Source organism: Cottoperca gobio, chromosome 5 (genome assembly GCF_900634415.1).
Source record: "Cottoperca gobio chromosome 5, fCotGob3.1, whole genome shotgun sequence".
Classification (NCBI taxonomy): Eukaryota; Metazoa; Chordata; class Actinopteri; order Perciformes; family Bovichtidae; genus Cottoperca; species Cottoperca gobio.
Window position 1 is genome coordinate 23,578,195 of NC_041359.1, and position 121,918 is coordinate 23,700,112.

General features: G+C 40.6%; 4 protein-coding genes across 11 annotated transcripts; 2 read left to right on the plus strand and 2 right to left on the minus strand.

The window, feature by feature from the left end:
• The first annotated feature begins 769 nt into the window (after positions 1-769).
• Positions 770-40,152, plus strand: anks1ab (ankyrin repeat and sterile alpha motif domain containing 1Ab). 7 transcript variants are annotated; one of them, XM_029432552.1, is made up of 15 exons: positions 770-1,004; positions 14,059-14,131; positions 20,097-20,212; positions 24,327-24,425; positions 25,209-25,355; positions 27,281-27,388; positions 28,500-28,670; positions 29,939-30,076; positions 30,208-30,279; positions 30,484-30,567; positions 30,664-30,801; positions 31,898-32,074; positions 33,880-33,995; positions 34,815-35,366; positions 36,252-40,152. In XM_029432552.1, exons 1-14 carry the CDS (start codon positions 966-968, stop codon positions 35,059-35,061), a joined length of 1,725 nt encoding a protein of 574 aa, XP_029288412.1. In that variant the 5' UTR covers positions 770-965; the 3' UTR covers positions 35,062-35,366; positions 36,252-40,152. The 7 variants fall into 7 exon arrangements, with proteins under 7 accessions (XP_029288412.1, XP_029288413.1, XP_029288414.1 ...); XM_029432553.1 differs by having other exon boundaries at positions 33,897-33,995; XM_029432554.1 differs by lacking the exon at positions 34,815-35,366 and having other exon boundaries at positions 38,177-40,152.
• A 22-nt stretch (positions 40,153-40,174) lies between these two features.
• On the minus strand, positions 40,175-47,474 carry LOC115008765 (T-complex protein 11 X-linked protein 1-like). The gene is made up of 10 exons (XM_029432560.1): positions 47,332-47,474; positions 45,863-45,953; positions 45,609-45,738; positions 45,388-45,508; positions 44,600-44,820; positions 44,089-44,225; positions 43,305-43,489; positions 42,319-42,500; positions 41,727-41,900; positions 40,175-41,112 (listed from the first exon to the last, which is right to left on the minus strand). The coding sequence occupies exons 2-10, from the start codon at positions 45,939-45,941 to the stop codon at positions 41,064-41,066; spliced, it is 1,278 nt and encodes a 425-aa protein (XP_029288420.1). The 5' UTR covers positions 45,942-45,953; positions 47,332-47,474; the 3' UTR covers positions 40,175-41,063.
• Positions 47,475-48,452: 978 nt separating this feature from the next.
• On the minus strand, positions 48,453-76,407 carry phc2b (polyhomeotic homolog 2b (Drosophila)). Of its 2 annotated transcripts, none has more exons than XM_029431733.1 (15): positions 76,266-76,407; positions 67,002-67,314; positions 65,276-65,437; positions 65,081-65,155; positions 64,653-64,814; positions 63,609-63,743; positions 63,080-63,371; positions 57,781-58,085; positions 56,977-57,388; positions 53,672-53,886; positions 52,517-52,646; positions 51,923-52,028; positions 51,713-51,827; positions 50,578-50,902; positions 48,453-50,078 (listed from the first exon to the last, which is right to left on the minus strand). In XM_029431733.1, the coding sequence occupies exons 2-15, from the start codon at positions 67,254-67,256 to the stop codon at positions 49,924-49,926; spliced, it is 2,844 nt and encodes a 947-aa protein (XP_029287593.1). In that variant the 5' UTR covers positions 67,257-67,314; positions 76,266-76,407; the 3' UTR covers positions 48,453-49,923. The 2 variants fall into 2 exon arrangements, with proteins under 2 accessions (XP_029287593.1, XP_029287592.1); XM_029431732.1 differs by having other exon boundaries at positions 53,672-53,889.
• Positions 76,408-95,467: 19,060 nt separating this feature from the next.
• slc2a1b (solute carrier family 2 member 1b) lies at positions 95,468-115,701 on the plus strand. Its single transcript, XM_029432793.1, is given in 11 exon segments — positions 95,468-95,857; positions 104,283-104,378; positions 108,516-108,676; positions 109,253-109,493; positions 109,641-109,803; positions 111,314-111,501; positions 111,722-111,826; positions 112,100-112,117; positions 112,119-112,202; positions 112,299-112,502; positions 112,748-115,701. Coding segments are annotated over 11 exon segments (1,476 nt in total). The 5' UTR covers positions 95,468-95,842; the 3' UTR covers positions 112,949-115,701.
• The last annotated feature ends 6,217 nt before the right edge of the window (positions 115,702-121,918 follow it).

A 121,918-nucleotide genomic window follows, 5' to 3' on the forward strand; every position in this document is an offset into this window, starting at 1 on the left:
CCTGATTACCCCAGCTGTCAGTCTGAATAAGGCCGGGCTTTGGGATCCTCCCGTCCTACGATCTTCAGTACGGGGCAGAGCCGGTCCTCCTGGAGAGTCTAGGAAACAGCCTCAGAACAAGACAGACACAAAAACACAGAGCAGGGAAAGCACTTTGGGATGCTACTAGAGTCAGCAGGTAAGAGGATGCTAAAATTAAGACTTTTTCTGCTAAAAATGAGAGTTTAAGTTTTCAGACATCAGACTTTATACTGCTGGTTTCTTACTTCAGATTCTTCTTGGAATGTTCTCTTTGAAGAAGTGTATGACAACATTATGGCCTGATAAGAAAAACAGACTAATAGGGGAAAGTGTATCCCAAACAAAAGTTACAGTTGAGAGGCTAAAGGAGGCTCTTTGAGGCAGCCAGCCACTAAGGGGAGGGCAACAGGATACAACTAGTGGGTGGACCTCGATGATTGTTTCTGTGAACAAGTCTCTCACTTACATGCTTCCTTTCCCTCCAGACAGGAGCACTGTGTTTGAGTTGGAGGCAGATTCCTCAAATTCACAATATTGAATTAATCTGTGCCCTTCAGTACTATCATTCTGGCTTTCTGTAACCAGAAGTTTAAAATCTCCACCAGGATCCTGGATTACTCTCTGGACTGACTAAACGAGTCAGATTTCTGCAGGAAACTGAGGATCCTGAGCTGCATTTGGCAGCTCCAAAAACAATGGCAGAGTGCATACAGGATGCCAAGGAGATCCAGAATCCAAAAGCTGGCATTAAGGACTCGAGAGAAGTTTCAACTGAGCCTACATCGGTGGCAGCGGTCAAAGTCAGACCTGCTGACCTGGGGCTGATCCGAAGCTTGTCCAAGTCGGACTCTGACTTGTTGGCGTCACCTCTCGGAGGAGAGGAGGATGGAGGTTTGGCTGTCCGCAGTGGGTCCGTGTCTAACTGCAGCTCTGGGCAGCCGTCCATGGAGCGCATGCCTTCTTTTGCCTCTGAGTGGGATGAGGTAATACTCCAGCTCTGGGGAATGGAAACAAGTGGGAGGGTGTAGATGACGGAAGGAATGGCACTGTCACTGTTAAGTCATGGATAGGCTTTCAAGTAAAGTGTGTTAATGTCCTTAAAAGAGTGTGTTAGCAAGTGTGAATGTGGGGGAAAAAAAGAGAGGCCGAAAAAAGATGCAACTGAGGATTAGTGAGGAAAAAAAGAAGAAATGGGAAAGCAGCATTTTTCAGGAGAGGAAGGAAGGAAGGAAGGAAGGAAGGAAGGAAGGAAGGAAGGAAGGAAGGAAGGAAGGAAGGAAGGAAGGAGTGCAGTGGGAGCACTATGACAGCGATCAGAGGAGTCTATCAGAAGCAGTGATCGACTGTAGTAACTTTACCCAGGCTGTTGGCATAGAGTGCCTGTGGGTGAGAGCTTGAATGCATGAATGGCTTGATCACTTGCACCGACCTCCCTGTAGCAGCCCTGGCATCTAAGACTAATTGGGCTTGTGCTGTCATTCCTCATCCACTCAGTACATGTCTCAGGGGCCGACCCACGCTTCCACTGTCTCCTCCTGCACTCCTCTGGCTCCTTTACTCCGTCTTACGCCATCTACTTTCAGTCCTCTGTGAGCAGCCCCCCCCCCCCCCCCCAACCATCCCCAAAAGCTTTAACTTGTGATTTTTGAGCACTTTTGAGCTTCAATGCAGTACATCCTGAAGCCCTGCAAAGACCCTGAAATTAATAATAATTTATTACCAAAACCTCCAAAGGCACTTAAATAGTCAAAAACCTGTGGGGACAATAACTGATGACTATAATAGAGTATATTATTATCATAGTGCACAGCTTGGAGGCAAAATTATGTGATTTATTTTTACCCACAGCAGACAAGAACATCTCTGACACTTTCTGCTGAGTGTTTAGTCACAACGATTAAAAAAATAAGATCTTATTAGGTTAAGTTTAGGCATTGTACAATAACTGATATCTTGGCTAGCAACTTGTTTAAGTAGCAGTGAAAAAGCCTGTTTAAGAACAGTTCTTTCACTTTTTGTATTTTTTTTTTCTTGTGGATTTGACAATTCCTGACAAAGACAATACAGAAAGACACAATTCCTGAGCAGAACTGTCATGAAGTCCAAGGTAATATTCTGAAAACATATATTCAAGACGTTATTTATCTTGGCGGCCTTCTTCCAAGCTTTAAAACGTGCCAGGACTGCAGCTAACATTATGTACACAGAGGACATGTCCAATAATGTAACATTTCTGTGAATGTACGGGGGTGTTTAAGGACATGACCTTCTGTGATTACACAAATATTACACACGTTGGGAGGATTGTGATATTACATTAGAATATCTTGTAGTATGATACAATTTAGTTCAGTTCCCCAAAAAGATGCAGAATTCTTCCTCACATGCTGTTCTGAGCTGTCTTTTAAAGGTGCTGGTCGTGCTTGTTTTTCACACTGTGTGTTTGCTTTGAAACAATCAAGCATCCTCCCTTCAGTTTGATGCATTTAGATTTATTAGAATTTTAACTATGCTGTATACAAGTCAAGGAGGTTATGTTTCGGTTTGCTTTTTGTTGCTTTTTGTTGATTTGTCCGTTGGTTTGTTTGTTTGTGTCATAGTCAGGAGGATAACTGAAAAAATACTCCCCCAAATTTCATGAAACTTGGTGGAAGGCTGTAGCACTGGCCAAGGAAGAGCCCATTACATTTTGGGCGGATACATGCGTTATTTTCACTTATAGAAACGTAGGCTAAATACACACTTATTGAACTAATAATTATACTCTCCCTCACATGTGAGTTGTCTGCCTAAACTGTCTGCAATAATAAGTGTGGCTGTTTCGTTTCTTTTAGTCTCGGTCGTGACCTAGTGTTGTCCACATTTGAACTTGAATCGACCTTGAAACTGCTGATAGTTGGATTTGGTCTTGTCTTGGAGTCGATTTATAGTCACAGACATACGTATGTACCTTTTTCATCCCTACAACAAAGATAGTTGGGTGTCACCTCAGAGTACTTTGACATCTTGAGCTTTTACTTGGTTCTGTGTGCCACTCTTTGTCATCCCTCCCTGTCCCGTGCCTGCTCTCTGCTCCACCCTGTGCTCTCTAAAAAAATGTTTATTCAGGCGGTGTTGGGTGGGGTGTCCTGTTCTCAAGGGCATCCTGTTTTGCAGCTGCTCCAGAGTGTCTGTTTCTCTTCCAGATTTCAAGGGATTTGTTTGGGTTGGACATATGTGTGTGTGTGTGTGTGTGTGTGTGTGTGTGTGTGTGTGTGTGTGTGTGTGTGTGTGTGTGTGGAGAGGTCAAAAATTTACTCTGGCTTGTGAGTATATCTAAAGAAGCGATCAACCACCATCAAACATTGAAGCGACACATGAGGCTCAGAGGGAGGCTGGGCTTTAGATCAGATGTATAAACACACACACACACACACACACACACACACACACACACACACACACACACACACACACACACACACATATGTCAGTACATGTGCACTACTGAATACGAATGCTGGTATTCAGATGTTGTTACTATAAAACGGAAGTTATGAGTTTAAGTATAAACCCCATTGACATTTTCAGTGGTATATATACATTTTGAATTTTATTATGTCTGTCAGCTTGTGTAACAGCGGACCATTTTTAATAAAGTCTTAAAGGCCACCACATAAAAAAAATACAATTATAGTGCAGTAACAGACGTAAAGTGCATTCAAATACGTGGAACACAGCCCCGCATTTCACACTCTATTTATGTCCTGAGTTTAAGAGATTCACTGAGAGAGGGATGCAATCATTTGAATAGCTACAGGCACCTTGTCCTGTACTTAATTAGAACCATACAATGTCTATCTAATGGGTGCAGTTCTTATTCTGTATACAGGATATGGGACAATCTTTTTTTTTAGCTTGTTTAATAGTCTTCTCAAAGAGCATTTTGAGGGAGGGATGCTCCCTAACCCCCATCACTTTCATTGCTGTGTGGACCAGTCTGTTTATTTGGGATTTTAACTTATCTGAAATATAACCAAACCAAGCTGTGAGCATTTCCTGGTTGTCATGTGACATCAATAAATAAATAAATACAATTATTAAAAACATACCATGAGCTAGCCAGTTCCTTTAAAACAGTTTTATTTATTTCAATTATTATTATTATTTTTAACTTTTCTTGAACTATCAGAATAGAGTCATGAATGGGAATTAAATAGAAAAAGTTCCCACGTTAAAGAAATCTAATTATGCCGTTAAGATTGACGCCATGGGCGTAGATGAACGTTGGTGATGATAATGATGGCGTTTGATAACGCGGTAGTTTACGTTTACGTCACTGTTAACGTCACACATATAACGCTCCGACGTTACGTCAACTGCCGTGACACAAGTTTAACCGCGTTAGGATTGACATTTTCAACTGTAAGTGAAATTTTCACTTTTTGTTTCTCTTGTTAGTTGTGCTAAGTGGACGTTTTGTCTCATATAGCTATTATTTCATGGACATTGTTGTAACTTTAGTTAGCTAGCTAACGGTAGCTGTAGTTAACGCTAGTTGCCTTAGCTAACGTTAGCCACACTACAACTGAAACCTGCATAACGTGAGAGCTAGTTTACGCTAACGTTTCATTTGACAAACTTGATTTTGAAGTGGAGAATGTAACGCTAATCAATTAGTTAGCTAAATGAATGTCCACCAGAACGTTTTATTTATTTGTATGTACTTTTTATTTTACCAGGATATCCCATTGAGATAAAAAAAAGACCTGCTCAAGGTAACGTTAGCATCTCTACAAAATCACAACTCTTGACACAATGTTAGAAGCTACAACATTCACAATAACACACAGCGACATAAGACAGTGGCCTCTCAAGAAACAAACCACATGCCTCCATCACCACATTCTTTAGGATGCCCTTGAATTCATCAATGGATATATATACATTTAATGTTAGATCTTTTTGCAGATAATTTCATGCCCAACGTGCATAATAGGAAAGTGAAGACATACCCAGATCTGTCAAAACCCAGGGTACAATAACAAACAACCACTTTTTTTTATATTCAAAAGAAACACTTAATACTTTTCACAGTTTTAGAAAACCCCCATAAATAGTCATAATGCAGGACAGGGCTCATTAGCAATAGTTATGAGCTCTTTAATAATAATAATGATCCCTGCTCACACTGTGCCATTTCAAACGAAACACAATAGTTGCACTGAGTGAACCAACACTGTTGGTGGGGAAATTGCTATCTTGTTCTTCTACAATCCCTTTATCTCTGAATGGTACTTGCCACCTTAGCTGTAGGACATACTTTATTTATATTTTTTACTAGTTTGAGTTTGAAAGGGTACTTCACCACAATCTGTTAGCTATTTCATGTTACCATAGCACATATCTGACACATTAAGCCATCTTCAATTTTGTTTTCAATTTTAAAAGGCTTTTGTCAATATCCGTCATTTAGCAAATTTAATTGTGTCTCCTGTTAAACTTCATTGCAGCTGCCATGAAACAATTGAACATCCAACAGAAACAGGAAACATGCACGACTAAACAGCACAATTGATCCATAAGGTACATCCAAATATTAATACTGTACCACACATAACATAAATAAACCTTAAACTGTAATACTCTTGCATTTCACTATCCTTTACACACTGTACTAATAATAGAAATGGCACATATTATTAAGGTGATTGACATCTTCATCACATCTGTTTAATATTCAAAAGGCAAAGGTTAACCCAACCACATGTTACAGATGCTTGAGTGGCTTCATTCATGTGTGTACTCTAAATTTCCCAGCAGTATTCCTCAGGTCATTACACATGCAAACTTTTAAAGTGCATATTGTGTGTGTGTGTGTGTGTGTGTGTGTGTGTGTGTGTGTGTGTGTGTGTGTTAATATCTATTTTATACAGTCTGTGGTTTATATGCTGCTACTCCTACTAATGGCTGTGGTTTTACTTAACACAACACATTGGGACCGCTAATGAAATTCCCATATTTTTATTATGTTAACTTTGGTTTATTATAATCTTATATATTTGATATGTTTCCACACCTTTTGTTATATAATAATTTTGAAATTGGTAGTGTTGAATAAATAAAGTATGTCTTCTTTTTCTAAAAGAGCTTTACCATAGAATAAACTTCTATGAATTTGAATTGGCCACAGTGAAAGTGAAATAGAATGAGTTTACAAAAAACATCTTCATGTTGGTAAATCCAGTGAAATATAGAGGAAATGTTTTCAAAGTACATGTAAACTGGTTTATAATTCATATCAGAGAGCCACGGCAGAGTGAACCCATCCCAAGATCTGGTTAGACAGATGTGGTACATGAATATGAGAGCAGTAGGGATGGTGTTGGTGGGGGCTGGGTGGGGGGGGAGGCACAATCCTGTTTCACCTGCCACATTGCCTGGAAAATCTCTCACCAGGTGTAACTATAGAGCGTATAAAATAGTAACACATGAGACACCACATTGTATCTTACCCGCTGTTGTTAAAAGCTGTTGTTCCACACATGCCTGTTCAAATGCTGTTGTGTGCTTTTGAAGAAAATGGAAGTTTGCCAGTTTGAAAATAGCAATTTGAGGATTTAATTGTGAAGGAACAGTCATGGTGGCCTTTCAGTTTCATGACTTAATTTTTTGTATTATGTTATTTAGTAAAGGAACAATGTTTTTAATTTTTAATATAAATTCAGAAACTGAAATCTGTCTTTCCTATTGTCAGACTAACTAATCAGAATCACTTCACAGCGAGACACAAGGAGAACAAAGAGAGGAAAATAAAAGTGAAGAATAGGACAGAACTATTATGTACACGTATATAAATATGTATATATAAAAACCACAAATGAACAACAAAAAAAAAGTGTTCTATAATTTCTAAATTACATAAATAATGCAAAGAAATAATTATTGAATACATTCTAGACTTGTGTTGATGTTTATCATGTCTAGATACAGTATCTATATGCCGTATATACAGCGATTTATTGACAGTGCAGATGATATGTACATGTAAAACAGGGGTCACTAACAGGCGGATCGCGGTCAGAGTCCGGACCCAGACGCCGACCTATACGGACCCGGACTTATAATCAATAAATTATTAAGAGATTTTCCATTTTGACGGGGCGCTTCTATTTTAACCGGCGCAGCTTCATTCCGCTGTGTTTCGCGAAGGGCGGGGCTTTGCACCCGACACACACACACACAAACAGAGCGGAGGAAAGGAGAGGAGAGAACAAAAAAATCACGTTATGCGTAATCAGTTTGACACTTTGTATGATTATTAAACTATAAAGTTGTATTAAAAAATATATTCTGTACCCACAAGCAAAGTAATACATCTATGAGACAAAGCTAAGCAGTCATGTCACAATGCCTTTCCACATTTATAATGCACCATGAAGGCCATCATGACTTTACTATGATCATTCTTAGTAGTTTTTTTTGTGTAGTGTGGTTTCAAAGCTGTCAAATGAATAAAAAACAATCCAAATCATGAGGACTGCTGGATAGAATTACGTGATCTGGGTCTTGTATCATGTGGAGTTACTGGCCCATCTGTCTTTATTGACAATAATACTGAGGCGGTAATTCTGTTTCCAGGCCAGCGCCAGTGAGGCAGGCAGCCTTTTTGGTTAGTTTATTATATCCAGCCATCATTCCCATTATCTGTTCTGCTTTGGGCTCAATGCCTCCATTTATGTACAGGAGACATGCTCTCAGTGGACAATGTTGTACTCCCTATTGCTAAAGCACATTGTTAAAGATTATTTCACATTATTACAGTTGTATTAGCTAGCATGTAGTTGAATAGATGAGAAAGATTCAATTGCATCACAAGCTGAATTAAAAACACATTAACACTGTTACCACTATACACAAATGTATCTGCTTAATTTCTCATTCATCTGTTGATTAACAATATCTCCCCACAATGCAATGCACAAATGAAATCTCGAAGCAGATCAAAGTTTGACACATTGTGGATGGTGAGGCAGCTTCAGGAACGTCTTGTAGAATAAAAAAGGAAGTAAACGGGTTGCTTTCTCCTTTTTTAAGTTTAATTGGCAGTAGTGTTCACAGTGTGATTGACAGCTCATGTCTCATACAGCTGGTACAAAATGATAAAGTATAGACATTTCTTGTATTCTGACTGCGTCGAGTAAAATACAAAGATAAGCGTACTGTGTAGAATTACTGTTTAATGTAGAATTGGGACACAGCTGGTTTCCACAAAGGCTTCTATTATATTTGCTGATTTATTGATCTGTTTTATGTTTGTGTTCTTCAAAGCCCATAACTGACTGATTAATCATTAAAGAGGTGGCATTAATGCTAATGGACTGTAAGTTTAGTGACACCTTTTGACACTTGGAATTGATTGTCTTAATAACTTGTGATGCAATTATTGTACAGTTTGATCATGTCTGCACCATTTCCGCCATTTTTTCCCATTCTCTGTGCCCCATGCCAAATCAAAAAAACAACAGTGGACTATAACCCATTGCCCAAAATGATTGGCTGACAGGCAACATGTTGCTCCTGTTGGTCAGGCCAACACCCTGGGTGGTAGCTTGCTGCCATTGGTGTCTCTGACACTGCATGCATCTTTTTGAGCTGAACTATTGATGGACGCCCTGTTTCTATTTATTCATGTCCCTCTCTTGGAAAGCGCTGCAATGGAAGAGGAACGGCTAATTTGTGAAGTTAAAATGAGGAGTTACTTGCTGTTGGCCATATTGTATGCTAGCCCCGTAAATATCACAATTGTGTGTTTTTTCTCTTTAAAAAGTATAAATGTTGGAAGATAGCAACTGCTACTCACCCACGATTATGTGGTTACGTCTCTAGTCTGATCTGGAGCGCAGAGCTGATCAGTACGTGGTGTGTTTACATGACGTAACAGAAGTGCGTATTTACCGCTCGCTTGCTGTGTCACTCACTGCCATCATTGTGGTTGTTGTTGAATTATTCCTTATTCAGCTTCTAACGCTACATCAAGTGTGTTACCTTGTGTGACCCCGTAATGACGTGCGTTCAGTGTAGGTTTTTGTTTTTACAATTCTGTGTGTGTGTGTGTGTGTGTGTGTGTGTGTGTGGATCATTGGGAACTTTTCCAATTCATTTTATTTACATTAGAATATTCAATTTCCTGGTTTACTTAAGTATTTCAGGACTCCAACTTTGCTCTCATGGAACAGTGCCACATATATTCGTTATATTTTTTAGGGGCAGTGAAGCACATAATGAGTGTAGGTATAATAAGGCCTGTAGAGGAACTCAGACGTTCACTGACTCAGGATAAAATTGTCTGACCCCTGGCCATTATGGAGCTCTCTTTAAGTAACAAGCACGGTCTCTAACATATTGAAGCCACGTTCATTCAAGTCAGCAATCTGTTGTACGTTCATTGCCTGAATAAAAGATGCAGCCTATGTTGTTCGTCTAATCTTTTTGAGGTTATTTTGGATCCAATCAAAAACACAAACCCAAGATCAGGAGCAATTTAAGTTGGGCCTGACTTCATCGAGTTGTACGAGAAAGCGTGAACCCAAGGTCTGCTTTTGGTTCAGGCTTTTTTTGTTTGTTTTCCTGCTCCAGTACATTTCTGCAGTTTTTTGTGTAAGTCTTGCTAAAGGTTAATGTACCCCGAGAGTTAAATGATGTGACCGCCAAGGACTTGTTTTTTTCTTAATCTCTGAAATAAAATCAATACCAATTCTCAGAGGAGTTGTTCTGAGGAGGCTCCTGGACAAAATAGGGAACATGTTTCTTTTGCAGTTTTGAGTTTGAGAAGAACAAGTCATAATATCCAGAGGTAATGCAGAATAAGGACATGAATTGATCACAACAATTCGGCCACCCATTTGAGTTATATTGGAAATAAGAAAAAATGATTTCACCTTACTATCAGATATTTTTCACTTTTAAAAATTGAAGAAAAACGTTTAAAAAAGGTGACATACAATGGATATTTTTTGCAGTGTAGGCAGGAATTGAAGCACAGATCAACCTGTATTAACATGTAAACCACTTCATGATGTAGAGCTTACCCATCACTCAGAGTTGAGTACCAGTGATTCAATGACGATCCACCCAGAGCCCCATGTGCTTCATAACTGCACTCTCAATTATATATCTGTGTGAATAGATCTTCTGAGCTGATTATTTCCATTCTGCTCACAGACATTCACTGGAAAGCGCTCTTTGTGTCAAATTAATTCCCATTGAAAGCTGGCTCGCAGGTCAAGGTTACTGCACCTTTCCCGTTTTTAATGCATATCCAATAAGGACAACTCAATATTTAACTCGACTCCATGCATACTCACTCACTCACTCACTCACTCACTCACTCACTTATTTGTTGTTGTACTTTGTGGTGCTGTCGAACTGTATTGCAGTATACAGAGATGTTTCTGTCACTTAGCCTTCCCTCATGGATATAAATGTTGTGGACAAAATAATGGAAATGCCTGTCAGCTTGTTCCTCAGAATCAGGTTATAAATGAATTCAAACCATTAGAAATATTAAAAAGGAATGGTTGGACATTTTGGGAAATATTTGCTTTCTTGATACCAAACAGGGCTCTATAGACTATAAACAGGGGTTTGTCCAAAGGTTAAAATAAAGTCCAGCTTATTAGTATAGTAGTCGGCAGATTCTGTTACCTTCGCACTGAGCCAAGCTAGCTGTTTCCAGTCTTTACGGACAGACATGAGAGTGGTATCAATCTTCTCAGCAAGAAAGAATGTTCCAAAATGTTTAACCATTCATTTTAATATTTTTTATGGTTTCAAAGTTTATGGCTGAGTAAGGCTAACGTGTATTTAGTATTTAAAGATGCTAATGGGACAGCACAGTAGTGCTGTGGTTAGCGCAGCTGGCTTCAAACCTGCCAGCTGGCTGGTTTGTGTGGCATTGAATGTGGTGTTAATGTGAGCGTGAATATTTTTTCTGTCCCTGTGATTGACTGCCAAACCCTGTCCAGGGTGTTCCTCGCCTCTCTTCCAAGGTCAGCTGGGATTGGCTTCAGTCCCCCTGCAACCCTCAAGGATAAGCGGGTATAGCTAATGGACTAAATGACCTGAGTTCACATGGAAACTCTTATTTCATGAAAACAAAAAATCAATTCAACATATGTCTACCCTATCCCAGTGCCAAACATCTAGCTATTCATACAGTGGATGAGGCTGCATGTGCATGATGTTATGAAATACTTCAGCACTTCAACTATGATGACGCTGGTTTCTCTAGAGGCAGCATTTGATGACTGGTTTTAATAAAGGTGCACTTAAGCGCAGCTGTAATGTAGTCCTGGAGTGTGTATGTGTGTGTGTTTGTGTGTGTGATATAGAATGTAACTGGGTTAATTTAAAGAGTGATGTGAGGTCTTAATTGCTGGAGGCATATGCCATGCGTCCCACGTGCCTGACTTCCAAATGAATCAAGGCTTTTCCACAGTGTTGATGCCACTAGCGAAGTGCATAGGGCTTTTTCAAACACTAAATATTACATCAAATAAGCCTGGCTGTGTCTCTGGTGTCACTAGTGAAAGCAGAATCAGCTTTTCAGGCTTCCAAAAAAAAACTTCCTCGCTAATTGTGACTAGACTACACTTATTCTAAATTTAGTTCCCAGCCTGATCTGCAATAGTTCACACAAAGAATTTTAGGTGACCCCGGCCTTGTTTTAATTTGTCAAAACATGTACTTGCGGATATCCTTTTTTCTACAATAGTCAAATAGTATGGAATTCTATTAATATGTATAGTCTTTATAATAGGGTGAATGGTACATTTGTTCTGTGTATGACGTCCTGTTGTCCTTGACGTATGAAGTGTCAGCAAGTAGTGTGGCGCTCTGTAGACAAATTGCTTAAACCAGCGACAAGTGATTATTATTCAAATATGCTGTACATATGATAAAACCCAGACTCCTTCTTTTAGTTGCAATGTCATGACTCATGAATATACTACAGTGTATATTTATATGGAAGAAATGTGACGTTGGGTACTTCAAAATGAACTGTCTGTTCCAATCGAGCTTAATGAAATCAGTGAAACACGATCCTTGTATTTGAATGTTTAATAAGATGGAACAGAGACGGGACATTAGGATAACAACTCATCTCACACCTGCTGCAAGTGGTCCCACCTTATTCAGTTTTCATGCTGTTGTATTTAAAGGAATAGTTTTGGACATTTTGGGGACTTATCCACCTTGTTGTTGAGAGTTGGAAGAGACGATTGCTAGCAGTCACATATCTGTTCAGCCAGCATGAGCCAGCTGGCAAGCTTAGCTTAGCAAGCCTGGCTCTGTCTGATGGTAATGACATTTGCTTACTACCTACTTTGTTTAAATAAGAAAAAAACAAAGAATTAAAATGACTTTTTTTGGTTTGTGTGAGGAACTATTTCTTGGCTACACACAGTGACTTCCTGTCGTTACCTTGAGTTTGACGGGGACCAGCCTAACACCCCATAAAAGCACAAATAGTTAGTTTTTTATCTGGATTAAACAAATGAGATGTGTTTGTTAAATGTTTATTAGTAGGTTCTCCAGGTGCAAGTAGGTAGATTGGCTCTGAATAAAGAAATGAACAACGTTTATTTCTCTGCCTACTTTGTAACATACTGTATCTAGCGCCAAAAGCACTTTGTTGGAACTTGATTTACTGTTATCAAGCAAATAAACAAAAGCAAACAACCTGGAAATGTATTTTGGTTCTCCTGGAAAGCCAGAGACTTCTTAAATAAACATTTTTGGCTCTAAGCCCCTAAACAACTCTTCTCTGAGTTGCTCTGTAATCTCCTGCATGCAGCATTGTGCTCACTTAACCTTGCAGTAAGCTGTTGCCTTCTTCTGTGAAGCTTAAATAATACAGGTCTGAGAGGGCAATGAAACACTCACTAAGAAACGGTCAGCAACAGATCTGAATCTTTGGAGGGTTAGTTTGTGCAGTACTCTGGATTTGGCTTCAGGACTGCCTAACAGGCCTCAATAATTTTGAGTTTCATAAGCTACTATACTCAGGGCTCGAAATACCACGGCAGTGCATGTCAAATTTGAGCTGTGTACGTAATTCTCAGATCTACATGCACCGTTGCATGTAAGTGTTCAAGGCTGCCAACTCTCATGCGTTGACGCTCTCGTGCCACACCTTCATTTTCTCACGCAATGAAAAACTAATTTATAACTGATAACGTCGCAGCACAAAAAACACAGACAGACGAGACGGAGCAGTACCGTAAAACACTATTCGTACTCGTTTCTTAATGCACGTCTATTCATGCTGTACTGTTAATTGGAGCGACCACAAAGCACTGCAATAATATCTCACATTCTATACAACAGTTTCCATGATAGGTTTGCTGAGAAGCACTGGATTTCAAAATGTCCTTGACTAGAACAAGAAACAATTTGAAGTAGTTTCTCTGTAATGTACATTAATGAACACTGAAACTACTTCACAGTAACTGTCGTGCATTACTGTATAGCAATGTACGGGAAAAGTCAGCTCATAATGGCCTTCGTGGAAGTGCAGAGAAAGAAGGGCAAACACTCCCAAATGCTGCAGTAAAACATGTTTTGGTGCAAGTAAAAAGAAATTGGTGCATGCGGCATGTCATTTTATGTACACAGAAAAAAAGTTTTTCGAGCCGTGCAGATTGTAATTCAGCTCATCACCTCGCTTTGTTTTTGCTGAGTAGTGGGTTAGTCATTGAATTGCTGTCCACGTTGGACTGTTGCTTGTAATCCATCATTGCAAAGCAGCCTGCCGCCTCCCCAATACTCCCAGCACCAGCAGCTCTCTGTCCTGACTCCTCGCCCAGTGCTACTCCTCTGGTGTTCCTGTTTTCTAATTGGTTTGACTGTGGTGGGATGGAGGAGGGTTAGACCGGAGTTAAGTACGTGCATGTTTTGAATAATTTCATAGGATCCCCACTGTTCTGTATTGATTTATTATTCATTAGTAGTTGTTGGCATTTTCTTGTGTTTCATGCTTGTTCTCCTTAACAGATTGAGAAGATAATGAACTTGATTGGAGCAGGCATTGAAACATCCAAAGAGAAACGGCCCACACCAAGCTCAGGTAATGCCTCACCACCTATTATGTTTTCATGATGATAGAATTTTTAATTTATGCAAAATGAACGAGGGTTTTTTTCTTCCAGAGTTATGACTGTGGTGTGTAATTTATTGGTTGGTTAATGCAAAATGACAACTGGGTCTGGGGGATTAGGTGAGTCCTATTCATTAACTATTTACAGCTCTTAATTGGTGCTGCATTCATGATAGCCCCTTAGAGTTCATTGGAGGGGAATTATGTTATGTTAGCACCAACCAAACTTTTAACACCCTGTTAGTGATTACATTTGTGAGCAGCTTCTCTACGAGCTGCTGTTCAGTATTCAAACACACCTTCAGAGAGGATGGAGGGGAGTTTCTTTTTGTACTTATAAGTCACAGAGATTGAAGAGGACGTTTGTTTGGAACGTTGTATTTATTTGTTACACACAAGGTTTTCACTTTGTGCAAAATGTAATTGTAAATTCCCTCACTGTCATATTTCTTGTTCTCTGGAGTTACTGTAGATCTCAATAGGGCTTGAATTGATAGTACGCTTCATCAAGTGTCCTTCAGGCAGTGCAGAGGGAGAAGCCAGCTGGCATCAGCTCAGTTTGTTTAGATAACACTCCTGGGTTGATACAGTGTAAACATACCTACATTAGTTAGAGACTCTGCCATAAGGTGGTTTCATCATATTGTGTAACAGCTCCTCCGGGTATGCACGGGACCGCCTTTTATGAAGGCTCATCAGATTTATTAAGATAACATCTTCATTAGTTATGCGCAATATGTTTCATGGCTTCACAATCTGCTGACCACCTTCCAAGCTGAAAGACAGAAACGGTAAAATATGTGGTTGCGATAAAAGTATATGAATTAACTGACGCAGAAAAGTGTAAAAAGAAATGACAATGTAATTAAGACAATTAAGACTTTTACTGCCGAGCCACCATTTAACCATACGTGTGTCAGTGTGTTCACTTCTTCCTGTCGGCCCATTACAAAGTCTTGAAGTGTCAATCCATTATGTTAATTAAAAGGTAAATGATTTAAATAGACCTATGCAAGCAATTAAACTAAATGCTGAGTGTACATTAAATCAAATCTCTTTTTGATTTCATATGCAAAATTTTTGTTTTAGTCATGAAAGGGAAAGATGAAGGTTGTGAAGAAGCTTGATTTATTTTAGCCTTTAGATAAATAAAAGCTACATCTTAATCAAATAAAAAGACACTTTAATTACTTAGCCCCTTCCAGAAACAAAACTCTTTTTCTCATGCCTTACATGAGAAAAACATTTAGAAACAGTTAGAAAGCAAATTAACAAACACTTTTTCATAATAAAATACAACATAAATCACCAATCATCATTACCATAACCACTTTTACCATCTTCATCTTAATATTCTCTAATGTTCAGTTCCTCCCAGGCTGCTTTGAACCATAACACAATATAATAATGACATTTTAAGTCAAACAGAGATGCATAATAGCAAAGCAATCCTAAAGCAAAGCTGGTTTCCGTCCATGTGTTAATTTATGATTTTAATTGTAACTTGACTTCCAGCACACCCAAGCATTCTTAGATTAATTGCCATCCTAACAATTAAGACCTGAGGTTATTCTCCATTACATAAGAGGAAATATGTTGTTTGTTTTTTCTTCTACACGTATAGGTGTGTGCTATTTATAGGCCTTGTGGGGAGAACAGCATGCAGAAAGTGTCCCACATTCAGCTGAGTCATACAGTTGCTGCTCCGATTTTAATGTGAGATTGTGCAAGTAGTTCTGGGGGTTGAGAAGATGCTTTTGTTGCTCTTTTTGTACGTGTCGCTTAGTAAAGAGGTCATATTTATTTTTCCACAATGTAGCCTAATGAAATGGAACAAACAGGTACCCTTCAGAGTCATCACCAGGGGAGGAGAGAGAGAGAGAGAGAGGGAGGGAGGGGGGAAGGAGATGATGAGGGAGATTACACAAAGATGGAAACCTGAATTATCACTCTTCATTCCACTTTTTATCTTTTTATTTGGACAGAAGTGGGAAACCTTATCCTCTATTTCCTTGTATGTCGTCCCTCTCCTATCAGGAGCAAAGTGCAGCCAGTTCATCTTCACAAGCAGATATCTGATCATCAGATTTTTTGTGGCTACAAAATACAGCGCCATTCTGCATGCTCAAAGATGAGGTTGTTTGTGTTGTGTATCCATCACCGGTGCCTTGATTGTGTGCTAAGAGAGCGCTGAGTAAATGAGCTTAAAAAGAGAGAGGGAGTGGAGAGAGAGCTCAGCTAACGGCACACGGGAGGTATCGGCTCGGTCTGTGTACAGGCACACTCTGACGTTCAAAGCAAAAGAGTCCGCCTTCAGTTTCCCTGAATTAATTCAGCTTTGCAGCTCATTTTCTCCACTGCTTGGGTGTGTTGACAAGTAGCTAGTGCTTTTCTCCTGCTCTGATAAAGAGGCACGGCTTTATCTAGGTACAACCTCTACCTTTTCTTCCTCTGTAAATAGTTCTTTTTGGGTGCGTCTCCTTGGAGCCATGTCAAGACCCAGCAGTGCTCAAACAGTACAGAAACCCACTTGAATAGATTTGACAGCTTGGCCTGTTTAACAGGGGATAAGACAGTGACCCAGTTCCCCCCCCACGGAGGAGCATTGGATACTCTGTCAGTCAGTAATTAGGTCCTACTACCGTGGGAGGTGTTGCTGTCCCAAATGAATGGATGTAATTGGATGGGGTGGCGGGTATTTTTAACAGTCTTTGTCTGGATATTGTGGTGTAAGAGCAGACTTTGCTTTGAGGCTCAGGAGCGAAGAGTAAAGAAGGAGGAGGAGCTGTGGGATCTCGTAGTGAATCATAATTAGTCCACTTCAATCCTTCTTACGTCCTATTAGCATCTTATCTCGCCCATATGTTTCATCGCCTCCTCCTTTATTAGTCTTTCTCTGTTTCTTATCTGTCTCTTGCTCATTCTCTCCCTTTCTCACTCGCTCCCTCCTCCATCATCTTCCTCCTCAGTCAGGGCAAATCTGACAGCAGCTTCTCATCCTGATAACGAGTGATGAGCATTGGTCCTTGTGGATGACTGACGGCTCACGGAGACCTGGCCTTTTACCTGATCGTTAACGCCTGAACAACAGGGGTACAGGCTGTCAATTACAAAGGAGGTTCAATCAATAGCCCTTCACTTTGCTTCCCTCTGTTGGCACCGCTTCTCCATGCCCTGACTGCCTTACTGACTGGCTGACTACCCATCTGGGGATGTGTGAGGTGATTGCAAGCAGCTTGAAAGCCTGCATAACTACGCTCTGCTTGCAGCTGTATCCACATAACACCAGTAGGTGGGTGCTAAAGTCTACCACTCCCTGTGTAGACTATGGCACTGTATGTGAGTCTTCTTTCTACCCAGAATATATCTTAATTATATATTATCTCACTTGTTAATCCAGGCTTTTTCCTGTTCGTGTCATCTGTTGTTTTAAAAAAAAATGCTTGATATGAGAGCATCTGGAAGTACATAATGGGATTTGCCACTTTTCTTTTATGCTGTATGACTGAGTGAGCTGAGAAGAGACAGGACTTGAAGAGTGTCTTGTCTCTTCTTTTCTCCTCTCCTGTAAGAGTACATTAGAGACTTCTGCTGACATGAGTCACTGCTGCCCCCCCTTGTCCTATCGTCAAAGTAAGATGTAAATGGATTAAAGTCGTCTGCTAATAAGCAGGGGCTTGATGAAGCTCTTTGTTTCAATATCCCATGTTAGGTTTAAGTAATTTGCCGTTGCTCCTGCAGAAGAGGATCGGTTCTTCGTCATCCCTTTACATTCTTGGCAGAGAGAGATTTTTGGGCTCTCAGTGTTCGCTCCTTGCCTCTGATGGTGGTATCCTTTCTGCACTGGCAAGATCAGAGTGCCTCTGCAATTCTAATCAGTGCAGTGAGGGGAGAGAGTGGAGAGAGTGGTGGGGTAAGGTTAGAGAGAGACAGACAGAGAAGAGCGAGTGTGTGTGTGTGTGTGTGTGTGTGTGTGTGTGTGCATTTGTATGAGAAAAAAAAGGGAAGCAAGATAGAATGTGAAAGAGGTAGAGAGACAAACGATGAAGAGAGAGAAAGAGTGTGTGTGTTTGCTTTTGTCTGTGTTTGAGGACGAGAGGCAGGGAGCGAGACAGAGTGAGGGAGAGTGCAAGGCAGAGAGAGAGGGAGAGAGAGAGAGAGGGAGGGGAATTGATATAGTGGGAGAGTGAGGGAGAGAGAGGTGGTTACGTGGAGCAGCACCCCACTTCATCAGGCAGCATACGGCAGCCCTGCAGTGCGATCACACAGTGTGGGAATGGGGCAATGAGATCGAGAGAAAAAGAAAGAAAGCAGAGAGAGACGAGAGCGAGGAGGGGGGGGGAGTTAAAAAGAAGAGCTTGAGGGATTTGCTCGGATGAGAAAGGGGGATGATCTGAGTCTCTTGCCTGTCGTGGATGTGGGAAGGACGTGGCAGCAGTGGCTGAAGTTGAGGCAGATCTGTGGTCTCCTGTGTAGAAGTAGTCGGTGTCAGGACGTTATGCCCTGTGAGCAGTGAGGGGTAGCGTGTGTGAGCCAGGAGCAGCTGCTGTGACTGCATCTGCGCTGCCTGCATGTCTCAGACAGGCAGGGGATGCAGCAAACCTCTGCCCTGAGCACAGAGGCTGCTAGCTGTACCCAGCGAGGAGAAGAACCAGGTGGGCTGGGGTGGGAGAGGGGGGCGTCAGCCTCAGGAAGGAGCTAGCTTAACCTGCACTGTGGTCCTGTAGTGATCCCTGCTTCAGAGTGAAGAGGCTCACCTGCCGTCTGTTGGATCTGAACCTGGATTTACTGCTTTGAGAGATGAGAAGCACGTTCTCTGGCGGAGCGGCACGGCCAGCAGCCTGCTAAAGAGTGTGAATGCTGGGCAGCACTGGCACCACCAAGGACACTGAGCCTTTTTTCACTGGCAGACAGCTTACCAGGAGCTTTATCAAGGAATCTATATTTGGATTTGATAATGAATTGAGGAGTTTGGAATCGGCACACTCTGGAAATCCTAAGACAACGCTTCTTTTTTTGATGTAGGATTTACAATATGTCTACCTGACAATACTCCTTGTGGCTCTGGAGAAAAGAGGAACAATTATTTAAACAAATGTGTTTTCCTTGATCAAAAATAACACCAGTACCTCAACAGTACTTTAGAATGCTGCTACCTTCATTGTATGAGCCGTGTCCTAGCTCTCAAAGAGATTGACCAATGAAGCCATGGGACTCAGCCAGAGCTTTACAAGTATGTGGTGAAAACCGTGACAAATTTATTTTGGGGGAACTGAATATTTCTGTGTTACACCCTGATGGAGTAGTTTCTGATTTTAGAAAGAAATGACGGGGATAGTTTTAGGAGAGTAAATGATGTGTTATGTATGAAAATGTTTGATTTAGTGATAGATGTTTCCATTTTCTTGAAAATGATTTAGTCTCTTGACTTGTAGTGTTCAGAATTGTTATGTTGTTGGAATAGCTAGGCACTTGTTCTTAAACTCGCTCATCTGCTCACTAAAGGAATGTTTAGTGAACCCTGTTTGTTGGAAGATGCTGTAGTGGCTCAGTCCAACATAACTAACACTACCAAGCTTCAGATGGGCTTCCTTCCCTGCACTACCTCCACCCTCGCCTGACATTTTCAGTCAGTCACACTAACACCAGTGGGTGTATATTAGCCTAGTCAGTCCCCTGCAGGGCTTGAGCTAGGCCTGCAGCATTTCCTACCCTCCTCCTCCTTGTTTGAGTTAGCTGGGCCCCCACCCGTACCTTGGGAGCCCCTCACCCCCGGCCTGGACCCTGTCTCCCCCCCACCCCGCCTGGTGCTGCTGCACTCGGCTCTGCCTCTGCTGGCCGAGGATGATGTGGCAATGCCATGTGTCGTCCTCTGAGTGCCGCTGCTACCGGCTGAACGGCTTCTCCCTGCTGAAGCGCTTCCCTCTCTCGGCAGATGGGGCCTGTGGTAAAGCCCTGGACCAGCCGGTCGGAGAGTGGCTGGAGCAAGTGGGGCTGCCGCAGTACGAGAGCAAGTTCCTGCTCAATGGCTTCGACGACCTACGATTCATGGTGAGTCACCTGCAGCATGTCATCTCAGGGGTCGGTTCCACTTTACATCACTCTGACTCTGCCTGTGTCAACCTAGCTGCATTTGTCTTTTGATGTCACCACTCTGTTCTCTCACCCTCTGCTTGTCTGTCTTGTCTCCACTCACCCGCTCTCTCTCCTTTTCTCTTTCCCACTCACCCCCTGCATCGTTTCTCTTCCTTCCCCCTTTCCGCTCTCCCTCCTCTTCACCTCCTGTGCAATGCATGACCCTGCTAAGATTCATGGCCCCACACTGAATCCCTTTAAAGAATATGTGCTGTCACCAATGGAAAGACAAATTACAACCAAAACCCATTAACTTTCTCCCAGCATTCCCAACCATGCTATCTCATTTACTGTAAAAGTCTAAAGCCACCTCCTATATCAAATCTTCTAAATTAACGGTCACTGGACTTGAGCTCTTTGTAGATGCAGTCAGATAACCTGCACAAACTATCCTTGCTGCCAAATCTCACTAAATCCTCTACCCATTATGCTCTGCTTGTGGTGCTTATAAGAGGGTCTTGCAATAACTGCACAATGTGTGATTACACTGCAGCAGCATGCTAATGTTGTATTTATATACTGTATATCCCTGGTTGCATGCAGAAATGCAATTTGGTTACAAATTTATGATTTAAGTAAATTATAAAAAAGCCACAAGATTCGTCCACTGTGATGGTTTAAAAAACATCTCTGGAAAGCATCGACACATTTTGTATTTTTTAAACGCTATCAGATTATATATTGATAAATGAATTCAACTGCAGCTCAAAGGACGTATACATTGTGACTGAAAGCATTATCATGTTTCCCGTAGAGAACATTGCAATGAAACTTGATATTCCATTTGGTGATGATTGTAGAAAACGTTCCAATGTTTCATGTTACTCTAAAAAACATGGCTGTACACTGTAAATAACTAGTCCCAAAGGGTAAATGCGGACATTTCTCCCACCACAGAGGTGCATTAGCACTATGGGCTATATGTTACATCGGTTTGTTACAGCTGAGCTCACTTATGTGAGACCAGTAAGCTCAGAGGGAAAGTGGTTGTATTCGTAAAGCGTTCCAGTTGAGGACTGCTGCTCTCTGATCTGTTTTTCTTACTGGTAAGGCATGAGATCACAACATAACGGGAGTCCTTATGAACATGTGATCAGTCCTACTAGGAGGTGCTGTGGAGACGCAAGCTTTTAAGGGAGCAAATGAGGGTCATAGGGCTGGACCCAAATATTGGATTAATCAAGTATTCATGCGTTGGGCAAACTTGGAATTTCTCTTTGAGATTCAAATATAAAAAAGTAAAAAATGTTCACTTCCTCTGATTGGATGGTCAGTTGGCAAAGTGCTGATTGGACATTCAGCTCAAAACTAAATACAGGGTCAACATGTGTGCTTGAAACTTGTAGGTTGTCACTTCAGTGTCACATACACAGAGAGGAAATGTGTGTGTTTGTCTCTCAGACTTTGTGAAACCTCACTGTTGAAGATATTCCAACACAAGTTTTTACACATAAAACAAAATATTTCTACAGCTACAAAACGTTTTTTACACATGTGCAAATGTGTGTACTACATAAAACAGTTTCACACATACACGATACATACGGCTGCAAAACGTTATTGCACATTCGGTACATGCATGCAACTCTTGATGTTTACAAAAGGCTGCTGCAGGCTCAAACTATTAAGGAACCTTATTTGCTCCCATAAACTCTAGGCTCAGACTTGTATTTGTTCAGGAGGTGACAACAAGCCTGAAGGAGTAGTATGTGTATTTATCATATATAGTCAGAGGAAAAGGAATACAGTAGGGGGGTGCGATATGGATTACAGCCAGATCGCACAGATATATCAGCATTGTGTAAATGTTGACATAAACAACAAAACATTGCATTATAGAAATGCCAAAGATAGACAGTTGGCCTTTAATATAGATTCAGTCCTTTATCACTGTATATTTAATATCATTGTAAGTAATTAAAAAGTTTAAAGATACAATCACATTTCTGGTTCTTAAGTAATCCAGTGAATTGAACACCTGACAAATAAAAGTTATTTAATTACATTAGTGCATCCTGTAAATCCAATATTGCCATAAATCAGCTCTTCTTATTGATTGGCAACATTGTCCACATCTTAATGCAACCAGAGATATTACAGACATTTTTAAACGTATTGCAAAATCTTTACAGGCTGACACAAATATTTGCTCCCCCGACACGAGTGTACAGATATCTAGACACTAGTTAGAAATAAAACAAAGCAACCTTCTCGGCTTATTGGGCCGGTAGATTCCATGTTGATCAAGACTTCCGGGACATAATGTGATGGGGAAGATGGGCCATTAAGCATTCTTATGTTCATCTACATGCCACCACTAATGTGTCTGCTGGACTTGATGCATCAAGGAGATAAATCATTAATTTCACAAGGCAAATTACCCGTGGATATTTACAAGGACGTGGAGGTAGCAAACAAGGGAAAAGGTCAGAGTAGTCAGGCAGACGTTGGTGAATGTTTAATATTGTGCCCTTTTAGATTCTGCCAGACTTGCTTCAGATGTGATCAATCTAACTGACCGTGAACATCACGTTTTTTTTTATTGTTGTGGGATTCATTGTCAGTCAAATAATCCCACATCATTTGTTTATTTTTAATTTATTCTTAGCGTTTATGCTTTGTTGTTCTGATGTCCAAACTCGTGTGGCAATGAGGCACATTGTCTATTGCAAAACATCTCAGAAGTTATTCATCATGCATTTACATTGCATCTTCCCTGCATTAATATTGCATCAGATTCTGCAGCCCCCTCTTTCTGAAATGCTATAATGTAGAACTTGTATAATGTAGAAAAGTACAAAATTCGATTTTTCTAAGCAATTCCCCTGTTGTGCAGAGCAATAGAGCAATTCTAATTCACTGTTGCATTAACTGAGTGCATTTAGTGAGATGAAGGACTTCTACCATGGCTACATCTGCAAGTCGTATCAGATTAAATCAAACTACCATTGCTCATAAGCTATGTAAGAACTGAACCATACATTCCCGTCACATGTTTCAAATGCAGCATGAAATAATAAGTTTGCAGAGTCTCCTGAGGCATCATCAAACTTCAGACTGTGTTAATAAAAGTGGAGAATCTATTTTGGGCCTCCCTTACATCAGACCTCGCTTCATTTTGACCTTTATTCTAGCGATCAGTGAGTAATCTCTAAACTGCACCCTGATACAGGCCTGTGAATACTGCTGCATTGTGCTCTGAAACCAATCCAGTAAGAGCAGATTGAGTAAAGACTACAGAACATTTTAACATTCTTGGCCAGGAAGAATCAATCCGCAGCAGTCCACAGGGAAAAACGCTTAGCTTCACATTTTCAAGGTTCTCCTTGTATCTTTATTGCTGCCTATAAACCAGAATAAGATGACAAAGCAGCCGGAGCTGTGAATATGAACAACTACATGAAAGAGACAAGAATCTGCTTGTCAGTCAAGATTTCAGGAGGTGCAAAATTATTATTGTTTCCATGTCCTAAATTAAGGAATCATTACAAACTGGAGTGAAATAGTCATGTTTCCTCTCTCCTGTAGATGCTGCTGCAGTTAGGAAGGCTTTGTTGCACCAGTTCAGATTGATTACTCTTGGCATGCACAATTTATTTGACTTCATTGTCCTCCCACTCTGCTGTTACTGCTTGTGTCAGAGATGTGCATATTCTGTGTGCATGTGTGTATGAACAAGTGTGTACAATGTTGACCCGGTAGTTCCCGTGTAGAAAGACTCATGATACTTTTATTGGCTTATGTAAAGCTATGTGTCAGTATTGAGTATTTTATGCGTAAATACTGTATGCCAGTGTATATTTGCAGACTTTTAGATTACTGCACTGATATACAGTATAATGGATTACTGATTGATTTTCATGTATTGTATTACTGTATGTCCATATTGTGTATTGTCTCTGTGCATGTGTATCGTGTGTTTATTTGTTTGCATGCGTGTGTGTGTGTACGAGTATGGCTGTGTGTGTGTGTGCCTGTGTGTGTGAATGTGTTTATTTGTGTGTGTCTCCTTGCGTTTGTGCACATGTAGGGAGGTAACGTGATGGAGGACCAGGATCTCAGAGACATTGGGATCACTGACCCAGGACACAGAAAGAAAATCCTCCATGCGGCACGCAGCTTGCCCAAGGTACTTAACATCATAACTTAACCTTGGCACTGAGGGAGGACAGTGACTGACAGTGTCTCAGAAACAGGCGGTCAGGTTGTCAGTATGTTTACAGAAATACTGCATAAGAAAAACAATAGATAATACAGTAAAGTGAATTTGGCTTTGTACTCGTGGATGGATACAGTGGTTCCTCAGAGTTGAAATAAAAATGTTTGACCACAGATTATATTAAAATTCACTTATGACTACTAATTGCAATATATTACTAACTATACTAAAGTAGTACCCACAAAATGCATTGAAATAAGGTGAAATAAGTCCTGGCAAAATCAGGAAAGTATGTATAATTTATTCAAAGCCTGCGAATGAGGATGTTAAAAAGACATGCTAACATTTGCTATACAATGCCATTAGTTCTGCAGGTATTTGGTCATGCACCAAAGTATTGGACACATACAAAATGTTTTTATCTGATAATGGAAAGTCAGGGATTGAACTTATCCTCTAGGGACTTTGAATATCTGGAGAACATTTCACAGCAATATATCCAATCTCTCACCGAGTGACATTTCTGTCCCTTAAGCCACACGTCTTAAAACAGCATGTCCAGCTTTAGGTGAGGTAGAATTATCGCCACAACTGGGAAACAAGCATATATATATATATATATATATATATATATATATATATATATATATATACACACACACGCACACTCTGCGTTCCTATTTTAAGTCAATTTTTTCATGGCAAAAGGTTACAGTACTTGTTCCGTTACACGCGTCTTTCACTTCCCTGCAGGTAAAAGCACTGGGCTGTGATGGCAGCACGTCTCTTGTGTCCTGGCTGGACGGCCTCGGCCTGCATGAATATCTGCCCAACTTTCTTTCGAGTGGCTACCGAACACTGGAGTGTGTCAAGAACCTGTGGGAGCTGGAGATAGTCAATGTAAGAAGCCATCTCTTACATTTATCCGGCACAGTTTAGATTTTTATGGGTGAGCAGGAAATTGAGTGACGCGCTGACAAAAACACACACGTGTCGATGGATTTTTATCACAGAATGATCTCCTTCATCACAAGACTATCTGGATTTATGGATCATGTTTGAGGTTAAGAAGCACTTTCAAATGCAATGCTGAAATAATAGATAAGTGCCGGATGATTGAAGCATTTGCATAAAACTTTAGCAGAAACGTTTTCAGTATCACTGAGTAATTAGTAGATAACTCACCGATAAAATGTAAATTAAGGAGCAATATGGTGACTGATGACAGGGAAATGTATAATTTTGTTTAATCTTTATGGAAGTCATGTAGCATTTTATGATAATTTGGAATTACAAAGGAGGACTCGTGTCTTTTTGGGTTAAAAGCTGTGGAGGTTGTAGAAAAACACGTGTACCAATTTGGTTACAACGTGTGAGCAGGTGTCTCTGTTTGTGCGTGCGTGTGTGTTTGTTTAGACAACAGCACTGGGTTCCCAAGATGCATCTGAAGGCTTGCAAATTGATTAATGGGATATGATAGAAAAATAAACCTTTAAATTTCTTCTTCTCGACTTTTTTCTCTAATCTTTAATCTATCGTGAAATGCTGGCTTGGTAATAACCAATCATGTAGAAATGAAATTGTTTATGTCATGACAGGCAACCAGAGGATGTGATGTGGTTGATAAGCTCACGGTTTAAGATAAGCTTGTTTACAGCGATCATATTATTTCCCACTTCTCGCTGCATTTCAAAGCGTGTTGTGATGAACACAAAGACAATGCTGGCAAAACAGCAGAGACCAGCAACAGCTGCAGCATCAGCAGCAGCAGCAGCCAAATATAAAGTATATGCAGTGTGTGAGGGATGGTGTCCAGCAGACTGCGATGGCGATGCAGTGCAGAAAGATGGGTGTGAGAGCGGAGCACATTACTCTGTGTGCAGAGCTGCCTGTGAGCATCTTCACAGGACTCGCTTTCCCCATTACGTTTCTGGCATCCTCTTCAGCATCTTAGTATCAACCATCAAATGTGATTTACGAGCTGGTTTACATTCCCAGATAATCCCAAGGCTCTTTATTACTATTTCAATTTCCTCTTATTTCACACACCTCGTGCATTCTAGTCTCTCTGGGATTCTGTACATGAGAAGAAGGAAATCCAGCCGACAGACCAGTCGCCTCATCTGCCTCCGACTCTCACTGAATAAATAATTGAAGCCTTCAGACAAAGAGTCACACGAGCCTGAAATATTTTGTACCGGCACCATAATTGCCAATGTAACATTCATCACTCGACATCCACCTTTACTGGATGAGCATGAATGTTAATAGCCAATTATGCAAATATACAAAATTAAGGTAATGAGTTTTGACTACATAAAATTAACCTATGGTTCCTCCTCTGAGGGTTTTAGCCACACACGTGGATACGGCAGAGATACTGCGGATAGACACGTTGTCAGGTGAACTTGCAGTGTTGGAAAAACTTTAAACTAAAAACACATTTAAATTGTGGAAAGTAAGTGGATCTGTGTGATACAGTTGTTTGTCTGTTACTTGTTATCGTTCCCTAAATCGCCAGATTTCTTCTCTGTTATTTAAGCCCCATGTCCAAAAATGGATCGTGAATTATAGAGTGTCCCAGGAAGGAGATAGTGCTGTACTTTAAGCTTACGGCGTAACAGATTGAGGCTGAATTATTGACGAGAGTCATTTCTGTTTGCCTGTGGATGCCTGCCTGTGACGGTTGCATGCCACTAACTCTGTGCCGGTGTATTTTGGATATATCTCTATTAGCTTAGTCTAAATATATTCTTGTGTTTGCGATTCTTGATGTGACACTGGGAAGTCTATCTTATATTGTGCTATAATGATGTCCTCTCTAGGTTATTAAGATCGGTGCCCTGGGCCACAGGAAGAGGATCATTGCCTCTCTAGCAGAGAGACCCTATGAAGAGGCTCCGACAAAGTCCCGACGTCTGTCCCCAATTATGGTAAGAAAAAGGATGTTCCCGTACATCAAAACTGCATTCTCAATTACGTTTTGAGGGTCTGGATTACGGTCGCAGTTGTAGCAAAACAAAACCACTTAGTTGGGTTTAGTAAAACATCAGGGCTTTGGCTGAAAATAAGTATGTTTGTCACGTTATTGAAGTTACGGCCGTACATTTCAAATAAGTGAACGTTGAATTTTGGTTTCACCCGGGACACGAACAGCGGTCTCCTACATGAAAGTTATTTTGTTTGTTTGACCCTTTCACCCACCTCGACATCCTTCCACATTCCATGATTACAAACGTATCCGTGAAACGTCAAAAGCAAACCGTGATAAAATAAGTTTTCTCGTTACACGGGAACGTCATTTCTTTCAGGAGACCAGGCTGAGAAATACACTTTCCATCTGTCTTCATTTCTAGCTCTTCATTATGTGGCACTGACTTCACTTTGCTCTACAATCCACTAAAACACAGCACACTCTAAAACTGTGTTGTTGTTTTATCTATAGCGCCGTACGGCACCAAGAGTGTGAATCAGACTGCAGATTGTTAGTGCTGCTATTTAACCATCGAAGTGCAGAAACACAGTCAACGCTAATTTGTTTAAAAGATTGGGTGTGCTCAATATGCCCAATTAGACGGGCTGTACTTAGTGTCAGTGATGTCTATAAAAGATAGCGAATGCTTTATTGTTTGAGAGGGGTTAACGTTTGATTTGTTGTTACACAGAGATGGATGATTACAGGCTGTTACTCTTCTTATTGAACAACAATCAAAAATGGAGCTTAGGATGGAAGTTAAGCAACATTTCAGACGAGCTTTATTTCTCTGCCAACATCATTTTGTGAGAAAATGGAACCTTTTTTTTTAATTAGCGGATATCTAATTTTGGAATGAGATTCTTCAATATCATTATGTTCACAACTCAGGGCTGATTTCCCAGGCAGATTAAACCGGGCTAAAAAAGAATTGAGACTCTCCACGGAAGAGGCTCTTTTGTCGAGGACTAAGCTTGGATGTAGATCAGGAAAAACCAGCCCGTGTAGACGGTGCTGTCATATTGTGTGTGTGTGTGTGTGATGTGTGCTTGTACTCTTTTGTGTGGCAGTTCCATGACCTCCTGTCCCAGACCACGTCTCCCCTCAGTCAGATGGACCCCTACACCAGTCGCTCCATGGACATGCTCCTGCCTTTGACTGAGTCGGACAGAAGGCGGAGAGCAGTTGACCAAGACTGTAGCGTTTCTCTGCGTTCGTACAGTGAGAGGCCGCGCTCTGTAGTGAGTTTCACCTTATTTCACTTTTTATTTGTCTTCTGGGAAAAGCTTCCAAACATGTTTCTCAGCGAGCGATTAGCTGAATAATAGACGAGGATGATGTACAAAGTTAGACGCGTCAGAGTGTCGCGTCACACGTTGTTGCCGGAGTTGTAGTCACGTTTCGATTTTTCAGAAGATTTATTATATTATACTTTGTTGCCAGTTTGTTCGGTGCAGCCAGCTAACCTAACGCAGTCTAATCCAACAACAGCGTTGATTCAACTGTGTTTGTGGTGCTGCTGAACTGTTTTACATTATAGAGAGAGGAGTGTCCGTTAGTTAGCCTACCCTCATTGATATAAATAGGGTGGACAAAATAATGGAAACAGCTGTCTAGGGCTGCAACTAACCATTGTTTTCATAACCGATTAATCGTTTGGTGTATAAAATGTCCATCCCAAGTCCAAGGTGACGTCTTTAAAATGTCTTTATCAATCCAAAACCAAACGATATTCAGTTAAATACGATATTGATGAATCAATTATCAAAATAGTGGCCGATTATTTTTCTGTCCAACGACCAAACCATTCGTCAATTTATCGTTGCAGCTCTACGCTTGTTATTACAACACAATACAATTGAACAGCACCACAAACTGCTGCCTCCACAATAACAATACAGTTCAATCAACACCTCTTTTAAACCGTTTAAACAAAACATTATAACTTTTGGATAAAGATTTGCAAAGAATCATTCATTTGGATGAATATGATTTCTTGGGTTTCTACTAAACAAATGTTATCTGCTAAAGGTCAAACTACAACACATGCACAAACAGTCAAGCTTGCGTGCCTCATTTCTGACTCACTGAGGTCGAAGAGAAAACACAGATAGCGTCTTCAGACGAGGGAACTGTTGAACGACTGCACCACTCGGGATCCCTTATATTTAAAAAGCCAATACTTATCATTTTCCTAAATGCTTAGTGGATTTTTTTCACTCGATATTTTACTCTGACAGGTGTTTTATGGAAGAGCTGAGCCCAGCCATGTGCCTGAATATTTATGAGCATACCAACAGATCAAACAGGACTCCTATTAAAGTGCTGACCAAGCAGTTCCCTTCACACCAATATTCCAGAAGTCGAATATGCATGAAATACAGCGTGTTACCTCCTAATGTATCCCGGCACTCAAAGCTCCACTGCCCTTAAAGAAGAAGTATTTCATTTAAGTTCATGTCACACATGATAGTTTTGTTTCCCAACCAATGATTTTGCATCTCTGCAGGAAAGACAGAGTGAACGACACAAAGACTCTCGTTTGAACCTCCGGCCGCCGAGCCAGTCTGCTACCTACGCCACGGTGTCCACCTGGCATCACCAGCCTGAGAAGCTCATCCTGGACTCCTGCGGGTACGAGGCAACCGTAAGTCCCTTTTTTACTGAGGCAGAAACACTGTTTTTATATACATTATAGATGATAGGGATGTTTAATTTAATGTACCGCGTCCTGTAGTTTGTAGTTGACATGTAGCGCGTGTTTTGATTCTCTCCCAGTACCTAGGATCAATGATAATCAAGGATCTACGAGGGATCGAGTCCACGCAAGAAGCCTGTGCTAAAATTAGGGTAAGTAGACAGACATGGAATGACAAGGTAACAGAAGGAAATACAGCTGACGATTACTTTTCCCCGTCTGAACACTTCCTAATTAATATTCCTGTTGTTACATTTACTCAAACACGGCTCCGCTCATACAGACAAACAGACTCAGTGCTTGAACCGTTTCGTTGTCGTATAGTTACTCACTTTTTTTCATTGTGTCCATTGCAGAAATCAAAGGATTCAAGAAAGGGTCCAGTTGTCATACTGTCCATCACATATAGAGGGGTGAAGTTCATTGATGCAGCCACAAAGGTATGTCAGTGTGTCTCTGAGTATATTCATCTGTCCACACTCTCAGTCTCCATTGATTTCCAGTACGTACTCACGTCCTTCCTTTTTCTCCGTCAGACTATAGTAGCAGAGCATGAGATCAGGAACATTTCGTGCGCCGCCCAAGACCCAGATGACCTCTGCACTTTTGCTTACATTACCAAGGATCTGAAGAGTGGACACCACTTCTGTCACGTCTTCAGCACCGTGGAAGTGGTGAGTAATAAAACTCCATCCTGTTAAAGTACGAATAATATATATAAGTATCACTAAATGTAAGCAGATCCATCAAGAAAAACCCTTAACTCTTTATATATCATCAATAATAAAAGACAAAACAAAGTGTCCTTTGTGGGATATCCGGTGTCCCGCAGGTAAAACTGCGTGCAGCAGCCTGTGGACATCATTCCCTTGATTGATTCATCGAACGGCCTTGATTGAAGTTCCTCTCCCGCTGTGCGTGGCAGTTTTATGTACAGGCACAGATGATGTTGCGATTTGTGTCTCCGCTTCTGTAAAGGTCGAAGAACACCTTTTAGTCTTTGGCAGAAGGACGACTGTGGAGCGTCAGATTACTGAATCGTAATGATCAAAGTTTTCCACAATTTTTGGATCCTCACTCTTTTGTGTTCAACACGACGGCCATGACGCTGCTTTTTAGCTGTTTCTCTGAAAATGTGCACGACATTCAAACAAGAGCTAACGGATAATTGTACAATGTTATATTCCAAACAATGTGAAGAGCAGCAACTCTAAACAAATATTCAAACAGAGTAACAACTCATGAAAAATACACTTACGGTAGATTTTGATCATCTGAGCTAGTCACGTCTGTGAAAGTGTTGGGGCGTTTACTAAAGGTCAAGAACAAGATGACTGACATGTGCAAATATCCATTTAATGGACACATCCACATGAATGGACGACACTGAGGTTCCTCCTCTGAGACACTATTTGCCAGCCATTTCTTCAGAGCCTGCTTCATTGAGTTTCAGAGACACTAGAAGTTTATTGGGTTCAATTACAGCCGTGCATAAAAAGGTGTTCTTGCCCATTGAACTGTTGAATCTAAAGAGGATAAGTTAGTTGAGCTGCGTCTCGTTGCATTGTCTCTAAAGTATGTCCGCAGGTTAATGTGAATTCAGTTCAAATCTGCTTTAAAACAAAAAGGCAAATGACGTGTAGGTCTCGTTTTGTGTCACACAACAGCAGCTGAAATGCTCGCTGTTTAGCTTTTAGTTTGTTTATGATCCAGACTTTACTTATGTTCAGCGTCTCCCTGATTTCAACACGTTTTGTTCCATCCACACAGACGCAGACATACGAGATAATCCTAACACTGGGACAGGCGTTTGAGGTGGCCTATCAGATGGCGATGCAGTCGAGAGCGAGACACTACGTCCCACCTACATCTCTGACCTCAGAGGTCGTAGAGACCAAAACCAGCCGTCCCGTATCTCAGTCGTGGAGCAGCATGCGGAGATCAGCAGTGAGTACCACCCGACAACTCTTCAAGAAAACACGTTGAACGCTTGTTATCTGTGAGCGTGTGTGAGTGTTGTTAACGGGACAGAGGAGGGAGGAGAAACAAGGCGTTGTACTATCATATTTCAGAAAAGGTACACAGACTTCGTGACCGATTTTTTTCCCCCCACGTCACTGAATCCCCAACGGGCCACCAAGAAGATTTGCTGTGTGTGCTAGAAAGTGATGAGTCATAGCTTTGCTGCCAATTTCATCCCGCCCACCCCTCAACTCTGAGTCACTCAGATCAGGCGAGATGGGTTTTTTTTTTTGTGCATATGCGAAACATGATGAATGAAGATTTTTATTTAATGCTGACAGGCGGGTATATGATTTCCTCTGGGACTTTTCTGAGGGCTCTGGCTCGCTGGTTGGTCCCATCCGCTGCTTCTTCTCTATTGATCGAGTGTGTTGCGTAAATGTTCGTGTATACCCCGAGCTACGCATTGATGCATTGACCTCTCAGGCTGCATATAATGAGCACTCGGTGATCACTGTCACCTGAGAGAGCTGCACAGCCGGGAGCACGCACACTGCGAGACCACATGCTCATGCAGGGACACAAATCACTTTGTTTTACTACCTGCCTGTAAGGATAAAATATGGAGTAATCACAGATCTGCATAATGAGTCTGGCTGGTTGTTTAAGTTTTAAATGAGAGGGGGGGGGGGGGGGGGGACTCCTATCTGCTGCAATTTGTTTTAATGTTTTTTTTATGGCTATGTGAAGGCTTTCAAGTCAAATGTTGGTTTGAACAAACTGACAGCCGCACATTAATTTAAAGTCTTTCCCATGGAGAGATTGACAGCCACTGTTGCGTCACATGGCACATATGTCATTTATAATGATTGTCGGACTGTAAAAATGACCAGCGCACAGAATAAAAAGTCTTCGCCTGGATATCTGTTGGCTACACCAGAAGCAAACTTGCTCCTAGAATGGCGAAGGCATGACGCGCCCTTCTTTGCCTCTGATTGGCTAGTTCTTGTTGCCTTCATTGGTTTGGTTGGTTAGGTTTAGGCATGAGGAGTAAGATTGGCTAGTGTAAGAATATTATGGTAAGCCAATCCGAGGCAGAGTAGGGGCGGTTCATGCCTTCGCCATCTTCAAAGAAACCTCATTTGCACACAGGAACCAAAATATTGGAGCCGAGAAGCTTACGATAGCCGATGGGACCAGCGGGAGTCCAGTTATTTGTAAAAGAAACTGGAAGCTTTGCATCAAAAGGTGTGCAGATTAAAACAGGAAATAGGAAGTGCACAATAATGCCTATAACAAGCTGGAATCAAAGCTTCAAACAATAGAAATAAGAGGTTAGTTTAAGGTTAGCACTAATAGGATTGGGTCAGGGAATACCAGATGAACATGCCTAATGTAACCACTGATTAGTCTGCAGAGCGCCCAAAGAAAGATATTTACCATTGTGGTTCCATAATGACCGTCGAGGGTCACTAACACTTTTACTACATTGGAAAACAAATTCAAAATCAAAAAGTATTTGATGAACATAATGTTAGTCATTAACGAGATTAACACCGGACTACACTCTGTGGAAAAATCCTGCAAAGCGGGACAGACCTGCTCTACGTAAAAAGAAACGGTTTCTATTCTAAGAACACAGGAAGTCAAATTAATTTCATGAATACTTTCCCTTCATTAGCGCTGAACAGGTGATGAACTGCTTCCTTCTTTGACCCTTCGGTGCATTCAAATGCTCTGTCCCTCTATACTCTCGTTTTTTTTAACATGTCTTTGTTCTTGTCTTCTTGGTCCTCCTGCCTCCCAGGGTGCCCCTCCGCTCGAATGCCGCTGCTGTCACTGTCACACGTGTACTACCCACCGTCCTTCCTTCCTCCCGTTGCACTCCGTTAGCCCTGGAGTCCAGGTCCTTCTCTTTCCTTTCCTCTATTCAACCTGTAATCACCACACACATCTGCTTACACACCGACCCCTCCCCTCTTTGGTTTTTGTTGTTGTCGGGGTGCCGCAGCGCACTTTGTCTACTTGTTTTGTGGTTCTTAATATTCCAACCATAAACGTTCTCCTCATCCCTTTACTTTCCCATCTCTCATCTTCATGGTACATTTCAGGGTTTAAGATGTAATGTGGCTAAGAGAGGGTTTCTTGATTACCTTCTTTAAGCTTCGGAGGATTGTTGTTGTGTCAGTGAGGGTTTTAAACAAAATGGTGGACGTTGTCTCTGTTGGATGGTTTTCAGCTCCCTTTCTTCACTTATGTATATCTATCTTTAAGACATGTTGTCCTTCATATGCAGGGAACTTTTACATTTCAAACGTCTTTCTTGATATTTTTTACCATTTCAAATTCACATCTAGCTCCAAGTAAATGAGTTTTAATCAGCATGTGTATTTTGACTGCTTATATTATGACTCCTGTTTGTACGAGCCGCTGGTGTAGAGCACATGTTGCTTTTGAACTACTAATCAGCATATCTTTTAACTCCCGGAGGGTCGTAGCTTTGGTTTGCTGCTGACAGAGGCTGAGTGTGTTTCCTGTCAGACATCCTCCATGTTGTGGATTGAGCCCTGAGTGTCTGTGATCATAACATGATCACTGGACTGTACCTCTAATCCACATGCACGTGTGTGAGCCGAGGACTTGTCAGTCAGTGTGACGCAATGGCCTCCACTGCCGCCCGTCTCACGCCCTCCTCTCGTCCCTCCTCCCTCCCTCCCCCCGGCAGATCGACCCCCTGGAGATGGACGCAGACATGCACTCCCTGGGCAGCAGCACCTGGCTCTTGGACCAGCGGGACTCCCACAGGCGCCCCGTCAGCACCAAGTACGAGACCACCATATTCTGAGGCCGGATCCCTACAGCCGCCCCTCTGCACCCCCTCGTACTTTCCTCTCCCCCTGCATCCGGTTCTTTATTTAACTCTCTCTCACACACACATTTATACATGCGAGCCCCGTGCCTTCTCACTGTGATGGTATAGCATCCCTCAGGGCGGCCTACTCCTGCACCCTCCTTTGCCCTGCCCAGCGACCCACACCAACCTCTTTTTACCTGCCATGACAAACACTCCTGCGGCTCTCCCGTGCCTCCCCAACACCCCCTGGCAGCCTCCCTCGCCTGTTGCTGCTGCAGCCAATGGCGGAGCCCTGGAACGGATGATCCTGGACCGATCTCATTTTACAGTGGCCCTGCTCTCTCAACCAAACTGCCTCTTCCTCCTCATCCTCCTCCTCCTGACAACTTGCATCTGCCTTCAAATCCCCGATAGCTCCCAGAGGTTGCATCTTTATTGTTCTTCTTCTTCTTTTAAGCCATTTTTAACATTTATTTTCTCTGCAGGCAAAATGAGCATGTTACTTATTGTATTATTTGCTTTGTATCTAGACTCCACTCAGCTTAAGTTTAATTTCCAGAAAGGTTAAGTTTATAACATTGGGTAAACTTGTGTGTAATACCAAAATGGCCAGTATGTCAAACTGTTAAAAGAAAAGTTCAATATTATGGCAAACGCACTTATTAGTTTTCTTGCCGAGAGTTAGATCTGTACAGTCGATATGAAGCGACAACCAGCCGGCTAATCTAGTTTAGCATAAAGACTGGAGACAGCTAACTAAATCTGTCCGAATGTAGGTCGTTGTAAGTATTAACAAATATGTGCCTGCAACTGACATTTTTAAATTTCCCTTGGTGATTATACGCGCTTGTCTAAACGCAAATCTGAAGAAACTTTCACATCGGTCAAACCGTTATCTTAGTGATATACCGAATACTTGATTGTTCCTAGTTCTTGTCATACTATATTTAAGTCTTTGGGCTCATGGGACTGCTGTGTTTTTCTATATACGTACGTATTTGGTATCCGTGAACTCATAACAAGTCAAAGATATGCAGCGAATCAAATATTCGTTTCATATGGAAGACGTTAGCGACCAGTCTTTGTGCTAACTCAAGTTAGCCGGCTGCTGGCAGTCGCTTCACTGTACGGACGCGTGAGTGACATCACGGGTCTAACTCTTGAACTTTCCTTTAAGTTGCCCTTTTGATATCGCACTGATCAAAGGTTTAGTCTGTAAAATAAATGTTTGTTTGGTTGTTTTGCCTTAAGACAGTTTTATATATATATATGTATATATATATATATTTTTCCTTTCTCCATCTTTAGCCTGTCCTGTCTTACCAGGCGTCTACCACTGTGAGGCACTATGAGGAGGCTGCCTTGCTAAAGCACGGGACGGACAAGACGGACAATTAAATCAATGAAAAGACAAAACCGCAAGATGCAGCAAACAACCTGTTTTTGTTTTCTACGCATTTGTACAATACTCATAACAACACGATGGATTGGTCATGAATCTATCACTGATGATGTCTGAACTCAAACGGACCAAGAACTGAACCCTCGTACACACACACAAACACACACACACACACACACACACACACACACACACACACACACACACACACACACAGGAGGACAACTTTCCCACACTTTACCGAGGACAACAGCCTTACGTCATTTCGATGATCTATAATCAACTGAAGCCCCCACCTTCCCCCGAGCTCCCTGAGTACCACCACCCAACAACTGCACGCCCCCCCCTGCTTCTAAAAGACAAAAAAAGAAAAGACAACACTTCTTACTTCCTGGTGTGTTTAACTGACTGACTGGGACGACGTTGTTCTTATGATGGTACAGTTTTGCCCCAATGAGAGTCTTTGCTCTGGCCTTTCGACTGCCCCCACCTGCAGTCTCTCAGCATTCATGGTAGCACTGAGAGACTGCAAAATCACAGCATCTCAATTAAAGAAAAACTAATAACACTGTGTTAAAACGCGGCACTATCCCCTTTAATACCTTCTTTTCTTTTCTTACGGTGCAACTAGGACATCAGTGCATTTTGTGATACTTTTTGATAGATCGCGGCTGAAATACTTTAGAAAAGAGTGATTTAAATAAGGGATCATGAAGGATCCCAACAGTGACACAAACGCAGACAAAAAGCAAAGAGAATATTACCAAAAACAAAAACACACAAGCATATTGAGTGTACTGACGTTAAATCTCACACGTTTGTTAATCCAAACAAAAAAACATCCTCCAACACGATTCCCATTTGTATATTAATGAGCCTGGAGCACAATTTGGCGCACATTTCCCAACATGGCATCTTATTATCATGATTACATGGGTGGCTATCCATGCTGTTTCACACCAATTTAGAATTAGGTACAGTACACGCAAAGTATGTCACTTGAAAATAAACTGCAGTGAAAAGATTTAATTCCACTACATTAAAAGAGCCAAATCTTAAGTGTTGCTCTGGTGTCGTGTTAATGCGAATGGATTTGTTATGCTGAGAACATGACACACTTTTTTTGTTGTTTTTTTTTAAAGAAGAATTTCCCTCCTGCACTGTGACTCAAAAAATGCTCCTCGTCGTGGAGTCGACACGCATCTGTGGGTCCTCCCCTGTGTGCACTACCTGCTGTGCGTGCTGTATGCCTTGTCTCTGTCTGTCCTCATGGGAGTTTGGACTGCTGCTGTTTACATCATTGTCCACTGTCCTTGTTTCTGTGTGCTGCAGGAGATGTGAGGCATTGAGCTCCTCTCCAGAAGATAGTGTGTCTGACTGTTACGATGGTTTGTGTGCGGTACCGTGGCTGCGTCATTGCCACTCTGTTCTGACTGTTAGCTTCCACTGACGATGCATGTTGGCAGTGTTTCTTTGTGTTTTTGATGCACTTGGCCTGAGCAGTCTCTGTATGTACTGTAGCAGTGTCTCGTCTCTTCTCACTCATCTCATCTTGCTTTTTGTGTTCCCTCCTCTCTTCGTTACACGACACCAATACAGCGATTCATCCTCATCCCTCCCCATGTTCCCATTGTCGTCATCACTCCCAACATTTTGTCACGTATGTTTCTTCCATTTTGTGTGTCACCAAGACAACCTGCTCTAGTATGGATGCATAATATAAAAAAGCATTACACTTTAATGAGCAGAAGCTATTTAAAGCAAGTTTTGGTGGCATGATTTGGCTGTGCATGTACCAGTCTTTTTTAACATTGGTGTTTTCCTTGTGTAGCTCACCCCAGCGTTCAAGTTTCCGGATACCAAGCTGTGAGTTGAAGGGGAGCAGCCGATGTGAGTGTGTGTGTTGTTGTTAGCGGGCAGAGCAGAGGGAAAAGAGGTAGAGAGAGAGAGAGAGAGAGAATGAAAATGAGAGGTAAGCATTATGCAACGTGCAGGGCCAACCAGCACTACTCTGACATTTAGATCTCACTCTGTATATCCCCTGCTCCTCCACTGCCCCCAATATGAATCCCAACACACAGACGAAAGGTAACCTGTCCCTCATCACTGGCTACACAGGACCTGTGTATCACTCCCGTCTCGAGTAGGAGGTGATTAGAAAGGGTCAAGTCTATTTCCTGGCCTCCATGTGACTTTCTGGTCTCGTCATGTAGGTACTGTTATATTTAGAGCACTGTAGAGCATTAATGATATAAACCAGGAATGATCTATTGATTCAGGTCTATTGGAGGTAGAAACTGGGAGTTACGAAGGATAAACAGAAATGTAACAACTTGTAGAGAAGAAAAAGAAACTGTACCAGCATACAATGCTTTGCCCATGTTCGTGGACAGAGTATGGTTTGTCAATGAAAATGTGATACTGTTTCAAATTTCAAAGCAATATTATATTAATGAAAAATTAAATAATACAATGACAAAAGAATCCCTCTCAAGTCTGTTGTCAGCTTTGATTTAAGGTTAAAAAGTAAAACACAGAGAGAAACATCACCAGCTGTGGAAAATTTAAAGTGACAACATATACAAACAAGGTTGGTTATTATTATACTTCTAGTGTTTCCCCTGCTGTAAAGATTAGTGGATGGTGACCAGTCTGTGTTATATTCAAGTCACAGAGCGAAGCATCTGATTTGTGGCCAGTTCTTAAAAATCATTATTTCTGTGTTAAAAGTATTTCCAGAATCCTTAATCCACAATGTGAATCAAGGCGACGGCCGGCTTCATTTGATTGCCTGTAATTGCGACGTGTTCCCTTTAAGCATGCGTCATCAATGAAACATCGATCAAATGTGAAGCCTCAGTTTACACTTTTTAGATCTTGTTCGTTCTTAATTATGTTATTAACACGGATCTCTGTCGTTAAACTGCTTTATTCAGTGTTTTTATTGGTTTTAACGACCTAGTCTGTTTGTTTTGGACCTCAGCTGATAATTCTGCTCATGGTAAATGAATCCAAACCGGGAGAAGCTGCGACAAACTCCCATGATCCCACGCTACTTCACAACATCACCAAACTCCGTCTTCTTCTTGTTGTTTTAATTGAGGGACTCCTCGCGGCAGAACATTACATATTGTGCATTTAAATAAAAAAAGATTTTCAACCAAATATCCAAGTTGTGACTAAACCAAACAAATGGAAGCAAGAAGTGACACTTCATGATACTTGATTGATTTGTACGACACAAAGTTTTATATCAGTTATATTTGTTTATAATAATGTTTATTTGCATTCTATTATATTTATATATACAGTCTTGTGCCGTACCATATAATACTTCAAGCTACCTGGATTAGTTAATCACGTTGCAGTTTAAATAAAATCTATTTTATGGGTTTTCAAAATATTGTCAGGAATGTTATGTTTGAGAAAATGCTTCCCTCTGTGACTTGTGCAAGTTCCTGCTCGGCACTGTTAAAGGACCACTGCCACTTTGGTTTTATGTTTTGACTTGTTTTAAGAACCCCTTATGCTAACCATTCTGAAAAATGATACTATAACCTTTTAGACATTTGTATGCATTGATGTATTTATTTTCGTACGATATGGAAATCTGCTGACTAGCTTGAAAGACTCACAAACTAAAGATGACATGTTCTCAAGAGAGTAATCTGAAGCGCTGTTTAAGCTTCCAGTTTCTTTGCTTTTGTGTTAAGCTTAGCCTGTTACAAGTGTATCCAGTAATGATTTACCCAGAATATTGTTTAACATTTCTGAACAGAATTCTGATACCTAGTGAAGTGCATCGTGGCTGCCGAAAAATGGAAAATGAATCAATTGAATATTTATTTACAAATAAGCGCCTGTTTAGTACACCACCTCCCACTAATATCAACACCTGTAGGGGAAACATTGAGTATAGTTTTTGGTTTATAATCAAAGGTGCAAAAAATAAAACACTGCATTCAGAACAAAGTGCTCAGTGTCTTTGGTAAGTTATACATAAACATCTGAGAAGAGAAACCAGCTACATATTCAAATTAAAGCATTATTTACAAACTATCAGCATAATCTTTGGTACTTTTCCCTGAGGGTGTTTATCTTGAGATGAATTAAACCAAACAAATATGTTTTTTCAGGCAATTGATCTTTTCAAAGAATCCTGTTGGCAAGAGTCTCTTGTTACGACTCTTTTCATTAACACACTACAAACTATTTGTTACTCTTGTCCGGGTGAAAACTATTGCTCATTTTGTTTCACGCGATCTGTTATGTTGTCTTAATGTTGTGTGCACTCAAATGTGTGGTTAAGATGCACCAATGCAATAATAATTAAGTATCTGCCTGATGCTTTGATTTATACTTTTCTGTTTAAACACCTACAAAAATATAATAATAATAATAATAATAATAATATACATTTTGTTTTCTGCTGCAGACTGTAAATGTCTTCACAGTATTTACACTCTGTAGCGACACATTCAATGCCACATAGAAACTTATGTTAAGGTCACCAGGGGTTGTCTGGGTCGCCCTCAGCCTAGCGTGAGTCCTCCCCGGTCTCGGCCTCTCCTGGTGGGAACAGCAGTTTTCCGAGGATGGGTGCGTAGAAGGGACCAAAGACCGTTCGGTTGAAGTGAACGATTCGCCCAAAGGCTGTCCCCAGCTCCGTTAACTCGGCGCTCACCAGCCTGAGGGGAGCAGGCAGCTCTGGACTCGTTTTAGCAGGACCCTGCAGCATGGCCTGGAGGAAGCCCTGTACCCTTTCTCCTGTTTGACCAAGGGGTGAGGGGGAGGAGAGAGAGAGAGAGAGAGAGAGAGAGAGACAAGAAGTTGGCTCTCTGCAGCAGCACACATCCAAGTTTTAAAACTTCCACGTGGACGTGTGATAATCCAAACTAAATGACATTATAACGCATGTTCTCTCCTACAGATTAAAATATACTACCATATATGCACCGCATTATTCTGTGACTATTTTGATAATCAAATAATTGGAGAAATGAATCCTCTGGTTCCAGTTCCTCAGATGTGCTGCTTTTCTTTGTCATATATTAGTGCAAATTAAATATTTTTTGGTTTTGGACTGTTGGTTGGAGAAAACGATTGATGTGAGGACGTCACCATAGCTGTCAATTAAGAAAATAAGGGCCGGATTAATCATTAACGAAGTAAGCGTTACTAGCACGGCCTGTGTCTCTGGTCGAGTGAAAATGGTACATCCCAAAACTAAGAGTTTTCTAAACCGCACCTTAAAATATAACCAATAACCAGCTATAAATACTTGGAAACTTAAATCTGATATTTGGATTTATATCATTCCCCCCCCCCCCCCCATTTGTGCTTCAATAATCACTGTGTAGCCCTGTTGTGCTCAGCCTGACCTACTGAGTGTGCGGACAGGGTTGTTGTGCTTCCACAGCTCAGATATTTGTCCTTTCAGCAGATCCTGGCTCTCTTGAGGCACCGCTGTTCCTCCCTGGCCGTGCACAGCTTCGGTCACCAGCTGCAGCACTGTCTCCCCGAGCCCCAGCAGCGCCCCCTTCAGGTCAGCTTCTCTGCAGCACCGATAACCAGCATTAGACAAATTACCAGCAGCCAGCAGACTATTAGACGTGTATTAAATTAGGCCTATGAATTTATCCATTCATGGAAGTCAATAAATAAGGGTCTTTAATAACATCCATGCCCCTCAGGTTTAGATGAAATTATGTTTTAATAAAGGTGATAAAGGGAGATGTAGCCTGTGCTAAGTTTTATTGCAGCGTGGAGTGTGAGCAGGCCTCGGATATCACAAGCTGCTGTTCCACATTTATCCACTAATCATGACGAGGCTTCTCTTGAACAGAAAGAATGAGGTTAGCTGGATCCGTTCTGACAAGCTAGTTTCCTCCTGTCACCTCCATTGGTTTCCTTCTCATACAATACCTGTTCCCCGTGACAGCGAGTACATGCATCACCAAAACCTTCTCTTACCTGGTCTGACTGCCCTCCAGCAGGGCAGTGATGGACCGCCTGAGTTTACCTACAAACCCCTGCAGGGAGAAAACGATGCCCCCACACTGAGCGCTGGTCAGGAGCAGCACAGATGCCTCCAGGAGCAACATATGGAGCCGCTGGCCCAGAACGTCCAGGCGGGCTCGGTCCATCAGCACAGCCTGTGTGTGGAGGTCAGAGGGTTAATCACAGCAGAGTTTCAGTTTAAATATGAGCCGTTGCAAAGAAAACCAACAGATGCATCCAGATGACAACATTCTGGGATGTGCATAAAGTTAAAAAGTTGTACTTGGACCAGAGGGGGTCATTTTGCATTTTGCCAAGAGGTACGTGGCAAGATTGTAGGGTAGCTCTACTAATTGGGGAAAAATCTGATCTATTGTAGGGAATATAATAAAAACAATATGGAACTAGTTATCAAGTAAGCAGAGAGGTTGAACCATTGAGCTAAAAGTAATAGCCAAAAGAAGCCTTAAAGGGACAGTTCACCCCAAAATCATAACTATTTATTTCCATTATATTGGAGAGAAGGCAGACATCTGTCTAATTTGTTGATATCTCCAATACTCGACAAATCTAAACCAAAACAAGCTTAAGCCACTCCACGTGTTAGTAATACAAACGCAAAGATGACTAAACCACCTGAACATTCACTTTAATTCTATGAAGACATTATTGTAGGCTAAAAATATCTACTTTTAAATAATGTAAAGTGTTAAGTAGCATGGAGAAAAGAACACATTTGAAACATGATGGGTGATGAAGGAATGCTTGAGTTCATCTGACAGCGCTGTGTCAGTACATCAGACTGAGAAGGTGCTGCTTGAGCTCTAATGTGCTGTCACATGCTTCAACACATGCAGCGGGGTGAGGAGGAGGAGACTGAACATTTCCTGATAATCAATACAATATCACTCAAATGAAAAGTGTAGTGTGTGATGTAATGTTTGTAGGCTGCAGCTGACCTCAGGATATTTTTCGTCTTGTCGGTCCCAGTCTAGCAGACGCATGTAGGCCCGGTTGAGGACAGCGGTGGCGCTGACAGGGCCGCGGCTGTCAGGGCTGGGTGACTCATCAGACTGAGCTCTGACGGCGGCCGCCTCTTCTAACGCTGCTGCCTGAAGCCAAGCGGTGGTATCGTCCAGAGAAGCTGGAGAGAAACAGTAACATATATCATGACAAAGACAATAATTACACATGAATAAGATCAACTGCAATGGCACTGAATTACCAGAGGATTCACACGGTGTTGTGATTGATACAGACAAGGGTGTATTATTCAGCAGTGTGTGTTTAAGTGTGTGTTTAGGGACTATGAGGAATAAAACCAGTTAAAATATGCGAATAGCACAATTGCTTCACAGCGTCTGTACCAAAGATGAGAAAATGACCTGCTATACAAACTAAAATATTTCTGGTAAGAAGACATTTTTTACATAATACTATTCTACTTATTAACCATGTGAATTCATTTGCTAATAAAATGTATTTTGGTAGACATTTCTTTTTTTAACTAGCCAGCTGTACTCAGAATATCTGAGAGTCAGAGGTCACTGATTGGCTCCTCACTCAATCTGTGAGAAGCTGAAGAATGGCAGGACGGTGCTTTAGAGCGAAAAGGGTCAAAACCAGTTTAATTGAAAACGTGAAATATCCAATGATCATAAATTTCACAGTAACAAAGTCACCTTTCTCATCTATCACTCACACTGCAGCAGTCAGGTTAGAGATTTAAAGATCATTCCTCACCCGGCTGCTGGTCCAGGATCTGCTGGAACTTGGCTCTCTCGTACCGCACGGCCTGCTGCAGGAGGTGCGGCCTCAGGCTCTGGATGGTGAAGTTAACCATGTCGCTCTTCATCAGGCCCAAGACGCGGAAGATCTCCCTGAGGGAAGGTCAGGGGATCAGTTTTGAGGGAAATAGCTTTTGGGATGCTTCAACGAAAAATGACAAATGCAGCAAGCTACATTTATTTATTTAGCAAGAAGAAAAGGGAGCAAGAGGACAATTTACTAAATAAATCTAAATCAACAACTGCAAAGAAAATAAATAGTTTTTTAGATGCTTTTAAAAAATTAATATATTCAGCAGCTGTATGGAAACAGTTGGATACTTGATACTTAAATACATATATATATATATATATATATATATATATATATATATATATATATATATATATATATATATATATATACACTATACTGTCTATATAGACACAAGCTTCGTCTGTAAAGATAGTGTTAACCTGCTCCTCACCTCAGGAGTTCCACGGGGTCCCTGAGGTCCCTCAGTACTCTGACCTCTGGGTCTCTCACAGGTGCACATAAAGACGCCATGGTGTTGGTGATGTATCCTGCCAGTCTGTGCAGATCCAGAGCTCCATGATCGACCTCCTGCCGGATCAGCTCCATGTCCAGCACCTCGTCCAGCTGAGACCTCAGTCTGACGTGACCGGGCAGCAGCAGGGACTGAAGCATCTAAAAGGAAATAAGAGGCGGCTTTTAGTGGAGTTTACATACAGACAATTTAAGTTTACGCGATTAATCAAAAATATAATGCCTAGTCGATACTAGGTCGATATTATTGGCCGTTTTAGATTAAAGCAGATGTTCTGGTGTCTGGCTGAATCCAGTACAGTAATGCCAAAGATGTGTGAGATCATTTAGAAAGGTTAATGTTATACTACCCACCTTTTTCATATGTGTGTACATACGCTATATTGTTTTTATTATTGTTTTAACTTAATTGTATATAGTACTTTTTTTAATATTTTATATTTGACTGCTGAGCTGACATGCTGTCTCTCTCAAACACATTTCATTGTACCGTTGACCCTGTGTTAACCTACACATGACAAATAAAACTTGAAAACTATTTATTTTCCTGTGAATATCAGATAGCTCTAATGAGCATGTGAGGTTGGCCATGTGTTTATGTGTCAGCTGTCCATGCTGTATATACTATGATCTTAATGGGGTCAAAGGTCTCAGTAGACCTTCTTCCTCTGCTACTAATGCCTCTGATTTGATGCTGTACACACTTACAGTCTTGACTTCCTGGAGCAGAACGATAGCATGGCTGTAGTTTGGAGGATTGTTGTTCAGCTGCTCTTGAAGACTGTCCCAAAAAGCCCGATGAACGATCTCCGTCACTCTGCCCTCCAGACTACAGAGGGAAACATTATTATTTCTAAAACAGCTCAAAGGAGACTCTCAGTTACTTTTGGAAATAAGAAGTCGCTTTAGCTGTGGAGTGTTTTTCTCGCCTGTCTGGAGGAGGGCTCCTGGGTTTGAAGCAGAAGTCTCTGTTCAACACTATCTCATGCGCGAGGTTCAGGTTGGAAACACAATTTTCCAGCTCCATCAGACTGGATAATGAGGCGGTGGGTGGGCTCCCTGACACCACAGACAGGACACACACACCCTCAGATAATTAAAACGGCCACTGTGGTAATAATTCAATGACTAATGGTCGCTGAACGTGTCTGAAAACAATAAGTGCCATAATAAAGCTTCATACCTGTGGGAGAGTCAAGTTTTTCCAGACAGGGAAGGTCAGTGGGGGAATCATCATCAGCCTCGTCTCTACGATTTGGCATTTCAGCAAAAGTCTAGACATTTAAATTACTCAGTAAATAATCAAATCTACAGAGATACAAATATTAAGAGCTGCAATTATTTGTTACATTACATTACAGTTAATTTAGCCGACGCTTTTGTCCAAAGCGACTTGCAAAAAGTGCAAACAATCATGAGGATGCAACTCCGAACAGCAAGAATCTTGCAAGCACATCAGCTTCAAGTAGGTGAAATCATTTAAGTGCAGAACAACAGCTTCAAATAAGCCAAATAAAAGTGCAACATACAGAAACAGTAGAATACTAATTCAACTATTAGCTACAAATAAGCCAAATCAGTTATTATATATAACTGCAAACCAATAATTATAAGTAGATTATTCGATTACTCTACCAACAGAAAATGAATCTGCAACTATTTTTTGATGTAATTGATTTATTGTTTTTGGTTATAATTCAAGCAACAATGCCACAGATTTAATAGATCCAACTTTGTACATGTGAAGATTTGCAGCTTTTCTTTGCCATGTATGATAGTAAACTGAATATCTTCAGCTTTTGGACAGTTGGTTAATTAAAAAAGAAATCCGACTACGGCTGTGGGAGATTATAAGTATATGTATTTTCTGACAAGTTATAGACAAATTAGACAACTTATCTGCCGACTGATTGACAATGAAAATAATTGTTAGTTGCAGCCTTAGAAATATTATGATTAAACAAATGTGCTATCGTGGGAGTTAAAACAGGATTTTAAAGGAAAATAAAAGTGGTGGAATAATCTTTTACTTGATTTAAAAATAACAACACATAGTGTAGTAATACTTAAAGTAATGTATTCAAAATTGTACATCAAAATGTAAATGTACTCATGGCCCATTTAAGAATAATGTACATTGTATTATTGCATAATAGCTCATTACTAATGCATTAATTTGTAAAGGTTGGGCTAATTGCTATAAATACTTGTTAAAGTTATACAGATAGGTAGCTCGTGAAGTTCCCCTCAGAGATTAGTAAAGTCATATTTATACATAATACATCAGGATGTATTTAATTAATCTGAATCTGTAAAAAAATAACTAAGTTATCAAATAAATGTTACTAGTAGAGTAACAAGTACAATAGTTGCCTCTGAAGTGGAGCTAGCATGCTAATGTTGGCTATACTTCTAATGTTACTCCACTAACGTTACATTTGTCGAGTCAACTATTTATTTATTTAATAGCTATTTTACCAAAAAAATGTTTTAGACTAACTTCTACCAGAGTTACTAACGTTAGTTTAAACAAAACCCAATACATAATCAGTTATTAAAACATTAACAACATTAGAAATGTTACTATATGATCAAAACAAGCGTAACATTACGCAGTAGCGACAATAAGACCGTTTTTAGAAAGTTACTTACCTATTGTTGGTATTTCGGTAAATGTTTTAAGACTTAAAAACATCAAACAATGTAAATGTTCCGACTGAAACGTTACATAAACCGTTAACCGTTAACGTTAACCGTTTATCGTTCTACCTTTTAAAAATCTCGAACAGCATCAACGGTCAAGTTTGAACCTGGGCTAAACCATTATAATCAGGAAGGGGTTTATAAATGACAGCCTTTGTTATCGTTTGAACACATGGTCTAAACCTGTGTGAGTGATTGTGTTGCGATATTAAACGTGGCTATGAATGCATTTAATTATTTACCTTTATTAATTTATGTGTAAAATACAGAAAAAGACGAAGAGGGCTGCATTTGGTTTGCTCCGCTCTCAAATCAAAAACAGTGGGCGTGTCTAGCGTACGTTTCTGCAGCAGCGTGTCAAAGAAACTCATCGTACCTGTACCTCGTTTGTGGAAACAAAATGGAAAGCGGTAGGTGTGTTTTTATAGATGGGCCATTGTATATTGAGAACATTTCAGCGTGGACAGTTTATGTATTCAGTCTGTGGTGAACAGCTGGAAATATCGCGTTTCCTATAAACCAGGAACTTCGAGAATATGCACTGCAGAGGATTAACAGTGTAAACAAACACACGTGTAATATGTTCCAAAGTGCTACTTTTGTATTATTTAACAATACACTTTTCTAGATACTGTTTATGTACAGTGTGTATACCTCTATGTATGTGTTGCTCCCCTTACCCATGTCATACCATCTACACTTCCATGCACTGAAGAAACAACAGATTTGTGTTTATCTTTATAATTTTGTCTTTTTGCTTTTAACTTTTCCTACACTCCCTGTACCATTTGTCTTGTAATGTTATTATTGCTGTAGTAAAAGTTGTTACAAATATTAGTTGGTTAGTTGGCCAATATAAAACCAACAAAACCTAAATGAAAAATTGTAATTTCTCCAAAAGAATTATTCAAACACATGGTGGTTCTTGATTTTCTGCTTTTATAAAATTGTAAACCAATTATCTCTCGTTTTTTAGATTCTTGAAAAAACAAGAAGGCACTGAAACAGAGATTATAATGGACTTTTTCCTTTCACACAGACGAACATAAAAAATGTACCCAAGGCAGAACTGTAATGCAAATGATTTATAATTGCAAAAATGTTGCGTAACAAACTGTTTTGATAAATACAAGCATTTGACAGCCTTATCTAAAAAAGTTTACCTTCCATCACAGCCACAAAACACAAATAGATATAAACATATTTCCATAAGAAAAACATTTTAAAAAACACATCTCGCAGGCCATGATATTTATACATTTGCATATTTCGAAAATATTGAACATAATTACACTTGTTTTAAAACAAGGATAACTTAAAAAAAGAAAACAGCTTCACACTTAGTTAATCTTTCTCCTTAATCAAGCTGCTATGTACAAATAAACCTGTTTACATTGCTGCACAAATGCTGCTCTCACTTTAGGTGGAGTGTCTCATAACAATAAAGCAAACGAAAAGGAAAATAAGTGCCAAAGGTTGGGCAGTGTGAAGAGAGCAGCACACCTGCATTGTTCCTCAGATAACTTCGTATTGTATTTAATCGTATTTTTAGTAAATTATCTCGAAAAAGCGGTGAAAAATAATTTGTAAGCAGTTTTAATCTACAGGAGAAAAACTGGCAAGTTCCTCATGAAAGGGAAATCAATGCCACAGAAGAAACTGCGTAAACGATTTCTCCGCATTCAAGCTTTGTATTCAAGAGCCGTGAGACTCTTATTGTGAGAAAAAGGCAAAGGGAGCATCTACTGAATGAAAATGAGAAAATTAATCAATGCAATCTTCTGTTCCCAGCCACACATACAAAGAGAAATGGCTCGCTTTCATTTGCACACTAACAAAACTGTACAAAAACATCTCTAATAATATAATAATTAATTCAGACTTTACTCAAGTTTGTATTAATGCCTTAATTCAGCAAAGACTGTGTTGCAGTATGACCCAACCCGGGCACCACTGAGTTCTTTCATCTTAGTGTTTTTCCTCTGTGTTGCCTTTAAACCTGATGAGCAGACGGCACCTTGTATGGCAGCCTCTGCTTCTGTGTGAATGCGTGTGAATGGGTGAATGCTGACATGTGTTGTAAAAGCGCTTTGAGTGGTCGCAAAGCTTGGAAAAGTGCTATATAAATGCAGTCCATTGTTACCATTTCGCTTTCTCTGGCCAAATCTGAGACCCCATTTACATCTGCTTTTATCAAGGAAGGTTTCTAGATGTGTTATCTGGATAATGAAACTGTTTGTAGCTTTGTGAGGACTGAGTGCATGTAAACACAGACCTCTAGTCCTCGAGCTGCAACTCTAATACAACCATCATCAGTCCTGCTATTGAGCAGTTGCAGGTGAATACGAGTGTCTGCTTAAGTGAGATTCAAAGTAACCAGTCCAGTGGTGGTGGTAGGCGAGGTCATAGTGCAGCAGTCAGTCTGTGTCGTCAGTGCTAGACATCATTGCCAACGTTTTACACTCTGCTCTTCTCTCGCACAAAAATAGAAGCACTAAGATCAATGCACGTGTGCCGAACACACACACACACACTTTCCTGCTAAGAGTCTTTGAGCATGTTGATGCGCGCGAAGATCTTAAGTGCAGGTCCCAGTTTAATGTTCATGGCGCTCATGAGGTGGTCCTCCTTTAGCAGGAGCATGGCCTGTCCATCAATCTCCTGAGAGCGAAACTCGTCCGCTATCTCCTGACAACCTGCATGAAACAGCGCAGGAAGAAGCACAAGTTAGTCAGACTGAAAACAGGATTTAAAAAGCAAAAGAGTGTGTATGTATTGAGGATGGGACAATATAGGATTTCATCGTGGATAGTTGTTAATATTCTCACATGAGCGCCATCATGTAGAGAAGTGAAACAGGAGAGGAATAATCGTGTGAGAAGGAACAGACACTTCCTTTTTAAAGTATCATTCATGCAGAGGGACATTATGATTACCTTATTTATGATTTTTTTTTTTTGTTTTTCAATAAAAAAGAATGCGTGTCCCATCTGTGATAAAAATGTAAATATGTATTTAAAAATAAAGTGATTTCAGTATATTTTGAGCATCATTTTTGGATATCAGGATAATATCAGCATATATTTTAGCCAGGATAATTGTGACATCAAATGTTCATATCGTCCCAGCCCGAGTGTGTAATGCTTTAGAAGTGCGTTTCCTGAACTATTGGGGGTCTGTGTTTACTCTGCTGACCTGGCAGTGAACGGATGAACTCATAAACTTCTTCCACGTTCCACCTGGTGGGGTCGTTGGGTATGAAGCGCGGACAGAGTGAAGGCGAGTCTCTAACAGCACAGGCCTCCTGGTCCGAGGCTCTGCTCGGACGCCGGTGAACGGGGACCTGAGCCGGGGCCGGGGCAGGAGGCAGGGGTCCTGAGCTGGCTGCCGACAGGGGAGACGGCGGCTCCTCGTAGCTGGACATGTCCGAACACGGGCTGGACTCCTCCTGACTGGGCTGTGAGGGATGCGGTGACGATACGGATCCGCCCTGAGGCTGCTGTGGGGAGGGGGACAGCTTCTGGAAAGGGAAATTGTTGGAACATGACGTCATGACTGGGCATTTGAGAAATGAATGGCTCATCAGTAAAACACCGCTGGGACATTGTGTTAAGACACTGCAGAGATTAAAGTGGTTATAAGTAAGATTTATACGACGCTTCAAACGAGTATATTACACCTGCAGGGATTAGATCGGCTTGTTGGATGGATACCAATGACTCCACAATTACTTTGTCAGGTGCCGAACCCTCTGGATTATAAACGTGAAACAAAAGCACCCTCCACTGGAGGTTCAAGACCCAACCCTCGAGGCGTTACATAACTCAGAGCATTTTGGCTATTACACTTTAAAAAGATTGTTCTCCAGCCAAAGAAATTATTTTTCCAGTGTCGTCTAAATGACTTGGAATAAAACAAAAAAGTAGTTCAAATGTTTACTTTACTGCGTCATTCCAACGTTCAGTATTTCAAGGTCACAGGAAACCTAAGTGCTAAAGTCAAAGTTTCAGATGAGCGGCTAAAAAAACAAAAACAGTTGCTTCATTTGTTATTTGTGCAGGTAGGCAGAAAATCTCTTGAAATGCTTCTCCGTGCCTACTGGTCACCAATAAACATCGACAAAGCTCATAAAGTACTTAATGACCCTTTAATGACAGAGGGAGATAATCGGGCACTGACACAAATGATGCTGAAGTTCATTAAGAAGCATGAAGCGTGAAATGTGCAGGGCATAAAAAGTGCAGTGGGAGCAGAATCTGAGGAGAGGTAAAGTGTTGATGCGGAATTTTTACAACAGTGAAGAAGTGTGTGCGTGCGTGCGTGCGTGTACCTGCTTCTTCGCCTCTATACTGGAGCGGCCCTGAGATCTTCTACGCCAGCGATTCGTTGGTTTACTCCTCTCCGGACGGAAAAGGCCTATCCGCTTCGTACAGCCCACGTTGTACCTGTGGACAAAAAAAGGTTCATTCTTTAAGAGTTTTTCCTTTTTTCGCATAATATGAATGTTTAAATGAGAAGAAATATAAAAAAAGTGACGTGCCTCTTTGCACAAACCACAGAGCAGAATCTTTTAGAGCCTTTGAACGTGTAGGCAAAGTCGACCCATCCACAGTATTCACATGTCAGCTTGGGTTCCTGCTCTTTTTCTGTGGGAAGGGAAACAAGACACTAAATGTTAGTTTCCCTGTTACACGCAGTGGGTCGTGCTGGTGGAGGCGTAAAGCTACTGCAGATGCTTTGCCACTTCCTGCGTGTGTTTCTCTTTAACGTGACGGCAGAGATAAACTTTTACTGTGAAACCAAAACATGTTAATAATACATTTTGAATGTTCCTTGTAACATTTCATTAATGACTAACTTTAAGAATTCAGAGTTTTAAAAAAACAAAAACACTACTGGAGGAGCTACATTATTTAACAGGTTGCTTCGGGACAGGGGGGGAAAGATATGCACACTTTAAGTGGTTTGGTGAAGAGATGCAGAAACATGTCGTTTCAGTGCAGCACCAGCTGCTCCTTCATAAACCTTCTGAAACAATCTTCTCAAAGTGTCATCAGTGCATCCAAGAGCGCAAAGTGACGCACACAACCTGTTGTCGTGATCATACAACAGTATTTTATACTTTCAGTGTCACCTGACGTGTTCATGTCCTCGGGCTCGGAGTCGCTGTTTGCTGCGTTGCTGACGGGGGTTTTGTCGGGGTCTGAGGAGAGCTGATGATCCAGCTTCTTTGGGCTGTCCATGAGAATGGGCAGACGCTCCACCTGGTGTCGGGAAGATCAATGAAACGTTGACAACATGCTCCGGGAATAAGAAGTCAGTCGCTGTAACTAAACAGCTGCTTCATTAGATGGACAGCCAACAGCGCCCGATGATGATCTCCTTCATACATTACTGATGAGATTAGTTGAATAGACACAAACAATCTGAATAATAGTCCAACTTAACAGCCATTTTTTAATTTCTTGCTTTGATCATTGCAAAGTGAGAGATGTGAATTAAATTGTGCTGAAACAATTGGTCAAGCAGCAGAACATTCGTCTGCAACAATAGAGATGATTGATTAAATCAAGCGACTGGTTTAAAAATGAAAAGTTCCAGTGTCTCGATTTGTAAAGATGTGCTGACAGTTGGTCAGACAAAACAAATGCATTTAAACCACTGTGTGAACATTTGTTCACCATTTCATAGAATAAACAAAACCTAGAACAGTAACAATCAATAATACAAGTAGCCATTAGCCCTGGTTCAAAGTACACCGTGTACACAATGCGATGTAGATCCTGCATTCTTCCATGCTGTACAATTCTGAGCATTTACACCAAATGTCCAGTAGGAGGCAGTGAGACCCAAGTCTAAAAATAACAACAAGCTCATGTCATTATGTGGAGCCTGAACAAAAGGATGTTCAGTTTAATGATTAGTTTGTGTGTGATTAGAACAAAAGGTGGGATGATAAACGTGTCAACGTGTATACAGATAAAGAATATAATAACTTGTATTTTAAGGGAGATGAGACAGATTAAATAGGGGCTTTTTTATGTCTTGAGATAATTGAGAGGCTGCATCTCATTACACACACACACACACACACACACACACACATTCATCCATCTGCACTCCTTCAGTCTCACTAAACTTAACAGAATGGCACAGAAGCTGTGAGCTGTCAGCAGTGGTAGTAACAGAGGGTTGTGTGTTTGCCTGCTGACAGCTCCCTGCAGGCGAGTACATGAGAGTGTTGTTTATCGTGTCTCGCTGCTAATAACGCTGAGATCGGGACACTTACACACACGGGAAACGGCTCAGCTCCCTCCTGGATGACAAAGCCTTCGATGACATGTGTGAGGACCTGCGGCTTGACGATGGCCTGCGGGGGTTTGTTCTCTCCGTTCTGCGGCGTGCTGCCCGTCACGGTGGGCGCTTCGCTCTCATTTCCTGAGGTCATGGTTGGAGGTGTGGTGCCAGCTGATGCAGCACTCGGCCTCTTGGTTGAGCCCCCGCCTGCTGACCAAGACATGAATACAACACCACCCAGTTAATGTCTGAGAGCATTAAAGATGGTGCATTGAGTTTGAATGAAGTTGATTTATAATTTCTGTCCAACATTCTCTCGTTGCAGCTTCTCAGATGTCAATATTTGGTGCTTTTCCTCCTCATGTGTGATCGTAAAGTGAATATTTTTGGGTTTTGGACTGATGGTCGCACAAGACAGGCTCTCTGAAAATGTCACGTTGGGCTCTGGATAATTACACGGGGCATTTTTCAGTTCTGTGACGTTTTATAAGCAATTCATCGTGAAAATAATCAGCAGCTTTAGATTAATTGTCAGATTTGATCTTTAATCAAACATGTTGTGATTTCATCTTCTCATAAGTGAATATTTGTTGCTTTCCCTCGTCATATGCGATAGTAAACTGAATATTATGGGCTTTTAGATAATACGACACATTTAAAAGACTTCAGGAATCTGTAATAAGCTTTTTTTCTAGTATTTCCGACATTTTATAGGTCAAACAATTAACCGAGAAACCAATCAGCAGATTAATTAACAATTAAAATCACTCATTAGTTTCTGCCTAAATGAAAACGCAGTAAAAGAAACTTACACCAGCAATGTGGAGGAGGGTACATCGACCTAAACTCAGTATACCCACGTCTATTATTTAAATTATATAGTTAATCTACATCATCAAACTGGGGAAACGTCTTTTAATTTATGAGGAATAACATGAATAGTTAAAAAACTTAATTAAAAACATGGTATTTTGTTATTACTTCCGAGCTAAGAATGGTTTGTCTTGCTATAAATCACCGAGGAGAGCACTTCTACACCAGATAGCCATGTATGATCATGTGTATTATCATTCAAAGTCAAAACAGACACACAATCATCAGGTTACAGCTTCATGCGAAACCCTTTCCAGACATACCCACCTGTCTGCTGCGGATTTATATTACGTTTCTGGTCTAATACAAGCGGAACATTTCAAGTGACCTACTGACACACAGTCGGTCAATAACACCCAGTGAATCCAGCATGCATCAGCCCCTCCGTCACAACAACAACAACAACGACTAAAACCCCACAAAGCGAAAGTAAACATCCAGCCGCCATGCGTCGTCGCCAGAGTAGAGAAACAGCTTTCTTACCAACTTCCGCTGAGTTCAGAGAGAAAGCACGTGCGCTTTGCTCGTGTTTGTTGTTGTAATGATCCGACACAGCGAGCTGCAGCCGCGGCTGGTTGCGACTGTGGTCGTGTTTAAGCTGCAGCGCTGCTTCAGATCCGCGTTCAGAAGCTTTACAGCAGGTCCGCCCCTGTTTCCTCCCCCAGCAGCTAACACTAGCAGGCTGCTGCAGGACAGCATGGTTCACCAGGGAACCCGAGAGAACTCAACTCCACATTACACTTTTATTTTAGTCCCAACGACTACAACTAAATAATCCACAATCCATTAAAGCGAGACAAGAGCGCATGTTCCCAGCAGGGGCACAGAGAGTCATTTTAAAGTCCCTCCAGTGCCCCCCCTCTGAGAAAAGTGACCAGACACTGCTGCAATTACCTAATTAAAATATATGCGTCCTTCTTCCACCTCTGGTGTTTGGACAGACAACTGCATTTTCTTTTAAACATGCTGCATTTGTGGGGCGAGTGTTGTTTTAAGTAACAGATCCATGAGTTTGAAGTCATGTGTGTATTAAGACAGCTGGATCCCTGTGGCCACTGGTACATAGACCACCAAGTCTGTCAAGACACCTCCTACAACAAGTCAATTATTACTCTTTGTATTATGAATCTTTTAAACAATGTCGGTTTTACATTTTCCAAAACTTTCCCAGAGTCAAGACAAGAAATCTGTAAAGGTGTGTTCATCAGTTAATGTAAAGCCCACTACTCCATTTACACACTTCCATTTAAAGACTTGAAAGAGGAGTGTGTCTGGATATCAGTTAGCAGAGAGCGGGGTGGAATCTTTTTAGCTGGAAGCCTTGTTTACTCAATAAGCCCCTTTAGATTTTAAATGTTCCTAAAAGTTAAAAAAACAAAAGCTGAAACTTTGGGCCCGTCGTCATCAGCCCCTGCAGCCAGTGGATTACAAAAAAAACTCAACTCTCTGATCATAAACAGCAATTTGTGGTCTGCAGAATGTTTCATTTTACAAGAAACACAGCATTAGCCCCATTTCCAAGCAGTTAGGAGAAACATCACTAGAGAAACTGATCCGTGTCAACATTGAGAAAACACACCAACGAACAACGTGGTGCTCAGCATCAGACCTTCTGCATGATCATAACCTCAAATATCAGAGCATGCTTTATCCATTTATTGGCTGACAATGCAACAGTTATGGGATTTTCTTGATACAAAAATAAAAGCTTTTTAGACTTTCATCTCGTGAAAATCAGTTTGTCCAAAGTTTTGAAACTTTGATTCTTCATAATCGTCTCTTACACAAGCGTGCATCACACTTTGAAAAAACGGACAAAAGCTTTTCTGTAACTGTTGATCATAGGCCTCATCCCTGCAAATCAGCAGTGTCATTATGTATTGACGTACCAGTGTATTAGTCTGAACACCTGGACAATTTAAGGCAATCCAACAGCCATGCAAAGTAAAGGACGTTACCGTCTCCATTGTACTTTACAGGCAACTCAATATTCAAAGCAATACATGTCCATTACGAGTCTGGGTGTATTACTGTCGTTCTGCTGTTCGGGGCTTATGTCGAGTTTAAATGTTTGTGCAGCGTTGAGTGAATTATGGGTATCAGGTGAGCTTTTTGGCCGCAGCTCAGGGAAATCACAGAGAAAACAACAAACGAAGCAATAAGAGAATAATTAAACTAAATGTGCCGCAGACACAACACTTTCTCAATTACAAGTATACACAAGCATTGATTGTTTAATTTTTTTGGGCCAATTCAAGGGGAACGGAGCAGAAGTAATTGTGAAGTTTCCTTGTCAAAGAGAAAAATATTAGTTTAGTTTTTCTTAACTGCCATTTCTTGAACCAAGGGGTAAATTGGTTAAAGTTTATTACCAACTCTATGGAGCGTAATTTAGCAGCTTAGGAAATAATGCAGAGTCATTACCTTGTGGCTGAACAGCTGGTGTGGGGGGGTCGACCTTGGGCTGCTCTACAGGCTTGGTGGGTTGTGATGGGGAAGGTACAGGTTGCTGCTGTAGTTGCTGCTGTAGCTGCTGCTGCTGCTGTTGCTGCTGCTGCTGCTGTTGTGGCTGCTGCTGCTGTTGTGGCTGCTGCTGCTGCTGATGCTGCTGCTGCTGTTGTGGCTGCTGCTGTTGTGGCTGCTGCTGCTGCTGCTGCTGCTGCTGCTGCTGCTGCTGCTGTTGTTGCTGCTGTTGCTGCTGCTGCTGCTGCTGCTGCTGTGACTGCTGCTGCTGCTGCTGTAGCTGTTGCTGTTGCTGCACGGCGGGGGCTGGACACGTCTCTCTGACCACCAGTGAGGTTGGCTTATCTTTATTGTCCTGGATCAATCTGGAAGGCTACAATGTGCATCAGGAAGAGGGGAAAACATGAGAAAGTCTGAGACGGTAATGAAAAGACAGATCTGTTAGTACTATTAATGTCAGTGACTCAAAAACTAAAACAAAAAACCATTAGGGCTTGGAAAATATCACACCAGTGGGAAAATATTACACCAGGAATCCCAAACTCAGAAGAGTCCTGTGCTTTCTTTTTTTAAAACATGTTCGTCTTGGAGTAGAAATGGATTTGGTGGCTTTTGCCCGATGAATCAGCTGAGACACAAAAGTTATGCCGATTAGTCTGATAACTGTTGAGCTACTTCAGTCAGGACCAAAGTCTGGAACACCGGTGCTTCCCCATTATAACATTTAACTAAAGTTATTAACTTGCTCAGTGCAACTGTACTCACGGTTGGCTGTATTTGCAGGTTGATGGCGGTGAGCTGGACAGGCTGAGCTTTGGCGTGGTTGAGGGAGGAGTGGAGGGCGTGGGGGCTGATGGTGGAGTGGAAGATGGTGGCCTGCTGGCTGGTCATGGCGGGCTGGTGTGGAGCAGGTTTGGGCAGGACGGGTACGGGGTGTTGCGACGGTTGAATGGAGGCCGTCTGCAGCAGCTGGCCAGTGGTCCTCTGGGAAGCTGGACTCTGATGGAGCACAAACTGCTGCTGCTGCTTGTGCTGCTGAACCAGGGAGTGGGGCTGAATGTGCGTGTACGCTGGAAGCGAGAACAACATTTATTTATTATTTATTTGATTCATACATTCAGCTAACTGCCGAGTTCACCAACAAGCCAACACTTGCAAGACAATCGACCTAAAAAACTAAATATACAGTTTATTTGGTCACACCTACATGACTAGTATAACCTGCATCTCTGCTCATCTCTGTTTATGTTAACGTCGCCACAGACGGTGAGAAAAGCAGAAGGTGTGTTGATGTGTTTTTGTAAGAAGATTGACAGAGAACAGAATTAAACAGCTCGTTTTGTAGCTTTCCCTTCACCCGTGTGCCCCCTTGCTGACGGGATGTAATATTAAGAGCTCGATGAAAGGTGCACAGAGAGGCCCACTGTTGCAGTTTAGGTCTGACCATTACTCACAAATCATTTCAAAAACGGCCTGTCACCACCTGTCAGTGCTGTTGAGGGTAAAAAGCCAACCTGAGCTCATAACTTGCCCCGAGCCCAAGACACAGCACATCAATCTTGTATTGTGGGAGCGCGTCTGAGTGGGCGAGTTGCTCAGCGGAAGTAGCCCGAGGCTAGTCTAATATTAGAAAGGCCTCAGGAACGAACACGCAGAGCCAACTGTGTGTAACACTAGTTATGGAGTTAATGTTGAGTCAGAAGGTCGGAGCGCCTCGGCTGCCTCTTTGATCTTTAACAACTCTACCGGGAAATACGATCAACTAATTGACTCATTGTTATTACTGAAACCCAAAGAAGGAATGACTCCCGCACCACAGCGCTACACAGAGCTTCTGCTCCGTGAGCTGTGTGAACATGGAGGTGTGTTTGGAGAAGTTAATAAACCCCTCTCATAAATCCAAGCATGGAAAACTGCCAAGTACATCAGCATTTGTCTCAAATCCCCCACCCTCCTCCTCCTCCCCCCGTTCTTTTCATGGTGTTGTGTGTGGGATCGGCTCCATCTGGTTTCAAAGTTTCCCTGTGAGGTACTAACCGCAGTCTGTGCCCTGCTGTGGAATATATAGATGTTTCTACCCAACAGAGTGTGCATGTCATTACTCCCTTTAATGCTACAGGATCTGCTGAAAAGTGTTTTCCTTCTCACATGGTGAGACTCCGTGGAACCCACCGACAGAAAATGTGTTCAGCGATTTAGGTCTTGGTTTGTTCATGTTCAGAGCAGGATGGACACGAGGCTGGATACATACAAAGATGTCAGCCTAGAACGATGGTTTAGGCTTGAAAAGCAATTTAAAACGGACACTTCAGGGGATGATAACATCCATCAGCTGAGCTGCTACGCCTCAGGGAGGCAAACAGAATCGATCAGCAGACGAGGCGTGGAGTTCTCTTGAAAAATGCAAAACTCCTAATTTAAATGTTTTTAGTAGTTCTTTATAAAATGTTAAGGACGAAGAAAACAAGTAAGATTACACAAATGACTTTATTTGGCATGAAAACTTAATTCTTGACCGTAGAAACTATTTTTAATAATGGAAAATAGATAAAAATGATAGAAACTCAGGTTCAATCTTCTTCTCAAATTTACTGCGTCTCTTTGTCGTATTTAACTTACAACAACAGTAAAATTAATAACTTTCAGCATTAGCTTCAATTAATGTAAGTCGACATATAAACTCAGACAATAACTAAACCAAAAACACTTCAGGGATAAAGGCAATTATTCTTTGTTGATCAAATTAAGTTTCTTCACTGTGCTGTTGCCCGCTGACTTTATTGCGTTTGTTTCTTTCCTTCTCACGACCCGACTTCTTGAGGTTTGGAAACCAATTATTAGGATAATAACAACCATGTGAAAGTGGCACTACTCAAGGACAATAGGGCATGTGAAAGAACTCGGCAAAGGATATGCACGCCTACCCTTTAAAAATACAACTGCAGCAATACTTACACTATGATTAATAAACGGTAATAAAAAAGTACTCACCTGACCTTTTTCATGAGTGGATATTAATGATTATGCAGTTTTCAAAATGTGGCTATAAAATAAGAAACTAATAAAATAAAACGGCCACTTAGGAGTCAAAATGCATTAAGAATAGTATCTCACAGAATCATAAGGTTTGCAAGAGATGTCCAGTCTGAGCGAAGGAGGGGGATTTCTAAACTCAGCACCACACCGGATACAACCAGCCATCCCTGTGAATCCTGACAACTTTCTCAAGCCCCTAATGAGGAACAGACAGAAGTCTTGGAAGAAGAAGACGACGACGACAGGGGAATTCATTTAAATGCTATTCCCCCTCAAGGTCTTGGGATTAAGAACCGGAATGACTCAGCCGCCCCCCTACACCCACACACATGCAATCATGCAATATTCAGTATGTTGCAGTGGCCTCCCCCCCCCTCCCCGAGTTAAGAATGCACATTAGATACCTCTTACTCTATCTGCGTGTTGTTGCGCAATGTCCCGCAGTCGAGGACAGTTACACGTCCCTGATGGAGTTGTAGAACCAGGCCCTGGAAAATCCCTGAGTTTCCACATTCTCACCGGCTGCCGCTTTGGCGTACACTCATGAAACGCATTCCGACCTATAACAACAGGCCAACAGCAGGCCGCACGCCATCTTTCCTCACTTAAATACAATTCAAATTCAGGAGGACTAAATTCCTAATGTAATCAAGTTCCTGGTTGGTTTTAAATGACCCCAACATGTTCAAGAGAAAACACACTCTCGGGGAGAACCTCAGGATTTTAGCAGCTATATTTAGATCAACAAGGAGATCAAGTGAAACCGCTGGATGTGAGTTTTATTAGACGAGATGAGATAGAGACAAGAAGGTGACTCATTATTAGTCGTTAAGTTTTGCATAAAGTTTAAAGTGTAGGTTTTTGTGATCCTTTTCAAGTGAAACTGGCAACTGATGCTAGCAGCTACATTAACATCAGACTTTGTGTGCAGATCTGGTGTTTCAATCTGCCGACCATGGTTCTGTCCTGCTGTGGTTTCTAATAGTAATACGGTGCCAAGAGGAGGCGATGACAAACACTTACTGCAACGAGCCAAAAGTAACGTTTGTTCACAATCCAGTTCCTGATCTACAGACTCTTAATGAGAGTAATGTTCACAGTAGCCGAGACTTTGATCTACAATCATCGGCCGTCTTTTGAAAAGCGAAATGAAAACTGATGACCAAAAATAGAAAAACCCCAATTAACCACATCTCTCCCGTTTCCTTTGCTCTCTCAGATCAGATCCAGAGCGGTGCGTTTTCAAAAGTTAGCAAGCACAAGCCATTTCGGGTGACAAGTGATGTTGTGTGGTAGTAAAGTACTTACACTAAATGCTCTTCCTGACAGTAATAAGTAGTTAACTTAATAACCTTTTCCAATGAGGTTATGTTGTCAGTCTGTCTGTTCATCTACTGGATTACAGAACAACTACTCGCTAGATTGTTATGAAACTTTATCGAACAGGCCAAAGAATAACTCCAAACATTGTCACAAAGTGGACACTTTCACTGGATCACTTTGATTAAGATGGCGAGATAGAGACCCCTGCCGAGTGCCATTCTAGTTTTAAATGACACTTCATTTTCTACATTTAAAACACTACAAATACTCACTAATTAGACAGCTGATTATATCTACTCATCAAAGCTTAAGTTATTAAGGACAGGCTGTGAATTTACCAACCACCAGCAAAAGCTAAGTTACCAGTGTGTCCCATCTATTAGCCATGACACTAAACATCAAGTATGAAAGTCGTAGTATTCTGGATTTGCAAGAGACGGTGGCAAGTCAGTACAAAAAGCTTCGCCCTGTTTTTACTTTGGAACTCCAAGTGCATAATGACCCAGTCACAGTCAAGTTGAATCCAAGCTTTTTATCCTAATCTGAATCATCCCATCAGGACATACAGCCTCATCCACAGTGCATTAACTCCCCAGCATCTCATGTGCACACCTGTCCCTCATGGCCTGCTGCTATGGCAACCCATGTTAATTTTTCCCAGACAGCACGCAGCCAGATTTTCAGTTTCCATCCTCCCTTTCATTTTATGTGAATCCATTACTGCAACAAAGCACGACACAGTTGTGCACTGACACGCTCAGATAATCCCAAATCCCCCTCCTTTTCCCAGACACACAAGACCCAACACACACACACACACACACACACACACACACACACACACACGTTTTCTAGTTATGTACACAGTTACCACTCCCAGCACCTATACAGCGCACGCACATCATTTTAGGTTCTTGCTCAATCGACTCTTCTGTGAAATGTGATGTTTTATCAGGACTCTCTTGAAAATGTGATAATGCATCTGAAGGCGCTTCTCCTGCAAACAAACTGGACTAGATTTGATTTAATCAGCTTGTACTGCTGGCAAACTCACAATCATTCACGCTAAAAAGAAAAAAGAAAAAAAAAAAAAAAAAAACAGCTGCTGACTTTCAAAGTGGTTTGGAAAGACTCTTGCGTGGCAGTGCGCCTTTCATAGCTTCCAATTCACAAAGCAGCTCGACTGTTCCAGACGCAGCCCAGCACACTCTCTTTAACACGGCTGGTTTCACCCCTTCAGAGAGTGAATGGGTTTGTGATGCAAGCGCCGACATGTCACACTCACAGCCCAGAGAGAAAGTTAATAAAAGCACAAATTGTAAAAATTCTGTTCTCATCGAGTCGTACTATAAAAACACATTTCTGCTGTATATGCGACAGCTGCCCGAAGCCCCGAGTCTGTTTCAAGGTTTGGGATGGACGTCTGTTTCAAGAGAGAGTCACACAGCAGCTGGCAGACAATTTGACAGTTTTCTGCCAACAAAAATAAATAAACTTCCTAAGTGTCAGTTTACAGAAATGACACAAAGCAACTACGTTTACATTTCTCATACATGTCATTCGCTCTGTAACCAGGGAGGACGCTCTGGAGGCCACGCCATGCTGGCAGCTCTGGCAGGATCAGTTTTATGGGTGCACACACACACTTCAGACCTTTAACATTATTTGAACTTTTCAGGCTGTGGGGTTTGCAGAGTCCACTCACCTGGAGCAATCAGGGGCTGAGCGCTGATGGTTGTGACATTGCGGCTCATGTTTATAGCTCGCACTTCTGTGACCGCTGCGCTGTCGCCCTTCTTCCCTGCTTCAGATGAGCCGTCAGAGGAGCCGGCCTTCCCTCCTGTGGCACCCTGCGATACTTGGCTGGGATTCTTCAGTGAGGCGGGCTGGATGGGCACGGGGCTCTGCTTCAGACTGAGAGCCTGCAGGGTCTGCGTGTGAGAGGAGGACGCGGTCGCCCCCTGCTGGCCACGGATCGCCAGATTCTGGACCTGATTCTTAGAGAGACAGAATGATGGGAGTTTGGGTGAACAGGTTTATTAAAACATGAATGCAGATGTACCATACTTTTTAGCAAACCAGTGGAAGCATATTAATTAATCATGTGCAAGATTTCCACCTTTTCTCACCCTCTCAATGTTACGCTCCGAGGGATCAAGTCCAGGACGTTAACGTTTAATAACAATTTGTAATTCTGTTGGTCATTTAGTCAAAATACTTCCTAATGAACCAACCTGTGAGGAGGCCTGCGCGGAGCACTCTGACTGGACGGCCGTCACTGTGGCCGTTGGAGTGAAGATGAGCTGCGGGGACAGAGGACCAGCCCGGCCCAGACTCCTCGCCACCTGCACCAGGTTATTCTGCTGGGCCTGGGAAGCATCACACAACAAAGAAGAACTGGATCAGTCAGAAAATGCTTCTTGGATTGGATGCTTCACTAATGTCTATGTACCGATTAAAGCCAAAGTACAAACGCATGAAGAAAACTAGAAGGGCAGTCGGAGAGTGCAAAGATAATGATGACCCTCAAGCACACAAAGGGTGATTATATAAAAAGGATCCTGCTCATGTGTTTTGGACTGAATGTGGAACTATTTGATCTTTTTCCTGCCATGAAAACTACAGAATGGCCGACTTTTATTAACATATTAAACAGTTTGACTGTAATTATGTGGAAAAACAAGCAAGCAAAAAGGAAATGAATACATGTGTACGGCTTAATATGAATCATATGCACTAATTCAACACCATTAGAATGAACCAGAAATAAAAACTGTGGCAATCTAAACTGACAAATGTGTTTTCGCCGTCTGCCCGAAGCATCAAACACATCCGAGAATGTTGTGTACTTGTTCGTAATGAGGAGGCAGGAACAGACTGCGTGCCAGATGTACAACTAATAGCAAATTGAAACCGAAGTTCCCCACAAACAGCGGCAAAATAGGCCAAAAATATTTCTTATTTAAAACTGAACCTTAATCCAAAGCAGAGAGAACACCTGTGACATCCAAAAAATGTTTTCTTAACACGCACAGTCAAGACATTCCCTTCTGTGTTTGTAATGAGGCCTCTGGGGCCCCACAGATTATTCTGGCCACATCCTCTGGTGGCCAAATGAGAAAAAGAAACACCATTTACTATGGCAGCGTAAGCACACACGCAGCAATCCCAAAACACACAGAAAGAAAAAGAAAAAACGTGAGCTGGAGTGTGCTTATTTATTCATGCAGTGTGTGTGTTTGTGCATATATGCACACTCCTTGTGTCTGCAGTCTCACCATCTGTGCGCGTAGGTACATCTGTGCCTGACTGGCCGTGAGCGTGGTGCTAGATGAGCTGCCCAGCAGAACAGCCTGCTGGGAAATACTGGTGGGGGTGGAACCAATGCTCTGAGCCCTGCTGATCAGCTGAGCCGCCGCTGGGGATGTGGTCAGGTTGATCTACAGGGAGAAGATGAACGGGATAATTAGGTCATCGACCCCGACAGCTATTTAGTCTTGTAGTCCGTGTCAAATGTCCTTGTTAGTTTTTAAAATCATATTTAGAATCCTTTTTGTTTGTACAGTTTTAGTAGAGAAGCAGCACAGCCCACAGAGCTGCTGGTGCGGCGCCCAGTTTCCAGTTTCCTGTTTTGTTCCATGATAATCTAATGGACAAAGATAAATAAAACTTAGAAGACAGGTCCAACCCTAAAAACTGCACTTACCGTAGCCTGAGTTGATCCTGTTTGGGATGAAGTGCCGTTCTGTGAAGAGCTTTGCCTGCCAGCTGCAATACTGGCCTGTCAAACGGCGAGAGAGATGCAGAGAGAGAAATGTACCATTTCCTGAAACATGTCTTGGGGGGGTGTCAACAATAACAGCATCATCTTTACACCGTAACCATTCTTTCATGTGCTGACCTGCTGTACAGCAGCCAGGCTCTGGAGCTGAGCGGCGCTGAGGTTGTGCTGCTGCTGGAGGGCAGCGGTTTGTAACATCAGATGCTGCTGCTGAGCGGCGTACATCTGCTGCAGGTACTGTGCTGCCGTGTTAGGCTGTCTGTGTAATGCCTGCTGGAACACCTGCATACAAAAGACAGACAGAGCTGGTAGAGTAATGTGACATGCACAAAAAAAGAGACTTTGCATATATTAAAATTCTGTCAGTGTGAAAATGGAGTCAAGAGTCAGAGAATCGGCTACATTGATACACAACCACAGATCTGTACAAATCCATTTTATTATAAACGGGGTTCATGCGGCTTTAATGCTTAGCTAGCTTCAGTCAGCTGTGAGAAGCCAGGAGACATGTGGAAAAAGAAATATGACGGGATGGTTTCATTTCAAGTATTAAAAGATTTTTGGTTTACACGAGTGGTGTAGAGGAAATGCAGGTTATGTTGAAAATCAAAATAATTTTTCAAGGAGTATATTCAAATTCAGGCGTGTTCCTAACCTTGAAAGCGTAACCATTAAAATTAGGAATTTTCCAAACTTTCAGGACATCCGAACCCTGTGTATATAAAAAAAAAAAATAACAATTTCAAATCTAAATATCAACTGAAAGAAATTGCTTTTGAATGACTTACTGTGTTTTGTATTGGATCATAGACTGTGAATCTATATATGATAGATATCACCTGAGAGGGAGATATACACACCAAATCATTGCAAGCAGACAGACATAAATAAACCCAGTCCCTCAATAATTGCCTGCAAGAAAAGTTAAACCTCAAACCTTTGAAAAATAACTCTCCTCACCCTTCACCTCTGAAAGTGCCCTCTTCCTGGTTGCCAAGTAACCAGAGAGGATGTTGACCTGAGGTCCATAGTGTCAGAGAAGCCTCCGGACCCACACCTCTTGAAATTGGGGGTAAAATTGGTAGCAGAGATGCAACACAACTCTCACTGACCTTGAATGACCATCAGTCCTTCATACTCAGAACGGTGTTTTGCCTGTTAATTGTCAACAGGCTGAATATAACAAAAACCCTGCTAAGCATCAGTTGTGTGGATCTTATTCAGGGAGAGGGTAAGCCTGTGTAGAGGCTCATCCCGGGGTCAAGGGGTCAAGAGCACTAAAGCGCAGAAAGCATTCCTTCCTTCGACTCGGAAAGATCCCGAGAGATGACCAGCCCTTTGAGTTTTCTTTATGGGTATATTGATCAGGAAGACGAGTGCCTTTTATTCATTCATTTATTCCTCCTTCAGAAAATAATGTGTTGGCCTGTATGTGGTGTTATAAACACCAACAGAGGGCAGTAGATCAAAGGAAAGTATGATACCATTTGCATGTCACACACAATTAGAGCTTTATTAGTTGACTAAATCGATCAACAGAAAAATAATCGAAACAATTCATCGATTATCAAAATAGTTGCCATGTTATTTCTAATAACACGTTCAGCCTTTCAAATATGGAGAGGTTTCTATTTTACATCAGATTAAACTAAATATCTTTGGGTTTTAGACTGACGACAGGAATTGTTTGTTGAAATTTGAGAAACTTGGATGTCTGTTCTGACGTTTTATAGGCCAAACGATTAATCTAGAAGATTATCGTCAGATTAATCGTTAGTTGCAGCACGGCACAAAACACCCCAACTTAATATCAAGCTGTCGACACTTTCATCACCGAGGAGCTCACCTGCACGGTTTGTCGGTCAGGTATCCCACTGTAAACAGATATCTGAGGCATTGCCTGCCTTCCTGCTGTACTACTACTGGCACTACTGTTAGTGTTACTGCTGCTGCTGGTGGCAGAAGTAGTAGCAGTAGTGTTAGAGGTACTACTGCTGCTGGCAGCTGTGGTGCTGGAGGAGGTGGCGGCGGAGGAGGAGGTGGAGGTGGTGGTCCCGGTACTGTTGGCCGCGGAGGCAGGGGCCCCCGGCTCACTCTCCATGGTGCCCTCTGCTCTTCTCACCTTTGACCCCCGGCTCTTCTGAATGGCTCTCCTGTGCCTGAGGAGAGAAAAACGAGAACACATGAGAAAAATGCCCCACTGTGTACGTCCCTTATACCCAAAGCCAAGAAAACTAAATGTTGAATGGACAAGCAAAGAAACAACACGACAGCTGATGAGCAGCTCAACAACAGGAAGTGTGAGACACGCATATAAAATGTCAAGTAAGATTTGATCTGACAAAGAAATCATAAGGAGTAGTGAAAGTGCGTGTGAGATAAAAACATTTTGAGGGCAGAAACTAAACGGATATTTTCATATCGCTCAATCTGCAGTTGACCAACAAAACAACAAGATTTCAGCTAACCATCGTATATAAGAGCATAAAATCATCTGAAAAAGAGTGTTTGGCAACTATTGTGATAAATCGATTTATTGTTTTAGTCAATTTTCAAGCAAAAAGGCCGAACAATTATCATTGTAGCTCCAATGAAACTAAAATTAAAGGATCTCACAAGCCCTGAAATATACATCATAACACAGTCTACCAGGATACTCAAGTCCACCTGCCTTTCTTCCATTTCCAAAGAATGATCAGCCATTGGACTGCAGAGGGCCTTATGGCAGTAAATACAACAGCAAACGTCTGCACAAATCTGCAGTAGGACGAGTGTCAGCTGGGAAATCAATGATTCTTTTGAAGTCTGTTTATTTCCATGCACAAATTCACAAGAGGAATATTAAATGTAGGTTGCCTGTTCAAATAAACAACCCCTGCATTGTCCTAAGATCACGGGCAGAAACTCTAGAACAAAGTGTGCGACTTCATTCTCCAAAAAACAAAAAGTGAGGCATGCAGGAAACAACGAAGCTGGTTAGAGTAGCACACAAAAATGCAATTTGGGAAGCTAATGAAATCCAGTGAATTAAGCATGAAAGGCAGAGTGGCTGGCTAACATTAGTGGCCTCCCTAAATTACATCTTAAACAGTGGAGTGTTTCACATATACAAGATGAACAGATGCATTTGGTGCAAGTTAATTGGGAAGGCAGCAGAGGCTGGTCTAATGACTAAACCTCCCTCGCACACACTCCCATCAAAACGCCCTAAACCATGATGCAAGCACCATGTCATTGGCTTTCAAAGAAGTACAGGCCTAACTATTGCTCAGACCATTTCTAATACAAAAAGGTACTGTGTAGAACCCATATCAGTATCTCAGACCATTTCTTCTCGTCAGTCATGAGTGTGGAGGAGAACAGAATGAATGATTTAGGACTCGTCCATAAAAGCCTCTTTAACGTCGGTCCCCTGGTGCTCTGCTCTCCATTAGCACAGGAGGAAAAGGTTCAGGGCTCTCCAGACAGATGAGATGGAGGCGGCTTCAGCGTGACAGGTGATAAGAAGAGAAGAGGACGGGAGGAGATAAAGGATCCTTCCTTGGTGGGAGGCAAAGATTAAGTTGTGTTAAAGAGTATAAAGAAAGTTCAGAAGTCTTTGATAAAGCAGAACTCTAATAGAATAGGAGGACTTTAGACGAGGTGGGATTAATGAGTGAGCGTGTATGTGGTGGGGGATTCAAACAGCATGACAGCTGATGTAACAGAGCTGTAAAGAGAGGCCAAAACGGGGAGGATGGAATTTCTAGCCTTGAGGTTAGAGGTGTGAGCATTAAGTTAGAGGGGGGGGGGGACTGGAAGGGAAGGAGAGCGAGTGAGGGGTGAAGGTTGAGTGAGCAGGTTGAGGATTTTAAATGGGTTGGAGTGGAACGAGGGTGTGATGGAAGTAATTAAATAAGGAGCAGTGCTGCCGCCATGCTGCAATTCTTAAGCCATTTCCTCCTCATTATTCTTTTGAACGGATTAGGGGCCAACGCACAGCTCTATAGGCCACTTACGCTACAAAGCAGACGTGGAAACAAACTGCAATCTTAAAACAGCATATGCTATTCTTTAAAAATGGAAAATGCAGATCAGCGTTAAATGTTTGAGTAAACAAAATCAGTCACTAAATGAGGAAAGGGCCGTGGTTTGGCTTATGTTTGCAGAATTGTATGTGCTATAAATTAAACTTTAGATGCTCGTGAATTAGGCAATTAGTGTTTTATTATTATATCTTACATGTTTAAATAAAAAAATGCCTTCACATGTGAAACAAAAGAAACACCGTTCTCTACGCAAGAATGTTTAAATGACAAGAATTGAAGCCAAAATTCCCCCAAAATTGAAACTGAACCGACAGAAATTTTATTTAGTAAATAAATATAAAAAAATAAGTCAATTGTAAAAAACTAAATGAAACCGTGGGTTTGCATTCAGCAGTGTCTGACGGGATTTAAAAAGTCTTGTCTACATAAAAGCTGAAATCTAGTCCGGCTTTCTAGTTGTAAACAAAGCACCGCCTCTGCCAAAGCCTGCCTGCCGTCATTAGCCTACATCCCAGAGTCTGCTTCCCATTGCCTCTTCATGTGTGTGGAGAGGGGAGGGAATCCCCTCTGGTAACGATGCCTTCATTCCCCGTCTTTCTGAGAGGAGTCACCCATCCATCAGTGAAGAACAACTCCACCCCCACACCAAACCTTAACCCCACTTCCACACCAGCAATCAAGCTATGACCTGGAAAACCCTGGTACCCATGGAAAGTGGGTAAGCTAATGTGTCTGAGAGCACATCAAAGCAGCTCCAGCAGCCTGTAATGCATTGCAAACAGTCGGTCAACACCATAACAACACAGTTTCAGCTCTTTGCACTCCTCACAAGCGAACATATTGATCTAGTCATGCTGGCATTACAAGACCGCAAGAGCCGTCTGTCAGATTTGTGTCTAAAGGATTTGTATAGCCTGCAGGAAGATGAGAGCTGTTATGAGACTGTCAGACAGACTGGCTGTCTCTACAGAGCTTAGATCACAGTATGGAAGTGCATCCATCAGTCCACATACAGGAAAACTCTGATGACCCACATTAAAAACAAATCGATTGATGTGTGATAATGGCTTTAATAGCCAGGAGATCCAGAGAAATGTATGCTTGAGTGTATATGTGTGTGTGGAGGGGTACTCTGCTGCTGAGACAAAGCCCCCTAACCTTGGTGCTCCTACCTCCTCCGGCCCCCCCAACGCGATGCAGGGGTATGATGCCCCATCCCCCGGGAGCGTGCTGTCCTCCTGCAGGATGCTGCTCCTCTTTGTCTGCCTAACTGAGTGGCTGGCTGGCCGAGTGAATGAATGAGCGTATGCGAGCCTGTTTCTGTGCTGTATCCAAACCCCCAGCACCTCTCGTCTTCTACCCCCAACACACAGCGAGCTCGACGTCCCAGCATCAACACCCCACTCCACCAACCAGGCCGCGGCCTGCCTCCTGATTATGTGGTATCCTAGCGACAGCCAACGGGGTGCCTATGGAATCCCCGTACAGAGCAGCATGGTGATTGGACCACAGGATCGTCTCTAATGAAGATGATGGTAATGATTTTACTCTGTTTTTCCCCTCCCCCCCTGCTTTTGCCTGAATACTGATTTTTTTTTAGGGATGCATGGACCCTTCAACATAAGGTAAACTGTAAACGCCACCTACATATATTTTTTTCCAAGTAAAATCCAAGGCAATGAGGCATTTCCTTAAAAGGACAGCACAGAGATAGCACACTCTTATTTCTTATCATCTATTTCTTATTTCCTATTTATTTATTTTAATGCCTCAAATTTGAGGGTCTGCAGGATAGGTTTTTTTGCAGGATAGGAACCATTTATAGAAAGCACCGTTTCCACAAATAACCAGCAGCACTAAGTGGGCCAATTTTATATTGTAACATTCAGCGATGGAGCAGTGACTTATGGCCAGACTGAATATTGAACCCATTACCTAGCAGGACAGTAATCATCATCATCATCATCAAGACTGACACCGGGGCTAGAGATTTTTTTTGTGATCCGTCAAGATGTCGATTACCCAGTAACTGCATCTTTCATGAGGTACTGGTAAAATAACTCTTTAACTAAATGTACCCTAATCCTGCTACATTAGCACCATTTAAGGCCAAACTCAACTAATGATATACATCTGTATCAATGAGGGGATAGCCAAGTCGCAGCAGGAAAGCATCAAACCACTTATTTATAGCAGTTATGGAAATGAAATGCAAAACAATAAGTAGAAAATTCCAACCCCATCCTAAAAGTGAAATGAGATAGCTTTGCAGCTGAATTCAAACCTCTCTTTAATGACAACAGAATTAATTTATGTGAAATAGGGTAGATAAAATCAGAGGATAACGGCATACTTATGCTCTGCCCCACCACATTAACACGCCTCCCAAATGTCTGGCTGTATGAAATGTAGCCATTTGAATCGTTTGCTGGTGCAATGTGGTATTGATTGGGGCCAACCATGCATGAACCTCATTGATTATTATCTTCTCATTAGCATATAGATTAGCTGGCGGTGCAGCCAGAAACGCAAGCCTTGAGTCGCACACTTGGCAACCAGAGCTGTGCATCATAGGGAGGGGGGTGGGGGGTCAAAACAAGTAGGAAAATAAAAAACAAATGGGGTAGCTCCGTTTGATATGAGCCGCTTGATGACGAACCTAAACATCTGAAAGCTACCCCCAAACTGAAGGAGATACTAGAATAAACAGAGAGTGTTTGCAGTGAAGTGGGGCGTAAGGGGTGGTCCGGCAAGGGGCTTTAAAACAAATAAAGCCCGCCTTGTTTTCAAAGAGCATTCAAGCTCATTATCAATTTTAAGAGCACTGACGCCCAACGCGCTCTTCTGGGGAGCGGTATAAAAATAAACGATCTAGGCGCCACTAGATTCTGACATCAAAGACACCGACAACCAATGTAATAAAAAAGTTTGCTTGAAAAAATACCAACTCATTACAATTTATGTGCAAAGTTTGGAATTAAAACAAAACCATGTCAAGTGGCATATGAACTATTCAAGAACAAAATTGTACAGAAATAACACTAGCTGATTAATTAAATATCCAAGTCTTTTAAAACCGCAAATGTCTTCCTTTCAGGGGCTGAATATATTAATTGAAATGAGTCTGTTTTCAATATTTTTTTGGTGAGGAGAGCCTATTTACAAATCACACAGGGGAGAAGTAGCATCTGCCTGCCAGACTCATCGTCTTTTATAGACAAAGTGTTCAAGCTGGTTGAAATGTCTTCAGAATATTCAGATATTATAAGTGGCAGATTTGTCATCCTTTATTTATTGTAGAATTGGTGATCCAGGCTATTCCGTGTGGGAGACCTGTATTACTGCAATTAACGCCCTATGAATCGTAACACTAAAAGTCAGCAGCAAAGCAGCATTTCCTTGGTGATGCTGGGGTTATCCCCTGAGGACGATGATGGTCGATGGGTCTTGTCCAAACAGAGCAAGTAGGGCACTGCCTTTGTTAGAGTGTGTAAAACAGAGATACCCTCCGATCCTGAGGCACGATAGGTCGGGTAGCTGTAATTGAGCCATCTGACTCAGACGGACCTTGCCTTCCACAGCTAAATAGACCGGCACAAAGAAGATGCTGGCTGCTTTCCAGGTTAAGTGTACTGAGCGTGTGTACCATTCCAGCACACAGACTCATGCTGTGAAGACGCAAAATACAAGACACTTTCACTTGACTCTTCCTAGTAGACTGTGGTCTTTTCATATTCGGCTTCATTTAGCAAGGATCCAGCCAGTAAAGTGCAGATTTCTCCATGAGACGTGCAAAAAAAAAATAAAAAAAAAAATCAATAAACACAGGAGAAGCAGACAGAAAAGCACTGAGACAGACTGGGGCAGAAAATAAAATATTCTCCCGCTGATCTATAAATACAGTTAAATAGTTTTGGCAAAGCTTGCAGATTAGCAGCATGCTTCAATCCAGACTGTTCTATCAGAGCAGTCTCTGAGGCGTCACTCTAAGGCTTCGATCGCACCAAGAGGAAAAAAATAGGTCAGGTACGAGAAGAGATGAGCGGCAGCACAGACAAAATGTAGTGCTTCACTGCCACTCAGAAACAAGCACTTCCAATTTCTTTCAACGCCAGCAGTGGACCAGCCAAACATGCAAAGTTTAAATAAACTAAGGATAACAGAAAGGCCTCTGGGTTACTAGAGATTCATAACTTTCTAGTAGCTTGTGAAACTGCAAGGATGCATTTCTTTATCAACTTTCTATGTACTAGAAGACTCACTGTGCCAACAATTAGATAGCATCGTTATATACGTGCATGTATTATACAATGAGGTTAGAAATGAGGCACTCACTTCATTTCCCCCCTGATGAACAGCTTACTTTGCATTTGCAAATATAACAAATACACCAGTCTGATGATAGAGATATCCTGCCAGAAAGCTCACTGCATAGACTACAACACATTGAAGCAGATGTCAAACTAGTAATCTATAAGCCTGATCCCTGCGATGCATACAGAAGGTCATGACTGGGTCAGAGTGGTCTTTGACGTCATCAGACGTTTTGTAAAATGTGTGTTATTACCCAATAACCAAAGCCTTTGACATTATTATTTTTTTTGAATGCACTCGTCCTTGGATGGTCATTTTTTTAGCCGATCCTGATATTTTCTATTTTAATGCAATACTGTGACTCTAGCCTCTCCACTAATAGACTCTAGAAATCAATGCTTTATTTGTACTCGTTCTGAATACAAACACTTCAGTTCCCAAGTGCCTAAAATCCCTTGATGGGATGAGCACAGATTACCCCAATTTATGAGAAGAAAACATGTGACATTTGTTCAGGGAAACATTTCACATCTCTGTTCTTGCATTTTTCAGTTGGATCTTTGCAAAGCTTCTCTGTATCATGCCGTCTGTCAGTAGGGTGATGACAAGCTTTTTTTAATGCAAAGAAAAGTGCAATTTTGCTCCCTTTCAATAATCACATTTAGCTTTTTCTCAGTTCACAAATTGGATGTTGGCAAGTGAAAATAAAGCGGGTACAGAAGAGGGAGAGTCACATCTCGTATGCAAAACATGAGCATGACCTGCGGCTCTCACACTGTTGTGAAATGAACAAATCATCCTTTTCATAACAGTCAGAAAAAAAAGCACGTAAATAGAAATAGACTGCGTATACAGCTTGCCATGTTTCTAAGTGAATAAAGCAAGCATTCTTCTGCAATTAATCATAGCCTTGAGGAATTTCTATGAGCTTCTTCGCATACTGCTGCTTTATATTTTTGAAATAAGCCAATTACTGGGCATGATCTGACACTCTTAAGAGTGCAGACAATATGAGGAGGAGGTGTAGGCAACAAGTGTAGGTGCTCTGCAGCTTGGGCAGCCATGACCTAAAGTGACCTCATCTGAAGAATAGTGATGTTGTCCAGTGAAGCTAAACCTGTGTCCTTTCCTATATTTAATATTTCTTGGTGTTGTTGTCAGACACTCCTCTATAGGTTTTGAACACTCAGTGGTTTCATACAGAAATAAAAAAGGGCATCATTATGCATCACCTTGTAAAGTGGCCGTCTGAACTACATGGCAGCAGCACATGTTAAATAAACAGTGACTTTCAAACCAAGGCCATTGCAAAAGGAGTCAACCACAACACACACTTCCCATTAAGAACCCGATCTTTTGATAAATGGATAACCTTTTCATAAAACGTAAAAAAAAAAAAAGGACACAGGTGGAAGTTATGGCAACTTGTCAAGGGACATAGCAATGCCAGGAAATAGACCGTGTGCTTGTAACTGTTTACACGTTTCTGGATCAAATGTGTTTGTATTTACTTTGGTTGCCTGTTTAAATAGCATCTAAAGCAGCCCTACTCATCCAACATCTGAGGATGTGTGCATGAGGTAGGCATGTGTGGGCCATTAGGTGTGTTTTTCTTCTGTACCAGCAACCTGACTGCACATAACTTTTGTGAAACTTACCCAGTCCTGATCCATATATTATAAAAACAATTAAATTGGTAGTTTCACTTGGGTTTGTGGTAGTTTGAGTATCCATTTGGTGATGATGCGGTTGTGTTGACTGATTAATTAGTTAATTGCAGTGATGGGACATATTTGCACAGGCTTTCTATACAGATTTAAGTTTTGGGCAACCCCTTAGAAAAAAACTAATTTGACACATCATGATTGATGATGTTATTTTGACCACAGGTCAGGTCACTGGGAGGCCATGGCTACACTATTCCAGCTCTACTGGAGCATTGGGACTAACCTTATGCCCTACACTTGGCAATGAAAATGAACTTTGAATCCTCTTTTAATGGTCACAGCACACACACACAGTGAAATGTAGACTCTGCATTAAACACGTCCTAGTTTGAGGACTAGGAGTTTGCGTTTGCAGTGTGGGGTCCGGTGCCTTGTTCAAGGGCACCTAAGCAGTGCCCAGGAGGTGGACTGGTACCTCTCAAAAAGTACCAGTCCACACTCCATACGTACTTAGTCTGTTCGGCGACCCTCCTAAGCAAAGTCCATACGAACTGAGCTACTGCCGCCCAACTTGTCAAAATAACTTCTCTGTGCCAAAAGGTCATGACCTAGGGACCAAGACAGCACCTGGCTAACTTTAGCCAACACTTATAAAGAGAGGAAGCAAAGCAGAAAGCTAAAGAAGCCGAAGGAGGGACGCTATTGCTGGTCGAAACATACATCTTTAAAACACTTTTCTCACGCATTGATTTCCGTTAACAGCTAAGTTAATAGTCTCCACGATAGCTGGTACTGCATTCCGGTACAACATTAGCTAATGTTAGCGCTACTTCGGTTGTTTTTCCGTCCCCATACTGCTGTTTTTTAAACTATATGCAGGCTCTGCAGACTCTTCAGGCTAATCTTAGCTGTTAAGAAACGTTAGCAAGCAAGCTAGAAACAAACGCTGCTGCTCTCGGGCCCCCAAAACTAGCTAGTGCGACCGACTAACCTCACGCGCTCTGACACACACAAACATACATACGGTGACTGACTCTCCCGCCCGCCCCGTGCCAACCGTTACACCCTGTGGCAAAAAAACAAGCTAGACGTCGCACTTACCGTTACCGTAAAAGCCTTGTAGCCTCGCTCCTCTTCGCTGGCCGCTCTCCCTGGCTGTTTTTCCTGATATTTTTTACTCCATTTCTGGACGATGGCTCATCGCAGCCCAACGGCAGCAGTGGTGGGCCAGAGCAACTCTTTTCATTTGCATTCCAAACTGGCAACGTGACGCAAATCTGACCAATGAGCGTAGAGTATAATATGTAACCCCGCCTCTTCTGCTGTCAATCAACAGTACACAACACCCTCCTCCTCCCCTCCGCCTCCACCCTGTCAAAGTGGCTACCGCTGTCTTGATCTCCATGGTAACAAAAGGGATTTAACCCTTTGCACTGTGCTATTACTTAAGTAAAAGTATATATGAGCAAAATAAAATAAGAAAGGATAAGATGAGATACCACTTTATTTAGGGAGGGAGATTGCTGTGCAGCAGTTGCAACAGTGGGGGGACAGCAAACACAAAAGTCCAAGATAACAATTACAATGGTAGAAGGTTTATTGTATTTAAATACCCTATTTTCTGGAATTAAATGTGTAAAAGCGCAGGATGAATAAATAGAAGAATTTCCTCAACCCATAAAGGAAAACTTGCAATCTGAAAAGACACTGAAGCTCAATTACAATGTTTGTCCCTAAGAAGTAAGTTAAGTAAATTGTGGTTTTCAGCTCATGTGGTACTTAAATAGTGTTAAATGAGGACCAGAAAAAGGCTTAAAGATATGTGACTCTTTATTGCTCTATTTGTTGTCTTCTCCAGGAAGGTCAAAGGTCAGAATCAGCACCCACAGACAGCAGGTCAGAAAAAGTTTTTATATTATTTCACTTGCACACTGTTTTACTCACTTACATGAGCCCTGCTTTTGCGATGGATCAGTTTTCCCATGCTCACTACAATGTACAAGGTTGAATTTATTGTTAATTATTTTCACATATAATGTCAATTATACAGGGCAACCATGTTGCATCGAATTAAGATTATTTAGGTGTTTGTGTGAGAAAATAAGATTATTAAGAATTTCACAAAACTAAACTGAACTTTTATTAAAAAATATTTTGTTTCATTCTTTGTTTTCTTTTTTTTAAATATTAATTTATTTCTATTTTATTCTTTTTTTTCTTATTACATTTTTTTTAAGTGTGGAACTTTTTCTTTTCTTATTTTGATGTTATTTTATTCTCTAGAGGAAAATGATGGGAGTATCTCCCTCCAGAAAAACCTTATTCCTCAAAAAATAAACTTTATATCTTGTGCTTCCTATGAGAAGTACTAATGTACTGCTAATATTAAATACAGTAAACATGATAGAAGATCTCAGTCTTTATATTTTGTAGTTTTGTTTAATATTATTCAGTGGTTGTCTTCATTTTCTTGCACTTATCCATCATCCGTCAGCAGTATTCAAACTGTGCTGGACAACACTGAGCATGCTTTGAATCCTGCGTCTCCACATGGAAATGAGCGAGCGATAATAAAATGGACAGGCATGAATTGCTAATGTTTCAGAGAGTCGCTATTGTGTTGCCTGCAATATGAGCAGGGAGTGCATTCATTTGCCTGCAAATACTGAATAATTGATCAGAATATGACTTATTTGGTTGGCCCTTGAGTTAATTATCTGGTCCTTCAAAGCTCCCTTGATGCCTCGCTCGCAGCATCAGCATGAGCACGGTATCATTCCAGTAACTTGGTGAATCCCCAAAGACAGGTTATGGGCTCGCAGCCAAGCAAACTGTGTGATATTAATGTTGTTGCAGAGGTAACACTACATTCAAACACTGCTCTGCTGGGCTGCAACACAATAATGGGCCACGAGTAATGTTGTTGTAGATAATACATGAGAATCTTAATGGAATATTTATGCTGGCCCTCGTTCAGCTTGGTCGATCCTCCGTTTCCACCGGCACTTTTTTATATTACTTTCTTCTTATTATAATGCAATATTTCCTTTTAGCCTTTAGATCACACATACTGTAGTTAAAATACAGTGTAAAAACATGTCACTGATATCTTTTAATGCAGTGGAAAATCATTGTTTATTGCATTTGAACAAAGAGGATGGATTATTTGACTTGTATTAAGAGCAGATTTATAGATATTCAGCATATTGGTTTTCCCATAGTGAGTGTGTGTGTGTGTATTAGTCATGCACAGTAAGTATATTATATATATTACTCCTGGTGTGTATGTTAGTGTATGGGTGGATCTTCTAGTCTATAATGTAGAAAACAGTGTTTCATCTATATCACATGTTAGTCTGATATTTTAATTATTGTATTGTTCTTGCATTTGTCTCCCACAAGGGGGCGCCATCATGTCACCAGTCTACAAAGGATTTTCTCCTCACGCGCACTTATTTGGACACAATCTGTGCAAGAAAAGGATAGAAAGACAACACATTATATAAAAGACATTACATTATGAAGATTATAATATATTGATGTGAGAATGATGCACAGAATCCACGAATTATTTGCTTTTTCACAACAGAGATTCATGTATGTATAAACATTTGTAAAATATAAATGCTCAACCGGTCGTCTCATCAAGTCTGTAGGGCCTGGAGAGAATCTGTTCTCAGCTGTCATCATTCAGGCTAGTAAAAGATGTTTAAAATAGCATTGGGGAAGAAGGTTAATTGTTCCACAGAAACAATGAAAATTCCTGAAGTCAAAGGCTGCGCGCAGTGGCTTCCTCTCTGGTTAGCTCTGTTGTGTTTGCTTTTCTTCTCTTCTTCAAAGAGAGCAACTTAACCACCACCTTGGAGCCTTTTTGAACTTTTCTTCCTGCATGAAAGAGTTTGGGAATGACGATCGAGTGGCCTCTCGCATCAAAGTTTGCTTATTAGTTCAAGAGTTTCTCCGTTTTTCTCCTCATTGTTGTGTAGTTCTCCGATTCGTCTCACTCGGTGTTTTTACAGCAGGGATGACTATTGTGAGGAAGGATATTTAGTCTGATTCAGCCCCAGCAGACATCCCCTCCCTGCTGCATAAAACAGACTTCACAATAAAGGTTTGGGGACTACAGGCATCCTGCACGTTGACCTCTGTGTTTACGCACCAATATTACCAACATTTACACTTATTTACAAGTAGTACTAAGCAGTCAAAGGAACTGCCAAGCCCATATGTGAAGCAGGAGAATGACTTGCTGCCATTTTTTCTCTAAGAAATGACCTTTTTGGCATTTCCAGTAACCTGACATGTGGAAATAAATTAAGACTCATTTCTGGAATCCTGCTAAATCTTGTGCAGGATTTCCTCCGCATCATGTCCTTTTCTGATCACTCATATCACTTTATCTCCTTGTATTTATTCTTCCATAAGAGCATGTGGTACTTTAAAGTGCTATTAGTAATAACTAAATTGAATTACAGCAGCTTAAAGTGTCTCCACCTTCCTGAATCGCAGAGTACATCGAACTCGCTCATTACTTCAATTTCCTCACACCCGATCAAAATAATAGGATTTTTTTGCCATCAAAATTACAGCATGCTGGGTGGTGTGCAGTGAAGTGTGGGGGGGGAACAAGGGTGCAGTGTTTTGCAGGGTGTTTCGCTGCCAATGAATGGTCCATGCAACTGTTTGCTTTCTGTTTCTGCCCGTGCCTCCGTTTCGCCTTTTGGCTCGACTAACTCTCATCAATTACAGCAAATGTCAGCAAATCATACTTCCCACAGAAACAACGACTAACACTGACACGGAGATATGTTAAAATAAAAATATCTAACACATAATGAGTTATAATTATCAGTGGTGGGATTTGCCCACAAGTGTTTCACACTGCTTCCTGCATCTCCACCTGTTAAATAAATACCTGTCGTTGTTACGTCGACCTATAATTTCATTCCAATGACTCACAATGGTATTTAACCTTTCACTGTTGTGTTGGACGTGTGATTAACTGTTTAATCTTCGAGTCACGTCACCTGCCCTCCAGAAACATCTTTAATATTAAGGTGAAGGTTGTGCGAGGTAAGTTTGTCCAGGTTTCTTTTATACTTATACATCTTTTTGAAGCCATAAATAAAACAGCTGTAAATGACAATTTCCTTTGCGTCAGGCTGTGCATGTTTGTTTTCTATATCTTTAAATCAAAAAAGGAAATGAAGTTACTCGGAAGATTAGTGTCACTGTGAAATTACAAGGAAATGATTGAATGGGAGAAGGTTCTAGAAATGATGTCAATCAAAAGTATGCCTGATGCTGCACAGACAAACAAATACAAGTTATAAAAACATGTTAAAGTCTGAAGATTTTACTGTAATGTGTCCGTGTAATTATTTCACATTTCATAAAAGGTGTTGTTAGTTGTATGAGTGTCAATGGAGGTTCTAAGGGAGAGCGAGAGGTTGACATTGTAATTCTTTATGGGCAGTGATAAATAAAATGTACGTGAAGTATTCTTGTGTTTATTGTATTCGTATCAATAAAATGTACTAAACAACATCACACTTGTACTTTAAAGGTAATTATTTTTCAATTAAGATGCACATTTGAGGTTAATTAATGCATAAATTAATGGATTTATGTATATGAGGGTTTTATTTGTGAGATTATGTCACTTTTAAAAGAAAAAAAGAGAACATGTGTCATAGTGTGTGTGTGTGTGTGTGTGTGTGTGTGTGTGTGTGTGTGTGTGTGTGTGTGTGTGTGTAGTGGAGGTTAAATGAGGAGACCCAACAGGAACAGTGTTGGCAGGATATGAGAGCAGCTCTGAAACACTTCAGTGGTTTGACCTACATGTATGATTTATTAGAAACCTGATCTGGTGGGTTTTTTTCTTGCTGTAAAAATACACATTTAGTTTACATTAAGCTGCAGCTTACCAAGTGTGTACCTGCCGACACGCACACATTTTCTATTTCCAGTCTGTCAGTGCAAGTGTTGAGGGTTTAAACCACTTGGGCTTGTCATGTGTGAAGAGTCAGAACCAGAGAAGACGTTGTAGGTGGTTGGCAGACTGGAAACCCACAGTGACGCAGAGAGAAAGAACGAGAGAGAGCTTACATGAGACAATCTGCACGTCTACCATGGAAGAAAAGAAAATAGAACCAAACACAAAGGCACGTCTAAATCCCTGATCTACAAATCTTAGAAAGGCATTCATAATATTTACTATACTATGGAACCGTTACGAGATGGTTATAATACCATGAATCTTGTGACTTATGAATGAAATATAAGTTGTGAAAGTTAGGGCGTTGTACCAAAAGTGTTGTTCATCTTTTGTGTTGCGTTCCTGAACTGACTTAAACAATGGGAAGGAGAACAATTGTGACACCAATGTCAATACTGTTCAAAGTACAAAGAGCTAAAAACAAAGAAGGAGGCAATAAAAAGTAAAACGTTAAAGATGGAGATGTGCAGGCAGAAAGGGGAGAAATAGTGTGTGTCTCGACATAGTGACGATACAGTGAGTGAAGCTAAACCAGTTTGGTCCTGAATGTGCTGGCAGCTGCAACAGTCCAACCTTTGTAATGTTCAAATAATACATTATAATCCTGAAAACAACAGCCAGTCTCAGGTTTCCCGTGAGTTCACATTCACATCTACATGCTCTCACTGCCTGATGACTGAATAAATCACACAGCCCCGAGTGCCCCGGGAGCTCACCTGATAGAGTGGGTGGCCCATGTGTAAAGAGTCATTAATGCAACAGCTCATATTCAAATCTGACTTTGTGCATGTTATTCCCTGTCTCTCCCTCTTCCTCTCGATCCTTTAAGTTGGTAGTGTTACAATTTAGGCCTTATTTGTGTAGTTCCATCATTCCTGTTGGCTATGTTGACATTGCACTGCACTGTGCCATGGTTGAGATCTGTCACACAGGGCAAGAAACAAGCAGTGAGTCGATAAAGCAGGTTGTTTAGCCAGATTACCAAAAGTACTTTATTTAGAGGTAAAACAGAGAGGAAGCACACGTGAAATGTCCGTGATAATCCCACAGTATACAGGAAAACTGTGTGCTAAAGAGGCATGACAAAGAAACTGTGTTCTGTGTTATTTATAGAGTAAATAAATATCCCGGTTTATAAACTAAAAATGCGAGAGATTTTATTGGTTGGAGATTATATTTTCTGCCTAAAGATACACTTTAAAGACAGATTTACTTTACTTTTCCAGGAAGTAAATGTCCTGATAGTTATAAATCCCTCTTTCATTGAGCCTTTAGGAGGTGTTTTTGCTTCGTAATAGCAGTCATTAGTCACCTGGCCTTGAATATATATATATATAGGCTGGACGTATCACCAAGCACAACTCTACATGACATGATTTTGAGTTACAAGCTGTAATCTCACCCCTATGGGTCATGTGACCGAGTTATGAAAAGTAGTTGTACAGTAAGCATTTGTAACAGAACAAATAAAGGTTTCACAAGAAGACAGCAAGGCTTGCTTGCATGTCCTCTCTTTGGCTTCAGTCCCCTCTTACCTCATTGTGCTCGAGCTGCAGACCTCAGAGATGCTCCAGTGAATTTCAGCAAACACTGCAGCAGCAAGCTAATGCCATGTGACAATCTGTTTTTCTATTTTGCACGGTTTTGGAGGCGGTGTGAGGGACATTTCTCTAATTGGACATAATGATGAGGAAGAGGGCGGAGGGTTCCCTGTTTGAGATTATAATGTGCCCCCTTCACCTTTTTCTAAGGACAGACAATGTGCAAGTTTTAACTCTGCACATTAGCTGCTGCTTTGGGAGAAGAATCGTGACATTGATCTACTATCACATGTTTCTACGACTGCACATACATCAGATAAGAAACACTTCCTGCTCTGCCTTCCTTTCCTCTGAGTCAACCTGATTCTGACCTTTGCCCCTCCCTGCTAATTAATCGTATTCTTCTGCTGTAATGCTTTGTTTGAAACATGAAAAGACTTCTTCACGTGCACGTTTTCTGTGTCTTCATAGGTTTGTGGTACCATGTGATGAAAAGATAGATACTCAGGTATTTCCTTCCTCATTGAACCTGAGCCTACAGAGTGTGTGTTACAGCACTGACCTCACCACATGCATTTCACTGACACCAGTGGGTACACAGAATGCTTTTTTCTTTTACAGAGACGCATAAATTAACCCCATCAGAGCTGCTGTCAGCTCACCAATTGGATGTAAAGAAAGTTAAATGTATTAACCAATAATTTTGGGTAATTTAAGTTACAGACAAAGTCAAACAATGGTGAGAGGGTCATGGGAAAGTTTACCACCAACATTTACATTAAAGTCTAATATTTCATACTGCCGTCCTTTGTTTCTGGTTGTTTAATTACTGTGGGATTAGACACATTTAGCTCTCCCCAGCTCCCTCTCCCCTCCACGCACCTCAACGGGCGTCTTAATCGGGACAGACTTAGGGGCCCCGTTGCACCAGGGGCGCAGCCTTTCTGGGTCCAGCAAAGAAAGGAAAGGAGTGTGTCAGCGATTTATCTGCGAGTTACAGCCTTGTTTGGCCTCTTGCCTACTGCCTGGTCAACTGAATGTCTGCAGGGGCAGTGGGCAGAGTGACAGGGCCAGTTACAGTGAATCAAGACCTTGTTGGACCTAGGTGAGTTTGCAAAGATAGATGAGGCGAGATGCAGAGCATGAGAATGGACATTTAGTCCTTGGCTGCTTCTGAACCAGCCGGTTCATTCTGGTTGGTTTTTGGGTCTGTACTTTGTTCTGTGGGCTCTTTCAAACGGGTCCTGTTGGCACTGTGCTGGCACAGAGCAGCAATGAGTCTTCAGAGTTACTTCTGCTCATGAGTAAAACAGGAAGTACTCTCTTATTATCCAACATGACACATTTATTTGGTTAAAATCAATAAACATTTATCTGCATTTCTGTTTCCTAAATTGCATAAAAGAAAACTGGTTTGAGCTCTTTCACATATTTTTACCTGTGAAAGCTGAACTCACTCAGTGCTGAGGTTTATAAATATACTCAGGACAGACTGCCTGAGAAATGCACTGCCTTATCTACATTTCCTGGTTTTAAAAATACAAAGAAATCTGTAATTTTACTTGTTTCATCTGATTTATTTAATTGATTCCTGGTTATTCTACTTTGTGTATTTTATGTATTCTATTATATATATATATATATACATAATAATAATAATAATAATAATAATAATAATAATAATAATAATAATAATAATAATAATAATACATCTTGTTTGTAACTCGTGCTGCTATTTTGGCCACCATAATTGCAAATGTTATATTTTATTGTTTCATTAAAGCTATTTCTGTTGAGCATTAAGTTCTGTAAAATGTCCTAAATGTTGCTGCTGTTCACTGTCTGTATTATTTTGTGTTCTTCAAATGATTCAATGCTTTTAATTCAGCTACACTTTGCCTTGACATCACAATCGTTCTGCCTCGTTAGAACCAAAAAATGTGCATCTGTTCAAAGATTAGATATACTGTATAATCATCAATCTGGAAAACTTTACTTAAAACTGAAACACTTCACTACTTAACTTTTCCATCTTTAGCGTGTCTGAAAACATGACCAGCAAAATGAAATCCTGAGCACAGAGATGGGAGGGTGAGTTAGTTAAAGGCCACACAATGACACACATTTTATCAGCGTCAGTGCTTCTCCTCTTAGTTTCACAACCTCTCAGTCAATGGGTGAAGTGAAATGAATGCGATTGAGAAAGCCTTAGTGATCTTAGTAGATATGCCAACTCTGTTGAAGGCCACCAAACACACATTCACCCCTCTGTTGTCTGTTGCCTTGGTGAGTTTAATTGTTTGTGTGACTTAAGTTGCATTTCATAAAACCTGTTCAACAAGACATTTGTGCTTCTATGCAAATGACACTTACTGTCATGTGATGTTTGTTATATAAAAAAGTGAATGTTCTTAATGACAGCTCTACAGTAAGATCTACTTTTTCTTGCTTTTGTTTTTACAGGATTTTCACAAGACTTTCTAAACCAACACAAACGTGTATCTTTGGGAAAACATTGTTGTGCCATAAAGTGCCATAAAGTTAGGACATGTTTACTTTTCTGCGTGAATGCAGCAACATTTTACTCTCAAAAATGGTTTTGAAGCCTTTTTAATCCTTTAAATAATAGTGTGATGGACAAGAGCACAGTAAGGTGGTTTAAAGAACGTTACTTTATCAGACCTAAAACCTAAAAACGTATAATAATTTACATAATTAAACACATTTATTGTAGCGATTAGAAGCATGAAAAATAATGAGTGATATGATGATAATAACTCACTTTAGACGGGGAAAAAAACACACTTTTGTTACCTTCCATTGGTTGAATCATTGATGATTAACCACAGTCAACTTATTTACACTGCATACTCATTATTTGTTATTCACATATTAAAGTATTTCAGGTGTTTTCTGTAAAATGTTAGACAAAGAAATACAATGCGCTATATTGTAACTGAAGGGAGTGCAAAAATATGAAAATACGATAAGACTCAGGTTGTGTCAAACTCATTTTAGTTCAGGGGCCAACATTTCGTCACAGGTATCTGGAACAGTATTTTACTTTATGATCAAAACAACTAATTTTTACACTTTGTAAAGTCATCCCTCGGGCTGGATTGGACCCTCTGGCGGGCCAGTTTTGGCCCCCGGACCGCATGTTTGACACCCCTGCTTTACACCTTTGTTACGCATGCAGGTTTCTTGCACCGAAGTAGAAATACTTACATACGTCTTTACAAATACTTCCTGGTTCCTTCCCTGCAGAGATGTGAGTGTAGCTTCCTTCTTTGATCGTATCTAATATGGACCATTAACCAGCATCAGGCAGTGTAGAGAGATCTCATTCACAGTTATTACAAAAACACATTTACTAATGTACAAAGACTTTCTTTGTGTTAGTGAAACAAGAGCTTAGCAGACTTGGAGTAAACAAATGCCGAAACAATGCCTGTGTGTTACCACGTGAATACCTTCATCATCAGCCCATTTTCAACTAAGCTGAATTACAGCAATTGATATGCAGGAACATTTCTAAACAGTGACCCCTCAAAGAGATGATTTAACCTTTCTCGTCAAAACCTGCAAAGCTTGACATGAATAGAGCAGTGGAAGTAAAATACTATGATTGTGTCTTGATAGAACATGCTAATAACATGTCGCTCAGTTTGTATGGCACACAACCCAATCAAAACCAAATTCAACAGACGGTGCTGGAGGCTTGTTGATGTAGTGTCTGTCTGCCAGTTGTGCATTGACTACAGCCGCTTGTGGCTTGTTCTAGTGACGGCAAAATAAACATGAAAAGGAAATCTCCATTTGTTTTGGGGTTACAGGAAATTGGATGGTGATAAACTGATAGCTCCCTTCATCTGTGTCTGTCTGGTTCTTTACATTACCTCAAAGGTCGGCACTGTCAGCGTGCAGTCGGCCTACAGCGTTAGCTTTGGTGTCAAAGTTCAATCTACGTGAATTGACTTCAGTGAATCCTCTGCTCACAGCATTTCCTTTAATACTAACTCATTGTTATTGATGTTATAAATGCTGGTATGATTGAACCCTCAGATCTTTATCAAATGAGTTATGAATAGGTTTGTGTTCAAATGAATATGCTTTGAAGAATATTTAGCAGTTATGTGACTTGTACAATTAAAACAGAGAAAAGCACTTTCCAAGCAACATTTTCTGGTGTCTATGTTTTGATTGCAAACCTCTCAATGCAAATAGCACGAGAGAAATTTGAGAATAACAGACATTCATAATAAATAAATAATTTAGAGCGGCTGTGGCTCAGGAGGTAGAGCCCCAGCCCCTGCAGTCAGCATGTCGAGGTGTCCTCAGGCAAGATACTGAACCCCAAATTGTACCTGGTGGGCAACGGTGTGTGAGCGTGTGTGTGAGCGTGGGTGTGAGCGTGTGTGTGTGTGTGTGTGTGAGTGTGTGTGAATGGTTATTCCTACTGATGAGCTGATATGCATGTAATGACATGTATGACAAAGCGCTTTGAGTGATTGCAAAGATTGGAAATGCACTATATAAATAAAAACTATTTCCTGAAACTCTCACCAGACGATCACCTGACGACGCAGTGACCACAGAGCAAAGACTTTGCGTTTGTTTTCAACAAGTACAGCTTTATCCTTCTTATGTCATAAACCATTGCTTTGGCACAAGTCATACAAATGAAACAGTTTCTTCGCCGGTGATGTGTATGTTCCCCTTCTAGAGGAGATCAGTGTCTCATTTACAGATGTGTTGACCTGCTAGTGAAGACTAGAATGGTTCTTTGTGTGTGGAAGGAATCTCCTGCAGGGTTTTCAACAATTAATTTTCATATACAAATGAAAATGTGAGCTCTTCAATGTGAATGTTGTGGCTGCTGAAGTCGGATGAACATGAGTTTAGATTTTCTAAGCATTTGAATTCCACCTCAGTTTATGTAACATATTTAATTATAATCCTGCAAGATAAATACATGAAAACAAACAATGCAAACATCTCCCTCCTTCTGTACACACGTTTCCACATTCAGAATAAACCTGTTGGCACTTTGTGTTGAAAGAATTGTCGATTTAGAAAAGATATATATATATGTTTAACCTGCATTAGCTTTGAGGAGGCTGCGTAAGGCTTCTTGGAAGAGTGCCACAGTTATAAGCAGTTGAGAGGGATTCAGATTTGCACACCACAGCTTTAGAAGGTCACAACAGAGGTTCAATTGTATTTCACTTCTGAGAAGAGTAGGGGATTAAATAAAAAACTAGGTTTTTTTTAGGAGAACTTCTTTCTTATTATTTCTATTGTAAAACCTGTGAAAGCATATAAACAATGTCAGCTGAGGCCAGGGGCGGAGGTCACTGGGTAAAAGGTTATCAGTGATCGTCAGCGCAGCAGCCTGTCAAATAAAATTAGACACACTTCAGTGTTGCATCATGTTGAGTTATGTGCTGTTTCTTTTGCTGATGCTTTTAATTTGTGTTTGTTAATGATGACACTGCATATTGATCAGTTGGTTGTTGTGTTAAGTTAAAGCTTTGTGAGAAAAGGGTTCCCAACATGTTGTTAAAAAGAAAAAGCAGCAGCTCATCTTTTGAAACACCTGCAAGACATTCCTTGCAGAAGTGTCAATCACACAACCTTCATTATCAGATTCTTTCTGTCTTGTTGCCCATGGCTGCTACTTCTTTATTAAAAATGTTTTGCCTAAGCTAGCTGTATGGCTCCAGGGAGGGCAACGTCTGGCCGTCCACACGGAAATATCTCAACAACTATTGGATGGAATGTCATTTTGTAGCTTGTCCTTACAAGACAAAGCCGACTGACTTTGGTGATCCACTGACTTTTCCTCTAGTGCCACCATGACCTGACCATGAACAGTTTCTTTTATACGTATATATATGTTTTGGATATTACAAGAGAGCATATGAAAGCGAGGGGGAGAGAGATGAAGAAGGACATGACTGGGAATGATCTTGTAGCGTTAACGTTAATTGATTCAGGAAAATCAATAATGGGGGAAGGTATCGAGCATTTTCAAAAGTCAAAAGGCTCGAGTACCAAGTGAAGTCACGAGTCATTGGTGTTAAAGTCCAAGTTGAGTTTCAAGTATTTTTAGATTTTTAAATGTGTGATTCGAGTCTGACTCGAGTCCCCAGCTCTGCTAATTAGCAAATGTTCACAAGCTAACATGTTAAGCTAAGATGGAAGCGCAACCTATGTGGCGCAGCCAGAAGCAGCACAGGCAAGCGTTAGAGGTGACTGTAGAAAAGGCAGTTTTAGACTTGTTTCAGTAAAGTGGAATGCACTGTGCAAACGTAAATCCAGCAGACAGTCTAACTCCAGTTGTTATTCCTGTTGACTGTAGATATAGTGTAGAGGTATGTGACAAAACAGTGGATAAGTTTATCTTTTTTTTTTATCTTGTGACAGATATGGGATGTTTCAAAGGGATTTATTGAGTGTGTGTGCACATACAGTCCAAGTTATGTATAGCTGCTGAATATGCATGACACAACAGAGATTAATCAAACAGATGTCTCAATTTTAGACGAGTTGGCATTGTCTTGAAGCTGCTCCGGTTTCACAGCGGGCCAACAGACCAACATGCCGCTAGCATGGCTAAAAAAGTGGTACAGATTACTGTGTCCCTCCTTGGTTTAGTTCTCTTTGTCCCCGAGAACATTTCTTAGGATTTGCTGTATCCATGGTTATGGGAGTAATGGTTACCCTGTACAATCCTATTCAGATCATGGACATCTCTCACTATTTTAACAGCCATGGCATGAGATCCTTTCTGCCAATTACATTCCAAATGCCGAATAAGAATGCATGACAGGTCAGCCTATGGCCTTGGCCTACCAGACGTGTTAGTGAAGAGCCAAGGGAAAACTTTCAATCAAGAGGCCAAGTCCGTAACTCTTCACCAGGGACAGAAAACAAGGTCCACAGGAAGGTCACTGGTCTGTTACAGGACTTCTGTGTTCACTAGACTCCATACTTCAAGCCCTAAATCAGTGTCATTTTCAGCAAGCAGCTTTTGTTCCATGAAAAAGGAACTACCTATACAGACAGACAAGTTAGCAACTAGCTGCAGCATTTAGCAACTACAAAGCCAGATTCTTCCCTCAGGAGTTGGTGACCAAAACGGAGCTAAAAGAAGAGTGCATTTTGGACTTAGATTCATCAAGTAGACACAAGCATTACCCCAAATGAATGCCAATATTGCTTAGTGTATGTCCTATATATATGAATAAGAAACTGTATCTCAGGCCATTAAGGGAAAAGCTGACATTTTGAGTTGTAATCTCACAGGCACCAGTGATGTACTGTTATGACCTCAGGATGAAAGAAGGCCTTTGATGCGTTTGTGTTTCGCAGGACCACAAACCAGGCTGTGCAGAACAGGAAACAAATCTGCTTTTATTGATAGTCCAAGATCTTGGGAGTGTCCACATTGCGTCTGCATGTTCGGTTTTCGGAAAAGCTCCTGCTAAGAAGAAAAGTGTGCCAAACAGGTGGATGGCGTCACACACATCCGGTTGTCGCATTTCCGCTTATACACAAAATCTCTTATCTTTGTACATTATTAATACCAGGTTTGAATGGTGTGGTCAAATAAGGTCAGTTTCAGAATTAAGGTCAGAGTCAAGAATAACTAGGTATAAAAACTAAAAACAGTGAGAGGCCTCAATCTGCGCATAGTTTGCTAATTAGGCTGCAGACATATTACAATGTTGCATTAGCCTCTGTAACTTTAAAGGAATAGTTTGACATTTTAGGAAATATGCTTATTTTATTTCTTGCCAAGAGTTGGATGAAAAGATCGATACCAATCTCATGTCTGTACGGTAAATATAAAGCTTCAGCTAGTAGCTGGTTAGCGTAGCTTAGTTTAGCACAAAGACTAGTAACAGGGGGATACAGCTAGCCTGGCTCTGTCCAAAAGTAATTTTAAAATCCTGTTTGTTTAATCTCTACCACAAAAGACAGACAACATGGTAATTTAACTTTAGAGGTGGATTTTGTTACCTTTGGACAGAGCCACGCTAGCTGTTGCCCCTTGTTGCCAATGTTTATGCTAAGCTCAACTAGAGGGCTGCTGGCTGGAGCTTCTTATTAGAATCAAAATCAGAAACAGAATGAGGTTTTTTACCAAGTAGCTTTTCACTTACAATGAATTGTGGTGTATACACAAACACAATTCCAAAGTGGGAATGGAAAGAGAGCAAACACAAGGTTGTGTTGCAGTTTGAAATTTGAATGGCATCCTTCATCCAACCTTTTTGTTTTACATACCTACATACATACACCACCCACTCAACGCCCCACCCAGTGTCATAGCAGACAATGGAATTGTACAGGTTCTGCGAGGATCACTACATGAGTATGTTTGAACTTTTAAATTGTGTGACCAGATAAATAAAAAATGTGTTTTATTTCTTTATACATTGAAGATTTAAAATTGGGATTTATAAGAATAAAAACGAACCTGTCAATTACAAGCAAATGCAATTACGTTCTCTTGCTTTAATTAGTTGATGTGTCTTCAGTTTGCTCTATGGGACACTTCCGGGGCAAACGGTCGTAATAAAAAACCTCAAGATTCCCTGAATTTGAGTTTTAAGATGCTCACCGCTGATCAATTTGACAAGATAAAGAGTGGGTGCAGCTCTCTGTTTTTACAGAAGATACAGAGGATTCATTGTAAAGTGATTAAGAAAAAACGGTTTGCTCCCACAGCACTGAGAGCTTGTCCTGAGAGCACTGAGCGACACAAAGGCTGGTGATGGACACTGACTCGCAAGAATAACAAAGCAGGGGAGCCTACGTGCACGAGGGCCCAGACCGAGTCCCGTGGTGTCATTCAGAGCAGGAGAACTTGAGCTGCCAGTTGACTCAGGTGAGAATTGCCCCAGGGTTTCAGTACATGAGCTGTCAGGTGCACGGGAGACCTACACCAGTTCTCATAGCGTTGTTTTCAAAGTGTTTCATAGCTTGTGAACATAGTGGAGCATTTAATAGCTACAAAGACAGATATTTCCCTATTGCGTTAGTGGAGACCAAACCTTGAATGAATGAAATATTGGACTTATATTCATCAGGTAGACAGAAGCTTAAATGCGAATGTTCCTCCGAGTCTGCTGAATGTGTGAACAGGCTGTAACAAGTTTGTCAGGTGATGATATACTGTGTTCCAAGCATGTTTGTGTCGCCCAAAGGGACAAAAACAATCAGTTAATGCACATATGTTCAAGGCCTCTAAATGAAAAACTAAACCAAAAACTGCTTCAAAAATATGACATTTTGGGAAATGCGATAAGATTGAACTATATTGTCTTTACGCTAAATATAAATTTAGAGCCAGTTGGTGCTTAGCTTAGCTTAGCATAAAGACTTGAAGCTAGCCTTGCTCTGTCCAAAAGTAAACTTCCTTCTAACAGAAGTGATATAAATGATTAATTAGTGAGCTTCAGATGTACTGGTAGTGGATTGTATTACATTCACATCCAGTGTGTGTCTGCTCTCAATAGTAACCTTAAGTCGCTTTTCCTGTATTGACTAAAGTTTGACAGGAGCTATTTATACCCAAGAGTCTTCGTAGGACCAAGAAGAGAAAAATATTTGAAAATAAGAAAGAAATCATCAATACAACAACATACTCCATCACAAAACACAAACTCCACAGAAGGTGTATGCAGCCGTAGTCTCGGTCATGTTTGCACTAGTATGGATTATAGGGCTGCAAATTGTTTGGATGATGATTTAATGTGCAGACTGTGTTTAGGGTTAATCAACTAATCAATCATTTAATTCAGGCTGTGCTTTTGGTTTGGGAGTGTTACTGTTAGCCTCTGAGAACTTGTGATGGGTAATTGTATAGGACTAAATGAGTAATGCAAAACATTCTCTTTGTTAGCTGCAGCCCGAAACTCAACGCTGACAGAAAAGTATGTGTCTTGAGTGATGAATCCTGCATAATTTGATTGATCTAAGCAATCACTAAGCTAATCTAGATTTAGTATCAGTTATAGACTGTGAGGCACGTTGGTCAGAAAGTAAACATGATTAATCTGGTGGTTGTTAACACCGTCTCTGTCATTGTTATACACAGACAGACAGAGCCAGGCTAGTTTCCAGTCTTTATGCTAAGCTAAACTAGGCGCTTTCTTTAGCTTTGTATTTAACATACAGACATTAGAAGTAGTAAAGACCTTTATAACCTAACTCTTGGCAAGAAAGCAGATAAATAATTCCAAAATGTCAAACTATTCCTTTAATTTGGGTTGATGGTTGGTGAATTCACTTTTTGACAGAGCCAGACTGTTTCCCCCTGCGTTCAGCCTTTATGCTAAGCTAATAGCATAAAGCTCCATATGTACTGAGAGTGGTATGAATCTTCTCATCTAACTCTCAGCAATTCTAAAATATTTCTTGAAACCATTCACTGCTTGTCTCTCAAAGATTATTTTTGGATGCAGGTCTGGAAGCGCATGGACGAAGGAGGATTCCTCTGTGAACCTGGAAAGACATTTTTCATGTGTTGCAAAGTGTCGAAAAGTTTCCAACAGTATATAATTTCATGCAAAGGCTTTGTCTAAACAAGACAAACAATTGGACTTCTGGTGGCTGGCGTCCTGAGCGTTTGATTTAGTGCACAATACCATCCCTCAGAACATTTGCACGAGTCTTTGTTCGAGAAAAATGTCTGTTATTGTTTTCGTTGGGCTTTCAAAGGATTTGCATGTTAAAACTTAAACAAATAATGTGTCATTTTCCCCCCTGATGTCCCCTTGCTGCTGCTGCTGCTGCTGCTGCTGCTGCTGCTGCTGTTGTATGAAATCAGGCGTTTTTCCTCCTGAACCGTCATGATTATTTCCTTTCCATTTTCAATATGCTTCCACCACCACCTGTAACAAAAGGCATGTGCATCATCTGTACAGTGATGATGTCATCTCTGCTTGTGTGTTGGATGCAGTTATCCTGCACAGGAAGAGGATGAGTGCATAAGAGAAGTGCACCTGTCTACCATTAATACCAACGACTAATATAGAGCTGCTGTGTCGTTTGTTGCTAATTATTCATTTAATGCATTTCGTTGAAAGACCAATGCAGACGGTGTGTGGCTCACACTTTCCTCAGCGTTCCTCTGTTTTTGTTTTCCCAAGGTTTCAAAGGCAGAAGATACAATACAAAAGGGGAAAAAATGGACAAATCCTACCCTTTACCCTCCCTCTTCTCAGAGCTTTCATACACTGTGCAAACACATGCATTTCCCGTAATTATTTTCTTAATTTTTTTTTACATCCACTCAGACCGGACACCTCCCCTCAATCCAAACAAAAGGTAGCGCGTAGTTCTCATTTATTTAATTTGTTTTTTCAAGCCTTTGGTAACAAACATCCCAGATCACAGCAGAAGGGTTGAATGGAGTGCAGAGATGTCAAATCACCAACATGGTTGAAAGATCATCAGATCAGACATGTGGATGTTTTCAATAACTCATTGTTAGAAGGCTGAGAACTGAAGGCAAGCAGGCAGACGATGCGTTCAAAACCAGAGAGCAACATGGTTATAAGAATACAGTATCGGTATAAAAAACAATTGTATCAAACCCTTATTTTCCAAATACATCTTTAAAATTAAATCAACAATCAAAAGTGTTCTTAAAAACAGTTTACTAGAAAAACTCTCATGAGTTTTGGACATTTGGTCAAATAAAACAAGTAATATAATACATGAGAAATCATAACGGGCATTTTCTTTTACTATTATCTGTAGACATGTTGTAGTTTAATCGATAATAAAGACAATCATTACCTGCAACCGTTTTTGAGATAATTGTATTTTATTTAAGTATTTCCATTTTCTGCTGCTTCATACTTGTAGTCTATTACATTTTAGCAGTAAATATTGTACTTTTCATTCTCCTAAATGTATTTCACAGCTGCAGTAACTAGTGCGCTTTGCGGATTTAGATTTAAGATACAAATTCTTTGGTAATCTTAGAAAATGTTAAGCATGGTTATTAATTAAACTATCAGCAATTGTTGTTTGGTGAATTCACACCCAAAACTGGATGTTGGTTTATGGCTATGCCATAAAGAAGATGAAAGATGAGTGCACTAAAGATGACATTCATAAAGGAAAATTCAACAAACCTTTATTATTATTATTATTATTATTATTATTATTATTATTATTATAATTCTAATAATTATTATAATTATTATAATTATTATAATTATTATAATTATTATAATTATTATTATCACAAAAGGCCTGTGAAAAAAATAGGTTTATATATATTTACAAAAAAGCACGAATGACCACCATCAAAATATTAAATTATGTATACAAGTAAAGTGTTATTTAGGTTGCTAACAATACAAATAGTGCAAATATAAAAATATTGAATGAATATACATGGAGTGGATCATTTGTATATGCATGTATAATAACACTAACATGCGCCATTCTGTTGCATAGTAGTAAAGTACTGTTGATACTTTAAGTAGATTTAGCTGATAATACAGTACTTTAGGGTTTAAATGCAGAACTTTATATTTATTTAAGTGCACTAACTTTATATTACTGCTTTTATTCAAGGATCAGAATACTTCTGCGACAGCTTGCAGGCTGTGTGTGTCCCTACGTGAAAGCCTTGTTCGGCTCTCTCATTGGCTATTCAGGAGGATGGGCCTGAAGCGGGGACACATCCCCAAATATTGCGTCAGCTAGAATATATGAGCTGGTCTCATGCCTCAATAGACCTGTTTCCATAAGGCTGCACAAGGCGGTGCTTCTCCAACAGCAACACCAACATCCTGGAAGACTTTACACATCCATGAAGCTGTGAGTTCAAGCCGCAGGCGCCGTGAAGTAAACACCACGCGGGGGAGAATATCTGACGCTGCCAACACAAAAGACTTGAAGCCTTTCTCTTTAAAAAAAACAACAACAACAACAAACCCTACACTTCAACTGAAGTTTTTAACTTTTAATTTCAACGGAGCAAAAAGTCTTGAAGATGAGTGACTTGTGAGCTCGCGCCGGGAGACCCCGAGGAAGTGCCTCCATCGTCGTCAAGTTTAACAAAAGAAGACAAAGGCTGAGCAGAATATATCCCTCACATCGCAGCCATGGACTCAGGAAAGGTAATTAACTCATTTTACTACAAGAGGCTTTGATATTACAATCCTGTCAAACCGGTTGCATGATGTTTTTTTTTTGTGTGTGATGAACATCCAACAAGTTCAATGAGATCACAGCGTTTTACTCATGAGGCGACTACGTACACGTGTGCCATGACAGTAGTGTCTAATATTTATCTACCCAGTTTAAAGTCCTTTATGCTACACTAAAGTAGTCCAGTGTAACCTTAAGTCGCTTTTCTTGTATTAAATATTTAAAAATAAACATTTTTGCCGATAAATTTGAGCTATCATACAGTGTTTTTCCTTTACGTCATAGAAAGTGGAGCGTGTGTCATGTCTCGCGCCTTGTTTGCGTATAGTTTGTATGGGTATGATGCAGTGTTGTGTTTCTGTAAAAAAAAAAAAAAAAAAAAGGCTACGTGACTAAAGTTTGACAGGAGCTATTTATACCCAATAGTCTTAGTAGGACCAAGACGAATAAATAATCTGAAGATAAGAAATAAATCATCAACATACTCCATCACAAAACACAAACTCCACAGAAGGTGTATGCAGCCGTAGTCTCGGTCATGTTTGCACCAGTATGGATTATAGGGCTGCAAATTGTTTGGATGATGAATTAATGTGCAGACTGTTTTTAGAGTTAATCAACTAATCAATCATTTAATTCAGGCTGTGCTTTTGGTTTGGGAGTGTTACTGTTAGCCTCTGAGAACTTGTGATGGGTAATTGTATAGGACTAAATGAGTAATCACAAAACATTCTCTTTGTTAGCTGCAGCCCGAAACTCAACGCTGACAGAAAAGTATGTGTCTTGAGTGATGAATCCTGCACAATTTGATTGATCTAAGCAATCACTAAGATAATCTAGATTTAGTATCAGTTATAGACTGTGAGGCACGTTGGTCAGAAAGTAAACATGATTAATCTGGTGGTTGTTAACACCGTCTCTGTCATTGTTATACATGCTGCACAGCGACGCACGTACGCCAACACCTTCCCCCCTCATTGATTCAAGACCAGTGGAACAGCACAAAGCAGTCTGGTCTGACATGGTGGTCATACAATGTTTCCCTAGCTGTCACCATCAGCCCCACTGTGCTACTGTGGACCTTCAGCTGCTCGAGGGTTGTCGAGGACGTGATGGGAACGGTTCTCTCCGTTCCCAGTTTCCACTGTGACACCGACACAGCAGATTTCCAGAGAGAGTGCGACTCTGCCCAGAGAATACGTAGTTGCCAACCCTGGGGAGTTAAAGCCAAGTCGTCCCCTTCCTTCCCAGGCTTGTTCGCTTCACTCCCTCCTTTTTGTATTTTGTTGCTCCCAGCAGTGTTGAGCTGTTTTTGCAAGTCTGTAGTTAAACAGCAGTTCAGCACGGGCTAATTAACATCTCGTGGACAGGATTTTCATACCTGTATTAGTGTTGTGCCTAGTTATGTGCAGCACGGAGTCACGTACATGGAAACAGTAGCAGTGACTCAAGTTTGTAGAAGCATATTTTAGGAAGTGGTAGAATTACCGTATGATTTCCAGTGAAGTAGAACAGATTTAGTGTTATTGCTGTGGTTTTGAAATATATAAAAACCTGCCCAGGCACCTGCTCTTTCAGTAAGGTGTTGTTGAACTGTGCATTAGTGGCAGTTTGGCGTGAACATGATCTATTAATTACTGCCGCCAAAGAGGTTATGTTGTGGGTTCGGTTTGTTTGTCAGCAGGAGACACTACTAGCACGGTTTTTATGAAACTTAGTGGACATTCGTTAATGTCGCAAGATCGGGCATTTGGCTTCAGGGGGAGGTCTGTGCTCTCCGAGTGCCCTTCTAGTTTTCCGTATCTTTTACCCACATTTAAATCTCATTCTTTCAGCGCTGCTCTGTTCTAATTATCGTGCAGATTTCGCACAGCTTCTCCATCAAAACACGGCATGTTAATGACACATTGTTGGCGATATAAGAGCTTAATTTTCAACATCAGCAAGCTCTTATATTCTTCAACGAAGAATGAAAATTGTAATTGGGGTCAAGCATACAGTTGACCCGCTCTGTTTTGAATGAAACAGCCACTAAACATTTTATTCCTGACAGACTTCACAGCGCAGGTATTTTGATTGGGAGTCCAGAGCCAACAAACAGCCTCACATTGTACAGATTTAATCGCACGAGCTTAATTCCTCTCCATCCACTGCCTTTCGGCCATCTGCCAACTCCTGCCTTCCTTGAGACAGTCAAGTAGATTTACTTTTATCTGCATGACTTGCTCCCTTCAGTATGTCTTATAGTGTAACTGTCAGCCATGTTTTAATGAGGCTTAATGAGGCTTTGCTGCAAAATTTGGAATCAAGAGATCTAGCAGGGTTTTAATTGAGATCAACAACCAAGCAAGAGTGCATGTTTAATTCACTTTCCGGAGAAACGGGATGACTTTGTGCTTATTGTACTGATCACGGTTCACATGGAGGAGATGCTTGGATAAAATAGTTCACGTAGGGCCGAGCTTCGTCTCTCTGGGCTTCTTTTGACTTTCTCACGATTAGATTAAAATGTGCTCGCTGTAATAAATCAGAACCTCCTGAATGAACCAGGAGGTGTTCGTTAACTTATGTGTTTGACCTCTAAACGTTTGGTCTCACCTCTGAAATATCTTGTTTTCTCATTGACTGCAATGCAAAATCACTTTGAATTGTTTCTGCATAATATGGCCTGAGGAAAATAGTATTAAAGCTGCTTAGATGTAATATTTGTAGGTTTTATTTAATGGGAATATACTTTCTCGACCTGTTAACTACTTTAAATATTCACATTTTAAGCTATTTAAATTGAAATATTTACACACTTCAAAATGACTAAGAAGTTTTGCAGGTCAATCATTCAAAATATATGTTTCTCATCGTTGCACAATGTTTAAATACAGGTTAATAATAACCAGGACTACCAGGAAACTCGGACAATTACATGGCACGCATTCAAGCCTGTATCTATTTGCTTCATAAGCGTGTTTGATACGAATGTTTTCATAGACAAATATGCCCATCCCTTTTATATTATATATTATCACATCAAGGTTTGTGCCCACAGCTACTGCAGAGATCAGTCTGCTTCCCTTTGCACGAACACTTTAGCTGCGCACGCACATGAATTCATTTTACCAGAAGTGTGAACCTGAGGAAGTTATAACATCACAAAGACACTAAGCAGTCGTTTCTGCTTTGCAGTTAATATAAATTTTGTTGTTTTCCAACTTCAACAGTGTACGGTTACACACAGCAGTAACTTGTAAAATATAACCAATATTATATTATATATATATATATATACTGTATATGATACTACATTTAGCATGCATAAGGCATTTCAGGCCTAGAAATTGATGGTTGTAAATGTGTCATAGTAACTTTATTAACAGCTGTGTCAAACAGAGAAATACATCCATCTTCATTAAAACAAATAATAAAACATATTCTGAAACGGCTCAGGTCAGCAAGAGGAGGGTTTAGAGCTGCACACAGCTGAGAGGAGTGGAGGTGAGGACAGGGCTCAGATTGGATTGCTCAGTGTAAACTGAGACTGCAGAGATGACGTGTCCAGGGACGTGACAGCAGCAGCGTAGGCCATCACTACCAACCTGGCTCACTCGGGTCAGAAGGAAGTGAGCTGAGCCCAATTACATCCTGCTTCTGCTCTCTTAGAAGAAGAAGAAGAAGAAGAAGAAGAAGAAGAAGAAGAAGAAGAAGAAGAAGAAGAAGAAGAAGAAGAAGAAGAAGAAGAAACACTGTTTGACTCGATTTTAGAGAGAAAATGACGTAGATGTGATGAGTCACAAACTCTGTCGTGTTAAAGTAAAACTAACACTGTGAGTTTGCTTCTGTTGCTCATAGAAATAGCGTCATGAACTGATGTCAGTTTACTCATCGTGTGAGAATGAAGACTGGAATGTTTAAGCGTAATGAAAAGGGAATTTAGCAACACTTAGGACACTTCTGCAGGAAACCTGAGGCAAAGCAGTGTTTAGACATCCGCAGTTAAAGTACTGTAATTAAGTACCATTTTAAACCCACTTCAAACTTCTATTTAACTACATTTCAGAGGGAAATATTTAAAGAAATATAGTCATATTCTATGACTAGTTCCTTTTTAGATTAGGATTTGACATAATTAAAAGAAAATAAGGAAGTTTATAAAATGCCTAAAATGCTTGTCATGCCATGTTTCATGTTTCATCTTTAAACTTCTCACACGGTTTCATTTAAATATCAGTTTGAGGACCGAACATTTCAAATCATCAGACATTTCAACGCAAAGCATTGAATGCAGGACTTTTATTTGTAATGTAGTATTTTACATTGTTATATTTAGGTTTTACTCAACTGAAAGAGCTCAAGAATTCTTCTAACACTCTCAGATATTCACCCGCATTTTAGAGAACGACCTTTATGTATTTTGTCGTAACTAAAAACTATAGAACAGTATTCGTCCCTAACGACTAATCTTATTCACACTTATATAGTATGTTGGTTAACTGCTCCAGTTTTGGTCTCCCATTCTCTTGATAAACTAGTTTTACCACAACATCATCATGTTTTAAAGAATTTATGTCAGAGCTTAAGTTCCTACTTCCTGGTTTGGCCTTCTGTGTGTTTAGGCATAAGTAAATGTCTTTTACTGGATAAAGAGTCACACCTACCAAGTGTGTACTTTTAGTGTTGGAGGATCAGGATCCTGCTTTATGTTATCATTAATGAACTTTGTGTTTAGAGGTTTTGGATGCAGCATAAACAGTGAAACTCTGGTTTGTATTTGCTGTAATCGTTGCACAGATCCTAAGTTGATGGAAACTACTTTTCTACTACTCTTCCTCATCATATTGTATCGTGCTTCTAATTTGTCTTTGTGATTTAGCAAAGGAAGAGTGTTGAGCTGGTGTGCACAGTGTTTGCACAGATCTTTGCTAATTGACCTGTATTGCGGTGCTTGATTATTTGCGCTCTCTATCGGTCCTGTTTACGGCTGTCAGTGTTTACCCAATAAGAGCCGAGAGGGTCTGCGGCGCCTAGCAACCAAAGCTGCTATCAACAGTGTTAATTGTATAACGCAGCAATGACTAGACAGAAACATCCTGTCAACCCACACCACGCTTTCCTTGTCACATGCAAAGAGGACACATTTGCATGGATGCTTTTCAGCTCTAGGGAGCATTTAGATGCAGCTGAAGAATAGGAGTCGAGAAAGGTTATTACACACAAGTCCATTGATCTCAACATACCAGACGCTGGATGCTGAAGTCTGACAAGTCGGTAAGACCGAAGCCCAAGGTCGAAGTCCCGAAGCGATTATTGACTTTCCCTCGTTAATGACAGTATTATATAAACCCGAAACCTTCTGAACCATGCCTGTAAATACCCTTAAAGCCCTCTTAACACTCGTTAATTACAAGGCATTAAGTAACAATTCTTTAAATCTGGCTTGTACTGATATTAAGAGTTATGTCGTTTATTGACAGGCTTTGTTGATAATTAGAACAAAAGGAATTTCCCTTCTAATCGGCTTAAAGTATACATGTAGATTAGTGAGGTATGCAGTGTAATGCTCGCCCCTTAGCCATCATGTGCAAGTAAACAAATACAAAAAGACCATTTACAAATGTAAACACCACTGAAAGCTGCAGCTGAGTGACACAAGCCCAACTAAAGGTTGAGAGCTAAGGAACAAAAAGAGAAACAGGTCACCGGTTTTACACTTCATTTAGCTGACGCTTTTGTCCAAAGCAACTTACAATAAGAGCTTAAGAGCGTTAGCTTTAAGGCTCATGAAATAGTTGTTTTGGGTGGGACTTCATTGTTGCAGGTGTGACTTCATTGTTGCAGGTGTGACTTTGTTGTTTCTCTGGTAAGGAAGTCGTACGTTATGCTGCAGATCCGTATTACAAGTAACACTATCTATCTCACCTACTTTCCTTATAAGAGAGGAGCAGAGCAGGTTTGGCCTAACAAAGTCCCAAAACATTGTGATTCGAGTATTTTGACTGAAACTCATGGACCCTATACAAACAGTATGTAGTGACTGAGGCCAGGCTGAGGGAGGCCTCCTGATATCTGCGTTAAAGTTTTGCAAATAATTGCAGCTATTCCCTCGAGGGGGCAGGATTTAATCAAGTCTCCAGTGATGACTTTTTATCACAGAGGACAGACAGGATTCCTCTGTTTCGTCGTAAAAAGCAGCTGGTAGTTATCCACTGAAAACTTGTTGCTGTTTCTTGTTGGTTTCTAATCAGCAGTGGCTTTACAGAATGACATCAGATCAACGAGGCCCCTTTAAGAGCTCAGCCCACAATGCTGAAGAAGGTTGTGTGTTTGTATACTTTGACTGTCATGGACTTGATGACCCTCATAACAAGAGTTCTTATTGGTTCAAAAAGGAAGGCGGGTCTTTACTGAACACGCAGAAGTAACCGCCTCCAAAAACACAGCAATGTTTTTTTCCCCTTCTGGCCCTCGTTCCTCTTCATCATGCAGGAGAGAGAGTCTGGTCCCCACAGAAAAAGTAGTTGACTCCCGTTACCTAGACTGCCTCTGTCACCAGGATTACTGCTGCACATACAGAGGAGAGATATTACAGAGGAGCACGCACAATCCTTTCCAATAGTTTCTGAAGATTGTCCTTTTTGTGAAACCCGGTGGGGTCGGTTCTTGTGTTTGTCTGGAGCTTATAGTAAATGAAAATGTAACCAGAGATTTAGCCTCAAGGTTTGAAACAAGACTACCTGCACTAAAGAGGAGACAGACAAAGTTAGACACAAAGCATTTAGCAGCTTAAGAGCTGTACCTATTCAAATTAAACTCCAGTGCAACTTCAATAAGCAGAGATAGATTGATAAGCACGACACGTCTACATTGTCTGCAGGTCTTTACAACCTCTGGCAGGAAAATGATGTTTATTTGCTGGCTTTCTTGTCGTTTTGTCGGCAGTATTACAGAAAAACTACTGGCCCGATTTTCCTGAAACTGGGTAGAAGGATGTAGCATGGGGCAAGGTAGAACCCATTACAATCTCTCCAAGTGTCCTCTTAGGTTTATACTGTGATCTAACGTCTTGGCGGGTCAGAGGACTTCAGGTACCGGTGCTGTCCTTGATTTGTGTCCATTCCCACCCTCAGGGTAACTTAAAATAATGCAGGTTCGATCCTTTGCAACAGAATGATTTGTGTCCTGACATTGTTTTAGATGAAGATGTTTCCTTTCTGCCCGTTTAGTCGGCGTGTGATAAAGGCAGGTGACATCTACTCTGGTGAAGGTCAGATCTTCTGTTGCCGAAACACAAGGAACCTGTCTGGTGTGAATCACTGTGGAAAATAATTTAGTGTCTGAATCACAAGTGTAAACTTTAATCATGCAGACATGGTGACTGATGGTGAGATATGAAATATGGAAACAGTAAGCAGCTCTTCTGCTGTTTGTGTTGCTCTAAATTTAATCGGACGTTTGTCCACTTTTTCTGCGGATTAATACAAAAACGTGACGAACGGGCGGAATCCATGCTTTCAGCACGTTTCAAAGTTCTCCTTCCACACTGGAGCACTCGGACATGCGTTTAGTGGAAGTTTGAAGCAGATTTGAGTAAACAACAAAAAGGTAAATTACTGCTAGAGGCAGTTTTGTGTCTGTCTGAGAGAAGGAAGTACTCCACTCTGGTTTATTAACTTTTTGGTATGAGAAAGATCTCTACTAATCTACAGGGCTCTACTGAGATCGAGCAGCAAGGGAGCTCTGTAATAACAGGAACAGGAACAAAGACAATAACATGCAGACCTGGGTCTAATCTGGACCTCTTCCAAGAAGCAGGTTTAGTGAGTTATGTCTGGATAACTCTGCTGGAGGCTCCTCAGACCTGACCAGAGTTCTTCTCAGCAAAGGTTGCCCACAACTGCGTAAACAAGCCTCAGGGAACAGGTGTCTGTCTGAGCGTCGGCAGCTGAACATACATTTCTTCAGCTCTTTCCTGTTTGTCGTATCCATTCCCGTGTCACAAAGCTTCTTTTATGGCCAGTCCAACTTCACCATGTTGCTTAAAGTGTTCTGATACCAAACATCTTCGAGATATTTCAGGATATGCGTTGCATTCATTATACTTCTTATGAACATGCGGTGAGGACACATTTAGCAGCTGACCAACCTGAACATTTGCACAAGTAAAAATAAAATAAAAAGTCTGCGATACAGAAAGTTGGGGAACACTTGGCAATAACTTAATTTTGTCAACAGATATACGTGGACGTTTCTAGAAACAGGAAAGATGTTACAACTGTTGATTCTATTTATTGTCTGTTTCCACGCATCACAGTCCTTTTGTCAAATACTCCATTGGGTAAAAAGCTGAATAACTGGTCAAACTGGTCTCTTCACTGACAACACTTCCTGTACTCTGTCTTGCAGCAAATAACGTTTCCACTGATGATGAGTGTTGGAACAGCTGTGCTGGGCTCCCTGCAATTCGGCTACAACACCGGTGTCATCAATGCCCCTCAAAAGGTGAGTTAAATGTCTGCAAGCATGTTGTTCAAACAGTATCTCCAAGACGGTTTCACGCCGTATTCATCCCATATACTGTGTTAGTATATGTATTAGGTATGCACCGATCCCGATACCATTACCTGAGCTTTGGGTATCGGCCAACACTGAGTACCGATCCAATACCATTGTTTGCCTTCACTGTGTGGAAGTGACTTGGATCATTCTTTTATGTGGCAACATCAGACGTGACTTTTCTAAAACCAAATGTAACAAATCAAAACATAGATATACATTTACTGAATGAGAAGATACCAGATCGGCACATGGTTACCATATCTGATCCAGCTATTTGAGTCATTATTTGTACACCTCCAATATGTATGCTATCTTTAATACAATAGATCATTCTCCCTGCCAACCCAGCCCAAGTGCTCACTTGGTGAATCTGAAAACAGAAAGGCAGACAGTGGAGGGGGGTTGGGTTAAGGGCTGAGATAATAATAGCTGCATTTCAGGCCTATCAGGTCCAAGGACATCTGTGTCAACAGACCCTTGAGTGATTCCTGTGTAAAAGAGTGTGTCTATGTCCAAAAATGGACCTCTGCTGACCAGCAACAGGCTGAAAAAAAAAGAAGCTAAACAAGGAAACCCAGAGGATATTAAATGAAGGAGGTAGACAACCACATAATCACTAAATCTATGGTTTTATTAGCAGGCCGGTACACCAGACACTCACTCATTTCCTGGGGAATGCCAGCAAATAACCTCTGTCTGGTTGGTGTACGTTGGTCTGAACACACCCCGCGGCTGCACAGCTGCCTGTCCACAGGTCACAGGTGTGTCGCCGGACAGGGCTCAGCCTGTTGTTCCTTCTTTACCTTTCACACAAGCTGTGTGCTGGAGACAGACTGTCACAGTGATCTACAGTCACATCTGTTTGTGGTGCTGTAGCTGCCTGATTCTCATCTGCTCGTCCACTGTCATCACACTGTCAAAGCTGTCCTGGACTTTGATGTGAAGGACGCTTTGTAAACGAGAGCAGCTTTTCATCAGTTGGGGAAAGACGGGAAACGTTCACTCACTGACGTGCAATAGATAGAAGCGAGAGTAAAGATTGGATTTCCTCTTCATTTCTTCTTGAGTCATAAAGAGCAGAAGAAGTGGGCAGCACATGGTAAAGAGGGAATTTTAGGCCTTGAGACATTTGTGGAAAGAAATTGTGCAATCGTCATGGATTGTGCAAACACAATGAAACTCAATATTAGAAAGTCCTTCTGTTGTTTTGTAAACTGCTTGTGTATACAACAGAGCAGTGTGTCCAAGGCTGCAATTAACAACTATTTAAATTATTGATGAATCTGCCAATTAATTAGAGCACAAGGTGAACTTCAAATGTTGCCTAAAAAGCTACTTAAATTATCAGAATAGTTAACCAATTGTTGCATCTCCTAGTCCGCCTGAAAAGTAATCAAGACTTTCTGATATTTCACAATATTGAATCCAGTATTTGGCCTCTGCAACACTACAGTTTTTAGTGGAGCACAGATTTGCTTTCAACATGAAAACAGCACGTGTTGCAGCTCAGCTCAGGAGCCACCGAGCGCCTTGTGAGTGGCTGAGTGAGGGGCTGCAGATCGAGGGGGAGGCGCTGAACATGTAGTCTGTTAAACACTGGGCTAGTGTAAACCTGCCCTCTTGGCTCTTCATCCCCTTTCCCAATACTCAGTCTGGGTCTCTCTCTCTCTCTCACACACACACACGCACATACACACACACAGAGAGGTCTGAGCAGAAACACAGTTACTCAACACAGTCTCTTAAGCCTTCATTAGTTAATGACTCCTTAACAGGCTTCAACTTTACAAATACAACTTTTATATAGCAACAGCACTTGAGATTATCGCCAGCACCTCTCCCCTCTGTGCTCCAGTGTGTGATAAAAGGCTGCAGTGATGCTGCTGCTGTCCGTGACGCAGGTTGTGCTCTGTGTTAGAGCGTCTCTGATTAGATACGCTCTTTCAAGGGCTAATCTGCGGCTCCCTCCTCCTGCTGCATGCCTGCCTGAGCCACAAAGCAGATAATATCCTTGTTTGGAATTTTAATCAAGGGTTTTAATTTTTGGGAAGGTTAAAGGTTAGGACTTCAACACCTTTGTGGGATCTACTTTTCTTTGATGAAGTTTGTTCATGCCATCTACTAGGTTGCTCCTACATATCTAAAATACTGCCACTAAAATAGGTGTTAAATAGTGTTTTTTTAAAGCCACTATATATTCATGGATTCTGGTCAATTCGTTTCCGGGAGCCTTCCTTGCAAACAGTGGTGGTAGAAGCTCTTAGCAGCAGAAAATGGAGGCAAATCAGGCACAAGTACCCTTAAAATGTAACTTTAAGTACATTTCCTGAGTAAATGTACTTAGTATATTCCACCACTGCTTGCACATGTATAAACCGCAGAAGCTCTTCTAAATACGGCAGTTTTTAAAGGGTACAGATGGGCACAGTACAGTGTGTGATGACATACTTGTGATATCGTTAAGCAAGGTCTTATGAGTGTGAATTGAGAGATATGACCCGAGCCTTGTGTCAAGATTGTGTCGTTCCATATGTAACCCTCCACCATAGGAAAACCATAACAAACGACGGCATTACTATTCCTAAATGGTTGGTAGGAACACTGCTGAGCTTTTTATTCCTACACGCTAACATTGAGATCTAGTACACTACAAGCTCTGGGATAGGGTTTCAAAATAAACAAATATGACGTTCAGTGATGGAAGAAGTACTCAAGATCCTTTACTTAGGTGAAGTAAAAGTACTAATACTAATATATATGTATATTATATATATATATATATATATATATATATATATATATATATATATTTATTTATATATATATTTATATTATATATATTATATTATATATTATATATATTTATATTATATATATATATAATATATATTTATTTATATATATATATATTTATATTATATATTATATATATTTATATTTATATTATATATATATATATATATATATATATATATATATATTATATATATATTTATATTATATACATATATTTATTTATATAATATATTTTTTTGATTAATATTACTGTTGAGTTTAATGTGTATGTTGCATTTAACTGCTGTAGATGTTTAAGGTTGTGCTAATTTTAAATACCATTATTTATACCAAAACTGCCCTGTTTTCAGTTTTGTGACGATGCATTTTTCAGCTGATCCAAGAGGCTTTTTAAATATTTTATTTCACTTAAGAAGTAGGAGAATTTTCTCAATTCATGAAGAAATACTACATCCTTCAGTCAAATTCAAAATCACCAAACTTTAGTGACTAAAGCTGTCAGAACAACAATATGAGCCTCTGTACTGGAGTAGAAGTATAAAGTAGTTTGAGAATGGAAACACTCAAGTAAAGTATCATGTTTGTATTTTAGAGTGGTGGTGATGGGGCGGCAGACACATACTGATGAAGTCACAGTGTTATGAGCGGTGGCAGACAGGGTGGTGACCTTTGTGAATCATAGGAGCGATGTCACAGTGACCCACACTCAAACACACACATGCTCTTCCACTTAATTCCCCGGGACCAGCTCGCTTGGGCGTGTTTGTCAACACAGTCGTCTGTGATGACAAAGACGGAGGAAGGGGAGGAGGGGAAGAGAAACTTGACACTTAAACTCTGTCTGGTAAACTTCCTGGTTGCCAGGAAATGGTAATAATCATACAGTGCTGCCATCAGCTGGTCACACAGTAACAGCTCAACCGCCTCTATGTGCTGATATTTATCGTTTGTTGTGGTGGACCCTAACCATAAATGAGAACATAAAAGAACGAAGAAAGATTTTTTTTATATTTATATATATATATATATAAATATATATATATATATTTATATATATATTTTATATATATATATATATATATATATATATACTTTATATATATATAAATATATATATATATATATTTATATATATATATATATATAAATATATATATATATTTATATATATATTTTTTTAAATATATTTATATATATATATTTTATATGATCCTGTGTAGTAACCTGTTAGCAAAGTACATTTACAAAATATTTAACTTTTTACTTTTTTTCTTCCTGTGGCAGATCATTGAGAAGTTCATCAATGAGACGTGGTCCGAACGCTACCAGGAGCCCATCAGCAAGAGCTCCCTCACGGCTGTCTGGTCCATCGCCGTCTCCATCTTCTCTGTTGGTGGCATCTTTGGCTCCTTCTCCGTTGGACTTTTTCTCAATCGCTTTGGAAGGTAAAAAGAAAACTAAATCTTGACTGGAGTTACAACAGTTACACTGAAACTTGTTATCGCAGTGTGATACACACACGATTTACCAACTCAAAACAGTGGATTTGGTGTTAAGTTCCTCTTTACACAACGATGATGCCATATTGATTAGGACCCCGACTCTTCTTGGGGTCCTCAGAACACAAAAACCAGAAATAAAACACATTGAATGACAAGAAACCAACAAGAGTACCAGACACATTATGAATGAACAATTTTAAAAACACTATCTGAGCTTTACATAATAATAAAAAAGTTATTAGCAATCATTTGTAATTTAGCAGACATAAGCATCTTCTATTGTACTCTAAATTAGATCATAATTTACAAAATGAACATCATGCTGTATTGAAGAAGACTTGGACCCTACACACTCATAGGTAATAAATCAAGTGAGAAGAAGTAGCGTCATTTTCTCTTAGACTTCTATACAATTTGTCTTGAGCAAATGCAGGTTTAAAGCACACCGACTTCACATTTCATGCACAGAAGTTGCTGCGCGGTCGGAATTTAATTGGTTGAATGGATCTTGTTTTACAGGAGGAACTCTATGCTCATGGCCAACGTCCTGGCCTTCATCGCGGCCATTCTCATGGGCTTTTCGAAGATGGCGAGCTCCTGGGAAATGCTGATTGCTGGTCGTTTTGTGGTGGGCCTCTATTCCGGCCTCTCCACAGGCTTCGTGCCCATTTATGTGGGTGAGGTTTCCCCAACAGCCCTACGAGGAGCGCTGGGCACCTTACACCAACTGGGAATTGTCCTCGGCATCCTCATTGCACAGGTTTGTGGATAGTAGTTTTATTTTGAAACTGTAACATAGATGGGGAAGTCTGGTGATTATCCTAAGAGATAAATACAATATGTGGGCTTCCTACTTTTTACGCATGGAGCTGTGCAGGTGGTTTATGGGTGTTTGTGTTGATTTCAGGTGTTTGGAATGGAGTCGATCATGGGCAACGACGACTTGTGGCCACTCCTTTTGGGCTTCATCGTCATCCCTGCTGTGGCACAGTGCATCCTGCTGCCTTTCTGCCCCAAGAGCCCCCGCTTCCTGCTCATCAACAAGAACGAAGAGAACAAGGCCAAGAATGGTGAGTTCACACACGCAGAACAGCTGTATCCTTGCAATATCTTTCCTTACTTCTTTAATCTAGTTGTGCTGCGTTTTTAAAAATGTCCAAAGATGTATTCAAAAGAAAACAACATTTCACAGGAAAATTACGTTCAATTTCTTTAACAACTACTTAGAAGCAGGTCATAGGAAATGCAAATCTTAAGTCTCAGACTCCCAGCAGCAATGCTAATTAAATATGTATTAAAAAAAGAAGAAAAAAACATAAAATGTAATACTAAAGAAACATAAAATAAGGGATAAAATATAATACTAAAATAATACAAAATAAGGGATAGAATATAATACTAAAATTATATAAAATAAGGGATAAAATATAATACTAAAATTATATAAAATAAGGGATAGAATATAATACTAAAAAAACATAAAATAAGGGATAGAATATAATACTAAAGAAACATAAAATAAGGGATAGAATATAATACTAAAGAAACATAAAATAAGGGATAGAATATAATACTAAAATTATATAAAATAAGGGATAAAATATAATACTAAAATTATATAAAATAAGGGATAGAATATAATACTAAAAAAACATAAAATAAGGGATAGAATATAATACTAAAGAAACATAAAATAAGGGATAGAATATAATACTAAAATAATATAAAATAAGGGATAAAATATAATACTAAAATAATATAAAATAAGGGATAAAATATAATACTAAAGAAACATAAAATAAGGGATAGAATATAATACTAAAATAATATAAAATAAGGGATAAAATATAATACTAAAATAATATAAAATAAGGGATAAAATATAATACTAAAATAATATAAATAAGGGATAAAATATAATACTAAAGAAACATAAAATAAGGGATAGAATATAATACTAAAATATATAAAATAAGGGATAAAATATAATACTAAAATAATATAAAATAAGGGATAAAATATAATACTAAAGAAACATAAAATAAGGGATAGAATATAATACTAAAATAATACAAAATAAGGGATAGAATATAATACTAAAATAATACAAAATAAGGGATAAAATATAATACTAAAATAATATAAAATAAGGGATAAAATATAATACTAAAAAAACATAAAATAAGGGATAGAATATAATACTAAAATAATATAAAATAAGGGATAAAATATAATACTAAAAAAACATAAAATAAGGGATAGAATATAATACTAAAATAATACAAAATAAGGGATAAAATATAATACTAAAAAAACATAAAATAAGGGATAGAATATAATACTAAAATAAGGGATAGAATAGAATATAAAAAAACATAAAATAAGGGATAAAATATAATACTAAAAATATATGAAATAAATGAATACATATAAGATTAATAAGACAAGTGATTAAATTGAATGTAGACAAGAATATAGTGAATACAGGGATGTAAACTGTTGTAAAACGTAGGAAAAATGTTGCTGAACTGGCGAAAAGCTTGTAGAATTAACACCCTGCTTTCTTTCTGCACATTTCAGTGTTGAAGAAGCTCAGAGGCACCTCAGATGTGAGCTCTGACATGCAGGAGATGAAGGAGGAGAGCCGGCAGATGATGAGAGAGAAGAAAGTGACCATCCCGGAGCTTTTCCGCTCGCCCCTCTACCGCCAGCCCCTCCTCGTTGCTGTCATCCTGCAGCTCTCCCAGCAGCTGTCTGGCATCAACGCTGTGAGTGTGTAGGCTTAGACATTATCCCTCTGTTCCCTCTGAGGACTGTCATTGAGATTCTGAGAAAAAGACACAAAAGGAACACTTTTTCCTGGCATGCTTTGCACACTTTCACAATAGAGCTACATCAGAAACAGAAGAAGATATCCTGAACATACCCACATGTCATTAAAAAGGAGACTCTCTCATGTTCGGTCTTTGTGGTTGTCGTACTTTCTAGATATTCTACTACTCCACTCGTATCTTTGAAAAAGCCGGAGTTGAGCAGCCTGTCTACGCCACGATTGGAGCCGGTGTAGTTAACACAGCCTTCACCGTGGTGTCGGTGAGTACAATATAAAGTGTTGAAGTGAACCCCCCCCCTACAGTGCAGATAAATAAAAGGTGTTAAAGCATTAGCTCATAGAGAGATTTCCACCCACAAATGATAGTTAATGTAGTCATTTTCAACATTATTGTTGTCTTTGGACATATCTGCGGTGGGAAACAGTCATTACTCTCATGTTTTTTGTAATTGAACTAAATATATGTAGGTTGTTCTTTTGTAGTGCATATGACCTTATACTCATCTTATTTATTATCCTATTTTTCTGTGTAGCTGTTTGTCGTAGAGCGTGCAGGGACGTAGGTCTCTGCACCTGCTGGGGCTGCTGGGAATGGCCGGATCTGCCATTCTAATGACTATCGCCTTGGCTCTGTTGGTAGGTTTCTCTTGAATCTGTGTACCATGTGGTTGTGAAGACTCCCGTCACGTAAACACCAGTAACTAACCTCCGTCTGGTCCTCTGTTCTTGTAGGACCAGCTCAAATGGATGTCATATCTGAGCATCGTGGCCATTTTCTCCTTCGTCGCGTTCTTTGAGATCGGACCGGGTCCCATACCCTGGTTCATCGTGGCAGAGTTGTTCTCGCAAGGACCCAGGCCGTCAGCCATGGCTGTCGCTGGTTTCTCTAACTGGACGGCTAACTTCATAGTGGGAATGGCCTTCCAGTATGTAGAGGTGAGAAGAGAACTGGTATTTGTGTTTGTGAGGTTTCCTCCTTCTACATTTATCATTCTTAATTAGCTTAAAATGTACTAAAGCAGTCGACCTGAGTGACATGCAGGAAGGATTACATGCGTAGTTCTTTTAAACGCAGTTCAAGCTGCCATAATTGACTTTGTGAAGGCGTTTGCTCTTACCGTCAGACTTATTGAAGACCTTGTTAGGACTCCACTAAATACATGTCTCCCCTCTCCTCACAGGAACTGTGCGGCCCCTACGTGTTTGTCATCTTCACAGTGCTGCTACTCTCGTTCTTTGTCTTCACCTACTTCAAAGTGCCGGAGACCAAGGGCCGGACGTTTGACGAGATCTCGGCCGGCTTCCGCCAGACGGCTGCCACCGGAGGAGAAAAGCACTCGCCGGAGGAGCTCAACAGCCTGGGAGCAGATTCTCAGCTCTGAGCGACTGATTCTAACGTCTAAAACAAAAAAACAAAAAAAAAAACTCTTTCTCAGACCCAGGAGGGACGAGAAGGGTCTACTAACTAGACGTAGACACATCCATTGGTAGAATAATTTTCACACTGTCACCACATTTCGGGCGTCATTACCAAACACAGAGCAGCCCTGTGTGATCCTCCTACATGACGTCCTCCGCTGCCCCTCTCACGTCACACAAGGAAGCACAAAACTCGATGGGCACTATGTCGCCTGATGTTGAGAGAGGAGTTGAGGATAGATGGGGAAGGTTTTTTAATATTTTAAAGAAGGAAAAGGAGTGTCTGCATCAATGAACCAACCTTTTTTTTCACTGAATATATAACTGACGTGTGCTCTGTACTTTGTAGCCTGTTACCATACAGTCCGTTTGTTACTATCTGGTTTAAGAACGCTGCGGCTGTAGAGATCCGTTCACTGTGCAGAATACTTGTTGTTATCTATCATACTGTAATGCTGTATCACTGTAGACTCTTGCACTGGAGATGCTGCACAGCTCGATTTATCTCTCCCCACCAGAGGGGGCACTGCCCTTTTGTTTTTTAAAAAGGTCCCAATCCTCCACTGCTGAGAAACACCTTATTTGTACCTTGCTGAGTGAATACACAGCCTGTGGTATGTCAGTGTGAGGATGACATGTATTAGACTAATATAAACACTCCACATATTATATATTGTGTTACTTATTTACTCCTACTGGACAATATTTTACTCTTTTTATTGTAAGACAAAGGAATTTTATAAGTTTTTAATAAGATTTATCGTCGCGAAGACGAAACTAATATATCAAAGAAGTTCATCCACCGTTCACGTCGTTTGACACCATTCCTTTTTAACAGTACATTCGATACAATAAATTCTGACGTGGCTCAGTAGCAAAGAATCAATCATCCATCCTGTTTTATAATGACATGAGATAATAACTCTCACAATCAGCAGCCACAAAACCAAATGTCCGTCTCACAGAAGTAGAACATTTGTGAGATTAAGTGCCCGTCTGAAACAATCGAGCGTCCTCCGCCTTTTAGCCTTTTCAGCCTTTTAGCCTTTTCACTTGGGAGCAGCTTAGGGTCAGGTCAGGCCTGTTCCCGACTGAAAGCTTCTGTCGTCGGACGATCTTCACTTTTAAGTATTTTTTTTGAGTTGCGATAACCTGTAGAGCTTCCAAACTCTGGCCGATTGGCTTAAGAGCTGTCTGGATCTTTTCACACAAACGGGAGCTTCATTCTGTGACAACTACAAAGAAAAGGATAAAGAAATTATGGGGACCAAAATGAATGTCGGTCTTTTTGGAAGGTTTACGTTATCCTGAAAGTGCTCATCACCCGTCACGGGTCACACTCCCAGTGTTCCTCGTGCTCTCTGAAGTCCATTATGTGTCATAGGAGGCGGACACGTTTTGCTAGGCTTGTTTTTGTGCCTTGTGCTCTGAATTGTGCAGTATTGTCAGCTCTCTCTCTTCGGGGGTTGTGTACTGCCACTGTATAACAGTAGCTGGTGGAAATAAACGTCGTAGTCTCGCTCTCTTTGCCTAGCTGTTCAAGTCTATCACTGCTGTATCACTTGTTGAACCTTTCTCTTTTCTTTCCATGCGTTGTTTTAAGGAAAGTTGTCTTTTTTAGCAGCACTTTATTATTCACAGTGATATTTCTTTTGTAGAAACGAACACTATGAGGTTGTTTCAGTTTGTCGTTTTTTACTCACAGTGTGGAATCTTTGTTACTGAAGAGAGACTGAAGTACTGCTGATGGTTACTTGATGTTTTTGAAATGGAAATGTGTGAAATAGTATCAAATTGTTCACATCTATTACAGTCTTGTATTAAGCACATTCAGGTGTGTACACACACACACACACACACACACACACACACACACACACACACACACACACACACACACACACACACACACACAGAGGTCAGTTGAAAGTAATACTCATAGTCTAATGAGGACTTTAATCAAAATCCAACCCAGTCGTCAAAAATCAATTTGAGTCATTCCATAATTGGTTGTTAATTATTGTATATAGTAGATCTGTAGAGCATATATTTAGTCATGTAATGGGTCACCCCCACCCACCCTGGAAAGCACTGTGACATCCACTTTCTGTGCCTTTTGTGAGACTTTCAATATCTTCACCAGCAAAGATCATACCGTGGCTCTAAAAGATGTGCTTCCCTTCACATACTGATGTCTGTTGCAATAGTCAAAACTGTATTTTATGTACATAGATTCACAATTCTGCTGGGGAATTTGATTTTAATTTAGCCTTTAAAATCCTGGTTTATGGTCTGAGCACACAAGATGATGTAAATATGACACACTACAGCCTCACCCGCTCTAAATGTATAAGATATTTAACTTTTAGAAACTCCTTTTGATGGATAAATTAATGATTCGTACTATAGGGCTGTACTTCTCTAAGCATTTAGCTTCCATACTTGTGTTTGATTTTATACCTGAAAACGTGTTGTGGCCTAATAATACCATAATAAAAGATTGAATTCAGATTTTTACATGTAAGGATTTTGTTAATGAAAGGTTCAGTAGTGTTTTCATTTTAGTGCACAGAGCATATTCTAATGTTTGTAATAATTAAAGATCTGTGTGTATGGTGGCCTTCTGCTGGGGAAAATGACTTGAGATGGATGATGAATGATTTCACAGTTTTGTGAAAGTGGTTTGATGCTAAATAAAAGAAATCCTGCATACAGATTCAAAGTCTTTTGGGATCATTTCGTCACTTTTGTTGGATTTAAACCTGCAATAACTCAATTATTTGTGGCCACTTGGGAGCAGCGCAAGATCCTGTAAACACAATGCTGACATATCATTAAAAACAAGTTATTTACACATTACTGAGGGAAACATCCGACTCTTTAGCTGCTAAATGCTCCTCTATGTTAGTCACTAACTGTCTGTCTGCTGCATATCGACAAGATGCTGATGAGTGGCTGGAAAACCAAAACAATGAGCTGAAAGACACTAAATAGAGATATGAGAATCTGGTGATGATCATTATCACTACCAGCAAATAGTCATTTGATCTGTGCATCAAACGCAGCTCAATGGAGATGGCTCAGGAGAGCATTAGTTGTCATATATGACCTGATAAATCTTCATTAGCTGACATGAGGACATGTTTTAGATTTAAAAAAACACAAAAAGTGGATATTAACTAAATTGTGCTCTGATCAACAAAACAGAACAAAACACATCGACCTTAAATACATAATGCAGGAACATACTGTGTATACACATTAAGGATGCTCAACACCTAAAACAACTAAATGAACACAAAGAGTTTGCAAACCAACCAAAGTGCAAAAAAAAAAAACAGCTCTAATTTGAATATGCAGAAAGAAAAGTGTTATCTCCTTAAACACCTTGTTGTGACTGAACTGGATGGAAACTTGAATAAGCGAAAAGGAAGAATTAAAGTGAAAACGTACTGTTACCTTTAATTCTCAGTGCCTACGAGCATTTGCCAGCAAGACAAATACATTGTGATTAGTTTTGCTTTACTCTCTGAGTGACCAGATTTCATTCTCTGGCTTCAAAGAAGTCTTTGAAGATGGCTCCTCTAGAAATATAACCTGATACCAGAACGACTGAATCTACCCTTTCTTTATTCTCTAAACAGTCTGTGTAGCTACACAATACAAGACATCATAGTTTCCTTTCATCTATAACCGTTTTATCCCTGAGAGGACTGAAAATGTTTTCTAACCGCGGCTGTAAAGAGGTCAGTGAAAAGAACATGAGCTCGTGGATGATCTCCAGATGAGCTAGATTGTGGGTTATCATCACGAGAGACATGCTTCACTTCACTCATGTCCTCCAGCTGTCTTTAAAGGGCAGGAGTCTCACCTTCGCCTCATTATAAACATCTGTTGAATATCTGTCTGTCTCTCTTCTGCAGTCCTGCTCTGTTCTTGTGAATTGTAACAATTGTCAAGGTCGCCGTGAGCAATATCCCCAGTAATGACATACAGGAGAGGCCCGGGCTAAAGCAAGCACTTGAATATGTTTGATTAAGCCCTGGCACCTACGCGTTTGTAGCCAGAGAGTGAGACATCCTTGAAGCTCCAGGGTGGAACACACCAGAGATGCATTCACATGCGTAACATCTCTCTCCCCTTATACATATAAATCCCCCACTTGATGGATCGTATCAACCAGTTCAAAGGCATGTTGGCTGTTTACTATAACTGTGATGTTTTCAGCGAGGGGATGAAAATCCTCAGAGGGGAAGAGATACGCTGCACACATCGTTGGCCGACCCCCATTATAAACAGCTAATCTCCACAGTTTCCGCAGATTAGCTGGGATTCATGCCTGTGTAATTGTTGTTTGATTCTGTAATCCTATGCTTATGTGCTAGGAAAATATTTTCTCAGTTTATTGAGAGGAACGAGTGTCGGAAATTGTATCCAGTCTCTAATCTCCGTTGTCACTTACACTGAGAAGGTACCCGTGTAGCGATCATAAAGTTTGAACATATGAATCTACTGAGACGTGGATTATGTAACGAGGCTTCAAATCTACACCGAGCAGCCGCAGCTGATACGTTAGACATTCTGTGTAGCTTCCACGAGCCCCAAACTCACATCAGGGAGGCAAACTCACGACGAGGAAGATTTAAGCGATGCTGAAAATGAGACAGAGCGAGGAAATCGATACATGAATATTGATGTGGCGCACGAGGAAACTAAAAGTCGATTGAGCAAGATCATCACAGAGCAGTCAGATGAAAGATACAGCGAAGCCTCTGCATGTGGGTGATGTCTCTATCGAGCAGCATCTCTAACCTCTCTGCGATCCCACTGCATACGAGAGGAGACGGGAGCCTTTATGGAAACTTAGCTGCAACCAGAATCATCTGCAAAACCTAGAAAGTGAACAAGAATCACTCCATGACGATTTGACCGTGAGCAGGATGTACGACCCCTCCGAGAAACTGCTCAGCAGTCCAGGCTTTCACAGGACACTGAATATAAAACAGGTTGATTCTGACAAGTCAACGTGCACCCAGGAAACCTTCCCCGGAAGAGTTAATGACGATGGACGGTTTAGACGGACAAAGATGGCAAAAGGAAGGAGGTGTAACTTGTGAAATTGGTTTTGATAGCTCTGTAACAGCAGCAGTAGGATGGATTAGGAAGTGAAATGTGATCTTCATGCTTCAAAGCTCTAAAAAGCTTTAAAGATTTCAAGATTTTTGATTACCTCTTCAATTCTCTGAAATATAATTTTCCCATTTCTAGGCAGACATCTCATGCGTATCACAGAAACAGGATAGTTCCTGTGTTACAATATTTGCTACAAAACACTTTGTCCTATCTCTTGCTACCAGAGGCAGTTATCACAGAAAGGACTCCCGGCTGTGTGACACTGTTACGGGAATATCCAGAGTTAGATTGCTGCAGACGGGTTCTCAAATAAACCGCTGTTTTGTCCTATAAAAGGTTGACTTTCATCTTTAACTTCACTTTGCCTTGCAGGGTAATGCTGTATTTCTGTCATGACATTAACTGTGTCCCAACTCCATATTACATAGGTTACTAATTATGTACTGCAAGTACAAAGTAAAGTATACTGATTTAGTTCTTAGTGTACGCAAAATCTAGATACTTTATTGCTTCAAACAAACAGCAAATGACACAACAGTGTATCTTTCTACTGATGACATTTTGGCTACGCATCACGAAGAGGATTTACAAATTGCATTAATGGTGCACCTCTTTGCTGTTTTTGCTGGCTCTTGGTTTCGGCCTCGTCTCTGTGCGCACACATCCCTCTCTGGAGTCCTTTATAAAGTCACTGCACTCTGTCTCCCAGATTGCTTTACACTGGATCCAAACCTGTATGAGCACAGCCAATTCTCCTGGCAGTCTCTAAAAGTGCACAGGAGACACTTCCACGATGAACGAACCCACTGGAGAGAGCAAACACCACATTTAAAGAGTATTTGAAGCATGTACATAAGCTCACATAGTGACTGAATATTCTGTATTTAGAAAACTGTTTCAGCCTCAAACACATATATTTAAAAGATTCAATACAATTTAACATGTAATGAAAATCTGAGCTCCTTGTTTTCTTATATGGTGATAAAAAACATACAAGGTCCAAAACCACTACATATGAATACAGAAGATATATACGGTACTGTAGTCCGAGGTGCAGCAAGGTTTTTGTCAAACTGTCAGAGGAACTTCACACAGAGAGTCAAGTGTTTCTGATTTTGGCAACAGAAAGTGTGTTGAACGATTGACGAATAGGAATGGAACTAGTTTGCTGCCATCTATTGGATCGAAGAAACTGTGCAAGTGTCACATCCCGCTTCTCTGCACCTCCCTCCAGCCACAGTCCAACTTCCCCAAACCCGTTCTATGCCATTCTCCACCTGCCCCACTACATGCTGTGAGGCTTCACCACCTGCTCCAGTCACCTGACTCCCTCATCCACATGCTCACCTGTTCCCACTTTCATCAGCTCTTTTCCACGTGCTCCTTGTCAGTTCCTCGAAGCTGCTTTCTTGTCTTGTGCTTTTGAGCTTCTGTAACCCTATACCTTCGCGTGTGGTATTAAATCACTCAACTGATCCTTTCTATCTTGGTTGTCTTCGTTTATGTCCAATGGTGTATTTTCTGAGTCGACACATATTCCAGTTTTTTGGAGCTACGTCACTTCAGATTATTCGTATTTAATCTGTCACTCGCAAAACCTCCAACTTTAAGGGAATTCGATACTGAATCACTAAACTAAATACTAAAGTATCTTCAGCTACGAAGTATAGAAAAAGAGAAACTCCCACAACATGTGCAGAACTGCATGTCACACAAAGTTACAAAGTTGTTTTACTTGGTTAATAAAGTGTTGAAGATAAAAGGATGTGTCATGGTCGTGTAGGACACGAACACACACTACTGTCTGGGAACACATGGTAATAAATCAAGAACAAAAGGCCGGATGTACGGTAGATATCCTCTTCTTTCCTGTTAGGAGTCAAGGAGCTTGAGCCCTCCTGTTGCTATTGTTATTGTTGCTCCTGTGGTGTGTTCATTACCCCTTTGTTCCCTGGTGATACTGCCTTCAGCCTGCCTCCCTGCTCTCCCTCGGACTCCCACTGTCTAACACCTGATGCTGTATGACTCATGACTCAAAGATGAGTTTAGATGCTCCTTTACAAATAATGTATGTGTGGAGGACGCCAGGTCAAGGAGGGAAAAGCCACATGATGTATATCGTAGAGAATGAAGGCGATCTTATTGTTGAGTGAAAACAAACAGGTTCCTTCAGAGGATGACAGAAATGATCCTCTAATCAGCGAGTTTGTATTCAGTCCAGCTACCAGGTCAAAATGAGTCTTTTAGATTAAAAGATTAAAACTGTGCATTCTCACTGCGGTGCATCGTATTTCATTATAACATATCAGTAATTCAGCTCGCACCTATTATCCAGTGAATGTCATTGTGAGTAGAAACGTTGTTTGATATGCACAAGCACAAGAGTGTCTGTGTTTGATAATGAATGAATAATTATTTCTTAATCTTCTGCTGAAGTCAGTCCTTTATATCCTCATGGGGGATGTCTGAGAACATAGATTGTGAGGGAGAAGATTACTCTCCATTTGGGAAATGCAGCCAGTAAAAAAAATTTGAAATAAATATTGATTAGATTTCAAATTATTGAGAGTTAGCTTAATCAACTTTACTCTCAGTCTCGAACATAGTGCATCTTGCGTTCCCAAAACGGAAGCCGCTCGAGGGCGTGTACATCTTTATCTTAATCCTCGGGAGTGAGTGTGTCTCACTTTATTACAATATGATGTATTAGTATTGGTGTGGCATACAAGGAAGATGAAATGATATATTTCAAGGATACGAAATGAGTTCACGAAGACAGAAAGCCAAACAGATGAACAGCCGCAGCCTGTTGGAGAGGCCGGAAGATAATACGATAAGAATAATGGAGGAAAAACAACGAACATGAGACTAAAGTTCATAAACACCCAGAATTATCTTATAATAAAACAATTGTTTCAAATACAAAAAAGAATAAATAAAGCATGGAGCATGACTTTATATCAAACAGACAGCTCTGGGTGCAAATGTCAGCTGTAATTAATGTCCTGCAGTTTTTTCTAATTGAAAAATCTGCAAGTTCATTTTTGACTCATCACTTTTAGCAGGCTGTGCACAGTCAGTCCCACACACAGGGTTGAACTTTGTCAGCCTGGATAACAGTGTGTACACGAAGCTGCGTTTGTTTTAGCACATTCAAGGGAGGGTGGAGGGCAGGATTTAGGGCACTGGATGCTTTCAGCTGAGTTTGTATCTTCATCAGCAGTGCGCACTAATCAACTGCAAAACCCCTCTCCTGATTGCAATCGCAATAAACATGTGTGATTTTGCAAATTTGGTAGCGATCCCCCGATCCCTCAGGGTCACGCAGCCCATGCTCCAGTAGCTTCAGTCAAGATGCAGCTACGCTTGTGATTTCATACTTTCACTCTTGACAAGAACACGCCAGACGGCTGTTACAACAAGCAGACAAACAAAAGCGACAAATGAAAGGTACTGCGTTGAAAAAAGGAAAATGTGCATGAGGGTTAGAGGGAATCCCAGTGGGCCTGTGTGTGGAATTTCCCCAGACATTTATCATGCAGCAATAATTAATCAAGCACAAAGAAATATAAAAAAATCAAACCTGATGCTGCCTGTGACTATAATGAAGGAACACATGTTTGAGCTAGATATGGACAGCTGAGAGAGAAAATATATTCTAAAACATTGAAGGGAATACTTTCACATTTTGGGAAATCACTTTCTTGCTGAGAGCTAGATGAGGAGAATGATATCGCTCTCACGTCTATCCTTTAGATATAAAGCTATAATCAGGAGACAGTTAGCTTAGCTTAGCATAA

Bases quoted from the DNA above. Each gene is read 5' to 3' on its own strand.
- LOC115008765 (XM_029432560.1), bottom strand. From the start codon at position 45,941: ATGCCAAATCGTAGAGACGAGGCTGATGATGATTCCCCCACTGACCTT. The intron at 44,226-44,599 runs GTGAGGAGCAGG...ACCTTCCCTCAG, and splicing joins GACCCCGTGGAACTCCTGAG to GGAGATCTTCCGCGTCTTGG. The intron at 41,113-41,726 runs GTCAGGCTGAGC...TTGGTCAAACAG, and splicing joins CCTGTCCGCACACTCAGTAG to GAGAAAGGGTACAGGGCTTC.
- phc2b (XM_029431732.1), bottom strand. From the start codon at position 67,256: ATGGAGAGTGAGCCGGGGGCCCCTGCCTCCGCGGCCAACAGTACCGGG. The intron at 65,156-65,275 runs GTCAGCACATGA...GCCGTTTGACAG, and splicing joins GCCTGGCTGCTGTACAGCAG to GCCAGTATTGCAGCTGGCAG. The intron at 57,389-57,780 runs GTGAGTACAGTT...TGCACATTGTAG, and splicing joins ACCTGCAAATACAGCCAACC to CCTTCCAGATTGATCCAGGA.
- anks1ab (XM_029432552.1), top strand. From the start codon at position 966: ATGGAGCGCATGCCTTCTTTTGCCTCTGAGTGGGATGAG. The intron at 20,213-24,326 runs GTGAGTCACCTG...GTGCACATGTAG, and splicing joins TCGACGACCTACGATTCATG to GGAGGTAACGTGATGGAGGA. The intron at 30,802-31,897 runs GTGAGTAATAAA...CCATCCACACAG, and splicing joins TCTTCAGCACCGTGGAAGTG to ACGCAGACATACGAGATAAT.